Source organism: Microtus pennsylvanicus, chromosome 2 (genome assembly GCF_037038515.1).
Source record: "Microtus pennsylvanicus isolate mMicPen1 chromosome 2, mMicPen1.hap1, whole genome shotgun sequence".
Taxonomy (NCBI): Eukaryota; Metazoa; Chordata; class Mammalia; order Rodentia; family Cricetidae; genus Microtus; species Microtus pennsylvanicus.
This window is the reverse complement of record NC_134580.1, coordinates 79,611,696-79,755,874: the sequence shown is the minus strand read 5'-3', so window position 1 is coordinate 79,755,874 and position 144,179 is coordinate 79,611,696. Positions and strand designations below refer to the sequence as shown.

The window sequence follows — 144,179 nt, the reverse complement described above, 5'->3', positions numbered from 1 at the left end:
CTAATGCGTCAATGAAAACGCCTAATGAGACGTGCAGTTTCTAAGGACAGCAAAGACTGTGGCAATAAAGTTATTTATTTAGGAACTGGTCAAATGCTTGGCATACAAGCATGAGGACCTGAGTTTTGATTCCTAGCAACCATGTAAAAATCTGGGTATGGTCAAACATACCTGTAATCCCAATGTTGGGAAGCAGAAGACATGAAGATCTTAAGGGGTTTGTTAACTGCCTATTACAGCCAAATTGGTGAATACCTGATCCACTGAGATACTGTCTCAAAAAATAAATATGAAAGTAAATAATAAAGTGGAGAGGGAGGGAGATAATTGAGGGAGACACTTGTATTGTCTGGTTTTATATTAACTTGATGCGAGCTAGAGTAATCAGAGAGAAGAGAGCCTCAAATGAGAAAATGTCTCTATGAGATCCAGCTGAAAAGCATTTTCTTAGTTCGTGATTGATGGAGATGGTGCCGTCCTTGGGCTGGTGGTCCTGGGTCCTATAAGAAAGCAGGTTGAAGCCAGGAAGAGGTGGCACATGTCTTTAATCCCAGCACTCAGGAGGTAGAGCAGGCAGATCTCTATGAGTTGGCGGCCAGCCTGGTCTACAAAGTGAGTTCTAGAATAGCCAGGACTGTTATACTGAGAAATTCTGCCTTGAAAAACCAAATAAAAAGCCATCCTTCCCTCCCCCCTACCAAAAAAGAAGAAAGGCTGAACAAGTCATATGAAGCAAGCCAGTAAGCAGCACCCCTCCATGGCCTCTGCATCAGCTCCTGCTTCCAGGTTCCTGCTCTGCTTGAGTTCCTGTCCTGACTTCCTCTTGTGATAAACAGCAATGTAGAAGTATAAACCTAGTAAACCTTCACCTCTCCAGTTTGCTTTTTGGTCACAGTGATTCATTGCAGCAGTAGAAACCCATACTAAGACGACGCTTAACGTGAAAATTACACACACAAAGTACACACCTATACATCACACATACACTAGCACACATATACATATACACACAGAACATTTGCCCTCTGTATAAGATTAAATAATAGTGAGAATGGATGAGCAGAAAGCAGGGAACAGCCATTACAACAGAAAATTAGGATCTCTTGCTGTTTCCAGATCTGAGTCAATCCTTAGGTTCAGGATCCACTGAATACAGAAGTGTTGGTTTATCCTGTTTAATAAAGTGCTGGAGCATTATAGCAAGTATCTTGCCATGATTCACCACGTTCTTCACAAAGGGAAGCAATAGGTATTTGCAAAGATAACTATATCCTGAGGGAAGAGGAATCGCCAGTCTTCCAAATACTATTGGGTCTAAGATCAAAGCTTATCCTGATCTGTGAGGGAGTCAACAGGTAGGAAGTGGGGTTCTGAGAATATCTTAGAACTGTACTGAATCCACAGATGCACACAAGTATGGTTGCAAAAATTGAGGGAAATCCTCCTGCACCCATTGTTCAACACAGAATAGCAAAAGACTCTGTATCTCCAGGCAATGGCGGATTGCCTTGTAGACAAACATTATGTAGGGGAGGTCATACTCAAAACATCCTTATAGAGTTTGTCAGAGTGGCTCATGGACAGCTAAATGTTTAGGGGGATCAGTACTGCTGTACATTTAGCCAAGTAGCACCCCCAGCTATAGCTGGTTTTCACTAGAGAAAGTAAATACATGCCCGTATATAGTATGTATATAATTTACATATATAATCATATATATTATATATAATTTATCTAAACAACCAGTATACTTGCCTAAAATGGATTTGTCCTCAGTACTATGAAACAAACAAACAAACAAACAAACATGCAAGCAAAAACTAAAGCAAAACAAATCAAAGAGCTCCGAAGAAGTGGGAATTGCTGGCACGCAGATGTGACGAGCAACAGCTTCCCACATTCACAGGGTTGTCTCAGGGATGCATTTGCTTCCCCTGCTGTGGAACCCTGAAAGATCTAACCTACGCAGAGATGGTAGACACCACTACACTGAGGCCATACGGGAAAGTGGTATTTTTCTGGGTGCTTTGGCAAGGTACACATACTTCGAGGAGTAGGAGGTAACACCTGCCTCACTGCCAAGTTCTTAGGAGTCCAGTCAACTGGGACGTTCGGAATTGTTTCAATAAGTCGTTGTATCTTATGCAAGTAAGAAAGAAACATAATGGACTGTGGAGTGCTGGCCCCTACATGGGACATCTGTATCAACTCCCTTGCCAAGGACCAGGGTTCATTTTAGAAGAGGAAGTGCAAAGAATGTAAGATCTGGACGATGGGGAAGAGTGCCGTCAATGATGTCGTCTGGACCTGACTTGGCAATCACACTCATGAACCCACTACAGCCACTGTCACATGTCCAACATCAAACCAACAAATCTGCTAGCATTCCAATGCGCAGCGCCGATTGCACTCAGTGGGTTATGTAAGGATAAGGAAAAGACAGGGAGGTGGGAGGGGATATGTTAAGGGGGAAGAGGAGAAAGGGAAGAGAGGTGAATATGAACAAGATGATTTGTATTCATATATGAGATTGTCAAATAATAAAAACTGTTCCTAAAAAGTTCAGCTAAAGTAAAATTAAAAAGAAAAAGAAAAGGCACAATGCTTGGTAGATGTCTCCCGGTTTAAGAGCTGAATGAGCCATTCAGGAGCCTTAGTCATTTTATGGACTGAAAAAAAAAAAAGAATACTAGATGGACAGGGGTCTAATGTTCACCCCATTAGATCCTAGTTATCATTTTCTTCTTAAGCTCTGCTTTTAGGGGCGCTGATCCAAAACGGGTGCGTGAGAAAAGGCCAGGCTGTCCTGAGCCAGGGAATAGGACATCTGGATCTTAGCTCTGAGTTTCTTGTACTTGAGAGACCCAGGCATGTTCGGTTACCTCTCTAGACCTCCGTGTTCTCAAGTGTAAAACATGGGGTTTGCGCTGGTTCAGCGCTTCTTAACCTTCTCCCATCAGATAACAGACATGACAGATAAGATTTACACACATGACACACTTCCAAGGGTGTGCACCTTGGCACCACACGAGAAGCTGCATGTTACATCCAGTTCCCAGCAGGCAGTCAATAACCGCACCTCTCCCTCTCGGTGGAGAGAAGATGCTGGCGTGCAGGGAACAAGAATGGGATGATTCAGTGGGGGTCTCCCGAACGCTGTTTGCATTTGGTAAAGCGCTGTTCACATCTGCTGAAGATGAATGCTTTTTGAGATTGGCTTGAGCAAACTTCACAATGGGCATATCTTGACATGGTTCGGAAGCTGTACTTTATTCTCTGGAAGAATGATTTCTAAGTAAGTTCCTCGAAAAGAAATTCTGGAATCTCTGTAAAATGTCAGTGTCTCCATGATACTTTACACAGGAACACTAGCATAAATGTTCGAGTGTAAACTCGCTACAGAACCGACAGGTGCTACATCCAGTCATTCACGCCCTATTTGCGGAGAGCCCACTCCCCATACTGTGTGGAAGATTCTAGCATTCTTAGATGCTGTGGCTTCATTCAGTTTTTCAGCCTTCCTTTCTTGTAGTGTTTTGAAAAGTTCAGGGTAATAAGCATCAAAGAAGAGAGGGGTTCTATAGTCAAGAAAGTTTGGGGTGATTAAGCCTCATTAGATTTCCCAGTTGTGGAGTTTCTTGGGCCCTTTAATCTAACTGATTACTAAGGCTGTAAATCTCCCTAGCAGAGGAATTAAGTTCACAATGTTTTCCCAAGATTTTGAACATGGAACCAATGTACAAAAGAAATGCTTTAGAAGAATTATCCTAACAGAACTCCGCTTCTGTGCAGGATCAATGTTCGTGAGTAGCTTGAGCTAATACTCCGATATTATCTAAGCTTACCTCCCCACCAGTGGGAGAACTGTGCTGCCAGGTGATGCAAGGTGGCATCTCCTAAATACTCCCCTTGTCCCTCCTCATTGCTTCCTTCCCAAATCTGTCTGGAAAAGACAGTCACTGCACCCCTCTGAGGTACTGAGGTTATCTGTGGGCTTAAGAGACCAACAATCAAAAGGTCCGTTTTTGGCCTTCCTTTGAGTAGTAAGGTAGCACGAAGAATTGTGTTAATGAGATATAATAATTAAAAGAAAACCAGTTATGTTTCGTGACCAAAGACGGTACTTTAAAATATCGCTTAGTCGTGGCTGGCAAGGTGCCTCAGCAGGCAAAGGCAGCTGCAGCCTATCCTGACTAGTGGAGTTGGGTCCCCAGGACGCATATGATAGAAGGAAAGAACCAAAGACCTGATGCCCACAAGTTATCCTGTGACCTCCATATGCATGCTATGGCAATTGCCTATGCCCACAATCCATGCCCACAATAAATAAATAAATAAATGTAGATTAAAAATTTAAAAGTAAAACAGGATGTTTCTCAGAGATACATCTGAAAAAATAGAATAAAGCCCCTTCCATGGTTCTCACCTCCCATAGTAAGCACCATTAACATCTTGAAGCCGAGAACCTGGAAAGAAATATGGGTAGATATCCTGGTTACTAGGAAGTCAGATCTTTGCTGATCTGCCTCCTGCTCGAAGACGGCCTTTAGAATTATCCTATTGCACATAAGCGCCCTGTTGCCCTCTGCACCCCAACCAGGCTTCGCGCGTTTTAGAATTCGTCACCGCCCAGCATTGCTCTGTTCCTTTGCTGGCTTTTGTCTGTCTTACCCACTGGAAGGGAAGTTCTGTGTAGTCAGAGCCTTGTGTCCGGTTTTTCTAAGTTGTACCCCTACCATCTAGCACAGTGTACACCACACACAGGTCCTCGGTTAAGTGTTTTAGACACGGGAGAAATAAGTGGATGATTTCAGGGAATTCTAAACGCCCTGTGAGCCAAGTCCTATTATTATCTCCATTTGGCAACCAAATGAAGGAGACCAGGCCTCCATGAGGTTAAGTCCCTTGCTCAAGGACATGATGCCCAATTAGGAAGACAGTGTTAATTAGGTTCCTCTGGAGTTAGCAAATCTGCCAGTAAAGAGAGACACAGCCTTGGCCCAGATTCTGGCATTGTCAGGGAAGGCAGAGAGTATCTCAGGCATGGGACAGCAACAGGGAGGGTGAACTGCGAAACAACAGGGCTGTTTGCAAAGCCCTATGGGACATCATCTGCACACTTACTGGGCAGGCAGAATTTGCCAGGGTGGCACTCCATTTTAAAGTAAACCCGGTGCTAGCCGCTGACGTTTGAATTGCTATAACCATTCTTTTTCTCTCCTTGCCAGGTCCCTGTTTGTGTCTCACTGGATCAGTGGGTCTGCTCCCCGAGGCTATGCTGATTTACTACTGAGCTTTCACACCAGAACGGTGAGCCAGAAGGCAAGACCTAAGACCCAAGTGTAACATTTGTCTTCTCTCAGTTTCTGGGACAGTGTGCGTGCGTGCATGCGTGCATGCGTGCCTGCGTGGGTTTGGGTTTGGTTTTGTTTGGGGGCGGGGTGCGGGGAAGGAGGGCTAGAATAATAACTCCACACAGAATTAGCTGTGAAGTCCACATTCTGATATCTCTCCGGACACGGGTGACCCCCAGAAAAAGAATCCCTTGTCTTTCTGTGGATCCAAACCAAGCACCTTTGGTTCCACACAGTATCTCAGGACATGGGGTAGGCTTTCTTGAAGTCCCTTTTGTCTCACCCGGCCACTCCTTTATTTACATATTGGTGAGATTGAGTACACCCACTCTGATTGTGAAATGCCTTTCATTGTTTTTAGTGAGTTGCTGTTTAGGTGTGGGCAAGAGGTCTTGGGAAGTGTTTCGCAGCAATATCACTCTGCTAGGTGTGCTCCTGAGTAAAACCATTGACCTGTGAATGCGCACCATGAGTGAGGTAAGTCACTAAAGAAGGGCCCTGTTCCATTATCCAAATCACACCACATTTACTGCAAGCTAAACTCCCGTTAGCCCTTCAGTCCTCACACGTAATGCCTTAATCACTAAGAGCAGGTTCCAGGACTTCAGAACAGAACCGAACACGTCTGTCCTTTCCATGCCATTGGGAAACAGAGACCAGATTGCATTGGGAAAAGGCAGCTTTCCCAGTCTCAAGTCATTGGATGCTTGGCTTGGCTTCAGGGCTGGAATCCTGGTTTTCCCCCCAAAACTCCCCAGGGTTATGCAAATCTTAGGTGTAGCAAGAATTGGGCACGAAATCAATGGTAGGTTTTAGACTGTGGCTTACCTGTGTCTTTGTAGAGCATATGAATGTTTTCTTCTCACCTGGGCTGTTTTCCTCGTTTCTCTGGAAATGAGAAGAGTATAAGCATGACTTCAGGTTCTCAGGTTTGCAGAATTCCAGTAAATACCATAAAATGATTCTCAATGTCTTCCCTGAGAGGTGGGTAAAACATCTACTTGAACCCCCCATCATAAGGCCAAATATATATCTATATATACACATACACACATATAAATAAGGTCCTGCCAAGACTCATAATTATGTTCAGGTCAGATATTCCATGCAGACGTTCTTCACCCAGAACCTGGAAAGAACCTTGTTTCAACCTCAGTCCCAAGGATAGTGATGACTAGCAATGTCTCACCCAATGATAATGGGGGAAAAAAAGAGCAAAGCCTCTAAGTGACTTGAAAATGCTAGAACGATTAGCTTGTAGAAGATGTGAAAACTAGCTTTGTGATCACATATATTTATTATGTTTGATATGTATTATTTGCTGTTCTGTTGTTGTTATTTGAAACTGAGCCTTGCTGTGTAGGCCAGGCAGGCCTTGGATCCAGAATCTTCTTTCTCAGTCCTTCATTGCTGGGATGACAGGTGTTCACCACGGTACCCAGCTAGAAAACAGTGGTTTAGATCCCAGCCTTGGTGTCTGGAGCCGAGATGAAATGAGGGCATGGCGTTCTTGGCAAGTGATGAGAACAGGTAATATGTCCTCCACACTCCCCAGCCTAAATAGGTTTGTTTGTTCTTGTAACAGGCCTTTACTTATAAAGACGGCTGGTTCCCTTAAGAAGTATGCATCCAACTAATCCTCCACACAGATTCTTGGCTTCAGCAAAGACAATGAGTTTGCCATATTCAGCGTAAAACTTGATTGCACTTGCCTCCAGGCCTTTGAGCAAGCAGACCTGCCCTACCTGTGATCATGGCTCTACAGGAATAGTGTCTCGGTAAAGGCCCAAGAGTGTTTTAAGACCCGGGGGGGAAGGAAACAAAGAAATGCTTAGTTTTCATTGAACATTGTGATATATGAACTTAAAAATATGTGGAGACATCAACTTCATTAGGTATTAAATTTAATATTCACAAACATCTCATTATAGTAAAACTAATTTGTGGATGAGTGTTTTTAACTTAAATTTTCTCGTGGGTGCCTAGTGACTGCTGAAAGAAATCATTAGCCAATTATAAAATAATTAAAATAATTTCATTATTTAGAAATATAATTATATAAAAATTGTAACCAATTATGAATCAAAGGAGTTACTAACATAAGAATCATTTCAAAAGCCAAGCTAGAAAATATTTTGCCCCAGAGTTATGTTGGCTGTGGGTACATTCCAGTATGTTTGGTAAGATTGTGGGTGAAGCTCCCTAAGATTCAGGGCCCTCCAAGCGGCCCCGGGTGGGAGGTATTAGCCCTTTTTGTAATACTCTCTTGAAGGATTTCTGCCATCTACATTCTTTCTATACCTGGCATCTGCAGTAGAAATCCTCCTAAAACCTTTTCTTTTCAAACATAGACTTTGTAGTTACTTTTGTTATAAACAACATAAATTCTTACCTTCTTTTGTTTTAGAGAACTTTCTTAACTCTATTTTGCATTTTTATGGTATATTTAAACTAAAATTAAAGGTTTAGGAAGGAAAGTCTTTATTTACGATTGAACAAAACTATTGTGTACTGTATGTTGAAATTTGGCCTGGTCTTCTGAGACATCTGAGGGTTAAATAAAAAAATAAAGAAGTACAGGGACAGCTAAACTGAGTCGAGCTGCCTCCTGGAGGGGTACTCTGCTGCTGAACCTGGCGCTGGGCTCAACATGCTTATACTTAGTTTTTAAGAGTATTTGGTGTGTCCTGTACTATTTTAGCACTGGTATCGTTTAATGTTTTTACAAATATTAGCTCATTTAATTTAAAAACCAGTCCTCCTGGGCATTCCTGCTAACCTATTTTACAGCCGAGGATCCTGAGGTCCAAGGTCAGTCACAAGGCAAAGGAATAACAGAAGCAAGATTTCATCACCTGACTTGTAGAGTGTGACTTGAGCCGCTGAGACTGGTGGGAAATGAGGCATAACTGATGAGAGCAGGGAGGATGACAAACGGAGAAACCTCATAAAGAGGGGCTAAATCAGTTGTTTTGCACAAAATACAAACTTGCCCAACAGACATGTTTCAGGTCAAGACTGAAAATGTGTTTTAGGCAGAAAGAATGGTCTGCCATAGTCTGTGTAGGTCAAACAGATTCTGTGATCTGTCCTAGGAGATGCAACTCACTTATATGATTATAGTTTGGTTTGCTTGGAGAGAATCTTGATAAATGCAGCTATGTGTATAAGTAAATAATGAAACAAAAATAAAAAATGAGACTCAATTTACGGGAAGTGTTCAACATCCATATGGAAGAAATATAGATGAAAACATCAAACTGAGATACTGTGATGTGGGATTCCCCTCCACATGCTGTTAATATGTTTTATTGCCATTGGTTAATAAAGAAGCTTCTTTTGGCCAATGGCTTAACAAAATATAGACAGGCTGGAAGAGATATATAGAGAGAGAGTAGGCAGAGTAAAGGAGAAGCCATGAAGCCACCAGAAGAGACAGCCGCCAGATGGAACTTTACTGGTAAACCATTAGCCTCAGAGTGATGCACAGATTAATAGAAATGGGTTAATTTAAGATATAAGAGCTAGCTAGAAATATGTTTAAGCTATTGGCCAAACAGTATTGCAATTAATATAGTTTCTGTGTGATCATTTCAAGTCTGGGGGGCTTGGAAACAAATAAGCAGCCTCTGCCAACATAATGACACCCACCATCTGGGGCATGGATTCACATAAGGCCTAAAAAAAAAGCTTAAAAAAAGAGGGTATGTAGACCCACAGAAATGGGATCTGAGCACAGTTTCTTTGTAGCCTCATTTTTTTTTTTAGATGGGCTCTGTTTGCTGGCAGCGAGCAGAGTTGCCACCACTCCTTTAAGAGAGGTCTTCCTGATTCATCATTAGCAGCTAAAAAATCTTCATGGCTTCTTTAAGAAATGGTGGCTTCCTGATTCGTTCTAGTTGCACAAACAGCTCTGGCTCTTTTGGGAGGCTGAGCACTTGAATGGGGTTTGTGGACAGCATGCTGTAAGTTAGTTTGTGGTAGCATGGGCAAACTGTTTCCCAGAGTTGAAGTGGTGGGTTCCCACTTGGCAGTCCCAGAGCTGGTAATAAGGTACCTTCACCATATTGAAGGCAGAGACAGATGGAGCCAGCATCCACGGCTGCCATGGTTACATCACTTACCACTTCAAAATGCATTTTGTCAGAAAAGGATTTCAGATACACAATAAAGACAAATTCAGATGAAAAAGACCTCTAAGTGGGTTATAGTGTTGGACAAATGTATGTAGGCTTGGTAGAGAGAAAAAAAGAATATAGACAGTTATTTTTTAAAATAAACTAAATTGTTTTAAGAGATAAAACAAAGTCTTTAAAGAGACAGAATACAGACAGTCATAGATTTAAAGGAGTAAAGAATAATAAGCCACATAAAGATGAAATATACATAGGGAGTCTGGATTATGTATACTATTTGTTTTCTTTGAATTTTTGGCTATGAATGAGCTAAGTACAGAGAGACATTTCATTGTACAGGCTACTAGGCTATATATATATATATATATGTGTGTGTGTGTGTGTGTGTGTGTGTGTGTGTGTGTGTGTGTGTGTGTTAAAGATATCTTGACTTCAAAATTTGGGTCTAAATATATGCTGTTTTGGAAAAGAGATTCTGCTTTTGTTTCCACAGAGGATGAAAACCTGTGGATTCCTTCCAGTCTAATGTGGTTCAAAAGACCAAGACCACCCAAAAGGTCTTCATGAACACCCAAAATTACTTTGCCCAACAAAAAGCAAAAAGCAGTTTGGAGAAAACTACATCCTAATTCCCAAATATTGTTTATAAATATTTGTTTACACTTAAAGGGGGATATGCTATAGAGATAAATACTTTGCATTGATATGGATCTTGGTTTATTCATACAAATTTAAGGTCAATTTTGTTATATGTGTTTCTGCTCTTGTTTAAGGTATTGCATTTGTGAAGCTCGTTTAAAATGTAATATATAGTTAAAATACAGATTAATAGAGAGTCATTTATAATAGTCAAAGTTGTAGTCATGTTAGTTAGGTTTTCTCGATGTACAGAGATATATTTCAGATGGATAATTATTCTTCAAACCTTTAAAAGACTAACAATATGGCATTTAAAATGTTTGAAGAACTTAGTACTTCTCATGACAATGAGACACATCTGCTCCTGGCTGCATCATTCTAGTTCAAGAGGATGACGGGCACCGAAGAGGATCCTTATGGAGCATATTAGCCATCTGGGCAAGAAACTGCTTTTGCCTGGACTGCTTGATGTTATGCTGTATTTATTAAAAAAATGATTGCTTAACTTGCCTAAAAGGGAGATGGTTCTTCGGGGGTTTCTGCTTCATGAAAGAGCCTGCCAGACATTCTGCAAGACACATAAAAAAAGTGACTGACAAACTGCCAATATAGGCAAAACTGTCTTTGAAATTCCCTGTTTCATGGAAAAGTCTGCCAGATACTATGGGCCTGTAGGCTGAAGATGGATCTCCCAAAATTACAGAAAACTTTGTGTGACTGTCCAAGTAGTGAGATGTCTCTGTCAATTCTAGAGTTTTAGAAGTTGCTTACAATGTACTTCTTGTTAACTTAGGTAGTATATCCTTCTGGAGCCTTTAATGGAGTTGAAGAATAGATAGTTATAATTTTCCTTAGTTATGATAAAAGATAGATCAGATGTACCGCTTTAGACTCACAAAGACAGGATACATGATAGAGTATTTTTCTTAATTTGCCAAATGCAAGTGGACTAAATATTGTAACTGTAATTCTTGGTTGATAACTATTTTGATGTATATAACCTTGCTATGTTAAACTTAAAACATTCCTTTTTATTTAGACAGAAAAGAGGAGGTGATATGGGATTCCCCTCTGTATGTTGTTAATACGTTTTATTGCCATTGGTTAATAAAAAAGCTGCTTTTGGCCAGTGGCTTATCAAAATATAGATAGGCAGGCATACATGGAGGTTGAACACTGTGTACATAATAAATAAATAAATAAATCTTTAAAAAAAAAGTTAAGGGCAGACTCTGGCTTAGGGGAGCGGCTGCTTTTGTCTACTGCCTTGTAGCTTTCTGTGTCTCTGGCCCTCCTATGGCACAGACAGGTGACAGACAGTGTGTCTCAAGCGAGGTTCTCATCAGAGTTCCTGGGAAGACTTTTGTTTATGCACACTTCAAACACTGGCTGTCTTAGCACTTTAACTCAGAGATGGAGGCTGTGCCTGGCCTTGGTTTGGATGACAACTCTGTGTGTTCCTTGACACATTCCAGCCCAGAATTTTTTTTTTGACCTTTATCAGTGTGAAGTTGGAACTTGCTCAAAGAGATGAATTTTTGGCAAGTTTCTGATATCAGTCTGCTTTGGTTCAAGATGCACATGTAACTGCACTGAAGGACCGTAGAGATGAGTGCAGAACAACCAAAAGCCCCCTAGAATGCACTGTGCTACTTGTCATAGCTAATAAAGGAGCCAAGAGTCAAAGACCATTCCAACACACAAGGCCAGGCCCTTCTCATCGGTGCAAACTGCCCAGTTGCTGCCATGTGGTGTTTCCTCTGCCAGAAGACAACTCCTATCTGAAATGTCGAAGCGACTTCTTGCTGAGCTGGTTCTGGGATTAATCTGTGTAATTTCATCTCTCTCAGGTGTGGGGCACTTGTGTGTACAGTAATATGATTCTGTACTGTCAGGGAAACAGTGCGCCTTTGTCAGCACTGTTGACTGTCCAACCCCTGAATCATGACCTCACTCCCAGGCAATCCCTCTGTAGGCCTAAGCCCCTTGTGGTTGCTGCTCGCCCTTCTGCTGGGAGGTGCAAGGCTTTGGCTCCCTGTACATGGTCGTGTCACTCAGCACAGTGAAGCTGATGCATATCCCCAGCCAAGGTGGACCTCAGAAAGGGTTTCCTCCTTAATCCTATGGAGTCAGCTCCTTGGCACTGAGTATCTGGTAAAACCACACTAGTTTTTAGAAGGAGGGGGGGATTAAAGTAATTAATTTGCATTTGTTTTAGTTGTTAATTACATCAATTGCTTTCCAGATGTTTTCGCTTTCTACTAAACTCTTACATCTCTTAAGTGCTATATGTACCTAGAATATAAAATTCAAGCTAGATTTGGCAATCCTAATAGCTAACATGCATTGCATTTGAAACGAGAGACATGCACTATTCTCCACACTTCCATATGCAGTTTATTTATTATAGACATTCCTGTTGAGTACTGGGGATCAACTCACTATTGCTGAACCCTGGGGATCAACTTAGCTATACTAGGCAAGTGTTCTACAATTGAGTTATAATTTTCAACCCTTTGTAAGTGTTATTGCACTTAATATAAGATTTCTACCTCATGTTCACTTTACAGATTGGAAAATGAAATATGGGTGAAGTTAAATAACTTAAACCAAAACATCCATTTAAGCAAACAAACAAGAAAGCAAATGATTAATAATAATAATAATAATAGCATCTTCCTATTCTTTATTTTACAACTTGAGGTCATCTGTTCTTAAACACTGGGACTTTAGTTTCTTTATCATAAAACCATACTGACAATATGGCCAGATACAATTGCTGCTTGTAGCCAAAATCTGAATATCATTAATTTCTTAGGGTTATACCTGGTGTGTGTGTGTGTGTTTATCATTAATTTCTTAGGGTTATACCTGGTGTGTGTGTGTGTGTTTATCATTACTTTCTTAGGGTTGTACCTGGCGTGTGTGTGTGTGTGTTTATCATTACTTTCTTAGGGTTGTACCTGGTGTGTGTGTGTGTAGCTGTGTGCCTGCGTGTGTGTGGTCAGAAAACAAACATGCGTTTCATGGTTCTGTTCTTTAAGTACCGTGCACCTTTTTCCTCGTACTGCACCTTGAGGTCTTAGTAGTATCTACCATATAGTAGGCCCTCAACAAACATGTTAAACAAATGAATGAACACCAGACTCAGAACAAATACAATACCTATGGATTCCTGTGTTCCTCATTCAGTGAAGCCAATGTAGGAATATTTTCTCTTTACTGCTTTTAGGGGAGCCAGCCAATAGCCTATGCCAGGTAGTAATGTCTGCAAGACTGCCAAGAGTTCTTGAAATTTCTTTGTATGTTGCAAAGCTAGTATACAGACTAACTTAAATATGTATATCAAGCTTCAGTGGGGAAGGGGTGGGGACTTTAAAATCCATTGACAACATAGCATTGTAAGCATGCCAACGCTGAGCTTTCTGAAGCCAGGACAAGCACTCTGACAGCCTCTAACCTCTCTGGCCAGTACACACAGTGAGGAGAGCCCTGCGGTAGATTCAGTCATGTGGAGACTTCCTGATGAGGCCTTTTTGTTAGGCACGAGGCGCTGGAGTTAGAGGCAAATGTCTATGAGATCCTCAGTTCATGGGGCTTTAGGTGTTTAGGTTGGGTGAGACCTGGGACTGCTGGGAACAGTAGGAGGCATGCTGAGACAAGCGTTTTGAGGCAGACTACAGACTGTATCTACTGTCACTGGCCAGTTTCTAATTCAGAGGGAGTAAGCTGACCTAAAGTTCACCCCAAAGCTAACTTTACAAAGATTAGCCCAGAGCAGGTCCTGACATCATACTCCATGTCTTCGTAGAGACTGTGACTTCTAGTGACTTCTGTGTTTACATAAGCTGGTGCACAGAGTGCTCTTTCTACACCCGGGCCCAGGACTAGGTGACCTGGCACTTTAACTGCTCTCTGCTGCCTCACAAAGATCGTTATCTGCAGGAGGGGTGTGCTACAAAGAGGAGCCTGCCCCACTGAGGCTGCCTGGAGATTGAGATGGTTTGCAGAGGGCACAGGAGAAAACCAGGCCTTGGGAAATAGCCGAGGTGGATTGCTGCTGGGTAAACAGAGAGTTTAAATATATGGTCTAGGCTCCACTTGAGTTGGTGGTGGCACAGCCAGAAAGCTTTGGCTGCTTCTTCACAACTCACTTCTTCAAGGAGTGGCCCAGGTACCTCATTCATCCTCTGACATCAGGTCCCAGCCCCTGCTGGGTCTGAGTTTGCTGGTACTTTCTACAATTGTACCCACTGTTTCCCAGATGGTTCGCTGCCGCTGGCCTCAATGGTTCAGTCCAAGTGAAGGAAGAAGAAAGCAGGTTTGTAGCCTTCTAACAGAGTCGAAGAAGCACTGTTCTTCCCCTACAAGGACCAAAAGACAGGGTCCTCCTCACTGTCAAGTTCAGGGTCACAGGAACGGCAATGTATGCTCTGCTTAAATGTCTGTCTGTGTGACTGACCACATTGGTCAGTTAAGAGACTGTAGCAGTCAAACAACAACAACAAATTGAGGCCCTAAATTCTTATCAGGAAAGCCCCTTTCCACAACCCCTCTCCCATTTCTTATCAGAGGCTACAGAGTAGAAGGCTTGTGAGGTCCTACAGGTACTGGAAGATTCTATAAGACAAAACATATTGGATTTTAATGTTTCCAGAATTTAAGCAAGTGTCCTTTAGCAATTATAGGATTTTTTCCTACTTCATATTCTTGACTATTTAGCAGGATATGACGTTCAATGTTCTACCCCTTTCACAATGCTCATATATTGAAAAATTGTTTCTATTTGTTTTATTTATGTGTTTCCATGTGAATCTGTGTATGTGTATGCCTAAGCTGAGCAGGTAAGTCAGTGGGACCCAAAAGAGGGAGTCAGATCCTTTGGCGCTGAGATGATTGTGAGTTGCTAGATGTGGGTGCTGGAGGGGGAGCTCTGGTCCTCTGAGAGGCAGAAAGTGCTCTTAGGTGCTGAGCCAACTCTCTGGCCCCAGAGAGTCTCACATCTTAAACCAAACACTATACTCTTCTGGTTTCCTGTAAGTACTCTTTCTCCATTTTCATAATTGATTACTTTTTTCTCTCTCTTATGCTCCCCACTACACACACCAACTTAGGGTTTCCCTATATCAGTGGTTATCAAACTGTGGGTTGTGTTCTCTTTGAGGGGATCGAGTGACCCTTTCACTGTGGTCTCCTGAGACCACAGGAAAACACAAATATTTACAATACAAGTTTCATAGTAGAAAACTTATAAATATGAATAACAATGAAAATATGTTTATGGTTGGGGTCACTACAATAGGAGGAACTGTATTAAAGGGCCACAGCATTAAGAAGGCTGAGAACAGCTGTTCTATATCTTTGGAAAAATCATCCCCATTCATGGCCTCTCTTTCATCATTCCACCAGATTCCAAATTCTAGAACAACAGACACCCAACATCTCTTCCTTCTGCCAAAACCCTAGTATTTCGAAGAGTGCCTGGCACCTGTTCAGTAAATGTTATCAAGTGAACAAGTACTTAAAGTAGGCAAGTGAATCCCTGATGTGCTGAGAATTCTTACTCTTGTTCTGGCATCCAGACTCATCCTTCCAGAAGCTATTAGATAATTCTGACTTAGCATCCCACCATGGTTGTGAAGTGGTACCAAGAGTTTAGTAGAAGAAAAGCAGTTTTCTGGGCTGCAACATTAGTTGGGCCTCCTTGTGTACTGGATTAGCAAATTGGGGTATGGACTTCCTTCCTGGAGAACAGAAGCTTGATTCTTCTGATGATACAGAGCTGAGATCTTTCGATGGGGAGGGAGGTCCCAAAGAAGCAAGTTGTGTGACCCTCTTGCTAAGACATCAAAGGAGGATAACAGGCCCATCTGGTCGTGCTTCTCATTTGAGGTGACGATATCACCACATTCACTTGGGCAAATGTGTCCTTGTATTGATTGAAGAGGGGGCATGCAATCCCGGGTCAAGTCTAGACATGGGAGAATAATGAGCTTGTAGTCATGTACTCTTGATCATATCAGGGCTTCCAGATCTGTCTCTTGATAGCCTCCTCTTGCTGTCCCTGCAAATTCTTTATATTCCCATAAAACCTGGCCGTGAATGCCGAAGCTGGAGGCTGTCCTTAGTTCCTAGGGGTGCGGTCCATTGAGGATTTGTGTAGCTTGAAATAATTAATCAGAGGAAGGATTATCAGAGAAAGAGGTTTGGAGACTGGATGGCATCTCCTGGCTGATTCATCCTGTCCACCTAATTGCCTCATAGCTGCTGTGTCGTATGGTGGGTATGACCACAGTTCCAAGACCTTCAACACTCTGTGTCCATGGGTTTATCTGCTCTCTATGCTTCGATGGCAGGCCGGTTTGGTGTTGGTTTTCTCAAGGGAAAACACAGTACAGCCCACTTTTTGTTTGCATGCTTATACCAAATTGCCCCTCCCATACACAAGGCCCAGGTTTGCTCTTCCTTCATCAGCCAGTTCCAAGAATTCCCCCAAGTGGCCATAAGGAGCTAAGAGAGGGTGTTGGTACAACAATGACAAACAATGTGGAACCCTAGGCTATCTGCTTTTTCAGCTTGCTTGTGACCTCTGGACTAGCTCATGACTGACACCATGCATCCACTTCCGGGTCGGTACTTAAATGAACCCCCACATGGTGGATCTGATAAAACTCAGCTCTTAGCAATGAGAATGTCAGATGCATAGGCACTTGGTCTATTGGGATACAGCAGAGAAAGAAATAACAATAGAAAAGTATCTTCACGTATGCAGGTGGTTCTTGTGATGGTTCTGCTTAATGACTGTTTAACTTTATGTTGGTGTGAAAGTGGATACACATTTAGTAGCAACCATACTTCAGATTTTGATCTTTTCCTAGACTATCAGTAAGTTGTCTGATGCCTTCATGTGACACAAGGCAGTGGCACCGAACCACAGCTCCCAGAAACCTACAAAATTACGAGGATAAATAACCAGTACTCAATTCTATGGTATGCTACATTTGCTAAGCTGTATTAGCTAGTCAGTGCTTTATTAAAAACATCCTGTTAGTTGATTTTGCCCAGCTATAGGGCAATGAAAGTATTTTCAACACATTTAAGTTAGGCTAGGCTAAAAGATGATATCCAGCAAGTTAGGGATATTGAATGCATTTTCAAAACTATTTTTTGCTTGTTTATGAGAGATTTATCAGGAACAATCTTATCACAAGTTAAGGAGCACCTCTTTATACAGAGAGAGAGAGAGAGAGAGAGAGAGAGAGAGAGAGAGAGAGAGGAGGGAAGGGGGAAGGAAGAGAGATGAAGGTAGAAGAAGGGAGGGAGTGGGAGAGAGGGAGTTTTAGTGGATTGGTCCACACCACTGCAGTGTCTGATACATCCACAGGCATCAGGAAAGGCTGGAGACTGGGAACGCTGATGCTTCAATCTGTGGTCCCAAGGCAATGTGGAAACAGAGGTCCTTCCTCCTCAAGGGATTTGATCTTTTACTTTAAGTCTCATTCATTGTCCCATGTCATAAAGGGGAATTTGCTTTACTCGAAGTCTTCTGATTTAAATATTGATCAGACTTATACTTTTGGAGTAACATCTACACTGATGCTTGACCAAACATCTGCCCACCAAAGCTCCCTTGGTGTCTCCTAGGCAGCTTCTTTCTGCCAGGGTCCAGCAGCACACTAGAGTTGTCAAAAGACAAGCAATTCTCCCCTGCAGACAGTATGGTCCTGACCAGAAGCCTAGGGACCTGCAGAGTGACTGCCATTGGGATTTGTCTTAAGCTATTCATCATACCTTTTCCCATTACAAGCTCTCGGGTATTACAGTCATTCATCTCTAATGTCAGGGCGCTGTTACATAACTCTTTCTTACTCTGGGTCCTACTTGAAGACAATTGACTCTTAAGACATTCAATATGTGGACCAGATCAAGGTCCCAATATGTGAAATATACTCAATTTAGAAAAATGAAATCATAACATTTGCAGAAAAATGGGTGAACCTAGAAATCATTGAGTGAATTATTCTAGACTCAGACAAATGGCACATATTTCCGTCATATAAGTAATCTAGACTTAAGGATAGGAGGGGGGAATCAAATGAGGAGGTGGAGGGGGATAGAATTCATGGGACATAGAAGGATATGGGGGGATCACTTGAGGTGGGGGAGGATCAGCAGGAGAAGGGTTGATGGAGGGCAAGAGAGGGGGAACAAGGAAGAACAAAGTCAAACAACACACACATGAAGCTGCCACAAGGGAACCCTTCTATTGTATATTAACTTAAAAGACTAAAAGCCAACTGCCCACAAAAATCACAATCCCTCAAACTGACAAAGCACCTCAAATTAGATTAATATGAGGAAAATTTCTAAAAATAAACCTTTTTCCAAAAAAAAAAAAGAGTAAAATAAAATCAAAATATCACCAGAAGCATGAACAGGGACAAAAATAAAAAGAGAGGACACTCAAAAGGTGAAGGGTGGGGGGATTGGCCAAAGAGGAAGAAATGCATAAGAGGTTTTAAATAATGAAGTACAGTAAAGAAAAATGCTACTAAATGTATAGGGGAAATGGAAGAGGTACATGTGTGAGTGTGTGTGTGTGTGTTTCTCTAGCTCTTGAAGACTGCCCAGATGTGCTGGTGACCAGAGTGTGAGCTGAAGTCGAGGCCTCTATCTTTTGTATGTGTTGGGCTGCTGCTGCTGAGCCCGAGTGGGGAAGGTTTCTGAAGTCTATGCCTTCACTTCCATGGTTTCCCCTTCGCAAACCAGCAGGCTCTGCTAGGCGCATTTTGCTTCTCAGTGTGAGCTGGGCAGGTTCTCCTGCTCTCAGAAGTCTTCCCAGTTCAGACCAAGCAAGTATTAATCACCCTGCTGGAGACGTGTGGGCTTCAAGCAGTCCACTGTGTCAGTGTCTCCAGACTCTACAACAATAAACTCCTTGCAGACAGATGGCTCCAAAGGATGAATGGGCCACCCGCTGATGACTTCATGCTCAGGGAGATTCCATGGCGGGTCTACCTTGCACTCTTTGTCTTATTAGAGGCCAGCCCTCCCATTCTCCAGAACTGACTCCCAGGGCCTGGTTTTGTGAGGCTGAATCCAGACTCTCTGCCTTGTGTCCGTTTCCTGTTCTTGGCCCTGCAGTTAGCTGAGCTTTGAACATTAGATTCCCTCTCAAGACAGAAGAGTCACAGCCTCTGACGTACTGTCCGCCCAGCCATGGGAGAATTCACTGCTTCTTCAGGACCAGCAGGTGCATTTCACTCTGTGGAGCTGTGGGCTTGTCCTGTGAGTTGGACGCCTGTCTCCACCAGGGCTTTCTACCTTGTTTTTGGATGACCTTCTTCGCGCCTGGAACAGGGAAGCCTTGTGGCGAGTGCTGTGCTGTGATTGACTTTCTTCTTTTTATCTTGTTGTCCTTCTAGGGCTGCTGGTCTATCACACCTTGTGTCTAGACACTTCTTCACCAGGTTGTGCAGAGTTCTACCCAGAACTCCCTACAGTCCTGCTAATTAGATAGGTAATATTATTTAATTTTGTTGAATTTGTCGCCTTACCTTTTAGTCTAAGCTGTATGAATTGAACAGGAAATTCAGTTGGATTTAGTAAGCCAATTTTTAATGAGCTTTGCCTCCTTATTTCAAATAAGGTCCAGATAGGTTTATTTACCAACATAGCTTTCAATCACTGATTTTATGTCTTTCTTAGTTTTGTCCCTCAACTTTAATATCCGTGTTTCTGTTTCCTCATGTTGTCATGTAAAATATTTTAGACGACTCCCAATTATTTTGGGGGATTGATACATGTGCATATTAAAGTGATACAAATACTCTAATGTCGTATATATTCCAGAAATATTCATGTAAAATAAAAACTCATCTAAAAATTATGATGCAAATGGGATAGACAGGGTTAGGGAAGACACCAAACTTTATAGACCTCCCACCCCGTAACCTGAGCACTAGTAAAGACACGAGCAAGGCTAGCTCATATCTACAGTTTTCACTGCTGTCAATCAATGCCGTCCTTATCATTCCTCAAGGAGGCATTTCCTCCTTTAAGATGTAGGTGTAGGAGAGATTTTGCTTCTAAAAGGCTCCACTTGCATCAGATTCTAAAATGTGGCCACGTCTGTGGTTAGAGTCTTCATTCTGGGGCAGGTGTCTTCTATGTACCCCAGGCAGTGAATGGAGGGTTCTGAAGCTATGGAATCCGCGTTTTGCCTTTGCCATAAAGAAAGAATTCATACAGATTTTCCCCTGACAGTCTTCCTAACGTCTTCCTGTTAACTGCAAGAAATCGAATCCTGATTTCCTCAAAGCAGTGTGCCAAACAAAAGTGTCTGTGAGTAGCTTAAGGTCCATGCAGCTCCAGCTTAGCAGCAGCGTTCTTCTGTTTACACTTCTGTACGGATGCATACAAAAAGCCATTCTCTATGACAGGAAGGTGAGGAAGGCTTTTATGTCATGCAATCACACGACATACGGTTTGTCATATGACCAAGCACCGCATGAGTTAATGCTTCATAATAGTTAATTAGGCATTAGCTACTATTGTCACAGTAGTTATGAGAATGTTGGTAACTCTGAGACGTGAAGTCCTCATATGAAGGAAGCCAACTCAGAGCAAGTCTGGCAAAGAAGTGAACTTGAACACCACTGCTGCCTTAAGAGGCAGTAAAGGCAAGTGTAAAGAGATTCTGAATCCAAGTACCGACACGATATAGTTCAAACTATTTCCAGAGTGGAGGCCATGACTCAGGCAGTAAAGTGTTTGCCATACAAGCAAAGAACCTGAGTTCAAGCCCCAGGACCCACATTTTGTGGTGTGCTTGGAATCCCAGGAGCGGGCACATGGAGACAGGCAGATCCCTGGAGCATGCTATCCCATCAGCCAAGCCTATCCAGTAAGCTCCAGGCCGTCTCAAAATAAGGCCCTTGAATAAGCACAGGGGACTGTCCTCTGCCTCCCACACATACACACACATTTTAAAAACAATGTTCTTTAAACTTCATCTTTTCTAGCAATTACTGAAGTTGATTCTACAGCAGTACCCACTAGAGATCTTATCATATAGTAGAACCATTAGCTCCTTTCAATAAACATTAATCAATGCCATACACCAGCAATCAACATGTGTCCAAGAAATAGTCCAAAGACATCCTTCCCTCTTCCTAAATTCCATGGCCTGTTTTGGCTTTCTACTTTGCCTCCTTTTCCCAGAAGCCAGAATTAAACTCCTACTTTGAGTTTTTGCTGTGCTCCCGCACCAGGGACGGCATGCTTTGCTGCCTTGTACCGGCAATCGGAAGCATGCTGCTTTGCTTCAGGTGCTTTGATGAGAATGTCCCTCCACATATGGCTCAGCACACAAAAAGTGTGACTTGAAATAAATGCATTAGCTGCTCCTGTTAGCCTTTAGAAATTCAATTCTACTCACTTCAAGCGTGCTTCTTAAGAAGCAAAGTACTGCCAATAGTTTTCATATGAAAAAAAAGATTATTAACCTTAAAACAAACCTATGATACATCTCTCATCATGTTGGAAGGAGGCTGCTTGTTGGTTCCTGGCAGCTCAGCCTCAAAATAACCACACAGAAACTGTATTAATTAAATCACGGCTTGGCCCATTAACTCTAGCTTCTTGTTGGCTAACTCTTACATCTTAATTTAACCCATCTCCAGTAATCTGTGTATGGCCACATGGTTGTGGCTTACCAGCTAAAGTTTTGGCATTTGTCTTCAGCGGGGCCACATGGCTTTTCTCTGACTCTGCCCTACTTTCTCCCAGAATTTAGTTCCATCTTCCCCACCAACCTCTTCTCTGTCCTGCCTGTTATCACACACCTTTCTCTGGCCATGGAGATTGTTCCAAATATTAGGTTTCTGACTCAGAGCTACCAAGCTTCTTCTTCCCTTTCAGAGATAGACAGTTTAGCTATGGCCAAAGATAATTGAACCAACACACAAAGAAAAACATAGAAAGAAGAGACAAGATTTAGAAATAGAGGTTTTGGGGTGTATGTGTGTTGTGGAGTACATGTGTATGCACATGTGTAAGAACTATAGAGGGAAAGCCAGGTGTTGTGGCACACACCTTTAATCCAAGCACCCTGGAGGCTGAGGCAGGCAGATCTCCGTGAGTTTGAGGCCAGCCAGGTCACCATAGTGATATCCTGTCTCAAAAAGCAAACAAATGCAAACTGTAGAGGAAGATAAGGAAATAGTTGCTTATTTGATAGCATCCTAGAGTTTTAACATTCTCACTTTAATCATCTTTATGAATATCATCTACACTTTTACTGAAATGTCACAGAGAGTATGCCTGAAGAGAAGAGGGGGTTCAGACTGAATATGTCTCTACATATATGCTGTCTTGAATAATTTTAGAAGTCACTGATAAAATGTCTGTGCATTTGTTGAGATGTGTATACTCAGAATAAGTTAATGTCAGGGAATTTAGAAACTTAAAACAAATTTCCAGGCCTGTGACTTACAAGTTTCAAGCAAATTAAACCTTCCCATCCTTTGGAATATGAGTGTTTACGCAAAAGCAAAATATTTTTAAATAATTAAAAATGGATGGGCTCGGAGTATGAAAACAGATATGACCCAGCTCCAAGTCACAGAAATTTTTGTTTCTTTGGAGGCTAATGATACCACCTAAACCACATGATTCTTTTTTTTAAGCTGGACTTTTTAAAATTAATGTATTATTTTACATCCTGACCACAGCTTCCACTTCTTCCTTTTTTCCCACTCCCTTCCAACCACCCCCACCCCTTTTCCACTCAGAAAGGGGCAAGCCTCTCATGGACTTCAGCAAAGCATGGCATATAAGTTGCCTTAAGACCAAGCACCTCCCCTTGTATTAAGACTAAGCAAGGGCCGGGCGATGGTGGCACACGCCTTTAATCCCAGCACTCGGGAGGCAGAGGTAGGCGGATCTCTGTGAGTTCGAGACCAGCCTGGTCTACAGAGCTAGTTCCAGGACAGGCTCCAAAGCCACAGAGAAACCCTGTCTCGAAAAACAAAACAAAACAAAACAAAACAAAAAGACTAAGCAAGGCAATCCAGCATGAGGAATAGGTTCCCAGGAACCGGCCAAAGCACCAGGGACAGCCCCTGTTCTCATGCCAGGAGTTCCAACATACAGACCAAACTACACAACTGTCACATATATGCAGAGTACCCAGATTAGTCTCATGCCGGCTCTCTGCTTGTTTGTTCAGACTCTGGACCACATGATTCTTAAAAAAGATGACCTGAGAAACCAAAGTGCTTGCTAAACTGTACAATTGTATGCAATTGTTATTATAGTTATTATTGTATTAAATGATTCATGGTGGCTAATGGAAAGACTCATATAATTAAAGGCATCTAACAAAGATATCAGATAAGCTTTATTGGGTCAATAAGATTTTATAACCCTCTTCCTCTAAATTTCTTCCTTTGACTTAAAATATTTATTGATTTATTTGTAATCTCCCTCCTAATTCTGTCCCAACCAAGGATTAAAGACATTTCCCAGTCTATTCCATTAACCACAATGGGCAATTATGCCTTCATTTATAGTGGCAATATTTCATTTTGTCTACATAAAAGTTAACATGACATGCATTTTTTCCTAAGCTCAGTTCTCTCACAGTAAAAATGGGAGCAGGTGAGGTTGACATTTCATTTGATTCTTCCTTCTTTAATATTGCTGGAGGGCCAAGAGTCATCTATTCAATATGTATTGGCATCTGCTTTCAAATTTGATTCTTGGGGAAGGTGATGTAGGTTTAACAGGTTCACAGCAATGTCATTTCCACCCAGTCTTAGGCCGGAACATTAAGGGCTGAAGGTGTCTATTGCCATTGTCTTGGCTGCTGTGCACTTTTGGAAGTATTTTTAGGTCAGTTACATTAGACAGATGAGTTTACAGATGGTCATTAAGGCTTTAATCTGGACCTTTTATTGCAAAAAATAAACGTGAAGTATAAGGAACATGAATAAATATGAAATCGATACACATAAAATATATATGAAAAAATATAGATGTAAGATACCGCTAGTTACCTTAAACAGGTTAAAATCGGTCATGTGGTTGAATAATAAATGAAAACCCAATACATCTCTACTAAACAGCTCTTGAAGAAGCTAGTTTGGGGAACTGTTAGGTTCATGGGGCCAACATGCTTCTTTGTGAAAACATATAAAACATTCTGCTGATTCATAAGTTCCCTAATAACTATGCTTGGAAAGCCAATGATGGGGTTTGTAGCAGAGACCCTAGCTGACCTCCATGACAGCAGGATGATAGGAGCTAGTGTTGATTATTATTAGACTTTTGGGATGGACAGAGGCTGAAGCAGGGAAATCTATTAGGGCACATTTCTGGTACATTGAGAAAAAAAAGAACAAAAATCAGTGGGTGCTGAGCCAGGGGTGAAGTAGTGAAAGATTTGAAGCTGGCGAGAAGTGCTTATTAGCTAGACATTGTGTGAGACTGGTAATTCCATCATTGGTGCCTGCCTGAGCAACTGGAAGGAACTGAGGGAAACTTCAGGGAATTTGGATTGTTTGGAATACATCAAGATGGATGGTGACATTAGCCAGGTAAGAGTTTGGAGATAAGAAAAATAGATGGCTAAAGATACAAATGATCTGCTGGGTGCAACTGGTGTTTAAAGACATGAGATCAGTGAGTTTTGAGAAAAGTGGTCCAAGGGATGATGCAGTGGACCAGTTGAGATTACAGAGTTGAAGAGGAACTGACAGTGTGAGGAGCCTAGCAACATGAAGGGCTGAGAAAGCTAATACTGATGGGAAATGTAGCTGTATAACCACCATGGGAGGTTGTAATGGCTCTTCCAGTTGAGTGGTATAGACAAAAGCCCAGCCAAACTCAAGCCTGGGAGAGAAGAGGGACTGACTCGTGATAGCACCACAACTTTTTTTTTTTTTTGAGAAATTCTAAAGCAAAAAGCAGAGGAGCAGGGCAGTATCCCAAGCTCAGGAGGGTATGAGATATTCATAAGCCGTAACGCTATCTCATGTTCTGAAGGTAAAGGAGGAGAGAGCAAAACTGGTGATGCAGGCAATGGGAAATCACCCAGTGATGACCTTGAACACAACAGTGGGAGATCTGGTCTCTGTGGGCAGCAGGGCCAGCTTACTTGTTCTGTGTGGAGCACGCAAGGGCTGAAAGTCCATGGATGCTCTCTTGATGGCGTCTATTCTTTTCAGTGAACTAGCAGTCAAGGTCAGAATATGCAGGGAAATGCTTGAGCTTTGAGAAGAAACAGCTGCCTTGAAGGGGGTGATATGAATGGATGAAAATAAAATTTCCTGACAGCACCCAAGACCCACTTGACAGTAGCTCAGCAGTGTTTCTTCTGTCTTGTTAAGATGCACACACAAAGAATGACTGGAACGATTGTGAACGTTTTTCGTGGACTATTATTTTAAGATGTGTTACATTTGTTTATGTTGTGGACCATTTGTATAATGATGTAAAGACGTGTTGTATTCATTTATGTTGAATTTGTTTAACTCTATGAAACTGTTATTTTGCATATCTAAAACACCTAATTGGTATGGTAAAGAGCTGACTGGCCAATAGCAAGGCAGGAGAAAGGATAGGCAGAGCTGGCTGGCAAAGAGAATAAATAGGAAGATCTGGGAGGAGAAAAAGAAGTAAGAGAACAAGGAGAGGAGGATGCTAGAAGCCAGCCACCCAGCCACAAAGCCAGTCAGAGTTAGAGTGAAAGTAAGATATACAGAAGTAAGAAAAGGAAAAATGCCAGAGGTAAAAGATAGATGGGATAATTGGCAGAAACAAGCCAAGCTAAGGCTGGGCATTCAAAAGAAAGAAAAAGACTCTATGTGTCTTTATTTGGGAGCTGGGGGCAAGCCCCCCAAAAGAGCTAGAGTGTGGGATAATGTTTTTGTACACTATAAAAATTTGTCATTTGTATTAGATTAACAAAACACTGATTGATTAGTAGCCAGGTAGGAAGCATGGGCAGAGCAACCAGAGTAGAATTCTGGGAAGAGAAAAGACAGAGACATAGTTGTTACCCAGATGCAGAGAAAGCAAGATGAGAATGCCTCACTGAGAAAAGGTACCAAGCCACGTGGCTAAACATAGATAAGAATTATGGGTTAATTTAATTTGTAAGAGCTAGTTAATAATAATAAGCCTGAGCTAATAGGCCAAACAGTTTAAAATTAATAGAAGCCTCTGTGTGTTTATTTGGGACTGAATGGCTGCGGGAGCAGGTGGGACAGAAACTTCCATCTACACTAAAGAGTAAAAAAAGAAAAAAAAACTACAAAAGTTTGTTGGAACAAGGAAAAGAAACAGAGATTTGACATTCGAGGAATTCATTCATCCTACCCCCAGGCCCAATGAAGAGAGAAAGCAGAAGGAAGCATCACTTCAGCTTTAAGGGAAAGTGTCTTCAGGGAGAAACTGGTTCCATTTACAGCATGGAAGGGAAAACAGCATTCAGAGAGGGAGCATACAGGAAGATCTGGCTATTCTTGGTAAGACCTGTTTCAATAGGGTGGCAGAGCTGACCGGTTCAACTGGGAGAACAGAAAAAAGGCTGAACAGTGGGTAGGTGCTAGAGCTGGATGAGGGCTGAAGGCAAGATAGCAAGCACATGCCTCTATGTGGTGCATGTGTAGATGGAAGTTTCTGTCCCATGCAGTCCTGCAGCCATTCAGTCCCAAATAAACACACAGAGGCTTATATTAATTATATACTGTTTGCCCTATTAGCTCAGGCTTAGTATTAACTAGCTCTTACAACTTAAATTAACCCATAATTCCTGTCTGTTTCAGCCACAAACCCTGGTATCTTTTCCCAGTAAGGCATTCTCACTTTGCTTCCCCTGCATCTGGCTGGTGACCGTGTCTCTGCCTTTCCTCTTCCCAAAATTCTCTTACTCTGCCCCACCTATACTTCCTGCCTGGCTACTGGCCTATCAGTGTTTTATTAAACCAATATGAGTAACAAATGTTTACAGTGTACAAGAGCATTATTCCATAGCACGTTTTAAGCATCCTGGCAAAGCAAAGGCCATGAGAGGGTCAGAGGATGACAATGAGGGGTCCAAGGCATAGTGGGAAGAAGAGACTTGGATCACTCAGTTGAAGGAAGTGGTAAAAATGGCTACAGTCACAGAGGCTGACTGGCTTGTGAAGTGGAATCATCGGGTATTTCTCTCATGGATTAATCTACTTGCTCTCTTCTGGAGTGAGGTTAGAGGCGGTAATGTTGGGGATCTGACAAATGAGGATTGAGCGACTTGCAAGTGGCCTGTTTGTTAGGATCCAGTGGTCACAATTTGGAGATGACATCCTTCAACATGGTTGTTAATTTGTCCCCACCAGGCCTGCTGCTTAGGTGTGGGTGTTATGTAAGTGGTTTAACCATGGCTAAGGTCATTCCCAGGTGAATTTGATTGAGGTCAAGGGGTTAGGTTGGTTCTCTTGAAGTAGTAAAAATACTAGCCCATGCACTCCTTTTTTTTTTTTTTAAAGTAAAGATGTAAAGGAAGAATGGGACAGAGTCTGGATGTCTGGGTAGGGTGAATGAATGGATAAAGGGAATGATCTGGGGTAAATAAGCTCAAGAAGTAGGGTGATGGTAGTGACTTTTTCTTTCAGTAGAAGCAGGGCCGGGGTGTACCTCAGCGGCAGAGTACTTACCTAGTCCACTAGAACCCCTTCACTGGGTGTCATTTAATTTGGATCTTACAACTGATAGCAATAAACAGTAAGTGCCCTATATTAAGTCATAGGTTGATGGTCTCTCATTTTATGCTTGAGACTAGCAATGTTTGGATTTGCGGATATCTACGTATATTTGTATATATAGAATAAATTTTATATATATATATATATATATATATATATATATATATATATATATATATATATATATATATATAATGAGCTATCTTGGAGATGGAAACCAAGGATAAACACAGACTTCATTTGTTTCACATATAACTTAGACAATGCTTTAAATGCATCTTTAACTTCACTACGACCTGCCACATGAAGTGACATGTGGATTCCGTCTGTGACATCATGTCTGCATGCAATATTTTGGACTCTGGACTTTTAGATTATATGCACTGAGACTTTATATAGAAGTACTACAGTTTATAAGGGAAATCTATAGAATTATCTTTACATTAGGTATAAAGAATACACTACTCTTAATAGTTGATATAAATTTTATGTATCAAATTAAAATAAGAAAGTGTTCATTTCACAATTAAGTAGAAAATATTTAACGAATTCTATTATTAGTGTTTTAAAGATGAAAAAAATCCCAAGAATGTATACAAAAGGAATTAACTTAAAAGGAAATATTTTGTCTTTATATGCAAATTTACATGCTTTGAAATAAGCAAATACCAAGTTAAAAGTTTATTCCACCTCTCTGTCACCTAAAGCTGTAAGAATATAAGAAAATATTTAATGTGGAGGAGAATATTTAATGTGTGACTTGTTGTATTCAGTGACAAATTAGTGACATCAAGAAAATTTCCAACTCATTTAAAAGCAGTCAAGTTTTATTTAAGGTGTAATTAAGTTTGTTTTATCCTTGAAGATACTTAGACATCCACTTGGCTCACACAATTCCATTTTCTCCAACTGGGAACTGCGTTGGGTCCATTCCCATCTTCTTCATAGAGACAGCAATGTCAAACAGGTAGTCGTAACACTCACACCTAGAAGAGGAGGCAAGAGGACTGAACGTGTGTCAGGATAAAGCTCTCCGGTCCTCACTACCATGTCTCCCAACATTAGCTTTGCTACGTGGCTATGTTTGCTACTGAGTTCACACCAAAGGTTTACTACTTTGACCCCAACAAACTCCAGACCTGCAAAGGAATCACACTGTGCTGTGCCACCACACCATTTACTTCCCGGGAAATATACGACTCACATGAAGTTATGTTTTTATTATTTTATTATGTGCTATATTTCTTAAATAAAATTTATATTATTTAAGATCTATGACTCTTTTCCTCTGGAGCAAACTTCACTGAGCCTTCCTAAATCAGAGCTGACCTAATTAATACTTCCTGAAGATTTAACAGAGTAAGAAATCAGGTCTTTCCAAATAATACTGACAGATTATTTAAGTTGAAACCAGTCGACTAACAAACACATGGAAAACTTGTACTTTGTTTTAAATCCTAAAACATGTTAGTTCATTTTCACATTCTGAGTGTGATTTGCACCAAATCTCTAACTTGGTCTTACATGGTTTTTGCTTTCTCCCACGTCTCTCCCCACACGTACACCCCGTGACGCCTGACGAGCACCGCACAGGAGTCTGGGTACTCGTCCATTGCACGAGCCATTCGTTCTTTGAGGTCTTTCTCTTCAGGAGTGTTCTCAATAATGGGTACCACTAATATGTCATCATACCTGTAAGACAGAACAAGACATCTACTCCCACTAAAATATCAATATTCTATTTGTATTTTCTGCTGCTAGTGACCAGCTGATATCTATATAGCACTCCAACATCTCCAACTTCAAAACAAGATGGTGCAAGTTATTCTGTATATCTTATATAAACATCTATACCAAAAGATACCAAATGGCAGGCAGCCCTGAATTTAAATGGCAGAAATTTGTACAGTATACCAGAACCTAACAAAGAAATCAAGACCATACAAGCATTTCCTTGAAGTAAAGATAATCAGAACATTTTAAACATAAGATAGAAAATGATACATCTCAAACTATATATTGCATAGTAGGAATATTTCCCAAAATAAAAATCATTGTATTTCATCTTGGCAGAATACCAAAATGTCTTGACAGGCAAACCAATCAATGCAGGTGTGGTCTGTGGCATCAGGATAGAAAGAACCATCTAGCAACAATTACCAAGGTTATGTTAATGCTTTCAGAATAATCTCAAACCTGAGGCATTAGAACTTTTGTTTTCACTTTTTTCTCAGTAAATTCATGAGACAAAGTCAGAATGTAATAATGTCCAATCATCAAGCAACTTCGCTACACGTGAAACTAGGTCTTGAGGTCGCTTGTAACCAATGACTCCTCAGACAAGCGTTCCCTTATACACGGCTTTCTCACACTGCCTTTCACCAAAGCAGTGAGAAAATGAACACAGAAATGCCAAGTGTCATCTGAAGCGACCACCTGCAGGCAGGCGTAGACTAAGCAGCTGTCGGGTGATTCATAATTTGGGCAGCCATTATCGTAGTAGTATAGACTTGCCCACGACCCGCCTGTAGCTGAGACAGAAGTAATTATACAATGCTGTAGCGTGGACGGAGTGAATAGCTGGTCTCACCTCTTCCCTGAAACCAGCCTGGAGAGCGACAGACTTAGATTCTCCTATAGCATTCGTCACACAGTCAGAGATATTTCCAGGCGCAAAATAATTTCAAAGCACAGTGAGACTAGAAAACAAATTCAAAGCAATCCCTTATTTCATCGACAGGATACTGATGCTCACAAGTTAAATACGAAACAGAGGCACGGAAGTCCTCTGATTGACTGTCGGTATCCTCTGCACTCCAGCACAGGCATGTTACTTGATGGCAGCCACAGTAAGGCATGTTCAGCTCACCTGGTAATGAGGGAAGTTTGGTGCTGACTTTGTTTAGCTTAGCTCTGCTGCTGAGGCCTGACCCAGGGCCTTGAGAGAGCCCTGCACACACTCCACTGCTTCAACTGACACCTTTTCGACATAATTTTCACAGTGCTGAGCAAGGCTTTAGGCTCACACTAAACAAGGAAATCAAATGAGCTAAATTTTCAGCACAGAGGTTTAAACACATCCAACGTGTTCCCTTACTGCAGTCACAGGAAGACACCGCTGTGGTGTCTTCAGTACCAGGAACACTGTCCTCTGAAGGGAGGGGGAACCAGGCCCCGCGGACTAGGAAGCAAGGCTCAGCTTGTCCCTGGACACTGGGAACCTGTGTCTTCAAGCCATTCAAGTCTAGATTCATAAATAATGGCGACATTTTTGCAGGTTGGTGGATTTATTTAAATTTAGTTAGAGGTCATTGCTGTGCACTTTTATGTCACCACATCACAAATTCTGAAATACAGTCATTTCTCTAATTAAAACAAATAGAAAGCTTTTATAAACAGGAACATATTCTAGAAATACATTACATCAACATAAATTCTAATGGTAGTCTCAGTTCCAGCTTCCTGAAGACAAAGTGGAGGTGAGGAGATCTTGCTTCCTCAGCGCTGAAAACGGGCTGTTCTCACCCATCTTGACAGAAAGTCCAGGCAAGACTTCTGTTCGTTTTAATGGAGCAAACATTTCATTATTCATGTTGCTAATAACTCTGCACAGCTGGGGAGGGTAGGAGCAGTCTGTGCCCGAGAAGGCCTTTGAAGGTTCATTGTTACGTGGAATATTACCGAACACAGAGCCCACCACATCTCATTAGATGCATAAAAAGAGGAGGAAAAATGCATGCCAAATAACTTAATAATAAAATTATACCTGTAATACCCTCCTGAGGTACATTTCCTTATTCCTTTGATCATCTCTTGATGTGTAATTTTAAACTCCTGTCCTGGAAACAGGAGGGTGGCCAAGACAGCAGCTTTAGAGTGGGTATGGATCACTGCGCCTGCTCCTGCAGGATGAAGAGGCAGCTGCTCAGTGAGGAGAACTTACGTCTTTAAGAGAAAATCAACACCTATATCTATACACTTTATGTATGTGTTTCCTTATGGACCTGACTTTTTCTGAGGAAAATCTGGGTCCTAGTTAGCTTCTGTGGCTGTGACAGAATGCTGGCCAAAGCCAGCCTGGGAAAGGAAAGAGTTTATGTGGCTTCCATGTCCTGCATCACAGTTTCCCACTGAGGGAAGTAAGGGCAGGAACTCAAGGCAGACACCTGGAGGTTGGAACTAAAGCAGAGGCCATGGAGGAGTGTGCTTGACTGGCTCTCATGGCTTGCTTAGCCCACTTCCTTATACATTCTAGGAGCACCTACCCAGGAGTGGCACTATCCACAGTGGGCTGTGCCCTCCCATATCAGCCATTAACCAAGACAATGCACCTCCAGACCTGCCTACAGGCCAGTCTGACGGAGGCACTTCCTGAGCTGAAGGTCCTCTTCCCAGGTGACTCTAGCTTGTGTCAAGCTGACAGGAGCTAAGAGGAAAGTGGAGTAACAATGGACCTTCTTCAGAGGCTGATGAGAATGCAACGAGGGGAAACAAAATGCTTGTATGTTCGATCCTCGAGAGCTGTTAACTGAAGTCATGATGACTGTGCTAGTGAGGCCAGCTCTGCCTGGATACCTGCCTACCTCTCATGGTATAGGCGTTCATGAAGAGAGGAGTACACTGGCTTTTTCTGAGCATCTTAGATGCTGGAGGTCCACTTATGTCCTGTTCATTGATGTCACAAACAAACATATCTTCTGGCTATTTACAGAGAGAGAAAAAGAAAAGAAGGTTAAAAAAATAACAATTAAAATGTCTCTACTGGGTATATTTATACAGTATATGCATATGCAAACAAGTTTAACATTCAAACCAAACATTCATGGAGTCCCCAAAATTTCAGTACCAAGAAAAAAAGTGTCCAAGTTTCATACTGGGACTGGACTGACGGCTCGGTGGTTAAGAGCACTGACAATTCTTCTAGAGGACCCGGGTATGGTACCCAGCACTCACATGGCGGCTCTCAACCATCTAACTCCAGTCCTGGGGGACCTGATGCCCTCTTCTGGCCTTCAAGGGAACTGCATGCACATCGTGCACAGAAACACATGCTGGCAAAATACTGATACACACAAACTAATACAATTAATAGTTTTATATTATCAAAAACTTTCTTGAGAGTTAAATAAATCACTTTCTTTTAGAACTTTAAGGATAAGATTGGATGTAGAAGCAATTATGTATATACTGATGTTGTCAGTTCAGACTTAGGCCTGCCATTTCACAACTACATTTTCGGGAAACCATATAACATGCCCAGGTGGGTGTCAGAACTTTCTTATCCCTCGAGAAACTTACTAAAGATGCTACTCTTCAAGTTTTCGGGAATGTGTTGACCTAGCTGTTTCTCAGTGATGCCTGCATATTTCCGATTTGCATCTTCCGAATACCAGGCTTACCACAGGCTACAATATAAGCTTTCACGAAGAGAGAAACTTTTCTTTTTTCTTGTAAATATATAATCAATGTTTTATGTATTTGGTTAGACTTGGGGAAATATTCTAGCATTGATATAGAATGCCACTTCTCAAAATTTTGAAACAAAACTCCCCCACTTTGAATTGGAATAGCTTTGTGATTAAGATAGGAATCAGTTTGTGTGAGCTGAGCCTTTCAGCAGAAGTGGCTCACCAGTCTGATAAAGGTGCGCTGAGGCTGCGCTTCTCACTGCTGCCTGCTACAGCTCTCCGAAGGAGATTTTGGAAATTCATTTATTTTTGTTTTCCAGTATGTATGTATGTATACCATGTGCATACCCGGTCATGAAGCACAGAGCCCTCTGCTGGACGAGGTCAGAAGCGGGGCTTTAGATCCCCTACAACTGGAATTACAGGCAGTTGTGAGCCACTGTGAGGGTGAGAACTGAGGTGCAAACCCAGGTCCTCTGCAAAAGCAGTGAGTGCTCTCAACCTGTGAGCCGTCTCTCCAGCCCCGCGAGAGTTTACAACACACGCTGCAGACGTGGAAGATACTTGCCGTCTTAAAGAAACATTTCATAATTACTCAGCAAATATTGAATAGTTACTTAGCAAATGTTTGTTGATTAGTTACTTAAATCTTCACAACAGAACCTCCCTTCAAAACTAACATAACCTTTAGAAGCGATTCCACTTCGTGGAATGGCAGTTAAGGAGAGGGGACAGAGGGCTTACAAAGGACCCTTTAGCATACCTGAATGCGTTCCTTTTGCACGCCTGAAGGAGCAATGTAGATTTCATTGCTGGTAACACAAAATATAGAAATTGGTTTTTGTTTAAAGTTCTGGTTTTGAACAAATAAAGTGCATCCCTGCAGTATAACCATTAATGTCCTCTACACATCAAGCCCTGAGCGGCTGCTTGGTTGAGTGAAGGAGTTAGGGTGCACAGGATGAGTTCTAGGCTACTTTGAAACACTAGTGGCCTAAGAAAACTCGTGGTAGTTGCTTTTGTCTTCCTCTTTCACATATATGTATTTCTTTTCATGGGGCAAAAAAATTTAGTGGTAGCTAGACCACTATCTAGAGGAAATGTAAATTTGAATATGTTAATTATTTGCTACTTGTGTCATGAATGAATAGAATTTCAGTATACTATGTAAAATATAGTTAACCTAAAATCAGGTAAAATATATGTCTGATTGAAAACATTTTTGCATTGTAAAGAATGAGATTCAAATTCATTTCATGAAGTCATGAAAGACAGAGCCCTCTGCTGGACAGTTTGCTAACTACAGCATTAGCATTAGGTAACTGAGGAATTTCCTCTAAGACAAGCATGCAAATCTTGGAAATTATTTAGCAATTAAGCAATCACAAAAAGTTAGAAATGAGATTAGGATATTGAGTGTGGTTGCATATGCCTATAATCACAGCACTTAGGAGGATGAGCAGGGAAGACCATGAGCTCAAGACCAGCAAACATCTGAAACAAAATAAACACGCACACGCACGTACGCATGCACACGCGCACGCACGCACGCACACACACACACACACACACACACACACACACACTGAGAGAGAGAGAGAGAGAGAGAGAGAGAGAGAGAGAGAGAGATCTACACCTGCTGTACCATTTTTCCACAAGATCCTCTACTGTGCTGTCAAATTTGACTTGCAAATAATTCCCAAATCTTTCCCATTCCCTCCACTTAAAGAACCGTCGACTTATAAGTTTCAGTTGCCAGAGCACATTAACGAGCTGCCACAAAAATGGAAACCAAGAGAACAGCTTTTGCCATGGAAGCAGAAAAGCACAATGGACAAATATCAAAGGCTTCAAAGTGACAGTGAGGATGGCTTATACGAAGCTGTCAAAGTGGTTACTACAACTGACAGGCGTATCAGTGAAATGAGGGTTTCTCGGTGAACTAAGGCCTAGACAGATGCCTGATAGGTGAGAAGAATCCAGGAAGCAGCTGCCGTGCTCAGCATCTGCTGCATGGGACAACGGTGTGGCAGCCCTTCCTCCAGAGCCAAAGGTCCCAGAGATCCACTCGCCACCCTTGTGGTCAGAAAAGAGGTTCGAGCTGTGTTAAGTCTCTTTGTACTGCTGTCTTTATAAATGAAAATTTAGAATTTCATCAACTTTGAGCAATTCAAAGATAAGCTAAGTAAGTTTTTAACATAGCAATTCTAACACAGAAAGAGAAATACAGGAAACATACAAAGTAACAGCTTTTGTTTTAGATAACATACAAAAGCTTGAAGGAAAATGTTTGCTTGATTCTATAAAAAGAACCTGGAAGTTCCAGGGAATGCATTCTAGAGTTTATTTCTCTACACTCCCTGCTCTTTCACTCTGTGGTAAATAAGAGGACAGAAAAACAAGAGTTCATACCACATCTGTGTGCAGGTGTGTCTATTTGTACTTAGGCTCTGGTCATTAAAGATCACTGAAATACAAGGTCTCAACAGCTCATCTATAGTAGGAGTTTATCAAATGTGATTCCAGAAGCATGCAACAAGCTTAGTGTAGCTGGCACATACTGATGAAAACAGCAAATGATAAATCTAAACATCATGACCAAGCCAAAGGCAATGGCTGCTAAGTGTTGTGGAATTGCTCTGATGACTCCTATGTGTGTCCTTACTTTCAATCCCTATGCATGTCCTTGCTGTCATATATATGCGTGCACACATGTATGTGTATACATGCGTGTATAATCCTGGTGCCATACACCAGTCATGTAAGCCAGAGTGGTATCAGCCAAACCTTGAAATCTGTTAGTATTCCTGCATTCCCCAAGACTTTACTGTCTGTATGATGTTAGGACATTATCTACTGTATTTATATGTCTTTTCAAATTTATTTGCACCAAGAGTCAGATATAAAAGACAAAACTATTACCAGAAACATTAAGATGAGTAATGTTGGCTCATAAAGGGGTGATATTCAACATTTTACTAAAAACACCCATTTTAGTCTGTAAAGCATAAACAGGAAGCCAAACAGTTCTCCTTAAAACTTTGCTTCTTCCCACTTGTGGCCTCTAGGGGGAGCTCCTTGCCCATTAAAACTAAGGAAAAACTACACATGATGCAACTTTCCTATAAATTGATTGTAGTGCTATAAAAGTCATTGCATATTAAGAGATGTGCCAATAAACGGTTTATGTTGGCCACACACAATCAGCGTGTGGAACAGTAAAGTTCTTTCAGAGAGAGGGGTCCTTTACAATTCCTTGCTTTAAAAAATTCTCGAAATTTTGAGTTTTCATTCTACTTGTTTTAACATCTATATCCAGAAATGACCCTTTTAGCTCAGTTTGGTAGGAGCCCTATTATGTAAAAAACCATTCTCTGGACATGAAAATAAACAGTAGTTAACTAAATACATTTAGAACACGATTTATTATAAATTATACATCAGGGAAATTAATTACAGGCACTTGACTTTTAAATAGAAAAGTGAAACAAGAACAAATTATTAATAGTTCCGGGTATATTGTGAACAAGACAACTTGAAAATTTAGGCAAAGCAATCTGAACGCCTGCTCAGAGCTGAAGTGACACACCAGCAGCTGGGTGACTGATGGTGAGGGGCACAGGTGGACGTGTGGGCCCGCCAGGGAACAGGCTGTGTCTATACACTGACCCTTATATTCCTACACAGCTGCCGACTAAGGTACCTTTTGCTACTTCCCACTATTGAACTGTTTCATGAATTACACTGTAATTTGAAGCAGATGAAATTATGAAATCACCATCTTGTGAGATGTAGTAAAATTCCTCCTGTTTAAAATGTCCTGATTTTATTTTATAATCCATTTACTATTATGAAATGCAGACTCCTTGAAATGGATATATCCATATATATGTATACACACATATATGCACATACATATGTACATGTATATACACATATATCATGTACATATATACTCAACATACAAATGTTTTAATAACCCAATTTTGCTAAAGAGAAAAGGTGAATTGGAATACAGAAATAAAGCGCCCTCACTCAGGTTAACATTCAGCCTCCAGACAGCAATATTCATACAACATTTCAGGAGAAAACATTAATCCTCCTTCAGAAAGTCTCGGGGGAATGAGGTGTCACCTGGAGAGTCATTGCCAGGGCTTATTCCTCATCTGTTCGAAGACGAGACATTCTCTGAATCCAATGAGCAATAGAAAATGATTCTTTCTTTCTGATTAAATCCAGTGCCTCAAAGGGGTAGATATCAGCAGATGCTATGCCCATTAATCATGATATCTCTGCTTACAATAGTACATGGCCTGTTTCTGAACTCAGAAAACATGGATTTTTCAATTTTCAATGATTAATAATCTGGATTTAAGTGACTTCAAAATATGTCTCTGAACTTTTGAAATAAATCTTCGGCTGTCTAGAGAGGATCCTGTGAAGATACATGAACATACTTGCTGGACTGTTACCTCCTTTACTGTTCCAAAGAGAGACTCAAATTATCCCGATTAACAACTGGGATCCAAAGGCCTTCGGTGTTTTAATTGCTTGTTGCTCCTGCTCCTGGTTCCGTTGGGTCATGCAAACACCCCCGATCATTTTAGAAAGTAAACAGCTTCAGTAACACATAAACTGGCTATCAGCTGGGTTTGGACACACCACCCATGGCGTGCTGAGCTGGAGAACTCCAGAGCTGAAATCAACCAGAAACTTACCCATGCTTCAAGCTAATTCCTCCTCCGGTGCCGGTGACCCAGCCCAGATGGTAAAACTGTTTGCAAAGTTCTGGGATCAGGAATCTGGGGTGTTCCTTGTCCTTAAACAGAAGACAACGACTTTTTAAATTGTGTGTTCCAGCTGGCATTTCTAACACAAAACCAACTTAAGGACGTTCAAAGAAATCTACCTAAGAGATAGTTAAGGAAACAAACACGTTCTGTCCCTAACATTTAGAAAATGGATTTACTTAGTTATTTGACAATCTGGGACTGGTCAGTATAGGGGCCTAAGTCAAACTCTATGGAACAGGCTGTGAGGACAAGGCAGGGAAGTGCCAGGGGTCTATGACAGTGTCAACAAAAGACAGTGGGACCTAGTGCCACACAGGAAAGTTATTCACACAAAACACCCCACTAGAACACCATACACAAGACATCACGGTGTTATCTGTCCAGTCTATGCTGGTTCAGTTTCATTTTTATATTAAAAATGTTTAGTTTTCCAAAGTGATTTCAATATCTTCTTTTATTACAATTATAATAAATACTCACTATTAAAATTAAAACCAAGCAAACAGCACTAAGCAAATCCTACTGAAAAGCAACCATGATTCTTTCCTGGGAAGGCATTTTGTTTAAAGGCGCACATAAATAAAGGCTGAGGTGATCATCAAGCCTCATTTATACATGTCACTCCAATAATTACCTGCTAAGAAAACCATGTCATTTGTTTCCCCCTGTTTTGTTTTAATAGTTTAAATTAATGAAAACAAAAACAAAGAGAAATGCAATGAACTCCATTTTGGCAGTATGACATATAGCATTACCGTGAAAATAAGTAACAGCCGCTGATTAAGTGACCTTTACAAATATTTCAAAATACACTGTTGAAGTGGGAAGATTTCACAGGGTCGTAAAGGAAATGAGAGTGGGACATCTTGAGAGCAGGGAACCCCAAAGCCAGGATTGTCCCTTCAAGGCACCTGAAATAACTCTGGGGACCCCGAGCCTCCATTCTGAGAGCTGGACAAGCATTAGAAATTCGAGATAAAGTCCAGACTTGCATCACACAGAAAAGCCCCATATAAACTCAGGACTCAGTGGGCTGCATTTTCAAGGAAAGGCAAACAAGAAACCCTTGCTATGCAGAGAAAATCACTGGACTGCTACCGTGGGCCCTGCGTAAAGGCACAAAATCATTCCTGAGGTCAGAAGAAAATCATGATTTCAATAGACTGGATGCTCAGGTAGCTGAAACTGTGCTTTCCCAAATGTTCTTGATTCTCACTCTCTCCCCCTCTCTCCACGTACACAGTTTTAGGCAAGTATTCTGAGTGACTGCTGATGAAGGAGCCTTCACAATACAAAACTGAAAGCATGGGAGAAAGTTAGACATTTTGTAAAGCTCAAACCAACACAGGATTAAGAGTGAGCAGGACTTAAAAACTACATTATATCTAGTTCTCTGTTTGCATGATGTTGAGTGTGCTGGCTAGTTTTTATGTCAACTTCACAAAGGCTAGAGTCATCTAGGAAGAGGGAACCTCAATTGAGAAAATGTCCCAACCAGACTGGTCTGTGGGCAACAATGTGGCGTCTTTTCTTACTGATAACTGATGTGGGCGCAGCTCGCTGTGAACAGTGCTGCCATGCACTGGTGGTTCTGGGTTGTATAAACTATGAGGACCAAACCAGGAAGCAGCACTCCTCCACAGTCTCTGCTTCTGCTCCTGCCCTGACTTCTCTGGATGATGGACTCCAAGATGTAAGGTGAAATAAATCCTTTCCTCCCCATGGCGCCTTTCCCCAGTGTTTTGTCATAGCAATAGAAATAGAAACCTTAACTAAGACACCAAGCCTCTCTTTTACTCAACCATTAAATGAGAACGTGTTGAGAAATAAAAGTGAGATAAAATGAAGATAAAACACACAGCACAAAGCTGAAGAGATGGCTAAGCAGTTAAGAGCACGTATTGCGCTTGCAGAAGACCAGAGTTCAGTTCTCAGCACTCACATCAAATGGCTCACACTCCATCTAACTACAGCTCCAGGGGTACTGAAGCCTCTGGCCTTCTTATGCACCTGCATGTACATCTACCTACCTACCTACCTACCTACCTACCTACACACACACACACACACACACACACACACACACACACACACACACACACACACACACTTTAAAATAACAAAAATTGGGGCTGGACAGACGGTTTAGAGGTTAAGTTCTATAACCCCTTGCAGAGGGTGGGAGTTTAGTTCCTAGCACCCATGTCAGGAGGCTCACAATTACTCCTTACTCCAGTTCCAGAGGAGCCAGCACCCTCTGCTGGAGTCCTTGGGAACTGCACTCCTGTGTACATATAACATGGAGCTATACACATATACACAGACGTTTAAACATACAATTTAAAATCTCTACAGTAAAAACACTTGGTACAACCTGTGTGGTACAATACTCGCTTCCTTCCGTTTTAAAGAGTTAAAGTTCTTGAACACAAATTAATTACTTAAAGTTAATAATAAAATGGAATTCTTAACTTTTCTCAAGGAAACTAGCCAAAAATTTCTATGCCCCATATAATTTGCTGTTTCCTTTTCTTGGGGAACATAAATGATATTTTAATTACATATTAAATACAGCTAATGAGAAGACTCCTGCAGTGTTCCAATCATTAAGACCAAATTTGCGCAACAAATTGCAAACATTACAGAAAATGGTCTATTATTATACATCCCCCTTTCCTTTTGTCTTTCCCCAGTTCTGAAGTATTAGAGCAATTAGCCAGCCTCCTGCTACAGCCTAACCCTGACAGGGCAGCACGGTCGCTGGTCGCTGCATCTCCTTCAGTCATTCAGAGCAGCAGATACAATTCCAGGGAAGCCATGGAGACCTGGCAAGGACACATCTGTGGAAGATGCAGCCACTCAAGCTGTGCAGCCCGAGAGGGTGAAAATGGAAAAGCTGTCTTCAAACTGGCAAGAAGGGAAGGCTTAGCTGCTGTCCACTGCTCCCCTGGAGGCCAGCAGTACCTGTCAGCTGTTGCCGGAGCTGGCTTTCAGTGAACATAATAACTACATGACATGAAGCTAAAGACTTTCCACAATGGACTGTTAGCAGAAGCGCAGCTCTGGTGTGGCAGACACAGACTATATTATAAACATTAGAGTGTAAAGAGCTTTTGCTCCACTTTGAAGGCCTCCCAGCCTCGCCTGTCACAGGCGTACCTACTTATGCCCAACAGGGCTCCATTTATTTCCTCTCCTCGCTCCTTTCACTTGAAAACCAGCATGCACCCGGACCCAGGGATTCCTGGGAGACTCTGACACAAACACAAACTGTCAGGTGAGGGGGGGGGCACTCAAAGCATATGTTTATTAGCATAAGCAGGCCCCCCACTGTGGTCCAGGGATACTTTCCGGGGCTGGGCTTGGGCTTGGTTTCCTTGCAGGGCTCAGTGATTTCCCCAGACTTCTGAATTTCAACACTGTGGGACCCCACAGAAGGGGGTCAGTTCCACCGTGACTAAAGGTCAGAGAGCTCTGACCTATTCCTGCTCAAGGTTATAGATAAGAGGTTTGACTTAACGTGTGGCTACTAACAAGACATCTTGACCTAGGTGTTTTGGATATTAAGATGGCTCACAGAGGTGGATCTGGTCCACCTTGACCAAAGGTCAGAGAGTTCAGGCCAATTCCTGCTCCTTCAAGGACATGACAGCAGGTTTGTCCCAGGGAGTGATGGCCTACAGGATACTTGGCCTAAGGTGTGCTCAAGGTATTGTTGCTTGATGTTTCAGGTATTGAAGAGGTAATTGCTGTTTGTTCTTTATATCATGGTAAAGCAGTCTTTGGCCTTCCTCCCCCGCTTTTTGGTGCGTGCGTGCGTGCATGCGTGTGTGTGCGTGTGTATACCCTACCTTTTGGGGTATAAAAGCATATGGAAAATAGATGTGGGTGAATTCAGTATTCACTGGGTTGCCCTCCCAACTGTAATCTGTGTCTCTATTTCTTTTATATCTGTTTTGTCTGCCTGATATTTCTAATCCACATGCCCCTATCCTGGAACCTATGAACCCATCGAGACTGGACCTGACAGATGTCACCCCAATGTGGGACCCCAATACAACACCAGTTTTTTGTTTTTAGTTGGGGGGGAGGGTGCACATGCTGAGGTCAAAGCACCACTTCATGCAGTCAGCTCTCTCCTTCTACCTCTATGTGGGCTCTGGAGAATGAACTCAGGTCAATGGCTTATGCAGCAATTGCTTTACCCGCTGACTCAGTTCACAGGCCCATGGGTAGGTAGTTTTATTAATTTTCAGGAATGACATGTGGCTGCCAACTAATGACACTATTTATATTTAACTCTCCACTATTACTATCTTCAGAAAAGAGTGGATTTTAAACATAGTTAGGAAAATAACGTCAGAGTAAAGGGTAATCTTTTAATGTGAATGCAATGAATTTGCAGAAATTGATATTTCCATTGCTCTCACTTTGTAATGCCAATACCTTCTTCCCACGACTGACCTTTTGAACAGAAGTTACACTTTCCCTGTTTGATCTCCTTGTCTGCTTTTTCTTCTCCTCCAGTTCATCCTCCATTCTACCTTGAGTACTGAACTAACACAGTCCTTTGATCATGAGTTTGGACCCTCAAATCAACAAGTGCTCAAATACCATTTCCTTGATCTGTTACGTCCTTTTATGTTCTAATTTATTTTTCAAGTATTTCAGTCATGTTTTATGTAAATCCCTCAGTTCTTGTCAAAGTCCTTACTGAATCAATTACAAGGTGGCTCTTAGGGATCACTGAACCCTGGCGGTCACGCTGACGGTCTGCCCTCATGGTGCCAGGGTTGGCCCATGCGCTAACCATGGCAGAAGTGGCTACTGTGTTACTTCGCAGATGAGGCTGTAAGATGTGAGGGTCAGTGTTGGATCCTGGAATCTCTCTCTGGGACCACTGGTTCTTTGTGGAGCCAGCCCATGCAGAAGGCCACCACAGCCTGCAGAAGGCACTTTGGGGAGCAGATCTTCCTTGTGCGGTCCATCCTTGATGTGACTATTGCTCAGACAACAGCCTGAATGCTCCCTCATGAGGTCTTGATCCAGAACATAGCCGGGTTGCTCCTAGATTCCTCACCCTGAGCATTTATAGGATACAATGAGTGCTGTTTCCAGCTGCTAAATTTTGGGATGGTTTGCATATAGCAATAAGTAACTAAGCTATGTCTTCTTCCCCGGCAAGAATACAGTTCTCTTTATACTGTTGCTGCTCATGCTGGATCCCCAGTTGTTGCAATTCTCTCGAACCCTGGTTAGCTTTTTCTCAAGCAAGATGCAGCCGACGCCTCCACCCCCCCTCCAATTCTGTGCGACAGCATTTGCTCTTCGCACTTGTTTCCTGTCATTTATTATTTACCTCACTCCTTCAGCCAACCAAGCCTGAGTGCTACGCACATGATAGGCCCTGACGAGGGAAATATACATAAGACCCACTCTGAGGAGCTTAATCTGTAAACTTCTCAGTTATGAGATGATAATGTATAATACAAAATGGGTGGAGCACAATGGGAACAGAAGCTATAGATAGGGAGGAAAGGAATTAGGAAGGGGTCTTGAGCTCACGGGTGGTAAGAATGTTACACAGGTGGACAGGGGAGGACTCAGAAGATGGAACGGGCTACAAATTAGGTCTTGTGGATGAAGGTGGGGAGTCGGGGAGTATCTGCCTCTTCAAAACTTTGAAAATATAATGTGTGTGTGTGTGTGTGTGTGTTTTGTCTGCATATATGTCTGTGCACTACTTGCACGTCTGGTGCCCACAAAGGCCAGAAGAGGGGGTATGGATTCTCTGGAACTAGAGTTACAGACAGTTGTGAGTCACCATTTGACCTCTGGAAAAGCAGCCAATGCTGTTAACCACTGAGTCATCTCCCCAATTATTTTTGAGACAAGGTCTCTCTGAACCTACTGTTTCAGCTAGCCTAGCTGGCCAGCAGGTCTTGGGAGCCCTCTCACCTTCATCCATTCCAGGGCTGGCGTTACAGGAGCGTGCAACTGCGTGCAGCTTCTACATGTTTGCCGAGGATCCAAATCAGGTCAGCATGCTTCAGTGTCTACGGAGCCCGCTGAGCCATCTCCCAGCCCTCATATCCAGTGCTCACACACCTGACTATGATAGCGGAGAAAAGATACTGAAGGGCAGTGTGGCGAGCCCACAAGTATTGCACAGTCAATGTACATGAAGGTACAAAGTAGCCTTTGTGGGGAGGGGGACACTAGAGACTGGGGACTGCTGGGCAGTGCTGCTGGCAGTGTTGAGGACCCTTTGGAGGGTAAAATAACCAGGATGAAGTGAGATTAATGAGTATAGTTGGAGCATATTCCCTAACAACATTTAGCTCCTTGAGGGGGCACCAAGGGTGTCAGTAAGTTAAGTCAGCCTTAATTACCTTAAGTAACAGTTTTAAAAAAAATTTATTTTAGTTATTTGTGTGTATGTGTGTGTGTGTGTGTGTGTGTGTGTGTATGTATGTATGTATGTATGTATGTGGGCATGACACCTGTGCGGTCAGAGAATAACTTGCAGGAGTTCTTTCTGTCTTTACCATGTGTGTCCTGGGGACAGAATTCAGGTTGTCAGGTTTGGCAGCAGGCACTTTTCCCCACTGAGTCATCTCACAGGTCCCCTCAGTAACAAGCACTTTGAAGAATTGGATTTGGAAGCCAGACCAAAGTGAGGATCACTCACTTTATTTAGAAATAAATGAAATTTGCAGGTATAAAATCTACAGACTCTTTCAGTAATGTTGCTATGGCAGGGAGTCCTAGATAGGAAACAGATGGAAAGTCAACACAAACAATCCCTTTTTATATGTATTAGAACTTATTTTTCAGACACTGTAACAAGATGCCTGTGCTACTACCATGAGGAAAGGCTTATTTTGGCTCAGTTTTATAGGCTCCATCCATGGTTAGCTGGGTCTATCACTTTTAGGCCTTTGGTGGAGTACAGGGCAAAGGGTACATGATGGCAGAAATGGTTCACCCGATGGCCAGGAGGGAAAAGAGAAGAAGGTACATAGGGTATACCATGCCCTTTGGGGTCACATGATCAACAACATAAGGATCTTTCGCTAGCCCCCACCTGTACAGGTGCTTCTACCTCCAAATGGTGCAAACCTAGGGGATAAGCCTTTACCGTGTAGACCTTTGGGGACACTCAACATTCAAATGATAACATTTGCTAAGAGGCAGAGCTGGAGGACAAGAGACGGAAGGCATAGAGAGCTATGATCTAATAGACAGGCTCTCTTGTGTGTGGAAAGGGAAATGAGATTGGAAGAACAAGGAGGTAATTGCCTTCAGCCAGCGAAAGAATGAAGATGCTGTTAACAACAACAATTGCCAACATTTGCTGGGTGCTTGTTCTGTGACTGTTAAAGCTGTATGGCCTACTGTATCCATATACCAACCCTATTATACTAGAAGATGAGCTTGTCTAAGACTACCAGATACTAACGGCAGAGCCAAGATTTGAATCCGGGCAATATGGAAACAGACCCGACTCCTTTACTTTAAATTACACTGTAGTTGGAAAAAAGGAGAAACTGAAGTCGAAAAGTTTACATGTAACAGCTTTTCCTGTCATTGCGCTTTCAGGGGCAACACGCTTGGGGCATGAGATGAAGGGAGATGGTAAGGCTTTGGAATAACCGCCTAACGCAGCATGAGAGGCAGCTCCCCGGAGGGACAGCACACAGATTCTCTGATCCATTGGGCTGACCTCTCCTTACCTCTTGTTGTGGGTTCTCAGCAGCTTGGGGAAAGAGAGATTCAAGAAAAGACACTAATTGCCATATAGTGTAAAGGATACTCGGGTACAGGGGCAGCAATAGGTATGAGAAAGAAAACCGTGTGATGAACAGACAGGGATGGGCCGGGGTGGATATGGTCAGGAGGTAGGTTAAGTGCAGGCAGGTGAAGGTGGGCGGGATGCCGAGGGCAGGGAAAACACGAGGCAGGGATTAGATGGCCTTCGGTTGTAGCGTTAGTGCAGAACAACCAGGATCACTGCTAGATCTAAGTCATGTCCACCTGCAGCTGCCTCCACCTCCACCCTAGCGTGAGCGTCATTCTCACAGCCGTAGTGAGATGACAAGCACTCTGCTGTGACTCTGAAGTCATAAAGGGCCCACCGTTTTAGCTTTCCTCAGTCCAGGAAATCCGAGCAAACTGACTGTAAATACCACTACTCATTAGTTCCATGGGCCTTCTCTTTTTCAGAACCCTGTAGGAGTGAGAACCCTGCTGTGTCTCTTGGGGCTGACTTCTGTCCCAAGAGACTGTGCTGTGTCTTGTCAATAATCTTCCTGATAATCTCTGACACAAAAGGATGATCTGGGTCAGATCCAATGAAATTGAACTTTACAGTCACTATCCACAACACCATGATAGGTAAGGCAAAATAAAACAAATAAAAGTGATGCCTTCCTGGGTTTCCTCCCCACGCTGGCTTTCTAAGTAAGCGGAAGAAACACGTTCTTGGTAAGCTCTAACTGCTATAGTGTTTTGCTCAATAAACACTGGATGGACTAAGATCACATTTCTTACATTAAGAAAAGCCTTGTATCGGAGGGTTCAAACTTGTATCTTGTGGACTTTGCTGGCTTGTTTGATGCCCTGTTGGTGAAGACTTCCAAGCAGCTAACACATGGACAAGTCTTAAAAAGATACATAAATTAACCAAGAGAAAAAGTAGTTAGGTGTCTGCGCTGGCTAGTTTGATGTCAGCTTGACACAAGTTATAGTCTTCTGAGAGGAGGGACCCTCTATTGAGAAAATGTCTCCATAAGATCAGGTTGTAGGCAAGTCATTGGGCATTTTCTTAGCGTTCGATGGGAGAGGGCTCAGCGTATTGTGGATGGTGCCATCCTTCAACTGACGGTCCTGGGTTCCATAAGAAAGCAGGCTGAGCAAGTCATGAGGAGCAAGTCAATAAGCAGCACCCCTCTGTGGCCTCTGCATCAACTTCTGCCTCCGGGTTCCTGCCCTGTTAAGAGTTCCTGTCCTGACTTTCTCCGATGATAAACAGTGGATGATATGAAGTGGATACCAAATAAACCCTTTCCTTCCCAAGATGCTTTGGTCATGGTGTTTCACCACAGAGATAGTATCCCTAACTAGGGCACAGACCAATCAGATTTCCCGTGTGTTAATTTGATCTGTATAGTACTTAGAACCCAAGCCAATATTTTTAAAATCAAGACAAATTCACACAAAATGTGACTTCCTATTTTCCCTCAAAAAAAATCAGAATTTAACAATGAGTCCATACCTCCACACAGCATGAAAAAGCTAGACATGCGATAGGCTGTCCAGTCAAGGTGGCCTTAAGAGTTTTCATTCGGATTTCCTCAAAATCTGGGTCATAAACACTTCTGCTCTCAAGACATCCTAGCAATGATTCTGATATACTGCTTTCATTTTCCTCACACACCTGCCTAGGGATGGCACCAATGACATGTGTCCTACGTGCAAAATCTCCCTCTCAATCTTACCTAACTTCAAAGCTTTCTTTATGAATTTAGGGAAAGCCATTTATTCAAGAACAATAATGGTTGACAAATGTTTTTGCACTAAAATTTTCCTGGGTTTTATTTTTGAGACCTTTGACCCTAAACAAGGCTAATAAAAGGGGATAATTCTGTGGACTTCCCGTGAGTCTTCTGCAAGATTTATCACATAGTATCGAAACTTTGTTTTTCTAGTTCTCTTGTTCACCGTTTTCTTAGCACGTAGAAGGTATTCCAATAAGACTGTGGCGTGTTTAACTGAAAGAAAAACGCATGCACCCCGAGGGTTTCCTTAAAGGAGAATCATCTCCACTGTCTCCCACCTCACAAATAAGGCAGGCTACTCAAAAGGGTGCTGTTTTCCAAGCGCCAGGTCAGCACCGGGTTGAGCAGCCCCACTAGGAGTTAGGAGAGACCTCGGACTGGCGCGGACTGGGCTAGGGATCGGGCATCGGCTCCGACCGAAGCCCCACCCCGCGTGCCGTAGACCGCTGTCCTTACCTGCATGCTGCACGGCCGCGAGCAACAGTCTCCCTGAGCGTGACAGCCAGACATGGTTGCGACCTGCGCTTGGTTATCCGCTGCGCGCTCTTTCCAGGCCTAAGCAAACCGTAAGAACGCTGTGCCGCGGCGGAACTGGCAGCCTGGGGGCGGAGCAAGGGAGAGAGGCGGGAGGCGGGATCTGAGAGAGCATCGCCCAATGGGAGAGCCTGCGCCGGCGCAGACCGGCTGGTGGGCGTGCCCAGGAAGACTGGAGGCGGTGCTAGGAGGGCTGGTCCACGAGTCTGAAGGTGCGGAGCGTGCATTGTGGGCGGGGCTAGCCCCTGCAAGGCGGGGCCTGGGCGGGACTTGAGGCCGTCGATCTGTCCGCGCTGCGAGCAGTCCCGGAGAAGGCCGGGAAGATGGCGGCCTCCTGGAGGCTTCGCTATGACCTGCCTCTGCTACGCTACCTCCTGGGCTTCGGCAGCCGTCGAAGCCTGGGCCTGGCTCAGGGTGCTGCTGCGTGGCCGGTCGGCCGCGGAGCGAGCTGGAGGTGGTTTCATGGCACTCAGCTGCTGCAGGGTGAGTGGCTGTCGCTCGCTCTTTAGCTGAGCAATGGGCCTGGATCGGGGCGTTCTTGTTTGGGGACCCGCTTTTCCGAGGGTAGGTGCCGAGACTCCCGGTTCTCTTTCAGCCTCTTCCAGGAACGGGTCTTCTGACTTAGCCTGTGGCTTGCGACAAAGGACCTCTTCAGACTTGGGAGAACTTGACTCGATCCCTGGCCTCCAGGGTTATATGGCTTCTCAGTGACCTTGGTTTGGAATTTGGGTTATTTCGATGTTGGGGGGTGGGTGTCTGTTTTAAATCCCCCTATTTTAGACCCTTTTCAATTGTATGTCAGTTTTCTTTAGTTTTATCATTCATCTCTAACGTAATAAAGCTGCCTCTATACTCTGACCCATCCTTATTTCATTCAAAGGGCCTGTTCTTATTGGGAAACCTTCAGTCTTAACTCCACTTAATGGCTCCTTTGCAACATACAAGACTTAATTAATGAATACGAAATCACAGACATGGCCAGAATGTTTCAAATAAAACATGTAGCATGAGATTCATACAGCCTCTTACACAAAATTGCTCCTAAGTAATGATATTGTACTTAGAGATATACCCACTGTCCTTCCATTATTTAACATACAGTGTATAAAATGGCAGGCCTTTCTTACTGTGTTAGTGTGGGTCGGGGTTTAGGATGGGGGCAGAGAAGACAATTTTAGAAACCATTAGACATTTAAGTCATCATTCTTAACACCCTCTGGTGCAATAGGCATTGCCCATACTTTCTAAGCTGTCCGAGGCCCAGAAACCAAACCAAACCAAAACACAGCTTATACAGTAAAATGGGTGCTTTGGGGGTTCCTAAAGAGTGGGTAATGGGGACAATTTATCTAAGTCATATTTTGGTATGTTTAATAAATGGTCCCTCAATAGTGGTCTTTAACAATATAAGGTGTCATAGTCTTTCTGTCCTGTCCTCATTCATTCATTTTTTAGAACTGAACCTTCCTACATGTAACTGGAACACTGACTCAGGTGGTGTTAGGGATCTGCTCCTTCTATTCTCTGTGAGTATTTAGATGGACCTCACTTTTGAGACTCCCTGCCTCTAAACATCATGGAATGTTAAAAGCTTAGAGTTGTGCAGGGTTGGGGCAGGGGATATGCCTGTGAAGGGTTTTACTCTTGCTCTGGGATCTTTTTGAGAGTCTGAATGCCCAAAACCATCCATAAAAGAAAGAATATGTGCTTACACACAAGAATGGATAATTTCCAAGATTTCCTCACAGTCAATTGCTTCTGCCTTTGGAAATTTACGTGGGCAGTTTCCGTCAGATAAATCTTGACTTTTGCCTGTTCCTCACCCTCTACCTCAGATGTACACATTGAACAACTTGTCTCTAACCATTCCATAAGGAAGAGGGTACTGAAGAGAATAGTTTCTTATCGTTGCTGCCACTATCAACTTAAAGCACAAATTCATTGTTTTATAATTCTTGGGGCAGAAGTATAAATTGGATGTCATCAGGCTAAATTCAAGGTGTCTAGCTAGGCCTATCTTCTTTGGAGGTTTCCTTGGTTTTTTTTTTGTTTGTTTGTTTTTGTTTTGTTTTCAACTTTGAAGGGCTTCCTAGATTCATGGGCTCCTAGCTGCTGTCTACCCTCCAGCTCAGTAATGGCTAATCTAGTATCGATCACATTTGTATGTCTCTTGCCACTTCCTCCTGCCTTCCTTGCGTGTTGTTGCTGTGTTGTGCCCACCTGGGGAGTGGATGTTCTTCCTATGTCAAAATCAGTTGATAATGACCTTAATTCCACATTCATCTTAATTCTTTCTTGTTATATACGTAACATATTTGTAGGTTTTGGATAGAGAACTCTGGTAGGGATGCTATGCTACATGGGGAGCCCAAATTTGTCTACTAACTCTTACCTATAGGCTTTTGTTAAGTTCCTTGAATACAAGTGGACTCTTTTAAGGAACATGAACTTTTGGGCTGTGTTTTCATCTTTATGTAGAAGGAGTTTCCCCATGAGTTGGGTAGAAATTGTATTTTAATAAAAGTAAGCTGCTTTTTTTGATAATCAAAGACTATGAATTAGGTACATTTATTGAACCTATTTCTCTTTAACACACTTACATAGGATTTTAAAATCTGTAAATTTGGAAGCACTTGTTTTTACCCCCCTACTAAAAGGTGTCTGTTGGCTGCCTTTGTGAGCTATAGGACATGCTGTATGCCTAGTACTTCCTAAAATTTTTGCTAACTTCTCCCAATGATCTAAAACTTTGGCAATGTCCCTTTATTCGGGTAAAACTACAAAAGCTCAGAAAAATGAAGCCATGCAGCTTCATTGTAAGTAAACCAAACAATGCTCTCCGTGTTTATGTATAATAGATCCTTCTTTCATTCTTTTAACTGAAATGCTTTTTGAGAAGGCATTGTTACTTGTCACTTGTGTGATTGCGTAAAGGAACAAATGCCTGTCAGGTAGTGGCCACACGGCAGCCTACTTAGAAAGTGTGTTCTACTCAGCAGAACACATTCTTGGAATTCTGTCGTATTAAGTTTGTTGCATACAGTCCTGAATTTGTTTGATGTCCTTATTTTTACAGTATTTAGAAGCTACTTGGGAGAGATCAACAATGAAGCAGGATTTCAGTGGTGTATACAGTGAGCTCTGGGCAGTAACTTAATGCTGATGAAGCAAGGGGTACCCAGAGGAAGAAGTGGCAGTCCTCCCAGGCTGAAGACACAGCACAAACCCCCAGAAGCCACACGTAGTGGTTACAGATGACACAGATTTGGAGTTGGAGTTTCTCTGTTACTACCTTTTTAGAATAGATAGGATTTGGGCTAGGTTTTTTTAAAATTCATTTCCTTGGGTAGGAATAGGAGTGCCACAGCACATGTGTGAGGTCAGAGGACAGCTTGTCGGACTCTGTTCTCTCTTTCTATCATGTGCGCCCTAGGGGCTGAACTCAGCTCATCGTATTTGGCAGAGCCATTTCTTCAGCCAGAGTCTGGGATTCTAAGGTATTTAACATTACCCCAAGCATCAAGGGCTATGTTGCTTGTGTTTAGCATCACGTCTACTTAATTCTTTTTTTTTTCCTCCTTTTTTTTTGTTTTTTATTTATTTATTTATTTATTTATTTATTTATTTATTTATTTATTAAGGATTTCTGCCTCCTCCCCGCAACCGCCTCCCATTTCCCTCCCCCTCCCCCGTCTACTTAATTCTTTTCATGTTGCAGTGATGTATTGGAAACTAAACACCCAAATCCACTTGATAATGATATTTTGAGGTAGAGTCACTGGGGAGGGTTAGAATTAGGTGATGCCAGAAGAGGAGTGGCCCCATGATGGATGGCATCAATGTCTTAAGAACAGGAAGTCAAACTCAAACCCAAGTTAGCATGCTACACCAAACCCAGCTAGCATCCTACACCAAACCCAAGCTAGCAACCTACGCCAAACCCAAGCTAGCATACTATACCAAACCTAAGCTAGCATTTTATACCAATTCCAAGCTAGCATACTATGCCAAGCCCAAGCTAACATACTATACCAAACCCAAACTAACATACTATACCAAACCCAAACTAACATATTATACCAAACTCAAGCTAGCATACTATACCAAACCCAAACTAGCATACTGTACCAAACTCAAGCTAGCATGTTATACCAAACCCAAGCTAACATACTATACCAAACCTAAGCTAGCATGCTACCAAATTCCCTTGTTTTGTATTGAGTAAACTAGTTCATGGATCAGTCTCCAACTTTGAGCTAATTTTTCACTAAAACATAAAAATGAACCTTGATGGAGGTGTGGGCAAAGATTGTAAAGGCTGGAGATCAGGAAGGACTGGGATAAAACAGTGTCTTTTGGCCATGAAGGGACGCTGCATTCCTGAAACCGTAGCAGCTGTGGTTCACTGCTTAGAACCCATACAAGGTCAAGCCAGTCAACATTCCAGGAGGGGGTGGTGGGTACACTTAGGAGCTTTTGACAGTTGATGCTGGTAGTAAGGAGAGTCCCTTTAGGATTTAGTCCTTGTGGGTTGCCCTCAATCCAGTGCATGGCCCCACACCCATGTCTATATGGGCAGCACAAATTGTACTCCATGTTTTTTTTTCTTGTTGTTGTTATTGTTTTTTAAAGAAGTGTACCTGATGTTAGGAGGGGGTAGATGGTGAGGGGTGGATTGAGTTAAGAGGGAAGAATAAGGGGTGAATCTGTTTAAAGTACAAAATTCTCAGAAAGTTAACACAAAATATATATTTAAAATGAACCTTGGATAGCAAAGTTTAGGAAGTGGGTTCAGAAGTAATGTATTATTTCTTGAGAGCTTCCCTTACACTGTGCAGTCTTCCCAGTTAGCATGAATAACTCCTCTGGTGTCACAGATCTGTGGTGTATGCTCTGTGACAAACCGTCTGCCCCGACACCCAAGCTGCCTGTAGACAGCAGAGTAGCTCTAGCATGCTGACATTTTATTCACTGCATGTCCATCCTAAGTGAGCACTGTGTGTTTTCTCTGTATCGGGAGTGAGACACACCTTAATAACTGCACTGTGAAGTAGTAGTTTAGTGACAGTCCTGATGGGGCTGTCTTTTAACATAATTTTGGATAAATGCAATTCTAGACTATATATAAACAGTAGAAGAATTATGCAGCATAGTTTGAAAATGTTTATTTCTTGCTATTGTCTGTTTCTAATTTGCCTTTTTAGTGTTCCCTTAAGCCTTACTTGCTTTTGACAGCAAAATGTATAGACCCCGTGGCTCTGATGCATATGCCCATGTCTTTTGCTAAAGTTAGTGGAATGATGATTTCCTTTGTCCATGTTGCAATCCTATAGAATAAACTGGGATCCAGGTAAAATTTAACTTTCTGGTTTAATACCAACTCTTCTGGAGCCGTTGGAATATTCAGTATAAGGACATAGCTTCTACTCAATAAAACTATGCAACCCCTTCTAGCAGCCTTCTTTGAAATATGCATTGACTACCCCCTGAAAGTATGTGAAACAGTCAGCAAGCTGGTGGTGGAGGCAGGAGGATGGAGGGTTTAGTTCCCTGTACTGAGGGATGGTGCTGGGGATATCAACAGATCATCTAAAGGAAATGAGCTGTGTATGACCCTGGAGTAGGCAGTATATTTACCATGTCTGTTAACTGCAAAGAACTTTCTTTCATTACTGAACCACTTTTTTTAGGGGAGAATTGACACTGGCAAGCAAGCCTATAAGGCAGTCTTTGGGAGAGTTTACTAGCACTGGTTTGGAGAGGGGCACAAATCTTTGTGAAAACTGACACAAAGTGCCCCACCTTTTAGAAAAAAGTACACATTTGCAAAATTTTGTATTTCAAAGGGACCTGGATCCCACCACAATATACTCATAAATACCACCTAGCCTGTTTCCAAGGATACCTTGGCTATTTCCTATAGAAAGTATTTGTGTTGCTTTGCAAGCATACTAAATAAACCTGCGAGCAAGTAAGATATATTTTAATATAAAAGTTTCAATTGTAAATAAATGACTAGGTCATCCATGTAGATAAGTGACCACAGTAAAGCCAATAAATTGGAAGTCTTGACTCAGATCTAGATGTGGGTTAAAGTCTCTCATGCGTTTAGGATCATGAGACCACTTGTTCCTAAACATAAATACTTTTGAGTTTTCATTGGCCCAGACTCTTCCCTCAAGTGAAGAATTTCCTTCCTTATTTAAATGCATCTTCCAAGTCTTTTCATGTAATTGAGAGTTCAGATGAGAAATAGTGCTTTCTAAAAGGAGGAGGACTTAGTAAGTGACATTTTTGTGAATTCAAGGTGCTGTTTAGAACAAGGTGCTCGTCTGTGCTGCCTAACGTGAGCCAGTTGGGGAGACCTCTGTGGTGCCGTGTCCTATAGTAAAGGATGCAGCCAGCCCCTGATGACCCCACAGGAACACGAGCTGCGGAAAAACTACACCGACTTCACTCTTCTCTCCTTGTAGTTTCCTGACTGTACTGCCCAAGGCTGAACTCAGCTGGAGGCCAAGTGCAAGGAAGCCAGTCTATGTAACCCACTCCGTGTAGTGTGGACAAAGACAAATGGCAGGCAGCCTGTCACCGACTTCTTCCCCTCAGCTCTTACACTTCTTTTCTCCCATCACTTTAGTATTTAAACTAGTAACTACTGTATGATGTATGTATAAAAGTCCACATGTTAAAGAGTGAAACAGTCTAAAGATGATGTCTATACTTGAGAAGTCAGTGTAGCTTTTGTGGAATGTATCTGTCAAACAATAACATAGACAGGATTTTATTCTGCAGCTCAGGCTGGCCTTGAGCTGATGATGCATGTCAAATATTCAGCCAAGATTTATTCTTTATGTAAAAGTAGGCAAGCATATCCATCTTCTATAAAACTTTGTTTCTGTCTTTTACTTTAAAATATCTCAGAATCATTTCTCTCTCCTCTCCTCTACTCCCTTCCCCTCCCCTCTCCTCTCTTCTTCCCTTCCCTCACTCTTCCTCTCCACTCCCTTTCCTTCCCCTCTTCTCCCCTCTCCTCTTTTTTCTCTTCTTCACTGTCTTCCTCTCCCCTCTTCTCTCTCTCCCCTCCCCTTATCTCTTCTCTCCTCTTCCTAGATTTCTCCTACTTATTCTCTCTGTCCACAAGCTCCACCTATCCTTTCAGTGCCTGGCTATTGGCTGTTTAGCTCTTTATTAGACCAATCAGGTATCTTAGGTAGGCAAGGTGAAACAACAACACACCTTTTCCTAATTAAACAAATGCAGCAGAACAAATGTAACACACCCTTACATTGTTAAAGACAGCAGAAACACTGTTAAAGTAATATTTCGTAGCAGCACTAGACTCATATTTTTAATTATTATTCCTTTTACTTTTGACATGGTTATGTCATTTTCTTCTTTTTTTTCCTTCAAATCTTCCCATACACCCTCTCCTTCAAATTCAGTTTCTTTTTTCATTAATTGTTACCTGCATATGTGTGTATGTGTGTTTATAAATATGAACTTCAGTACTTTGATAGCTGGACCTTGGTAATCAGGAAGAGGGATTGACCAAATAAGGGAATGGACCTTGTGGGATGAGCTTCAGGAATGTAATCTAATGCTTTCTAGCAAGACAGAGGGAATGGGCAGAAGAGTAAGACCTACCAGAACACGTTTGTTGGTGTGTAGAAAAGCTATTGACTTGTGCAAACTGATTCTGTATCCTGCCACATTGCTGAGTTTATTATTTTTAGTAGTTTTCTGCTAGAAGTTTTGGGATCTCAAATGTATTGTATCATGTCATCTGCAGATAAGGATAGATTGACTTCTTCTTTCCCTATTTCTATCCCTTTAATTTATTTCTCATGTCTTATTGCTCCAGCTAGTACTTCAGGCATAATATTGAAAAGGAGTGGGAAAATGATATCCTCGTCTCATTCCTGACTTAAGTAGAATTGCTTCAAACTTTTTCTCTATTTAAGATGATGTTAGCTGTGGGTTTCTCATACTTAGTTTTTTATTATGTTGAAATATAGTCTCTCTAGTCCTAAATTCTCTAAGAATTTTATCATGAAAGCATGTTGGATATGTCAAAGGCTTTTTCTGTTGTCTATTGAGGTGATCATATGATTTTTGTCTTTAAGTTCATTTATTACTCTTTCAATATCCTCATTTGCTTTGGGTTTGTTTAGGTTGCTGCCTTCTTGGTATAATGTTGGTGGTTTGGTTGAATCTAGAAATTTATTCTTTGTTTTGTTTTTTTTTTTAAGATTTTCCAGCTTATTGAAATACAGGTTTTTAAAGTAGTTCTTTGTAATAATATGAAAAACTTTTTGGTGTCTATTGTAATGTTTCCCTCCCTGTTTATTTATGATTCTGTTAAATTAAGGCTTTGCTTTCTTTCATTTGGTTAAGTTGGGCCAAGGGTCTGTTTATCTTCTCATAGAATCAGCTCTTAGATTAATTGATTCTTTGATTTGGTTTCTTTGATTCTATTTCATTGATTTCTGGTTAAGGATGTGGGCATTCTGGCTGGCAGCTGACTCTTTATGTAGGTTCTGGAAATCTGAACTCAGGTCCTCATGTTTTAGTGCTCTACCAACTGTGCCATCTCCTCAGCCCTTCTTTTTGACTCTATCAATGACTGGTTAATTATATTCTTTTTTGGAGACATAGTCTCTTGTTTTTCCAGCTGACCCTCAATCGTTAATGCACTCAGTAGTAAAAGATAATCTTGAATTTCTGGGACACAGGCATGCATCACTGTGTCCAATGCTAATATACTTATTTTATAAATCTACAAAATATAGCTGGGGGTTGCATAAAAAATTCTCAGATGCAAGGGGATTGTGAATGGGAAAATTTTAAGCCATACTGTGGAAGTCTATACAGCCACCCCATCATACTGCTGCAACTTGAAGACTCACTTGACATTTATTTCTCTGCCATCTGTGTTTTAGCTAAACTAGTCACAACTGCCATGTTTTCTTTGCATAAGGGTTCCTTTATCTGCTGTATCTTTTCTCTTCTCCTTGCCTTGCTTTGTTGCCTAACAAAGATTTCTTTTAAGTTTATGTCATAAAAAATCACATGTAACATAAAAGTTTTCATTTTGACTATTGAGGTCCTGTTTTAATGAATTGACATTGTCGTGTAGCTGTCATTACCGTTTGACTTTTAGTTATGGTAGCTAGTAGTGTGATAGCATTGAAGGTAGATTTGCTAATGATTTTAATGAGAGATGCAGTTAGCATCAAGATGAAATAGAGCAGGTACAGAAGTTAATGTACTTGAACTGTCAGAATATGGCTGGATGATGGGAAGAGTTTAGGCTAGGAAGGCAAAAAGGCACTTGTGACTCCATCTCTCATTACTCTAGAAAGAAATTGTGATATTCTGGAATACTGTAAGATATTTCAGTATACTTATCCAACTATCTAGATACCTTAGGAATTCATCTTCTAAGTGTCTATCAAAAATACTCTGCCTGTCAATAATACTTAGTTGAGACTTAGTCTTCTCCAGCGCCCATTTGTAAAGACTTTACATGCATTACCTCACTTCTTTATAAAAATCTGTATTGTGATTTAACAAAAGAGGAAGCTGAGGTACAAATAATAAATAACTTACAGGTGAAGGAACTGTAATTTGACACAAGTAGTTTATTCCTACTCCATTCTTGTGCCTTTAAAAATTAAATATTTATCAGTATGTGTATACTTGTTAAATAAGAAAACATTTTATTTAGTACAGTAATACACACTATATTAGTATAATGTTTATTAGTGCAATAATGCATATGCCCAAACACCAATAGAGGCTTATAACCCTGGAGTAGATCTCTGCCCCTTCTCCAGTGAACTTCTTTAAAAGTTACAGGTTTGACTCGAAACTTTTTCTGTCATTAGACAATCTTTGCATTTAGACATTGTGGATGATTTCTGAACAGTAGAGTCCTCACTTTTTGCTACTCAGTATTTTTATTTTGTATTAGTTTATTTTATAGATATTGGTTGTACTAAACTATATTGTGTGCCCCAAAGGACCATGATCAAGCCCATATTTTAAAAGCTTTGTTTTGCATTTCCTGCAGGAATTGCTGTCTTGCAAAACATTTTTGACTCCATAAAAGTACATCAGCTAATGTTTTGGTTGACTTTAATTTTTCATTTCTGTGTGATAATTAGACTTGATGCACATAGATAGGTAATCTTCAAACACTTCAAAGACATACACAATATGGTGTTTAAATGTTTTAATAATTTACAATTCTGTTGACATGAGACACAACTGCTCCTGGCAGCACTGATCTACTCCCAAGACAATGGTGGGCACCAAAGACACTTTATAATGAAGCTTGCTTTCTTCTTGGCAAAACTGGAAAAGTTGGGCAAAGCACTGTCCTTGCCTAGACTGCTAATAGTAAGCACACTGTCCAATCTGGAAAATCAGGATGCAAGGATAAGTGACTACTAAACATTGTCAAGACAGAGCAGGACAGTCTTTTGAATTTTCATGCTTCTGAAATTGGTCTGTCAGATATTCTAGACCTGTAGCCAAAGTTGGTTGCCTCAATGTTTCAGAGATACTTTTGGTGACTGTTCAGGTAGCCAACTGTTTCTGTCATTTCTTGCATCTTTTGGAAGTCACTTGCATGCATTTTTTGCTAACTCAGGTAATATTATTTTCCATCTCAGGTCTTTGATAGGGCTGAAGACTAGATAGTCACAACTACTGTCCTCCCATATCTTAGCTAAGGCGTATTAGGTCCAAGATTTAGACTCTTCAGGATAGGACAGCTATTGGAATAATATGTTATTTGCCTGTTACCTATAGCCTGGACATTTACTATGTGTTTCTTGCTTGATATTGTTCTTGCTGGTTGTAGTTCTATTTTTGTATATGTTATTACCCTTTCTTTCTCTTGTACAACACTTAATAATTATTCTTATTGTATATAGTTTTGTATTAGGTTTAGAACCTTCTTATTTAGACAAAAAGGGCAAGTGTTGTGCTAATTGATTCCGCCAGTAGTTTTGGGGTTCTGGCCTTAGGGCATGGCTTCTTGTCTGAGTATGTGATCTCTTAAAAGGAGAGAGATCTTAAAAGGAGAGAGACAGGAGTCACTGCTCTCTTGGGTTGTGAAGACCTGGCCAGGCAGTGTGAAGCAGCGTGTGGCAGGTCCCCAACTTCCTTGGTCCCAACTCTGTGAGTTTGTTTTTCCCCAAAGCACCCCTTAATAATTGTGTGTGTATGTATGTATGTATTTGGAGTTTTTGTAATACAGACTAGGTAGGTTGAACCTAAATAAATTCCAAAGGCCCCTTCTTAATTCCCTCCAGAGAAAGGACTCTCTGGTGTGCTGTTAAACAGGAATGGGATGGTTACCTAGTTCTGAACTGAGACACCTGGGCATCCATCTCCTCCCTGTTCACAGACTCCTCCCTGATATAGGATGCAGCTTTGTAGGGTCTTTTTAGTCGGTTTTTAGGCAGCTGTTTACTTTTCTACTTCCAAAGTTGTATGCCATTGTTCTCCATTTTCTTATTGGCTTCTGTTTTCAAAATGACAAAAACGAGGACATTTTCCCTCAGTGTTAGGTAAGTTTTGGGAGAGGGAGTGAAATTCCATAAATGTATTCCAAAACTTATTTTTAAAGGAACAATTAAAGGTCCCTATAGTAGGTAACATGACTGACTAGAACTGAACAGCTGTTGTTATTTGGAGTACGATGTTTTCGTCTTTGCTATGTGCAAACAGTAGGTAGCAGCTGGATATCATGTATTACCGTTGTCTTTGGAGCATCGCTAGCATGCCAGCCGAGGCCTGGAGCAACTGTTTCGTCCATGCTGCCGTACGTTTGTTTCTGTCACAGGCTGTGGACGTCTCATTCTGTCCTACCAGCACCACAGCAGAATAGTGCGGCACAGAGGAAGCTGGCAAGCAGTCATTTGTTTTAAAGTGACACGGAAGTCTCCTTTATTCACTGCTTCAGGCTGTTTTTTCTCCCTAAGACAGGCTGCAGTCTTACTGTTCTCTTCCCTGTTCTGGGTTTAAATCACCTGCCCTTCATTCGGCTGTGTTCCGTTCAGCCTGCAGATGGCAGCATTGCTTTATTTGTACAGCAGAGTTGCTGCATTTTCTCCGTGAGTTCCTGCCAGGTCTGAGCTAAGAAAGCACTGGGCTGTTTGCTTTTGTCTTTGTCTATTCATCTCATGGTTTTCCTGTGCCTAGGTAACCGTTCAGTGAGTGGGCTGGAGAGTGCCACTTGACTGTACCGTCTGTAGACTGCCCAATGGCCTTAATTACTTTCATTATTGTCGTGGAGCTTAGATCTGCTTCACAGTGACTCCACAAAGCAGTTTGCTCTGCAGTTTTATTTTAAGAGTTTGTTAGATTAATTTATCTGTTAATCTAGTGATGTTTTAAAACTCCTGTATATATCATGAATTTAAATCCTCAATATATTTGATTTTGCTGAAATACTAGTTTTGTTGCCAGGATAAAAAGATACATTAAGAAAAATAAGTTAGAATCAGATTATTATGCCACATTTAAAATTAAACTCAGAATTTTGCTGAAGGAAAATTGACAGAACAGATTTGAAAAACTGAAGAAATTACTTCAACTTGGTGATGATTTGTTCAGACAGTTCGTATTGTACATCGGTCAGCAGCATCCCAAGCGGTTGTCATTTTTGTGCTGTTCTTCTGAGGCAGAGAGATAGGAAAATAGGTTTAATGGTTTGTGAGACATTTTCTCTTAAAAGTTAGTGTGTCAAAGTAAGATTCTGGAAACATGCTCCACTGGGATCATCTTAATATTGACTCACTTGCCAGCCAGTTAGAAATATTCTAACTGGTTTATAAAAAGGGGCAAGCCTTGCACTGCTACAAAAGGTTAAATTCTAGCAAAACATTAAATATGTTTATGTATTGTTTTAAAGAAACTGGTATAGCCAGTTGAGCAAACTCCTGACCTGCTTTGCCCTCACATTTGCTCTGTCCCCACTGGTCGTTAGGCAAGTTGATATTAGTAAGAGATGGTTGGTGCGCCTTTCACAGCCTTCTCAGTCTGGTGGGAGCAGTGAAGAACTGTTTGCCGGAATGAAGGAGGAGACCGTCAGTGCTCCCTCATGAAAATGACAGGACGTAGCTGCAGGTTAATTCAACTCCAGGGAGCCAAAGAAGCATGTGCTGTTTCATAGTGTTGATAGCAGCCACAAAGGGCAGGTAGTGGTTATGTGTAGGCCTAATCCCTAAAGCCTGCTTTATTATTGCATATTTAACTTTCTCCAGCAGAAAAAAAATGTTTGGGAAAGAAGTATGCAATATTCTAATCCAAAGAGGATCTATTTGAATGAAACATGTGTTCTTGTTAATAAATTAATGTGCATGGTTTGAAATGGCATTTTAGTAGGAGAGTCTGCGACTGCTCAGTTTGAATCAAAGCGTAAGGCACATCTGTAGTAAGCCTGCAGTCAGTCCACAGACAGCGCTGAGTAATGGCCACATCCAGAATATGCCTGCTTGCCTTTGTCGCCTTCATGGAGAGGACGGCTAGTGATCTGCAGCAGCAGCCTGCGTTTTCTTGTCCTTACTCAGAGATGCAGTTCCAGCTCTCCATAGACAGTGACTGTGTGAAGAGTGCCTACGATTTTTATTATTTTTTTTTAATTTTAAAATAAAAATTTTGGAGCTATTGATGTTGTACTTTGGGAAATAATACTTAATAAATGCAGACATTTCATAATGTAGTCTTTAGTGGGAGGAGCAGTGGGAACGTGAAGGTCTCTTAGATGAGCCGCTGCCGTAGAAAATACTAATGAGAGTCGTCATGTCATGGCATCTGAGCCAAGTGTGGAAATACTGAAGAGTCTGTCTTGAGAACTGATTTAATATTTGTCGTAAACTGGGATCCGATTGTGGGAACGCTGTGTCTTTTTATTTCACCTCTCTGAAGTGGAATTCTAGAGGGCGGATAAATATATTCATGATCATGACATCCTGCCCCATTATGCCAGGCTTGAACTTTTAATAAGAACAATATATTGGGACTTTTTTTTTTGAAGCTGAGCTTTTCAGAGAGATACTCACTTCTTATTTAGAAGTAAGTGTGGCTGTGCTTTCTTATTTTCCAAGCACATTTGTCCCTGAGTTTAAAAAATAAATGTTTTTATAAACATTCTTTGGGCAGGTGTCTTTGTTTAGCAAGCTGTGAAAAAGGTAATCAGTACCCACCATAATCAGAGATTAAAAACTCATTAACTTCAAAATGTGTTCCATGTATTAGATTTTGAACTCTTGCTGAAATTTTCATAGCTATGAGTGTGTAGTCATTACAGTTTGAAATTAGACTTGCATTACTAATGTTCTGTAGGTCAGCATTCACACTCATGCATGTGTGTGCGTGTGTGTGTTTTCTCTAAGAAGACGCCTACTTCAGTTGACCTAAGACTTCGATGGTCTCTGAAGGTAACAGTATTGAGGTGGTACTTAGACCTCTGTATTATTTCTACCTATCTAGAATCCTAATGTGCTGCTTTTAGTGAGCAAAGGTCTGTTTTACTAAGGAAAAGACTTTTAGGGCTGTTGTGTAGCTGTAATTTGCATCTCAACTAGTGTTCAATTGGGATTGAAATGAAATGATTAGTGATAGTGAAGGAAAGCCAGAGTGGGCAGGAGTTGAATGGTCTGTGTTCTCTAAACTTTCCAAATAAGAATGCTTTAATAATTAATTTGGAGTTAAGAGACCCATTGAATCTATTTACCCCTCATATTTTTTATTGTTTTTGCTTTATTTTGTGTGTATGGGCATTCTAACTGCATGTATGTTTGTGCATGTATGCCTGGAGCCACGAGACCAGAAGAGGTCATCAAATACTCTGGAACTAGATAGAGTTACAGACGGTTATAAGCTGTCATGTGGTTTCTGGGATTTAAACCCGAGTTCTCTGGAAGAGCAGCAAGTGCTTTTAACCACTGAGCTAGCTCTCCAGCCCTATTTACATCCGTCCTACTACACTTGAGATCAGCAGCTCTCTGCTGCATTTGAAACACTCCTTACCAGATGTAAAAGTGCTTTCTTCATACTGCAGGTCTTTATGCCCAAGGTAAAGGTATACTAAGTGTTTTGTTAGACTTAGGAAGAGTGCCTGCGTGGGGTTGATAGGTCTGGTTTGCTATGGTTGATTTCTTGGTGACTAGGCTACCCATAACCATTGCTAAACTGATGAATTGCATTAAGGGGCATTAAGGGACACAGGGACACAAAGTGCCATAGTATGATAGGGGCCAGCCTTGAGTTAGGCAGGAAAACTAAACTCTCTTACCATGAGGTGCAGCTTCTCTTGGAAATGGGAATGCTGCCAGGGAGTGGTGGCCCATGCCTTTATTCCGAGCACTCAGGAGGCACAGGCAGGCAGATAGATCTCTGTGAGTTTGAGGCTAACCTGGTCTACAGAGCGAGTTCCAGGATAGCCAGGGTTATTTGTTACACGGAGAAACCCTATCTTGAAGAACCACTCACACACAAAAAAAAAAGAAAGAAAAAGAAAGAAAAGAAAACAAAGAAGATAGGGAAGGGGAATGTTGATAAGGGAATGCTCTGTAGACGTTGGGCTATTATGATGGTCATTCCACGTTTCTAGCTCTTTAACACTGATATCTGTAGTGATATTTTGTTTGTGTTTTAGCAAATAAAGCTAAGCCACTGGAGGCCAGGGAGTGGTGGCACACACCTTTAATCCCAGAGGCAGAGGCTTGGGAACTCTGTTAGCTCAAGGCCACCCTGGGCTACACAGGAGATTGTGTAAAAGAGAAGCAAAGTTCACCCAAAGGTGATCCCAGCACTGGGGAGGTGGAGATGGGATCAGTATTGCTGGGCAGAGAGGGAAATGTAAGCTTGGAAGAGACAGGAACTCAGATGCAGTCTGAGGACAGGATCGCCCCTTTGGTCTGAGCACTGCTGGAGAGAGGTAGAAGTCTCTCTCTAGTGGCTGCTGCACTGCTCCTCTGACCCTTCAGCTTTCGCCCCCTAATATCTGACTCTGGGTTTTATTTATTAAGACCAACTAGAATTCGTGCTGCAGATACCAGTTAAAAGTCAGGTGAATGGAGATCAGATGGATAGGTAGAGTCTAAGCACTGGCTTGGCCGGAATAGGGAATGGCTTACTATCTGAGCCCATCTGTGGATGGACTTCTCAGTACAGCCCTGTATTTAGACTTTGGGCTTTTGGTTGTGGGCAGGAGGTTGTGTGTGAATTGCTGCCTCGAGCCCACAGGAAGAAATGTACCTGTGGATCTGCCTCTGAAAGAAGACTGATACTGTCCAGCCCATGGAAGACCCAAAAGGAGAACACACATTTACTATAACCAAATTATTCTTCGAAGAAATGACGACATGGCTCCTTGTTCTCCCTGATCTTTCAGAGAGGACTGAAAATGCCTTTACCATGAAGCCACAGGCGTTCTCCATTTGAAACTAGAGTAAAATCAATTAGGTTTCCAAAAGGAAATTTCTGATCCCCTTAAACATTTGTGCTAAATCCTTTTGCTTATAACCCTCTAACATCAAGAGAAAAGGAAACCATATTCAGTCCTGTTTACATTTGGAATGTATGGACTGTGTTGCAGTCCTTGAGTTCATTGGGGAGAAGACATTTTATGGGAGACTCTGGGAATAACATTTGTTACTCTGGTATTTTACTGGAATAACTTTCATATAATTTATAATATAAAAGTTACGAGGTTTTTCAATGAGGTCCTAAACAGTGAAGACTCTTGGGAAGGGTGCTGGGTGATTATGTAGTGTCTCCTTTAGATGTCTAAGGAGAAAGCAGTTCCTTAGCTATGCTTCACTAGGAGATTTCATGGGTCATGTGTGCATTTTTAGATCACCTATTGGGATCTGAGGTCTGCTGAACCCCTTAGATTTTCCTGCCCATTCACCCTTGTCAAGGCTGATGATCCTGCTCATTCTTACTGACAACATCAGTTGCAGATTGAATAGCGTAGAATTAGAAGAAATTAAAGCAACCAGGTTCTTAATGTCTGATCTCAATTATTATTTTCTAAGACATTAAAACCTTGTCTTGGTTTTGTTTCATGCCTTTTAGTCATGAAAAAGGAGCTGAAAGTATTCTAAATATTTAAGTATTTGTTAAAAAAAAACCTATGGTTTTTTTTCCATAGTCACTTCTCAATAGACTGAGGCACAGTGTGTGTGTGAGAGAGAAAGATATGTATGTATTTTGGTTAATATCTTCTGTTTTCATTTCAGCGGATCCTATTAAGATCCTAATGCCATCGTTGTCACCTACAATGGAACAAGGGAATATTGTGAAGTGGCTGAAAAAGGAAGGTGAGCAATGTGTTCCTGATGTCTTCCAGCTTGCTTATTGGATCATTTTGTCCCCACTGCACCATGTATTTAATGTAATTCATGCTATAAAGGAAATGTGTTGCTTTGCTGGTTGGTGTAAACTGATATAAATAAAAGCTTCCCATATTGGTGTATGGAGTTTTCTGGCTTAACCATCTCTTTTCACTTCACATGACTGTGAATGCTTCAAGGCTTCCCCTTTCAGCATTTAGTCCTTTTTATGGGAAGTTGGGAGGTGCTCTCATTAGAAAGAACAAATGAATAAGAATATAACGAAAACTCTTAATGAAACACAGACTGGTGGAGCTGGATAGAAAATGGGGCAGTAAATACTCACAGATGTTTTGAGTTTGAAAACCACACAATTTTATATTCATTGTGTTGTGTCAAGACTAAATTACAAATAAGTCATATACTATATAAATATTTGTTGCAGATACTAGGAAAATACTTGATAGATTCCTCTATAGCTGATAGTGTTGTAAATTCCCTGCCTCTCAGAATCTATAGACAAAAATGGGGAAAAAGTATTAAATTTGCTAAAAAAAATTTTTTTTGTAGAGCTTGAGAAAGTGCTTAGCAGTTAAAAGCACTGGCTGTTCTTCCAGGGGAGAAACTCAGGTTTGAGTTCCAGCACTCACATGGTAGCTCACAACTATCTGTAACTTCAGTTCAAGGGAATACAACTCTTTTTTCTGGCCTCCATGGGCACCAGGAACACACGTGGTACACAGGCAGGCTTGCAGACAAACTGCTCATAATAATGATGATGGCGATGATGATAATGTGCTTGTATGACTGAAAACATTGTAAACCAAATAAAAAGAATCTAGTGACAACTTGAAAAAAAGAATGTTTGTGGTTTGTATCATGAAGTATAAATACTCCTAAAAATTTCAATATATAAACAGGTGGGTCCAGAAGAAAGGTTCTAAATTGCTCTTAAATGTGGGTCAAAAATATGTTTACTGATAAAGTAAACGAGTAAGTGCTACGGAAATAATCATGTTTCCTCTGTTATATACAGAAATGTAGACGTTTGACATTTGATCTGTGGATGGAACTGTGGAAGTGGGTGCCCTCAAATACTCAGAGGGCAAAATAGTCTAAGCACCAAGAATCTACAATGTCTAGAAAGATTACGTTTATATTTACTCTTTGGCCCTGCAACCCTACTTCCAGGGACTTATCTCAGTGTTACACTGGTAAGAATAAGACAAAACACACCACATGTAAGGCTGTTTATTACAACCCTGTCTGTTTACAGTAACAGAAAATGGAGGCAGCCCAAAGGGTGGTGAGGATGAGAGCCATTGGCTAACTTTTACAGTGTCTATAACTGTATAGTGAAGTATATAGTCTCTCCTTTTCATGTTGTGCAGTGAAAAGTAGCAGGGTAGAGACGAGGGTAGTGTGGTTCATCAAAAGAGGAACGGTAGTGCCCAGACTTCAGCCGCCAAGACTGTGGGTAGAGTCAGTGGTAGAGCACTGCCTAGCGGGTGAGAGGCCCTGGAATCAGTGCCCTGGAAAGGATAAGCGAAAAGCTTGAAAGCAGCAAGTGGTTGTGATGGAGAGTATGGGGCGGGTGTGTGTGTGTGTGTGGAGGGGGGTGACGGAAAGGCCTGAAGGTAGATGTCTCTGAGTATAGCTTTGCTTTTCTCCTTGACTTTGGAAAAATACATATTTTGCATGATCTTAAAACAAAATTAAAATGTAAAAAGCCCTAATATTGAGTCAAATTGAAACAGGTGAATCTGATCATATATCTGGTTGCAGGGAATGCTGTTTTAAATGTCAGTGAAGTTGCCTATAAATACCTAATAGACTAGCTAAAGGAGCTCCAGAAACAATCCTGAGGGTGAGTGCTTACACCGTGATGGTTGGATGGTTGGATTGGTGATATGAATGGCAGACTCATATGTTTTTTTACAGAATAAATCAAAGGAGTAGTTGAGGTTGTGGATCTGGGGACCCTGATTTTGGTGTGGGTCACAGACAAAACCAATGAACAAGAGCAGAGGTTAGAGAAAGACCCCGTGACAGTAATTTTCAAAGCCTTTCCTGGAAATGTGTAGAAACAAGGACCAACCTAGAAGTCATGAGCACTAACTACCATAAGGCATCACACTGCAGTCTGTTAAGGGCCAGTGCCCACTGCAGTGAGTGACGCTCCGGGAAGCATGCTGCTGCCAGAGCAGGAAATATGCTCAGGAAGTGAGGCACGAACTTAAGAGGGTGTGGGAAGTCCTTTTGTCCATGTGTTACTTTTATTGGTTAATGAATATATCAAATGAGTTTGGTTGTTGGTGATACTAAGTTGTTAAGAATGCTTGATACAAAACTGTCTTTAAAGGTGTGTAGCAGCCATTTTACCAGACCTCAAGTGTCTAGCATGGTTCTTAGAAATGAAAGACAGAATTTCTAGACCAAGGAGATGAGTGTGCTGTGGCTCTTATGACAGACAAGGGGAAGGTACCATGGATGTAAAGGGAGCTGGGGAAGACTCTGTGTGTTCTGGGCCCTGCTTTCCTTTTCCATCTTGTCGTCATGGTTCCATTGGTAGTTAAGAGTAACCCTTCCAGATACTGGCCACTGGCCAGTGTCTTACTACACGCTGTCTAGCTATCCTCCCTCCTCTTTATTTATGCTACAGCATTTGAAGGAAAGAGGACAGATCTTTAGTCTGTATTCAGACTTACTAGGTGTACAGAGAAATTGTAGGGAACCAGGTTCATTCTCTAGTATTTGTCTTGAGAGCTGGTCAGGCAAGTGTTAGAAGAGGACAGAGGAGGGAAGAGCAAGTAGCTCGCTCTGGCAAGACCTTTGAGGCTGTCCCCGTGTGATGCAGATGTCCAGTCTAGTATTTAGTGAATATAGTGTATGCAGCGTTGAGGGCATGGACAGAGATTCTGACTCTTGTAGTTATGTTCGGACTCCTGGAAGTCTAGTGTTCTTAATGTCACTGCTGCCATTGGTTGTAAGTGTGGAGACCAGGAAGAGAAATATGCTGGCGTCCAGCAGGATTCAGGTTCCAAAGAGGAGGTGTGGCGTCTGCAAGGGGATAGAGGCTACTAACACAGGATGAGGGAGATCAGATGGCTGTCTGATGTGGGAGTGTCATATATCAATCTGTTGATTTCATTGGCTAAACAATAAAGAAACTGCTAGGCCCATTTGATAGGCCCACCCTTAGGTGGGTGGAGTAAACAGAACAGAACGCTGGGAGGAAGAGGAAGTGAAGTCAGACTCGACAGCTCTCCTCTCGGGAGCAGACACCTCAGAGAGACACGCCATGTCCCAGCTCCCAGGCAGACGCAAGCAATGAAGCTCTGACCCAGGATGGACATAGGCTAGAATCTTCCCAGTAAGCGCACCTAGGGGCGCTACACAGATGATTAGAAATGGGCTAAATTAATATGTGAGAATTAGCCTAGAAGAGGCTAGATAGAAATGGGCCAAAGCAGTGTTTAAAAGAATAAAGTGTCCATGTAATTATTTCGGGGCATAAGCTAGCCGGGCAGGCGGCTGGGGTGTTGGGGACGCAGCCCCGCCACCCATATTACTACAAATGGCGCCCACGTGATGGACTAAACCCACTTAAAAAAACCTGAGAAGGCTTAAAAATAAGGGAGAGAGAGTTTAACACAGATTTTTGCTGTTTGTTGGTGGCGTGCTGTAGAGAGATTTCCTGATTCGGCAACAGCAGCAGAAAAAACGCTGTGTCATTTCAAAGCGTGGCTTCCTGGGGCTGTGCCGCCAGTGCAAACTCTGGCTTTATGTTTGTGTTCCCGCTTGGGATGGGAAGGAGAGAGCTCTGAGACCGTGACGATGACTCAGAGCTCCCCGCCTGCTCCTGGGCAAAAGGCAGAATCAGGCTTAGGCAGGCGGAAGAGCATGGCGGATTCCTACTGCCATACAGAGATGTGTTTTCAGACTGCGCAGTGCTCTGCGTGTCAGATTTGGACGTAACTTGGATGAAAAGAATTTCTGTGCTGCATGCTCAGTCTCAGAATTAAAGTGCTGAGTGCCACTCCTACCTGGCGGCCCCAGAGCTGGCACAAAATGGTACGTCCTCCATTTTGAAATTTTCCTAACTCAGCTTTAGCTGCAAAACCCTGCAGCTCATTAAGAGGTCCTGCCACAAAACACTTAAACGGTGTTGACGAAAAGCTGAACGCATGCTTTTCAGTTTTCAACCTTAGCAGGAAAAAAGCTGCGCTGTTTAAAAATGCCAGCTTTCTGGGCCATCCTGCCAGGGCAAACTCGACTGTTTGAGGCAGGAGGGCTGGCTACAGAGAGAGGACTTGAGTGTTGTCTGTTGTAGCTTGTTTGATGGCAAGGACCTCAGCCACAAGGTTGAAATGGCAAAAAGCTAAGGAATGGACTGGATCTAGCTGGCAAAGCCACGCCTTTAGTCCTACTGAGATTGCTTGGTAAATTAAAGACTCATGTGGTCAGAAAAACAGAGAGAGATACAGTAAAGAGAGATTCAAAGACAGAGAAAATTTCTGAATGGTTTAAAGTGTGTAAAAATATATGCAGATTAAAAGTTAAAATTCTTAAAGTAAACCTCTGTGACTTCAAGGTGTGGTAGCACACGCCTTTTATCCAGTGCCTTAAAGGCAGAGACAAACAGATCTCTGTGAGTTCAAGGTGTAGTAGCAAACACCTTTAATCCCAATGCCTGGGAGGCGGAGACAGGCGGATCTCTGAGAGTTCAAAGACAGCCTGGTCTACAGGGTTATTCCAGGTCAAAGATATACGCTCAAAAAGCAAAAAGTTAACCTAGGAATGTCACAGCTTAGATTCTTAAGCGCCTAGTGATTTAAAGGTGCAAATCAAAAGTGCTCCTGGATAGTAAAATATTGCAGATTCACAATAGGACAGATTCAGACCACTAAATGAGTCACACTGTTGGATGAATGTACGTAGGCTTGGGAGAGAGAAGAAAAATAATATAGAAAATAAAGTTAATGTTAAAAAAAAAAGGTAAAGTCTTTAAAGAGACAGAGTACAGATAGTTAAGAGATAAAAAGAAATAAAGAAAAATAAGCCACGTAAAGATGGAAAATTCACAGAAAGTCTGGATTATGTACATTGTGTTTTCTTTAAAATTTTTAACTGTGAAGGAGCTAAGTACAGAGAGACATTTCATTACATGGGCTGCCAAGCTAAACCAGAATGGATATAAGGGTATTATGATTTCAGAATTTGGGTCTAAGGACATGATGCTTTGGAAAGGAGTTTCTTATTTTGTTTTCACAGAGGATGAGACTCTATGGATTTCTTCTATTCCGATTTGGTATGATGGACCACGTCCTCCTGAAGGGTTGCTGTGAACATCTTCAGAAAATTGCTCTGCTCAACTGCCAACTGAGATGAAACTAGCACACAGGTTATACCATGAAAGACCTAATTAACGACGCCCCCATTCAGCAGGAAGCAGTTTGGAGAGAAAAAACTGCGCCCATGTTCCCAAATATGGTTTATCAGTTCTTTTACATTTAAAGGGGTATATGATATAGGTATGAATAATTTGCATTAGTATAGATTTTGCTTTATTGATAGAGATTTAAGGTCAATTTTGTTGTATGTATGAGTGTTTCTGGTTTTGATTGGGGTATTGTGATTGTGTAGTTCATTTAAATATGTACTATATAATTAAGAAATATAGGTTGTTAATTGATAATCATCTATAATACTAAAGCTTGTAGTCATGTTAGTTAGATTTTCTAGCTATATAGAGATATATTTTAGATAGAGATTCTTCATGTCTTTCAAAGATTACAGAATAGGACATTTAATGTTTTAATAACTGAGGACTTTTCATGACAATGAGACACTCTGCTCCTGGCAGCACCAATCTACTTCAAGAAGAAGATGGGCATCGAAGAGGATCCTTATGGAGTTTGATAGCCATTTGGGCAAGAAACTGCTCTTGCCTGGACTATTGCATAAACTGGACACAGAGAACCCACAGAGAGAGGACTACTGAACTTGCCTAAGGTGAGATGATCTTTCGGGGTTTCTGATTCATGAAAGAGTCTGCGAGACATTCTGCAGGACACAACAGATAGTGACTGAACTGACTTTGAATTTTCCTGCTTTATGGAAATGTCTGCTGGATACCATGGGCCTAAAGGCTGAAGATGGATGCCCCAACGGTACAGAGGAACTTTGGGTGACTGTCCAGGCAGCGAGATGTCTCTGTCATTTCTAGAGTTTTAAAAGTTGCTTTTTTCTTGTTTGTATCTTTCTGGAGTCTTTGATGGAGTTAAGAATAGTTAGTTATAGTTATAGTTTTCCTTAGTTATGATAAAGATTATTGTAACTTTTACTTGATAACTGTTTTATATGTAATTTTGCTATGTTAAGGTTAAAGCCTTCCTTTTTTTGTTTAAACAGAAAAAGGGGAAGTGATGTGGGAGTGTCATATATCAATCTGTTGATTTCATTGGCTAAACAATAAAGAAACTGCTAGGCCCATTTGATAGGCCCACCCTTAGGTGGGTGGAGTAAACAGAACAGAACGCTGGGAGGAAGAGGAAGTGAAGTCAGACTCGACAGCTCTCCTCTCGGGAGCAGACACCTCAGAGAGAGACGCCATGTCCCAGCTCCCAGGCAGACGCAAGCAATGAAGCTCCAACCCAGGATGGACATAGGCTAGAATCTTCCCAGTAAGCGCACCTAGGGGCGCTACACAGATGATTAGAAATGGGCTAAATTAATATGTGAGAATTAGCCTAGAAGAGGCTAGATAGAAATGGGCCAAAGCAGTGTTTAAAAGAATAAAGTGTCCATGTAATTATTTCGGGGCATAAGCTAGCCGGGCAGGCGGCTGGGGTGTTGGGGACGCAGCCCCGCCGCCCATATTACTACAGCTGTCCATCACACCTTTTATGCGCTACAATTGCACAGAGATTAAATGGGAGGAAGGGAGTACGTGAATTGGATTGAGGAAGCTGAATTGACCTTGACAAGATAATAGGTACCAGTTGTATATTAATGGGAGGGTCACAAATTCGTCTTGCCAGAGATAAGAATGACTCCTTTTTTAATAATCAGGAACCCACTTCAAGACCCTGAGGGAATAGGGACTTTTGTCTAATGCCTGACTTTGGGAAAAAGACTTTCCTCTGGGGTCCAAACAGTCCATTATAGAATATTGCTTTTTGGGGGTGTGTATGAGGCTTAGTTTATCCAAATAGCTAAAGCTTAAAAGTGAGTAAAGATGAGGCTAGACAAATATTACTGTGAACCTGAGTAGACTTTAAAAATTTATGAATCTTGATTATCAAATATGTCTTATTTATCAAGCATCTTATACATTTCTAGCTGCTTGGTGTTAACTAATATGGAAGTAGGCAAGGTTATCATGCCATATGGTTCCATGGTGGCAGGGATTTTTTTTTTCCCCAAAGAATTACTTTGTTTAAAGAAGCTGCCATTTTATACATTTTCATCCTTCAAAGTCCTCACAAAGTTTCCCAAAGGAAAAGGCACTGAGAACTCTTCGAACAAATGGGAGGGTTGTTGAAGTGGAAGTAGAAGTGTGCTGGGGAACTGAGATCCACACAGTCAGAGTGCTGGAGCTTTGGAAGCAGCAGTGGCCACCATGGCTTCACGCTGGAAGTGAGCTTGCCAAATGAACCTGGTGACTTAGGACAGAACTGTATTTCTTTAAAAAAATAATAATAATCTGGGTACTAGGAAAGGCAAGAATATGCATGACAGACCGAGCCTCCCAGCAGATCAGGCTGGAATGGAGGTAAGGAGTATGTCGTATTATGGTTGCTGGGTCTTGGGGTATTACACTTGGCTGGGACTGTTGCTTAGCTCTTTTCATTTATGGGGAGTGTGTTTGTGTGTTAGTATGTTTTCTTCCCTGGTTCTGAGCAATTTGGGTAGCCACTGTGCACAGTTAATTAGTGAACCCTTGGGTATATGTAACAGAGATCCTGGAAGGTGTTACAGACAAGCTCGTCCCTATAGAAGCAATGGACCTAAGGAAAAGTGAGAAACACCCAAGACTCTACCCAGAGCAGGAAACAGAAAGTGGAGCCATGTGCCATACTGGGCCTGAGCTGTGGTCTAGAGCTGCTGAGAAGAGATATTTGAGCAGGTCAAGAGGTAGGAAGAAGGAAATGGGTTAGTTCAGGCTTGAATATGGTCGGTTTTGAGATTCTTGTTAGTCACTGAAGGCAAGATACTCAGCGTGTTACAGGAATTGACGTTCCAGCACAAGGTGTGTGTTGGTGACTGAAGTGTGAGTAATTATCATATGGGCAGAGTTCAGTGCTGTGTGACAGCGCAGTTATTGTTGTTTTTGGCAATTCGTGTGGACTAAGAATTCCCATTCCCTTGAAAGTTTGCTCTCATGAGCTAATGAAGTCTTGGGGTTCAAATTTACAATACTTGGGATTTTGTGAGTGAGAACTCACTGGCCAAGGCTTTTAATAACTTTAAATTATCTGGATTTAAAAAAATCCATCCTGGTGGTACACAGCTTTTAATCCATGTGGATTCCAAGGTCAAGCCCCATTTTCTGAGAACGCGATCCCAAACCTAGTGATGTGCTCAGAAGCAGTCATCTAGGCGCAAAACTCAGTAGGCATAGCCAGCAGCAGGCGACACCTACCTCCAGGATCTGCCCCTGCTTGGAATTACTAAACTCAAAATGCGTGAATTTGAATTAAAAATGCTATGCAAAAATATCAGGCAGAGAGAACATTAATTGAAAGTTCTTGTCATGAAAAGTATTGTCCATAGAATTAGAAAATATCGTTGAAGATTGGGTGAGAAAGTGATAAGTCATAACTGAACAGAAGATTTGTGAAGCATGCGAGGAGTTAAAGCCATGAGAGATCAGAAAGAGAAGGCTAAGATGAGGCACATCCAGGAGAGCCAAAGGAGAAGGTGGAAGACAGAAAATGTTCAAAGAAACATTTGACCGTGCTTTCGTTGTGTAAGCCAAAGCCAGAGCTTCACTGAAGCCCTTGGAGGGCTGGCTCTGCATCTTTAATTATCAGTGCCTGAGAAAGTTACACGTTTATAAGTAATGTGATCCATGGGCGTCTGGGCGAGCTTTCTTCCCCTCGTGACTTAGGACTTTGTCTGTTTCCATATTCATTGCTGCAGGATGTTGGCACCCCTAAATAGTGATTCAAAAAGATTAAGTTCCCTCACACTTTGAGAATTTCTAGACTGGTAGCTGTGAGTGTTGCAGCTCACTGGCAGTCTGATGAGGTGCTCCCAGTGGAACTGGGCACTATGGTCCTGAGGCAGGATGAGTGCGGTTCAGTCTCTGCTCAGCTTCTCCAACAATGCACTCCTTTCACATATGACAGACAATGATATATTTTAATCTTCTGGAGCATATCTCCCTGCAGCTTGCTCTTAAAATTCTGTATTAAGCCAGCTTGCATGTGTGGAAGGGGGTGTTGTTTAGTAATATATTGGAAGTAATAATAGATACCATTCTTAATCCTTGTTTCTTGGTAATTCAGAAATCATTTGAAGATTGTTGCACTATGATCTAATGTGCTAAGTGCAATACATTTATAATAGCTTGGTTAATTCATTTTGTGTTGAAAACAAATTTATATTCTGACAGGTGGTTTGTATCCACTGTTTTTGTTTGGTAGTGAGCTCTTTATTGACAATAGTCACTATGATTTAAAGCAGTTATTTAGAACTTAATCCACGTAAGAAGGCTGAAATTGCAAGGGAAGACTAGATAACGGTCTGGTGCCCTGTCAGCCGAGTGTGATCTTCAGAGACTTTGTTCCTAAGTCTGAGGCTTTGTAATTGCAACCACACCTGACCGTGCTGCTCTGAGTACATGTATGTTAGAAGCTAGAGGGTGCAGCGAGGTGAGTCCTGCCCTGAGATTCACGTCTGTGCAGTGCTGGCCACTCTGGGAGGGAGTTAACTGAATTCAATCTTGGCTTCAGAATTCTAACAGAAATCATTTTCTTTTTATTTTCTAAGTTAAGTTGAAGAAAAGCAAGATAAGAGCTTATATGTAGCATGATCAATAAAAATCCAGAGACAGACACTGGGGTTCAGTCCGAATGTTAGAAAAGCAAACCAGCCAGCCGCTGGCTTTTATCTCTACCTCAGTCCGAAATGGCGATCCTGCCACCAGGAATCTCAGAATGAGACTGTGTCTGAGAGCCGTCTCCTCCCATTTTATTATCCTCTCTAGAGCTGGAATTGTGCACCACTACTGCCTGGTTTCTATGGCAAACTAATGTGGCCACTGGGATTAAAGGTGTGTGTTACCACTGCCTGGTCTGTAAGACTGACCAGTGTGGCTGTCTTACTCTCTGAACTTCAGACAACTTTATTTATTAAAATACAATTGAAATGCCACTATACATGTAAGTTAACTTCATCTTTTGAATGAGTGAGTCAGAATAGTAGTTTTGTATTTTATATTATATTTAATTCCAGTCTATGAAAATGGAATAAAATAACATAAAATTGGAGAAGGTGTTTTTAAAATGTTAGTCTGTATCCACGTTTCCAGTCTGTTGAAAGATGGGTTGAGCTGTAATCCCATCCTTACTGAAAGCTTCCTAATGGGATATGTTTCTGTGTTTCTCCTGTAAAGTGAGCATTGTTTCTTTTTCCCCAGTTGGAAAGTCAAGTGTATTCTAAAGATTCTTATTTCCCACTTTTTGTAAAAACTTGTTTTCTGCTCTGTGGAATAAAACCAAACTGAGATAATTGCACAGAAGCCAGGGCAGTGCCTGCATGGGACAGAGTGAGGGGGGAATGTGACTTCCTCACCTCGTGTGACACAACTGTGAGAGTGTCACACACTTCTGTGTAAGGTGTCGTGTTACTTTGTAAAATTCAGAAGCGGTGGTTCTGAAGGATGCCGTGTCTGAGGAAGCTTTGTTCTCTGAGTAGGTGCTCCTGGAATCTGAGTGGATTGTACTGCAGCAGACGCCTTGGCTTCTGTCTGTGTTGCTAAAGTGGGGAATTTGAAAGGCGAGTTGTTCAGTATAGCACTATCTTGACAGTTCTATGGATTTTCGGCACTTGGGTCCAGAAAGGTACGGATGATGTCGCTGTCTCCACAGTTCAGTTAGAGCATCTCTCACCCCAGAGACACCTGCTGTCTGATCAGCCACTTCCTTCCTAGCCCAGCTCTTGTCAGCCTGATTGTCCTGTCTTTAAAGTTTGCTTTTTCTCAGTGTTCTATAACAAAGAAGGAAGTAGGCTTTTTTATGTTTTCTTTTTATTTTATTTATTTATTTATTAAAGATTTCTGTCTCTTCCCCGCCACCGCCTCCCATTTCCCTCCCCCTCCCCCACTCAAGTCCCCTTCCCTCGCCAGCCCAAAGAGCAATCAGCGTTCCCTGCCCTGTGGGAAGTCCACGGACCACCCACTTCCATCCAGGTCTAGTAAGGTGAGCATCCAAACTGCCTAGGCTCCCACAAAGCCAGTGCGTGCAGTAGGATCAAAAACCCATTGCCATTGTTCTTGAGTTCTCAGTAGTCCTCGTTGTCCGCTATGTTCAGCAAGTCTGGTTTTATCCCATGCTTTTTCAGACCCAGGCCAGCTGGCCTTGGTGAGTTCCCGATAGAACATCCTGATTGTCTCAGTGTGTGGGTGCACCCCTCGCGGTCCTGAGTTCCTTGCTCGTGCTCTCTCTCCTTCTGCTCTTTATTTGGACCTTGAGATTTCTGTCCGGTGCTCCAATGTGGGTCTCTGTCTCTGTCTCCTTTCCTTGCCTGATGCAGGTTAATAATCAGGAGGATGCCTATATGTTTTTCTTTGGGTTCTCCTCCTTATTTAGCTTCTCTAGGATCACTAATTATAGGCTCAATGTCCTTTATTTATGGCTAGAAACCAAATATGAGTGAGTACATCCTATGTTCATCTTTTTGGGTCTGGCTTACCTCACTCAGGATAGTGTTTTCTATTTCCATCCATTTGCATGCAAAATTCAAGAAGTCCTTGTTTTTTACTGCTGAGTAGTACTCTAATATGTATATATTCCATACTTTCTTCATCCATTCTTCCATTGAAGGGCATCTCAGTTGTTTCCAGGTTCTGGCTATTACAGACAATGCTGCTTTGAACATAGTTGAGCATATACTTTTGTTGTATGATAGGGCATCTCTTGGGTATATTCCCAAGAGTGGTATTGCTGGGTCCAGGGGTAGGTTGATCCCAAATTTCCTGAGAAACAGCCACACTGCTTTCCAAAGTGGTTGCACAAGTTTGCATTCTCACCAGCAATGGATGAGTGTACCCCTTTCTCCACAACCTCTCCAGCAAAGGCTATCATTGGTGTTTTTGATTTTAGCCATTCTGACAGGTGTATGATGGTATCTTAAAGTTGTCTTGATTTGCATTTCCCTGATCACTAGGGAAGTTGAGCATGACCTTAAGTGTCTTTTGGCCATTTGAAGTTCTTCTGTTGAGAATTCTCTGTTCAGCTCAGTGCCCCATTTTATAATTGGGTTGATTGGCCTTTTACGGTCTAGTTTCTTGATTTCTTTATATATTTTGGAGATCAGACCTTTGTCAGTTGCGGGGTTGGTGAAGATCTTCTCCCAGTCAGTGGGTTGCCTTTTTGTCTTAGTGACAGTGTCCTTTGCTTTACAGAACTTTCTCAGTATCAGGAGGTCCCATTTATTCAATGAGGCCCTTAATGTTTGTGCTGCTGGGGTTATACGTAGGAAGCGGTCTCCTGTGCCCATGTGTTGTAGAGTAGGAAGTAGGCTTTTTTGATTTGACTTCTTTTTATCAAGCTGGTGACTCACTGTAGCACTAACGAGCACATTTTCCTTGATCTTCATACTTGCTCTACAGATAACAGCCGGCTCTCCTCTGCTCTCATCTTTGGAACAGATGTATCGTCTTCATTTTTGGTAGAACAAAATTGTTTTGTAGGAGGCATGGGATTTTGATTATTCATAAAATAAACATTACCATTAACAATTTTTGAGACATGTTTAAGAGAGACGGATGCTTCTGTGGACTTCATCCTCAGTTCTGTCAGCTGCCCATCGGGACAATGGACCAGGATGATGCTGATGGCTTCGGTGCTGGGGAGCGGCTCCCGGGCGGGACTCTGCTCTGGCCCATCCTGGGGCCTGCACTCTTGCTCCGGGTCCACTCTACCTCCAACACAGACATGGACCAGGAGAAGATGGTACAGGAAACAGGAGCTGCCGTCTTCTGCAGCCAGCCACATGGAGCTGAGAACCTACCTGTGAGCCTCAGCTAAGAGTGACCCACTAGAACATAAACTGCTGGGCAGAACTGAATACCTTATTGTAGCCGATGCTTTCTTAGTGTCTTCCTTTCCTGTGTGTGTGCCCTGTGAATGGTGTGTTTAGATGATAGACTATGGAATAAGGAGGGAGGCTGCTTCTTGATTATTAATGGTTTATTAGCTAGAAATATATCTGCAACTTTATTTTTATCAGAAAATGTTGCAAAATGTTTAAAGATCTATGTGAATTTGTTAACATAACACTTCCAGGTCCGTGATTTTTTTTTTCATAGCCACACATTCAAATCTTCCTGAAAGTTAGAAGATAGGTAACTTGGTGGAGATTGTTTGTGTCTGGGATTGGAATAAACTTTCAGCTGGGGTTGGCAGAAGCACCTCGTCACTACTCTGCCAAACAGGCCAAATCTGATCAGTGCTGGAGCCCTGGGTTTGGATCCTTGGGACTCATGACTCAGCCTCAAATGTCATGTGTCCACTCACAGTGATTATCGCTAGAGTTTCAGTCTCATGATCATTACGGACAGCGGTTCCTCGTGTGATAATTCGGTCTTAAGCTCCTGTGTGGTTCAGCAGCTGACTGACTTCTCTGTGTCCTGCTCTGTTGATCATGTGCTCCGCTGGCTCTCATAGCTCATAGCCTGACGTGGAGAAAGGGAATATCTTGTCAGATGTTACAACTTGCTGCAAATCAGTTGTTATAACCAGGTAAATGTAAAGAACAATTAATATTTTCCTTACGAGGAACTAATGATTTCTGCATTTACTGAAGTTTTTTTTTTTCTAAAGCATTTTGATCTGAAGTTAAGGGAGAGGGCGCTGGCCTGGCCTGGGGTTGTGAAGAAACTGTGACTAGGAGAAAGTGGCCGCAGCAGGAAAGCATTTTTCTGATGCAGTTCATGATTCTTTTCGAGTTAGCAGAGGATCAGAAACACCAAAGTGACTCAGAAACTTACATGACCAAAGTAAATTTGTACATGGTTCCTCAAAAGTTGTTGGAATTTAAATGAGAGTGAAAAATGGTACATTATTTCATTCTTTTTCTTTATGGCCAGAGTTTATTGTGTGCATCTAAGAATATGTGAAAAGTTTCCCAGCCTCGTCACTTCTCCCATTGCTCCAACAGCAGGAGCCCCCTGGAAATGGAGCATCTGTGACTCTTTCAAAGCATCCGTGATTAAACAACAACAATGGTGATGCACATGGAAGGCTGGGGCAGCAGGAGGTGTTGCAGGAGGAAGCTGCTTGTTCATCCCAGCTGCCCAGAACCAAAATAACCACACAGAAACTGTATTAATTAAATCACTGTTTATATTAATTTAACCCATTTTTAGTAATCTGTATATTGCCATGTGGCAGTAGCTTACCGGCAAAGTTTCAGCATGTCTGACTCTGGCGGCTCCATGGTGTCTAACTTTGCCCTTCTTCCTCCCAGCATTCAGCCTAGCTTTCCCTGCCTACCTAAATTCTTTTTTTTTTATTGAGAAAAGGAGAAAAAAAAAAAAAAACAAGTTTCCACCTCCTCCCAGCCTCCCGTTTCCCTCCCCCTCCTCCCACCCTTCTCCCCCTCCCCCCACTCCTTTCCCCCTCCCTCTCCAGTCCAAAGAGCAGTCAGGGTTTTCTGCCCTGTGGTAAGTCCTAGGTCCTCCCCCCTCCGTCCATATCTAGGAAGGTGAACATCCAAACTGGCTAGGCTCCCACAAAGCCAGCACATTACGTAGGATCAAAACCCCATGCCATTGTCCTTTGCGTCTCATCAGCCCTCATTGTTCGCCATGTTCCGAGAGTCCAGTTTTATCCCATGCTTTTTCAGTCACAGTCCAGCGGGCCTTGGTGAGCTCCCAATAGATCAGCTCCACTTTCTCAGTGGGTGCACCACCCCTCGTGGTCCCGACTTCTTTGCTCATGTTCTCCCTCCTGCTCCTCATTGGGACCTTGGGAGCTCAGTCCAGTGCTCCAGTGTGGGTCTCTGTCTCTATCTCCGTCCATCACCAGATGAAGGTTCTATGATGATATGCAAGACATTCGTCAGTATGGCTATAGGATAGGGTCATTTCAGGTTCCCTATCCTCAGCTGCCCAAGGAACTAACTGGGGACCTCGGCTTGGGCACCTGGGAGCCCCTCTAGGGTCAGGTCTCTTGCCTAAATTCTGCCTTGCCATAGGTCCAAAGCAGTTTCTTTTTTCATTAATGGTAATCACAGCACACAGAGGGGACTCCCACATCTGGGAGGACTGGGGTGACAGGGAGAGCTGGGGCAGCAGGGAGGGCTGGGAGGCAGCAGGGAGAGCTGGGGCGGCAGCTCTCCCTGCTGACATGCACCGGTCTCTTTGGTCTGTTCCTGCCTTTCTCCAGTCTTATCTCCACGTGTTCCCTTGTTCTGTTTGCCAGGTGCCCGAAGTGTGTGTTCTCTTCCCAGGGCCCTGGGAGTGTACCTTTGTGCCTGGCTCTTGTCAGGGCCCTGGGAGTGTACCTTTGTGCCTGGCTCTTGTCAGGGCCCTGGGAGTGTACCTTTGTGCCTGGCTCTTGTCAGGGCCCTGGGAGTGTACCTTTGTGCCTGGCTCTTGTCAGGGCCCTGGGAGTGTACCTTTGTGCCTGGCTCTTGTCAGGGCCCTGGGAGTGTACCTTTGTGCCTGGCTCACTGCCCTTTTCACTCATCAGGAGCTGAAGGATGGAAACAGGAGGACTGAAACACTTCAACAACATGAGTTGTGGCAAGCTACCCCTGAAGACAAACCATGAACCAAACCCAGGTGTGGGGAATAGGCAGGAGGAAAACAAAACACTGTCCACTTGAAAGCAAATCACAAAACAAGGTTCTCAAACACATTAAGAAATCTAATATTATGAAAACAAAATACATATTAACTGGAACAGAAACTGAATTTTAGAAAAGTTACTATAGGGGCTGGAGAGATGGTTCAGAGGTTAAGAGTACTGACTGCTCTTCCAGAGGTCCTGAGTTCAATTCCCAGAAACCACATGGTGGCTCACAACCATCTGTAATGAGATCTGGTGCCCTGTTCTGGCCTGCAGGTATACATGCAGACAGAACACTGGGAGGGAGGGAGGGAGGGAGGGAGGGAGGGAGGGAGGGAGGGAGGGAGGGAGGGAGGGAGAAAAGCTACTGCAGCAAATATTTTCAGATAAATATTCACCATTCATCGTCTCTCATAGTCACAAGCCCTGATTGGTCATTCTGCAAGCCCCCCAGCATCCCTTCCCCTGCGTCTCAGTCCAGAAACCTGCAGTCTATGGTGTTGGCTCCTGGCCACATTTCAAGTTTCATATCTTTTCTGTTGCATGGAAATGGTCTTCGTTGACTTCACTGATGTGTTTTATTTTCTGTATGCTCTTATGGTTTGTTTATGCATGCTGTGTAGTGCTATTAGGGCTTCTGAATTTGCCCTAATGTATTAACCAAAAAGTATTATAAATGATAAAACGTCTCTCTGAATGGAATAGTCAAGTTGTACTTAAAAAGCAAAAGAGCACCTGAGATTCAGAAGGATCAGGAATCCAAGGCTATCCTTGTCTACTCAAGCGTAGCATGGACAACATCAAACTTCATTTCAAAAACCAAATGTAAGAATAAAGAGACATGGAATCTTTATCCCAGAGAAGAAATGCATTTATTATCTCTATAAGTATGAATTCATTTTTAATCTTTGTAATCATTTTTATTATAGCAAATGTACTTATTATAGAGCTTTTAGAAGACACAAGACATCCATATACATGTACAAATACTTGTGTTTGTATAACACAGAATACTTTGTTATTAATTTATATTGTACACATGCTCGTAATAATTTTCATATTTAAAAGAACAAAACAAAGCTGACAAGATGGCTCAGGAGGTTAAGGCATTTGCCTCAAAGCCTGATGACCTGAGTTTGGTTACATGATTGAAAGAGAGTACCAACTCCCCAAAGTTGTCTTCTGACCTCCACACATGAGCTGTAGCTTGCATGCGCGCACACACACAAAATTATAAATAAAATATAATTTAAAAAATTTTCAGGAAGCAGAACAACAACAACAAAAAACCCTTGTTTTGTTTTTTAGGTGAAGCTGTGAGTGCTGGAGACTCTTTGTGTGAAATTGAGACAGACAAGGCAGTGGTCACCTTAGATTCTAACGACGATGGCATCTTAGCCAAAATAGTGGTAAGACGCGGATGTCTTTATGTGCACTCCTTAAATAAAGTTCCTCCTGTCTGTCTTGTTATCTACTGTATAATACATTGTTAATTTACATTTACAATGTTCTAGTACCAAAATTTAGTAATTGCCTTTTTTCCCCTATATTATTTTGTCATGCATATAATGGTTGTAGGATAGAATTTTAGACCGTTTATATAAAAGCAAGTAACCTAACCAGCTCAAAGCTGTGTGTGGGTAAAGCCTGACTGTTGGGCTGTGCTATGAGCTCACTGTAGAGCCCATCGGATGTTGTCCCTAGAGCAGAGAGTGTGGTGTTGGTGTAGCAGCAGAGACTGTGGGCACCAGTCACTTTCAAGTTGATAGTAACTGAAAGGTGCTGCCAGTCTACATGAGTAGCAAATTCATTTTGTGGAGTCTTTCTCTTAGAATGTGGAGATCATCTAAGTCATGTAGTAGTGGGGAAGATTAAGTGCAAAAATACTACAGAATTCCGGTAGCTGCTTTATCCATCAGTGCCACTTTTACCACTGTTCACTTGGTTTTTGGTAACTATTAGTCTTATGTCATATTGGTTGATTGAGACTGGGCAGTGAGTATCCATTTTGCCCTCTACAACTTGAATTGCACAAGCAAGCTGCCTTTCTGTTGGCCATCCTTTGTGGATAGGTGGTTGGGTCTGAGACCCCAGCTTGTCTCTAGGTGAATAGATATACCCCTCTTTTGTCTGTTCCACACACAGACATAGTACGTTAGGATTTTATACTCTAGTTTGCTGTAGACATTCTTTCTGTCCTTTGTGTTCCCTACTAGAGGATGATCTTGTTGGTGTGTAGTTGTGGTAGCCTTTGATGTTTTATTCTTAACATTTAGGACTTCCAGCATCCATTCCTTGCCCTGTATTTTGCCAGTAGCCCGGTTAAAACACACAGACGAACATACAGTTAATGCCCTTGAAGGAAATGTGAATTGAAGGGCAAAATTTTTTTTCTGTCTTTATAACTGGAAAAATTCATTCCAAAAGTCATTTTCTTAATAATTTTACAGTACTTGGCAAAAGAAAAGGATGATTTGATTTACCATATGCCTCAAACTCAACTACATTTCCCTTTACGTGCTTTTGGCGGCCTGTGCTTGGCTGCAGCTCCAGATTGTTTGGCTGTGTAAGTCTTCCATAATGGTAGCATTTTCCACTCAACTGCTCAGGAATGCATTTCAGATCGCTAGTTGTTCCAGTGGGTCAGTAGTGTCTGTCCTTCTGTCCTAATGCCTCAAAAATAGGTAGAAAATGGATACAATGGACGGCTGCTTTAGTGGCAGCTATTTTCCCACCAGAGGAAAGATTGTATGTAGATTTTAGGCCTTTAATGTCTTTAGTAGCATCCTAATGCTTTCTCAGTAACAGGAATAGTAAGCAGTATATTGCTGCCAGCGTGCAGTTTTACCAGGCAAATGGGAGCAGGAGCCACTAAGGTGGTATTTTTAGTCCACCCTTCTCTGTCCAAGAGCTATGCCTTTGCCTTTCGTTGTGGAAAATCCTCATGTTAGCATACTAAAATGATTTGCTAGGACGGTGCACAACAGGTTTTGTTTTCAGAGTCAAATAGTTAAACAGTTGAGCTTATGGAAGATAAGACTGCTGCTGAGTTCATCCTGCAGCTCTCTCACTGCAGTGGGCAGTCGTGTGTGGCCAGATCCACAGCTTTGAGACCATCACAGAGTAACTTGTGCTTTCTTGGTGATTAACTCCTCATCCCTGGGAAAGTTCCGGGTTCTTTTGCCGCACAGTGCTACCCTTAAAACAGTGTTACAGTTTTTGTATCCAAAGTCCATTAAAATAGGAAATATTTATTAGATTTTAATTGGAACCAGAAGATGCTTAAATGTTCCTAATATGTTAATTCAGAATAAATACTGTTGGTATGAATAATTTTGTGTTCTAGTTCCAATTTATTTCATTTAGTACAAGGACTTTTAAAGTTCCTTGAATCAGCTAAGTTGTGCAGAAAATTTTAATTATTATACAGGTAGAATCAGTCCATCAGCTTAGGCTTCAGTTTAGTATTCAGTAGATTGGGCTTAGAATCACATAGTAAGAGGGGTTATTAGAAGTTCTCTGATCTTGCTTTCATAATATTTTGTTTCTTATGGCAAATATTACATATATGCATATAATCAAAATATATAACTAAACTTTCTATTTTTTTAATTAAAAATATATTTATTTTGTGTTTATATTGGAGTACATGCATGAACACTTGCTGTGGTGCTCATGGGGCAGTCAGGGACAGCTTGTGGAAGTTGGGTGTCTCCATCAGCCATTTGTATTCTGGGAATTGAGCTTAGAGCACAAGCTGAGCTGTGTCTCAGCCATCTCACTGTATCTCAGCCATCTCACTGTATCTCATTCATCTCACTGTATCTCAGTCATCTCACTGTATCTCAGTCATCTCACTGTATCTCAGTCATCTCACTGTATCTCAGTCATCTCACTGTATCTCAGTCATCTCACTGTATCTCATTCATCTCACTGTATCTCAGTCATCTCACTGTATCTCAGTCATCTCACTGTATCTCAGTCATCTCACTGTATCTCAGTCATCTCACTGTATCTCAGTCATCTCACTGTATCTCAGCCATCTCACTGTATCTCAGCCATCTCACTGTATCTCAGCCATCTCACTGTATCTCAGTCATCTCACTGTCTCAGCCATCTCACTGTATCTCAGCCATCTCACTGTCTCAGTCATCTCACTGTATCTCAGCCATCTCACTGTATCTCAGTCATCTCACTGTCTCAGTCATCTCACTGTATCTCAGTCATCTCACTGTCTCAGTCATCTCACTGTATCTCAGTCATCTCACTGTATCTCAGTCATCTCACTGTATCTCAGCCATCTCACTGTCTCAGTCATCTCACTGTATCTCAGTCATCTCACTGTATCTCAGCCATCTCACTGTATCTCAGTCATCTCACTGTATCTCAGTCATCTCACTGTCTCAGTCATCTCACTGTATCTCAGCCATCTCACTGTCTCAGCCATCTCACTGTATCTCAGTCATCTCACTGTATCTCAGTCATCTCACTGTCTCAGTCATCTCACTGTCTCAGCCATCTCACTGTATCTCAGCCATCTCACTGTATCTCAGCCATCTCACTGTATCTCAGTCATCTCACTGTATCTCAGCCATCTCACTGTATCTCAGCCATCTCACTGTCTCAGCCATCTCACTGTATCTCAGTCATCTCACTGTATCTCAGCCATCTCACTGTATCTCAGCCATCTCACTGTATCTCAGCCATCTCACTGTCTCAGCCATCTCACTGTGTCTCAGCCATCTCACTGTATCTCAGCCATCTCACTGTATCTCAGTCATCTCACTGTATCTCAGTCATCTCACTGTATCTCAGCCATCTCACTGTCTCAGTCATCTCACTGTATCTCAGCCATCTCACTGTCTCAGTCATCTCACTGTCTCAGCCATCTCACTGTATCTCAGTCATCTCACTGTATCTCAGCCATCTCACTGTATCTCAGTCATCTCACTGTATCTCAGTCATCTCACTGTATCTCAGCCATCTCACTGTCTCAGCCATCTCACTGTATCTCAGTCATCTCACTGTATCTCAGTCATCTCACTGTATCTCAGTCATCTCACTGTCTCAGTCATCTCACTGTATCTCAGCCATCTCACTGTCTCAGTCATCTCACTGTCTCAGTCATCTCACTGTATCTCAGTCATCTCATTGTATCTCAGTCATCTCACTGTCTCAGTCATCTCACTGTCTCAGTCATCTCACTGTATCTCAGTCATCTCATTGTATCTCAGTCATCTCACTGTATCTCAGTCATCTCACTGTATCTCAGCCATCTCACTGTATCTCAGTCATCTCACTGTATCTCAGTCATCTCACTGTCTCAGTCATCTCACTGTATCTCAGTCATCTCACTGTATCTCAGTCATCTCACTGTATCTCAGTCATCTCACTGTCTCAGCCATCTCACTGTATCTCAGTCATCTCATTGTATCTCAGTCATCTCACTGTATCTCAGCCATCTCACTGTATCTCAGTCATCTCACTGTATCTCAGCCATCTCACTGTCTCAGCCATCTCACTGTATCTCAGTCATCTCATTGTATCTCAGTCATCTCACTGTATCTCAGTCATCTCATTGTATCTCAGTCATCTCACTGTATCTCAGCCATCTCACTGTATCTCAGTCATCTCACTGTATCTCAGTCATCTCACTGTATCTCAGTCATCTCACTGTATCTCAGCCATCTCACTGTCTCAGTCATCTCACTGTATCTCAGCCATCTCACTGTCTCAGTCATCTCACTGTATCTCAGCCATCTCACTGTCTCAGACATCTCACTGTATCTCAACCATCTCACTGTCTCAGTCATCTCACTGTCTCAGTCATCTCACTGTATCTCAGCCATCTCACTGTCTCAGTCATCTCACTGTATCTCAGCCATCTCACTGTCTCAGTCATCTCACTGTATCTCAGCCATCTCATTGTATCTCAGCCATCTCACTGTCTCAGTCATCTCACTGTATCTCAGCCATCTCACTGTCTCAGTCATCTCACTGTATCTCAGCCATCTCACTGTATCTCAGCCATCTCACTGTCTCAGTCATCTCACTGTATCTCAGCCATCTCACTGTATCTCAGCCATCTCACTGTCTCAGTCATCTCACTGTCTCAGTCATCTCACTGTATCTCAGCCATCTCACTGTCTCAGCCATCTCACTGTCTCAGTCATCTCACTGTATCTCAGTCATCTCACTGTATCTCAGCCATCTCACTGTCTCAGTCATCTCACTGTATCTCAGCCATCTCACTGTCTCAGTCATCTCACTGTATCTCAGCCATCTCATTGTATCTCAGCCATCTCACTGTCTCAGTCATCTCACTGTATCTCAGCCATCTCACTGTCTCAGTCATCTCACTGTATCTCAGCCATCTCACTGTATCTCAGCCATCTCACTGTCTCAGTCATCTCACTGTATCTCAGCCATCTCACTGTCTCAGTCATCTCACTGTATCTCAGCCCTCTCACTGTATCTCAGCCCTCTCACTGTCTCAGCCATCTCACTGTCTCAGTCATCTCACTGTCTCAGTCATCTCACTGTATCTCAGCCATCTCACTGTATCTCAGCCATCTCACTGTCTCAGTCATCTCACTGTATCTCAGCCATCTCACTGTATCTCAGCCATCTCACTGTATCTCAGTCATCTCACTGTATCTCAGCCATCTCACTGTCTCAGTCATCTCACTGTCTCAGTCATCTCACTGTATCTCAGCCATCTCACTGTATCTCAGCCATCTCACTGTATCTCAGTCATCTCACTGTCTCAGTCATCTCACTGTATCTCAGTCATCTCACTGTCTCAGTCATCTCACTGTCTCAGTCATCTCACTGTCTCAGTCATCTCACTGTATCTCAGTCATCTCACTGTATCTCAGTCATCTCACTGTATCTCAGTCATCTCACTGTATCTCAGTCATCTCACTGTATCTCAGTCATCTCACTGTATCTCAGCCATCTCACTGTATCTCAGTCATCTCACTGTCTCAGTCATCTCACTGTCTCAGCCATCTCACTGTATCTCAGTCATCTCACTGTATCTCAGTCATCTCACTGTATCTCAGTCATCTCACTGTATCTCAGTCATCTCACTGTATCTCAGTCATCTCACTGTATCTCAGTCATCTCACTGTATCTCAGTCATCTCACTGTATCTCAGTCATCTCATTGTATCTCAGTCATCTCACTGTCTCAGTCATCTCACTGTATCTCAGCCATCTCACTGTATCTCAGTCATCTCACTGTATCTCAGTCATCTCACTGTATCTCAGTCATCTCACTGTATCTCAGCCATCTCACTGTATCTCAGCCATCTCACTGTATCTCAGTCATCTCACTGTATCTCAGTCATCTCACTGTATCTCAGCCATCTCACTGTCTCAGTCATCTCACTGTATCTCAGCCATCTCACTGTCTCAGCCATCTCACTGTATCTCAGCCATCTCACTGTATCTCAGTCATCTCACTGTATCTCAGCCATCTCACTGTATCTCAGTCATCTCACTGTCTCAGCCATCTCACTGTATCTCAGTCATCTCACTGTATCTCAGTCATCTCACTGTATCTCAGTCATCTCACTGTCTCAGTCATCTCACTGTCTCAGCCATCTCACTGTATCTCAGTCATCTCACTGTATCTCAGTCATCTCACTGTATCTCAGTCATCTCACTGTCTCAGCCATCTCACTGTATCTCAGTCATCTCACTGTATCTCAGTCATCTCACTGTATCTCAGCCATCTCACTGTATCTCAGCCCTCTCACTGTATCTCAGCCATCTCACTGTCTCAGTCATCTCACTGTATCTCAGCCCTCTCACTGTATCTCAGCCCTCTCACTGTCTCAGCCATCTCACTGTCTCAGTCATCTCACTGTATCTCAGTCATCTCACTGTCTCAGCCATCTCACTGTATCTCAGCCATCTCACTGTATCTCAGTCATCTCACTGTATCTCAGCCATCTCATTGTATCTCAGTCATCTCACTGTCTCAGTCATCTCACTGTATCTCATTCATCTCACTGTATCTCAGTCATCTCACTGTCTCAGTCATCTCACTGTATCTCAGCCATCTCACTGTATCTCAGCCATCTCACTGTATCTCAGTCATCTCACTGTATGTCAGTCATCTCACTGTATCTCAGCCATCTCACTGTATCTCAGTCATCTCACTGTATCTCAGCCATCTCACTGTATCTCAGTCATCTCACTGTATCTCAGTCATCTCACTGTATCTCAGTCATCTCACTGTATCTCAGTCATCTCACTGTATCTCAGTCATCTCACTGTATCTCAGTCATCTCACTGTCTCAGCCATCTCACTGTATCTCAGTCATCTCACTGTATCTCAGTCATCTCACTGTCTCAGTCATCTCACTGTATCTCAGTCATCTCACTGTATCTCAGTCATCTCACTGTCTCAGTCATCTCACTGTATCTCAGCCATCTCACTGTATCTCAGCCATCTCACTGTATCTCAGTCATCTCACTGTATCTCAGTCATCTCACTGTATCTCAGCCATCTCACTGTATCTCAGCCATCTCACTGTATCTCAGTCATCTCACTGTATCTCAGTCATCTCACTGTATCTCAGTCATCTCACTGTCTCAGTCATCTCACTGTATCTCAGTCATCTCACTGTATCTCAGTCATCTCACTGTATCTCAGTCATCTCACTGTATCTCAGCCATCTCACTGTATCTCAGCCATCTCACTGTATCTCAGTCATCTCACTGTATCTCAGCCATCTCACTGTATCTCAGCCATCTCACTGTATCTCAGTCATCTCACTGTATCTCAGTCATCTCACTGTATCTCAGTCATCTCACTGTATCTCAGCCATCTCACTGTATCTCAGCCATCTCACTGTATCTCAGTCATCTCACTGTCTCAGTCATCTCACTGTATCTCAGCCATCTCACTGTATCTCAGTCATCTCACTGTCTCAGTCATCTCACTGTATCTCAGCCATCTCACTGTATCTCAGCCATCTCACTGTATCTCAGCCATCTCACTGTATCTCAGCCATCTCACTGTATCTCAGTCATCTCACTGTCTCAGCCATCTCACTGTATCTCAGTCATCTCACTGTCTCAGCCATCTCACTGTCTCAGTCATCTCACTGTATCTCAGCCATCTCACTGTATCTCAGCCATCTCACTGTATCTCAGTCATCTCACTGTATCTCAGTCATCTCACTGTATCTCAGTCATCTCACTGTATCTCAGTCATCTCACTGTCTCAGCCATCTCACTGTATCTCAGCCATCTCACTGTATCTCAGCCATCTCACTGTATCTCAGCCATCTCACTGTATCTCAGCCATCTCACTGTCTCAGTCATCTCACTGTATCTCAGCCATCTCACTGTATCTCAGCCATCTCACTGTCTCAGTCATCTCACTGTCTCAGCCATCTCACTGTATCTCAGTCATCTCACTGTATCTCAGTCATCTCACTGTCTCAGTCATCTCACTGTATCTCAGTCATCTCACTGTATCTCAGTCATCTCACTGTCTCAGTCATCTCACTGTATCTCAGTCATCTCACTGTCTCAGTCATCTCACTGTATCTCAGTCATCTCACTGTATCTCAGCCATCTCACTGTATCTCAGCCATCTCACTGTCTCAGTCATCTCACTGTCTCAGCCATCTCACTGTATCTCAGTCATCTCACTGTATCTCAGTCATCTCACTGTATCTCAGCCATCTCACTGTATCTCAGCCATCTCACTGTATCTCAGTCATCTCACTGTATCTCAGCCATCTCACTGTATCTCAGCCATCTCACTGTCTCAGTCATCTCACTGTCTCAGCCATCTCACTGTATCTCAGTCATCTCACTGTATCTCAGTCATCTCACTGTATCTCAGTCATCTCACTGTCTCAGTCATCTCACTGTCTCAGCCATCTCACTGTATCTCAGTCATCTCACTGTATCTCAGTCATCTCACTGTCTCAGTCATCTCACTGTATCTCAGTCATCTCACTGTCTCAGTCATCTCACTGTATCTCAGCCATCTCACTGTATCTCAGCCATCTCACTGTCTCAGTCATCTCACTGTATCTCAGCCATCTCACTGTATCTCAGCCATCTCACTGTATCTCAGCCATCTCATTGTATCTCAGTCATCTCACTGTATCTCAGCCATCTCACTGTATCTCAGCCATCTCACTGTCTCAGTCATCTCACTGTATCTCAGCCATCTCACTGTATCTCAGTCATCTCACTGTATCTCAGCCATCTCACTGTCTCAGCCATCTCACTGTATCTCAGCCATCTCATTGTATCTCAGTCATCTCACTGTATCTCAGCCATCTCACTGTATCTCAGCCATCTCACTGTCTCAGTCATCTCACTGTATCTCAGCCATCTCACTGTATCTCAGTCATCTCACTGTATCTCAGTCATCTCACTGTATCTCAGTCATCTCACTGTATCTCAGCCATCTCACTGTCTCAGTCATCTCACTGTCTCAGCCATCTCACTGTATCTCAGTCATCTCACTGTCTCAGTCATCTCACTGTATCTCAGTCATCTCACTGTATCTCAGTCATCTCACTGTATCTCAGTCATCTCATTGTATCTCAGTCATCTCACTGTATCTCAGCCATCTCACTGTATCTCAGCCATCTCACTGTCTCAGTCATCTCACTGTATCTCAGCCATCTCACTGTATCTCAGCCATCTCACTGTCTCAGTCATCTCACTGTCTCAGTCATCTCACTGTATCTCAGCCATCTCACTGTATCTCAGCCATCTCACTGTCTCAGTCATCTCACTGTATCTCAGCCATCTCACTGTATCTCAGCCATCTCACTGTCTCAGTCATCTCACTGTCTCAGTCATCTCACTGTATCTCAGCCATCTCACTGTATCTCAGCCATCTCACTGTATCTCAGTCATCTCACTGTATCTCAGTCATCTCACTGATTCCATTGGCAGTTATCCATAGCAGAGGTGGGGGGAGGAAGCAGCACCTCCACCAGATGTGACAGTGCCTGGCTGTAATCCTAGCACCTGGGAAGCAAAGACAGGAGGATCAGGCATTCAAGTTCAGAGTTGCCTACAGCTTGTTAGAAGTGGGCTATACAACCCTGTCTTAAAACAAAGTTCCATGAATGAACTATAAAGCAATTAAGAAAGACTTGCTCATCTGGATATCAAAAGAGCCCAACAGTTATTTTCAGCATTGCTTACCGTCTGCAGTGTCCGCTGTTTCTCTAAAGCCAAGCCTTGCCATTTTCCTAAGACCATAGTTTTCAGTTCAGCTTTGTCCAAAATTACCTCCATAGGTGCGTATTAGAGTTTAAAGGCTTATGCTTGGAATTTAAACCTGTGTAACCTTGAATTAATCCCCATAGAACATAATATTTGTAATTATGAATGTGCCCTCTCAACGCTCAGAGAAAATTCTACCCAATGGAGGCTATTCTCAGTTCTAATCTTTTTCACACTGAAATTGGTAAGTGATGAATTTTGAGAGTGTCCTTCTTGAGTTTAAAACTAAGTCAGTTTTCTGTCCACTGTATAGATAGATACTGGCACCAGCTAGAGGTGCCAGGTGGCAGCCCTGAGCTCACGGTTACGATTCCACTAATGGACATGGTGTTGATCTAAGGCATGCTGTTGGTGGTCACTTCCTTTAAATCTTAGCTGTTGCATCCGGAACAAGTTGTAACCTTGGGCCTCAGGCTCCCCATCTGTTTATTGGGATACTAATTTACCCCCTGGGTTGTCAGGTGCCTTGAATACATCAATAGAACCTTGCCTGGCTGGCATGGGGAAGGCGGGCAGCTATCACTTGGACTTAGCATCTCTTCTCCATTTTAGCTGTCATTGATGTGCTTTCCCTTCATACTTCTTATATTGCTTCCTTGTAAGCCGGGGTTCAGTGTGCACGTAAACTAAGAAAGTAATACCGAAGAATAAGAGCTATTTAAAGCTGCGTAGAGACCTGAGCCATCTGTCGGTCATGTGACTCAACTCCTCCGCACTAACTGCCATTAGAGCATCAATACACAATCCATTGTTCTTTTTCTGTTTTTCTGTTTTGGTTTTTTGAGACACGGTTTCGCTGTAGCTTTGGAGTCTGTCCTGGAACTAGCTCTTGTAGACCAGGCTGGCCTTGAACTCACAAAGAGGCCTCTGCCTCCCAAGTGCTGTGATTAAAGGTGTGTGCCACCACCACCCAGTAGCCAGTTCAATTTTAAAAGAATAAAAATACTTAGATAATTACTTAGTGTGCTGGTTATTTTGTAGTGCCAAAATTAAAAAGATAATGTCATTCACTTTTGTTGTTTTGGTTTTATAAGTGACAGTGGGTCCCAAGTAGCTCAGGTTGGCCCAGGATTCCCTGTGTAGCTGAATCTCTCCTGATCCCCGGAACCTCCTGCTCCCACCTCTGCAATGCTGGATTTCACATGTGTGTCACCACATCTGCCTTTCCTAGTGTTTGTGATGACGTGAACTCTGAGATACCGTTTATCCAGGAGTCTGCTGGAGACACTCCGTTTCTAGTCTCCGCATCATGCCCTGTGATTCTGCTATAGCAAGCCCACCTAAGCTGGATTTAACATATGTCCACATCCAGTGTCAGTTTACAGGAGCATCTGGTTAAGAAGAAAAAAATACTGAGCTAGTCTAGGCTGAGGGATGCAATTTAGCCTCTATTTAAATATTATCGGGAGGCAGTTTGTCTCTTGTTCTATTCCTGAGTATGTGCTGAACTATTAGGCTTGATTTTCCAATCCTTACCAAATTTACTTTGTAGTCTAATATTGATCCTTGTTGAGTATATTTGTTTTAAAAGTTAACAACTTGAAGGTAAACACAGAAGTTATAATTATACATTTACTGTTTATGTGAAATGACAGGCACTGTTCTAAATCCCTTAGATCTGGAACTTCTCTGTCCTCCTAACTAGTCTGTAGAATGGCACTGTTGCGATTTCACTGACAGATCGGGAAACAGGCCTGGTGAAGTAGTCCTTACTGTGCTCACAGCTGGTTGTTACTAGCTGCTTACTGTTGTAAAGAGCTGTGTTGAAACCCAGGACACTGTACACATAGGAGGGAAGACAGTTGACTTGAACAGACTCAAGATTCAAGATCTTATTTATCAGCTGTGAGTAGAACATAGAGTACAAACACATCATCTGTTATTAAAACACGTTGGCATAAGAGCAGTGGAGGTCTTGGGTTAAGACAGGAAGAACATCTTGGATGCTTATTGTCCTCAGACTTTGGGTGCTTTGCTAGAGCAGTAAGCCAGGAGAAGGGAGTGTAGCCAAGGCCTGGTAGGTTTCTAAGTGTGATTTTGCAGAATCTTATTTATGCTTCTGTCACTGTGTCTGAGGCAGCTTTGACTATTTGCTAACTGCAACAGAAGTAAATGTTTGCACCAAACCTACATGCCTGGAGGATGTTAATGACATTGAGTGGAACTGTCATGACCATTCTTTTCTGTAACTTCCATTGTACAGTCAGGTTGTAGGGTGGTTATTGTCTGTCCTTTTCCACTATATGCCTCACGGTGTCATTTTTATAAGTAAGAAAATGTGAGCACTGTAAGTTTTATTTGCTATTTGATGCAGTTGGTGACTGACTCAAAGTGTCGTTGTGGTAGGAGCATGTGAAGTAATTTGTGTGCTTTGTAGTAAGTGAGACAGAAGGTGAGCCATCAGGTTCGGATTTAGTCACCTGTCAGAAATCTAGTTATATTTTCAAAGTGAAAATTTTCCCCCGAAATAGTCTGCATTTGAATCTTGGCTATTTTGTTTGGGTGGGTATTTTTTTTCCTTCAGCAGGGGGCTTGGGTTTTCTTTGTTTGTAAGTAGACATTGATTTTCTCTGGTTCAGTTTTGAAAGGAAGTGTACTTCATAACACTACTTGTTTCTTTTTTAAAAGTTACTTTTGATGTTCAGTTAACAGTTCATCAGCAGGCAGGAGAAGAAAAGACACTAACCCAGTACAATCTTTACTCGTCTTTTGGAAAAGAAAGGGTAGGGCTGGAGAGGTGGCTCCAGGATTAGGAGTGCTCGCGCTCTGCAGAGGAGCCAGGTTCAGTTCCCAGCACCCACATGGTGACTTCCTCATGCGTAACTCCAGACATGCATGCAGGCAAAACACTCAGACATATAAACTAGTATAAATAAATCTTTAAAAATAAGAAGTGCTAAAGGAAAATTAATAGTCAACAGAAGTAAAATGTTTTAGTGCATGACAAACAGCTAAGCAACAAAATTTTAAAAAATTATTTTCCAAAGCTTATTGGATATGAAAGTCTTCATTAAACCTTTGTTCCTACTTCTTTACTGGTAATTTCTAAGCTTAGAAAGCTTCTTAACCCATAGAATTTATGCTTATTTTAATTTAGGGCTAGCATACTTACTAATAAACATCAAAATTAGTGTTACTTTGAAATGTCACACATTCCACAAGTCATGCTTTTCATGGGAATTGTTACATCAGTGAACACCTATAGCGAGTCCTACTGTTCAGGAAACCAATTGTAATAAACTTCAGTTGTTGAGCGGGAAGAGAGGAAATCTTACAGGAATAGCATTGTCTCCCACTACCAAAACTTTTCAATATTGTCATCTCTTAATAAATTAATTACCGTTGACATGTTTAAAATATTTTTGTCTTAAGTAAAGAAATCTCTCTTATTTCGATTTTTTGTTGGCAGATACTATGTGAAAACTGTCGTTAGTGAGGACACCACTGCATCACTGACACCTTCATGAAAAGCTCATGAAATATTTCCAGGAAAGACTTAAGCAATAAGGAAAGCCATAAACTATCCTTAAATTAACCAGAATTGTTAGCTAACTTTATCTTCATAGTGGCACATTTTCACCCCACAGACTAAATTTACTAAAACCTCTTTACTTAAAATTATTTTCTAGTGGGTAGGACTAATTTGGATAGTTCAGTCCCTTTAAAATTACGAAACCATTGTAGAAACTAGTGAAGATAAGTAATTGACACGGACAGCCTCCATGGATGTGAATTTATGGGACATCAAGAAGAAGTAAGGGAAGCTCTGGTTTTGAAGGCTGACAAGTCTTTCTCGCAAGTGGAGAATTAGTGACTTTCTGTGATCCTACATTTTTCCATTTCCAACCATTTTTTTAAAAAAATACAGGTTGAAGAAGGAGCTAAAAATGTAAAGCTGGGTTCACTAATTGGCTTGATGGTTGAAGAAGGAGAAGATTGGAAACACGTGGAAATTCCCAAAGATGTCGGTGCTCCAGCTCCAGTTTCAAAACCAGCAGTGCCTCCTCAGCCCTCTCCACAACCACAGATGTCAAGCCCTGCCAGGAAGGAGCACACAGCAGGAACACCACGGTGAGTGCATTTATTTGAACATATATGTTCAGTCAAGAATGATTATTATCATTTAAAACAGGTTACAATTGTTTTGGGGTTTGAAGTCAGTATCCTTCCTGTTCGGAGCATTTTCACTGGGATTTGCTGGCCTTCCACTTTTTCTCTTAGGACAATGAAGCGTAATTACTAGTTTACATCCTTCTTCATTCAATAAACATTAGTGAATACTTGTTTTGTTTGGATCCTCTAAAAGCCTTGCTTGGCCAGAGTAGAATACAATCATCTGTATCCTCATTGAACCTGAATTAGGTTCTAAATTTGCAGAATGACACTCATGAGACCTAGCTTCATTTTTGTGTTCCCATTCACAGAATTCTAATTACGAAAATGTGAATTCTAGTCTCCAGAGTATAATTGATACAAGATGGAATTGTCATTTTGGCATGTGTTCTTGTTCAAACAGTTCTGTATTTGAGATTCTGACTGGGGTAAATTTTTCCCAACCATTCCATGATAGAGCAGGTACTTGTGAACATTGTCCCCGTCTCAGCAGGCCAGTACTACAGATATGCACCTCTATACCTGGCTTTTATGTGGGTACTGGGGGTCCAGACCCAGGTGCTCATGGCTCAGCCCATTATTACTGTTTAAAGCATACTGTGATAATTTGATGAGATCTGGGTAATCAGTAATGTTACTTTAGTTCCCTTTATCACAGAGTAGTTCTGATTTCCATTCTCGGGCTCCCTGTGTTCACCTCTCTGCCCTGTATCGGTCAGAAGCCATGTCACCTGTTTGTGCTTCACAGTCTTCTCTCCATTGCAGAGCTAACACTGTGAGCTCTGTCTTGCTAAGTCTAGCCATGATTAGACGACAGACACTCTTGTGAATCTGCCAAGAGCTGTTGAAACCTCTGACCCTTGGAACTACACAGTATTGACCACACAGTGGCTTTTCAAAGTTGCTTTGCAATCAGTTTTATCTTACAGGAAAAAAAGTCTTAAATTTCAATGTCTTGAAAAATCTAATAAAGACTTGGTAGCCTGAGACCCGTTTACCTGAGTACATTTCTCCAAAATTCTAGGGAGCATCACAGTTGCCCCTCCATTTGCTCCTTTTGAACCATTTGACCCAGCTTGTTTTACTCTGTTGTCTGAGCATGTAGCTATTTACAGTGGTTACTTGGCTTATGGGTCTTGATAGGAGTCTCCACTCATCTGCTATAGGACTGTGTGTATCTCAGCTTTTTTCCTATAAAATCAGCGGTGTTTTCTGCTGGGAGTGTTCGTGTTTATATCAAAGGTACAATTCAGTAACAGCGGAACAGTCTACTGGGGCCTGAGGAATGAAGAGACTGTTGAGTGGGTGCAGAGTTGGCATGTTGGAAGAGGAGAGACTCCAGCGGTAGATGGCCATGGTGGCTGCGCAGCAGAGTACTTGCACTCCAAGCTACTCCATTCTATGCTCAAAAGGGCTTGGAGTGGACAGTTAGCTTATACTTGTACTGTGTAAGTATATGAAGGAACACTATGGTTGGTTCCCTATTGGTGTCCGTGAGCTGAGCCATACGACATGTAGTCAGTCAAATTCGATGCTCTTTCTCCTAGTGAACATTTACCCTTATTTAAAGATGATTTAGAACTGGTAACTACTTACTGCTGTACAATTTGTCTTAACAATAATATAGATTGATATAGATTAATTTATGTGACTGTGACCATCTTTGAGAGTCACTTTAGCTTTGGTATTAGATTTCACATTCCTAGTTTTCAGCAAAACTGTTGACATTTAGATCTATTTGAATAGATATAAGTATAATTAGTTTCATTTTTCATTCGTCTTCATGTTTTTATTCTTAGGTTCCGCTTAAGTCCAGCTGCCCGCAACATCCTGGAAAAGCATTCATTGGATGCCAGCCAGGGCACAGCCACAGGCCCTCGAGGGATCTTCACTAAAGAGTACGTGTGTGCGTCTGTGCTCATCAATCCCATCACTTAGCTTTTTCTGAAAAGATCTTTAAAGAGCTTATTCTGTGTTGAAATTTAAAATGAGGTGCACTGTTCTTTTGTGGTTTTAATTGCTTTTGTTAGTATAAATTAAATTCTATGCAATGATTGTTTTCTGAATAATTGGACCATTACTAAGAAAAAGGTTTAATTTAGCAACTAAGCCACTGGTGATAGTGCAGAGAATTGGAGCCCTTAACTGGTGTAAAATCATCACCAATCACATTTCAGTTTCCCAGATATGGAACTATACTTTTAAAATAATTTAATTCTTAGCCCTTCAGACAGTTTGCTTTTTCCAGAGCATCTCTGTCTGCAGTCAATTCTCTTTCATTTATCTGTCTGTGAGTTAATACCATTTTAATTATAAATGTTTTATAGTATGCTTTAAAAATCTGATAAACATATCAGATTTCCTTTGTTTCTTTTTTTCCCAACAAAGTAGCTTTATTGGTATATCCTCCTGGATGTAAAGCAGTCTGAGGGCTCTGTGGGAGGGAGAACGTGGTCATTTATGAGATGTATAATGAATTAGCTTAGCAAGAACTGACCTCTTTATGTGGACAACTTTCTATTCAAGAAATTGGTGTATCTTTGATTAAAATTGTCTATTAATTAAGAGTCTGTTGATACAGATGAGCCTTTCTCTAATGGGACTTAGCCTAATAAAGGTACAACAGAGGCTGATCAGACGGGCCTGTGACCACATGTGAAGTCCCCACAGCACTGCGTGCACCTTTGCTGTTGGCAGTCGCCGATTATTTGAGAGTGGGTTCGTGTTTTCAGAAGTGGGTTCATTCTAAGCTTAGCTTAGATGATGGAAATGATGTAAAGTGGAGGTTCTGGCCCGGGAAGCTGGTCTTTGTTTCACTAGTTCGTGTCTTAATTTTGTTAGTCACCTACCAGTCTCTGCAAAAATGGAATAAGACAAGAATCTTCATAATAGACAGGTTTTCCATGTCTGTTATCTGAGGGATAGGGTAAATGGTCTGTTTAGTTCATCGACCACTGAAGATTTGAAGAAATGCTAACTAATTATAGCTATACCTGAGAAGGATCATCATGGCAAGTTCATACAGTAGAAATTACAACAGATAAGGCCTCTGAGGCAAGGGGATCAGTTGAAGTAAGACTCATCAAGTAATGCAGGCAAGAGATAATGAATGCTGCCATTAACATGGTTGGAAGCCATGCAAGAGGCATCTAGATATGCGTCTGGGTTCTGGTCTGGGTAATAGAAATCTTGGCTCCGGAAGTAGATTGAATAAGGGTTTTGCGGAAGCATTTGCTGTAGCAGAGTAACTGATGCCCACAGCTTTTGTCAGCACTGAGAAGCCGTCCAAGGATCACGAGCCCTGGATGAAGATGAAGGAGCTAGTTTGAGTGGATCATGAAGCAGTGGTTGTCATGGAGAGCAGCAGCAGCTCCATCATTTAGAAGACTAAATTTCTGTGGTAGGGTGTTGGGAAATGGTCCCCAAGGCAAGAAATATAGGGTCTGATTGAATATAGATAGGAAAGGTTCCTGATTGGTGACTCAGTACCCTTTGAAAGCAGCTTCTGGGAAGGGCAGCAGTAGAACAAAGACATGGGATTGCTGCTCTTTTTTCCCCGAGTTTGGGTTTCACCACACAGACGAGGCTGGCTTTAAGCATGTAGTAGCCTTTCTCCTGCCTGCCAGGCGCGTGTGCTACTGTGCTTAACGCATGCACAAGTATTTTAAGAACTGGTTTAAAAGTGTGCTAGTGCAGTTATCTTCTTGATACTCTAAGGAAACAGTGTTAAGAGCTATACTTACGATGCTTTGTCTTCTTTCCCGTTTCCCAGTTCTTTCCCCAGTCTTTATGTCTTTTCTACCAGGATGTCAACTTTAGTCTTCTAAGTATGAAACTTTACAGATTTCATGAAAAAAAGTGATCCTCAGTGCATGTCCTATTTAGGGTTTTCACTTTTGTATGCTGTTTGACATTAAGGTGAAGTTTAGAAAGAGGCATTGCTCCAGTGGCTTCTAGAGAAAAGCCCTCCTCTTTACAGTTGTAAAACTTGAGGCTTTGGCCCGAGCTTCCCCCTTATTCCTGAGCACATGCTCCGGAAATGATGAGTGCCATCTCCCATCCGCTCTTCCTCGGCTGAGAACACAGGGCGAGTGGTATGGCAGAGGTGCTGGCCACTGAGCAGCTCCTCTGAGCCACTGCGTCTGTGGGGAAGAGCACAGACTAAAGCTGGCTTTTAATTTCAATTTAAAGCAAACTTAATGCTCCAGATGTGTGTTGTGCAGAAGCATGGAGTGCCAGGCTACAGCCAGAGGCTCGTGAGCCCTGTTAGAGTCTTTGCCTTAATATCTTTGGTATATCTAACTATTAAACCAGAATTGGGCTGAATGTTTTCGTTCATGTCAACCACAGCATCAAAATTTGGCATGTTGGCAGTTGTCTAGTTTTATGTAATGCTCTTCAAAATTAGTTGATTTCATACCAGAGTTAACTACCATCTGAGAGGTGGGAAAGGTTCTTCTTGCTAATTTCCCAAGCAATTCATTTGTTTTCTTATGTTTTAGAGTTCTTAATGCCCAAGCAATGCTTCCAGTTTAATATGATTAATTGTTTTAATGGGCAGAAATCATTAAAATCACCTCTGGATTATAGCAACTAAATTGTTGGCTGTTACTACGCAATAATTAACATTTATGCTTCATGAGCTATATAATTGCAAAATCAATAATAAAAGTTCATTGCAAATCACTGGTCAGAATTATTTTCTACTTTTTTATGATTAATGGCTCCTCTTCACTTTTATTCCTCACCAAGTACTGTTTTACCCAGTAATCTTAATTACTTCAGGAGTAAAACCAAATCATTTCTTCCTTGATAAAGCAGACGCGCCAGTGGAGAGAGAGGGCTGTGTCTAGTTCGTCCTCAGTTTTAGGTTGATGAATCAGTTACTGGCCTTTTAGATATTTGTTGTCTCCTGTGTTTGTTTTCATCTGATGACTGAGAAAGTTAGAAAGCCATGTAAGAAATTCTGTCTGGTACTTGGGGATAATACACTTTGCTAGATAAGTTTTAATTACTTCACATAAAACGGGAAGGGACTAAAATAGCTGGGCTGTAACGTATAAGCCTTGCTCTAGAAACGGTAATTTCCTTTCTCGGAGGCATCATTCTGAGTCGGTAGGTCTTTATATCAGTGCGTACGTTTTCTCTAGCTGGCCTTGTGGCTCATGGTATCAGTCTCCAGGGTGTGTCAACTCTCATTGACTTTGACACAGTTTGAGTTGGGGCTATAAATATTATGGGTAAAAGTTGATTTCCAAGTAGAAGTAAACTGGTTAAAAACCTTTAAGGTCCACAGATCACTCCCTTGGACACTTGTCCCCTTCACTCCCTTGGCCACTCTGTCACCATCTCCAGGCTGTAAGGAGCAGCACTGCTGCCCACTGTTCTTCTGTGACTTTGTGTGTGGTGCGTAGAGGGCCCTTGTCAGAAGGTCCTACTAGTAATTTTAGATGAAGCGCGTCCCAGGTCCTTGCTCAGTCCCAGCATTCTGCTCACCGTGGTTTAATTCTTAGCTGCTCTGCTCTTAGGATACAGCTCTGTTCCACTTATTTAATTTGCGTACCAAGTCCACTGCTTTTAGAAAGGTAGAAGACACACAGGCTCTGCAGCTGGCTCTGAACCTGAGCAGCCCCAAGTGTTCTCAACCCTGGCTGTACTCAGCTGCCCACCTCTTCAGCTTGCTCACTGCATTTCTCTTCTGGCTTCCTCCTCTTAGAAACCTCACCTTCTTAGAAGCCACATGTTTTCTGCCTAGATACACCCTTCTCCCAGCCCTTTAACCTGCGACCTACACCACCCTGCACAAACGTCCAGTCTGGCCAGGCCTCTCCACGCTGGTTTTAAATAACCAGTCTTCTCACTCATTGCTCTGTCTCAGTACTCTGCTCTGTTGCCTTGTAAGGATGCATTTCCATTGCTCTGGCTTGTTTGTGTGGCTGATGGATGACTCCTCTGTAGAATAAGGCTTGGTGGGAAGAGTCTTGTCTAACAACATTTTCTCCCAACACCTGGAATGAGTAGGTGCTTGAGAAGGAGCGAGTTAAACACTGAGTTAAGTGTTTAGAGTCCACATGTGTCTAAATTAGGAGTAGTAATACCTTCCCACTTGGCTGATGTGAGTTACATAACATAAGCGACATGTGACCCTTGGTGGGCTCCCCTTTCTACTCTTCCCCCACTCTTTCAGGATCAGGAATGATGTAGCATTTCAATTGCTCTGTCAGTTTGATCTCATCTAAAATAGTCCAAGAACACCTGCCTAGAAACGACTGCACAAGGACTGGTGCCACCCACAGTGCGTTGGGCTCTCCTGTATCAATGAACAGTCAAGACGGTCCCCCACGAGCCAGTCCAGCCTGGCAATCCTTTAATTAAGACTTCCTTCTCAGATGACTCTAGGCTCTGTCAAGTTTCCAGCTAACTATAGCCTAGCAAACAACTCAGGACTTCACATATCTTATAGTCTTAATTATATCCCTTTGCAAACAAATGCACCTTTGTTTTACAAAGTAGTACAAAAGACAGGTCTGTAAGTAGTTTTTTCATTCTAAATGATAATAATTTAAGAAGTATTCTAATGAAAGCCATAGGTACTATGAATTTGGCACTTTCTGAATGCCATGTGACAGTTATCTCATGAACATAAAGTAAAATATGTTTTAATTACTCTCTTGCTCATCTGACTAATGAATTTGTCTCCCAATAAAAGACAAGTTTACTTTTTAATAAAAATTGCTATCTTTACCCAATACTGAGGGGTTTTGTGGGGTACACTCTAGGATCAAATAGATAGACCTACCATAGAATTCTGCTTATCATGTTGCTATAAGATAGTAAGCTAAGGAAGAGGTTTTGTTTGGGAAAGAATTATCTCAAATATGCCCAATGAGTTCTAGTAATTATAAATTCAAATTATTCATTAGGGTTTGAAAATGTATGACTGTCTAATAAGAATCAGAAGACCATCTAGACCAGTGGTTCTCAACCTTCTTCCTAACACTTTGACCCTTTAATATAGTCCTCGTGTTGTGGTGACCCCAACCATAGAATGATTTTGTCACTACTTCATAACTGTAATTTTGCTACTGTTATAAATCGTAATGTAAATACATGTATGCTGTGCAATCCTACAGGGGTCACGACTTGTAGGTTGAGGCCCGCTGGTCCAAAGGAAAGACTTGCTTAGATTTTGTAGTATTTGTCTTGGTGTTTATCTTCTTCTCAGCACTGTTTTCTAGGACTGTCTAAACCCCTTGTTGCTTCATGGTAATCCAATTTTCTCTCATTTCTAGAGACGCACTCAAGTTAGTTGAGCTGAAACAGATGGGCAAGATTACGGCATCTAGACCAGCCCCAGCTCCTCCATCCACTCTCTCAGCATCTGCGCCTCCTCAGGCCGCAGCCGGACCATCTTACCCTCGGCCAATGATCCCGCCAGTATCCATCCCTGGACAACCTAATGCAGCGGTAAGTTCTCTCAGTAAGATGTTATAAGTTAGATACATGAGAAAGGAAATTAAAACATGTACTGTGTGCTTTGTAAGTATGTTTTATCCACTCATTTAAACAGGAGCTTAAAGTTGTAAATATAGAGAGTACCCCAGATAAGGGTTTTCTTCTGGATTTCATGGCACAAACAGAATTGTTTGTATGACACTGTCTTCAGGGTAGAACTCCGTTCTATTTTACCATGAGTTCTAGCCCCTCCGTATAGTATATGTGTGCTGTAGCCATGGCATTTCCTTGGATGTAAGACTAAGTCACAGCTCCTTTCTGCAGGAAGATTTGCTTTGTACTGAGAGAATAAAGAGCTGTTTAGAATTACCATGCAGCATTGTCCAATTTCTCCTCAGAGACAGTATCACAATTCTTTGTTTTTTCCCATTTTCCTTCTCTGTGTTCCTTTAAAATCAGGGCAGTAAATGCACTCTGCACCCACTAATAGAGAAGATTGTTCACTTGGAAAGGACTGAGGACTAAGGTTCACAGGCCACATTTCTTATGTAATGTTACCAATTTGTACTGTCTGTACAAAAATTTGATGGTGTCAACTCTTCCTTCAAGTAACTGTAGTAGGTTATTCAAAGTAGGAAGATGAGTCTTTCAAATGCTCACAGAATATAGAGACCATGTATTCCATATGATCAGAACACTTACTAACGGAAAGTGTCCTTAAAATAGCATTTGTCAAAAGAAAAATAAATTACTGGCTTTTTATTATTCTTTGGTGACTATAATTCCATCTGAGAATGGAAAGGATGAAGAAAGGATTAAATGTAATTGAACGCCCATGCCTTTACAAGAAAATTTATATTAAACTATGGGAAGATTTTATTATTTCATTTATACTTTATATTTTGAATTCCTACGAAATAAGACACTCATGATTATCTTTACATTACAAAAATGCATGTTCTTTGACTAATTATCCACTATGTAGTGTGTTACCTTTTTCTACAATAATCCATTTTTATAAGTCAGCATTTGTAACCCAAACTGCCTACAGGCTATCTGGATGGATAAGTGGGTATTTCTTTCTGTATTTTCATACTTGTTGTACCTGTGCATGTGTGCACATATATGCATCGTACATATGTATATAGTGATGTGTTCCTCCCATGCTCAACATGTGTGTATATACTTGTGTGTACTCACATGGCACATAGGTACATGGTGATGATGGGTTGGTTTATTTCTAGATATCTTAAACATGATAAGACAAGATGTCTTACTCATAACTCAAATTTAACTTTTGCTATTTTTGTCTATAGTTGTGTAAACTCAAGCCAAGTACTTAGATTTCTTATATTCTCCCTTTATTTAAAGAGTTTTAATAGTTCTTTTCTTAAATTAATCCTGTCATAAATTATTAGGTCTCTAAGACTGTATTTCAGATAGGTCGTTTTATTGTTTTCTTCCATTACACTTATGTTTTAATGAACAAATTGCTTTTATTTGTTTATTTATTTACTTATTGCAGGGCACGTTCACCGAAATTCCTGCCAGCAATATTCGAAGAGTTATTGCCAAGAGGTTAACTGAATCAAAGAGCACTGTGCCTCATGCCTATGCTACTGCTGACTGTGACCTTGGAGCAGTTTTGAAAGTTAGACGAGATCTGGTCAAAGGTTAGGAAAGTTGAATTTACTTAATGCAGAAAGCATGCTAATCTGGTGATCATCAAGTCTTTTATAGAATGCACCTTGTGTGGCTTTTAATCCTTTCATAACCTGATTGCACTCTACTCCAGCTTGCTTTTGCACAGGGCTAGGTGGGGGAGAAAATGTTTTTTCCTACATGAAATAGATTGGGTGTGTAATGTTGAATTAATCACAGATTATTACTTTTACAATAAGGATTCCTGTTCTTCCATGCTTCCATTACAAACTCGCCTTTGTGATGTTACCATCCTGTCATTCAGTTCATGTTCATCCCGCACTCTGCCACACACAGAGCTCTGCCATAGTATTACGGGGTTGCTACTGACTGGAGGTTGTTTGCATAAGTGAAAATAAGCTCAATATTTTTGTCTCCCTTAACTTGGTCTATTTTTTAATTAATTTATTTTGTAAGGACTGATGAATGACTTGCTCAGGCTAAATGCTTTTCCTAAATTTGAATACCTTTTGATAATGCTAATTAGACACACAAAGATCTTAACAAAACCCTCGCCTAACTTAAGAGTACTGTGTATTTTAGACATCATGTAGGTGCTACCCTTCTTTATGCAATTTTTAGTTGTATTTTCAAAACACATTTTCTGACATTAAATAGAATTGTCTCTCAACGCATTTTAAATAAAGTTTCAGAGAGGTGTAGATTGTTAACATGGATATTTTACCCCAGCCTTCCCCAATCCACTTGCTTTCTTTTCTTATTGCACTGGTGAAGGTTTTTGGTACCATGACAAATTCAGTATTAATAGGTCCTAATTCTTTTTATGTTCCTATATTTTGGGTAGGGAGAAGCATTCAGTCTTTAACATTTACATTAAGTTTTTTATAGATCTTTTTCAGGTTGAGGAAATTCCCATTCTCTTTATTCTGAGAATTTTAAGCATGAGTGGATGCCAAATTTTTGTCAAAAAGTTTTTAGTCATCTTTTGAGAGAGTCTTTCCCTTTTGGTTAAGATGCCAAATTCCATTGGTCGAACTTGAGTTGTATCAACCCAGTATTCCTCACACAGAGCTTCTTCATGGATTGTCTGATTTTAATAGCATTTGTTTAGGATCTGTCCGTCAGCTGGGTGTTAGTGGCACTCAGGAGGCTAGGACAAGAGAACTGCAAGTTCCAAGCTGGTCTGTATATGTGTAATCATATTTGTGTTTTTATATAATTATACATATGCCTGTCTGAAAAACTACCCCTCTGCTTTCTTTCCTGCATTTGTTCTGTGTTCCCAAGGTTTGTCTTCAGATCTTGTAAAAAAGTTAGAAAATATTTCTTCCTCCTTTACTTTATGGAATTGTTTGGTAGAATAAGGTTCTCTTTTTAATGTTGATAATATTTAAGAGTAAAACTGTCTACATCTGGGATTTTAACTGATCCTTGGGGTTTGTTTGGGGGTTTTGTTGGTTTGTTTGTATGGCATTTGCAGGTAATTTCTCTTTGTAGCCCACAGAGAATCATGATGATCCTATCCTTGGCTCTCTAATGCTAGGGTTATGTAAGTGAACATTACCAAATTCAGTTTCTTCACTATGTGTTTAGTAATTATCATTGATACTTAAAATTTCCCATAGTAAGGAACTGAAATGAAGATAGTTGAGATGGAGTCGCCTTGCACACACTGGATCTGAGAGGCCTATAGCTTTGAAGAGGGAGGCATCTTATGTGAAGCTGGACATACAGTCCAGAAGCTCTGAACATGAAAATTAGGATGGAATTGGGGGCAGAGTATCATCCTATAAATGGCATCAGAACCATGGAATTGCAAGTTCCTGTCTGGGTCATACGAGCATTGAGAGGCGGGAACTTAGAGTAAAGGAGTAGTCAGAGAGGAGAAAGCTGGGAGGATCTGGGCAGTCGAGGAAACCAGTAAGTGCGAGTGTTCAAGGCGAAGAAAGGGATGTTGTGTGGGTGGAGGTCAGAGTTCCAGGTGAGGGTATGGAGCTTGTGGGTTGGCACTCTGTGCCTGTGGGGGCCTGGTGAGGTCGACAGAATGAGTTCCTAATGTGACTATCATATATTTGAATTTGTACAGTGCAAATTTTAGCCTGTGGTTATCCTTCTAATGTCTCCAAATGCTGGAAATGCACTTAGATTTATACTCATGGAGGAGATTTTAAACAAACAGAACAGAATGTTCACATAGTTTTGGATGTGGCCTAGAAGACTGACGTGCAGCAGATTCTTTCCATTATGGTTTCAAGTAGAAGGGTTGGTGCAGTTCTTCTCAACTCTGTTTCAAATACCCGCACACTTTTGTAGTGAGCTGTTGCTCACGTGGAGTTCCGTGACACCGCAGGAACAGGATGCATGGTTTTTGCCATGTGTTATTCACTAGATCTTGACCAAGAAGTTTTTCTACAAATTCTTAAAAGAAAGGGGTGTGCTTTTCCCTCTCAGGTGACATCATATTCATTGGCAGTAGCAAGGGAAAAGTCAAATATTGAGTTATGATCATTAACATGGGAAAGTGGGAAACCCAGCTTCATTCTTAATTATTATGTATACTGCAAGGAAATTTAGCCACATGGATTAACCATAAATTCACAGAGATCCCCAGCATTTGCCCCCGGACCCTTGCACCAGGACCCGTGCCAGCATCACTTCAGCTTTGGCTGTTGCTGTATCCTATGGCACTGAGTTAAAAAGCAATTCCCATTTAAGCCCCATTTAATGCTTAAAGTTGCTTGTCTTAAATCCTTTCCATTGTATACTCTTAGTAAAAAAGGAAACTTAAGCACCCTTTATGAATTCAGTCATCTCTTTAGTGTATTTACCTACACTGCTCTTCTAATACTATCAATATATTAAAATGTGCATAGAATAAAGACACTTGCAGGTGAGAAGAAACTCACACAAGTGCAGAGATTGCCCTTTGGTGGCATGCTAGTTGGGCCTTTTGACTGTAGTTGCAGCATTTTTATTCAAGTTCTCATGCATGATTTCTGAATAACTTCACAAAATGGTAATCGAGGTGGACTTGGAGGTGAACTTCTCCATGGGGAAGAATACTGAAAGTGGAATGCAATCCTGACATCGTAAGCACAGGTTACCCAAAGCTGTGCCTCCACCCTGGACGTGAGCTTTTGCTTCCACGACTTCCACTGTGTGTAGGACGTTGTGTGATTCACATTTTGCTGAAGCAGCGAAACCTGTTTTATGAGACAAGTGCAGATCTGGTGGGTTTTTTTCATCGCTGTGTGCAAGACCTGTCCATAATCTACAAGTTTGAAATCTTAAGGGTCAGTGTAATAATTAGAGGTTTGAATATGCTTATTTTTCTTTCAGATGACATCAGAGTCTCAGTGAATGACTTTATCATCAGAGCAGCAGCTGTGACTCTTAAAGTAAGTGGCCAGAGCAAAATAACTGTGGCTTCTAAATGGCTCTTGGCTTAAAATATGTATAATTTTGTTGCTAAAAATATCCTGTTTTTTAATTTTGTTTGCTTTACTGGTAAAGACACTGAAAATCAAAAGGACTCCTAAATTATAGCAGAATAAAGCACATTTATTCGGTAAACACCAATTTGTCCCCTGTTGTACTAAGTGGAGAGAAGTTTGAGCAGTAACAGTGAGTGACAGCATGGACGAACGCCCATGGCTTCTGCAGCTGCGGCTTTGCAGAGTTCTGTTTTGGTCTGGGCACTGGGTTACCCAGGGTGTCGTCCATGCCACGGGTGCTCTGTCTCTACGCTGTCATGCCACTCTCCAGCCTGTCTGGACTTTATGAAATGGATTCCGGGCTTTTTGTTTGTTTGTTATCTTTACCTGTACTCATTCCAGGTGATTAAAAAGACTTATTTTTAGAGTTTTATAGAATTCACCAATAAAAATCACCAAATCTAGTTGATTTTAATGAGATTTGGTGCTTTCTCATTTACCTTCATAGTTATTGCTTGCCTGATTTTCTGTCTTATTCATTTTTGAAGCATGCATTTTCCAAGAATATGCAGATTCCCAAACGCTTTAGCTTGGAGCCTCTGACTGCTGTGGTGTTCAGTGCTGTTGTCTGAGATGCTCTAACCGCCCTTGTGTTGTTGCTGACCAGTGCTCCCATTGTTTTTACTGTGTGTGCCTTCTCTTCAGTCTGTGTTAGAAAACTTGAGTGTGGGAATAATTGTAACAATTTGTAAAAAGGATTAAACTTATGAAAATTGTTTTGGATCCAATTTAGACCATGTCCCATGAGCCTTCATTATGTAGTTATTAATTAAATGTAATTTCAAGGTAGCCTTCCATGTTGAAGGTTTTACTGGTGTGCATGCATGCTTGTGTGTGTGTTTCTGTATATGGGCTTGTACACATGTGTGTCTATGCCCATGGAGTACAGAAACGGACTTTAGAACCCTTCAAGCTGGAGTACAGATGACTGTCAAGCTCCTGGTGTGGACACTGACCCTCTAGAAGAGTAGTGTGAGCTCAGCCTGAGCCACTTCTGACTCCTTGTTTTTTGTATTTTGTATTATCTGAAGAATTTGGGATCTTTTGAGGGATTAGGAGGTTTTTTTCCTGGCATTGTTGTGAATGGATAATTCAGAGAGGTTCTAAGAATGATGGACTAATTACAGTGTAAAGGAGTAAACGAGAATCTACGTAGAGTGAGAAAGTCAAGCCCAGCAGAGTGGCGCAAGCGCAGACAGACAGGCAGGGTGGAGGCCGGCCGCTCTTCCTTGGGTAAATAGCATGCCTGGACGCTTGGGCCTTACTCTGTAAAAGCAGAGAATCTCTGAGAAGAGAAGCTGGCTTTTGATTTTTGTATTCAGCACCGTTTTCGTCCTGTGATATTTGGCAACATCACTACATACCTTCCAGCATTTAGTCATTTTGCATATTCTTTTTATCCTTCAGGTAGTTATCTTTCTGTTAACTCTGTACATGTGCGTCTGTGATGTCTGTCTCCTGTTTGTGATGCTCAGGGACCTGAGTTTAAATAGAGGACTCATGACTGAATGCTTGTTTATATGTACTACAGAGTTGTGCCTGCAAGACGAGCTTTCGTGACAAAGGAAAGTAGTTGAATATCACTACTGTTTTCTGTTCATATTGGTCATGTAGTTCAAACATGTGTACCATCAGAATTGTCTCAATCATACTGCCGAAAAGTGTTTGTTCTTCTCAAAGATGAGTAGTAATCAGTGGTGAGCCACGCCATTTTCTCCCAAACCAAAGTTTTCTGTATCTCTCTGTCCAGCTGTATTCACATGCACTATAACGTAAACCGTGTTTCTCTGACTGCTCTAATCCCAAGCTGCTTCCTTCATGGCATGTTGTTCTTCTACTTGCAGCAAATGCCTGGGGTTAATGTCAGCTGGGATGGAGAAGGCCCAAAGCAGCTGCCCTCTGTCGACATTTCAGTGGCTGTGGCAACTGATAAAGGTTTAATTACACCGATCATCAAAGATGCAGCTGCTAAGGGTGTACAGGAGATCGCTGACTCTGTAAAGGTATGTGTCCCATAGACCGCTCTCAGACGATGGGCTGTTTTCATCTTAGCACCTGCTGAGAACCTTTTTTTTTATATGTCTGTATGTTAGGGGAGGGTGTGTCCATGTGTGAGCACAGGTATGTGCCCTCAGGCCAGAGGAAGGTGTCCAGGTGCCCCGGAGCTGGAGTTGTAGGCAGTCGAGAATGTGGGTGCTTGGCAACGAGTCCCCATTCTCTACAAGAGCAGCTCCCATTCTTAACCATGGAGCCATCTCTCAACCCCTCCTCTGAGATTCTTGACGTGGTCAGGTTTGCACTGTGGTTTTTGTGGGGAGGAGTGGTGATTTCAAGTGTCTCTCTTACATATTTAGGTTTTCAGCTTTTCTCAAGGCATTACCTGTTTTAAGGAAATTTAATATTCAAAAATTCTAAAACTAAAGTATATATAAATTAGAAGTCAGCTTTATTTATGTTCTGGGCAAATCTTTAATTTTTCAAAGTCCAAAATTCAGTATTAAAGATTGTCTTAGTTAGGGTTCTTATTGCTGCAATGAAACACCATAACCAAAAAGCAAATAGGAGAGGAAAGAGTTTATTTGGCTTACACTTCCACAGCACTGTTCATCACTGTAGGAAGCTGGGACAGGAACTCAAACAGGGAAAGATTCTGGAAACAGGAGCTGATGTAGAAGCCATGGAGAAATGTTGCTTACTGACTTGGTCCCCACTGACTTTCTCATAGAACCTGGTACCACCGGCCTAGGGATGGCACCGCCAACAGTGGGCCCTCTCCCATCAACTACTAATTAAGAAGATGCCTTACAACCAGGTCTATGGAGACATTTTTCTCTTTTGAGGTTCCCTTCTTTGAGATAACTAGTTTGTGTATCAAGTTGTCATAGACTAGCTAGCACAGTGATGCTGTTTCAGGTAGATTTTAAAGTTGTAGATTAAGACCACTGAAACCAAGGTAAAGTACTTTAGCTTTCTTGAATCTCTTGAAAAGCAATTTTTGAAGTTCCAAAATGAAGGCATTTTTGTCACTAAAGCATAGCACATTACAAAGTAGTCATGCATGCAAGTCAACTTTGACAGCCACAGTAATCCCCAAGGGCATTTCTTGGCAGAAGTATCACAGCACAGGTCTTGAAGTGTTGGTGCTGAAACTTTGATACTCATTTGATTGATTGTTCCCGTAGCAAGGATGGATTTTATGCTGATTGGTAAAACAAGTTACATAGTAGCTAAAAAGCAGAGGTAAAACTTTCTTGGGAAACTCCCAGTTCTGTTGCCCAAAGTAAACATTGCATGTTGGTCTGTTTTTAAGCATGATGCTATAAAAATTAATCTTACTTAGAATTTTTGAATTATACATAATTAAAGGTGAGTTTAGTGGATCTAACATTTTTAGTTCTTCGTTCTTCCTTGAAAAGGTTTGCAACATCTATCGGTATGGGTTGAAGTGCAACCTTTTTTCTCATTTGGAAGGTTGTACTAATTAGGTCAGTTTTTTCTCATTTGGAAGGTTGTACTAGTTAGGTCAGTTTTTTCTCATTTGGAAGGTTGTACTAGTTAGGTCAGTTTTTTCTCATTTGGAAGGTTGTACTAGTTAGGTCAGTTTAAAGGTCAAAACTAATAGACTGCTTTTCTGGGATATAACGTAAGTTGTTTCTTCTGACCCACAAGGGATACGTTCCAAGGTTACCTAGTAAAAGCCCCCAAACAGTCCATATGTACTTTTCCCTGTACATACAGACTTGTGCAACGCTTAATTCATGTTAACAATAGCGCTAAAGTAGAGCAGTTATAATGGGGTCATATGCCAGCACCATTAATCTTGCCCGTTGGAAACATTTTTAAGTACAGTATGAATTAGGTGAACGTGAGCACTGTGGTGATGCCAGGACTTGATCTGGTGGGCTCAGTGTCTACGGGTGAGTAGTGTACACAGCAGGAGAGCGCTGGACCAGAGGGGCAGTGCATGCTCTGTATAGCTCCATGGTTTCAGCACACTATTCAGAACAGCATGTAATTTCAAAATTACTCTTCATATCTAGAGTTTTTCATTTAATATTCTCAGCCCATGGGTTGGCCACAGGGTAACAAAGTGAAGCTGTAGGGTCGGGGAATGCTGTTCAGGAGCATTATTGATCAAGGATTTCAGCACTATTGAGAAGCATGCACTTGAGTGTCGTGAAGGTGAAAGGAGACTAAGTGTTGAAATAACATTTCTAAAATGCTAGGTGGAAGTTACCATCTGTAGAGCTGGGATTTTCCCATCTTTATATGCATTAAATTTTAACTATTATAGATTTCATTGGTTCTGAGCAATTTGACAAGTTTTACTACTGTAATACCACATCATTAAAACAGCTATGCTAGCATTCTCTGCTCCTTGCATTTGAAAGAACCTTAGCGTAGGAGATGAAGTTCTGAGCACTAGCAGAAGGTACAGCTGCTGCAGCCTAGGTCAGCGTGCCATGCCACTCGTGATCTGATGGGAGCCAGGCACTAAGCTAGGTGCTGAGCTTAATCTGAGCAGTCGTGGTGACTCAGCTGCAGCTCTGCTGGTGATAAATGTGCATTCCCACCTGTGCCTGCCTCGTGGATTCTGACACCTTCCCCTCAAGGAAAGGCGAGCCAAGTTCCAGTTTTGGAAGAATATCACTTCTCAGTAGCTATTTTGTTGCCATTTATATGTGAAGATTTTATACTGTGTCTTGTTCCATGGACTGAACGGGTTGTCCTCCAGCGCTCGTATTCTCACTGGTAGACAAGTCTTATGCTCAGGGTTGAGAGCCTGAGACAGAAAGGTAAGAACAGAGAGGCCTGAGTTTCCAGTCTTCACCAGCAGCTAGTGAGAAGCAGTGAGGAGACAGGCGCTCTCTGCCTGCAGGCGGGAGCCATTGTTTTGAGGGGCCCTGGATCTTGGGCAGGTTGGCATGCTGGCAGTGCCCAGCTCGTCCTGGCGCCTCACTTGGCTGGCTCCTTCTCCTTGTTTATATAGTTCTCGTGCTCCCTTCACAGGCCTTCTGTGGTGTCCATGGCTTGTCCATTTCCCTTTGTCTCACTGTTTCAAACCTACTGGATTGGCAAGAATGTCTACTTTAATATTTCTGTGGTACAAGGAAAAAGCTATAAGCAGCATATAAAGTGTTGTGTATAGAAGGCACGGAACCATTGCACAACATGGGTACGTGGCAAACTGAGAGCTCGGAAGCTTTCAAGGAACTCTGTTGAGCTTTACCTTCTCAGATTGTCTGTTCTCAGGCTTCCTGTAAATGTGTTAGATATGTTTAAACATCTAACACTTACCCTGAGTTGTGAGAGTATACCCTGTACAAATATTTCCGGTTATGCAATTAACTAGAACGTGATTTCATTGTTGTGCTCTGCTCTTTCCCCAGGTTCTGTCGAAGAAAGCAAGAGATGGGAAATTGTTACCTGAGGAGTACCAAGGAGGATCTTTTAGGTAAGATTTAAACTCTGAATTATCAGTAGCATCAAACAATAGAATAAGACTTACTCAATCCTTGTCAACCATTTTTTTTGTGTGTTTTAAGACATTTTAAAAATGTGGGCTCAGTACATGTACTTTAATGTAAATAGCAGGACATGGGGAAGGATCTCTCAGAGTAGTTAGGCTTTCCCCACAGCTAGAGGGGCCTATTGGGTGTGAGAGAAACACTCTTTCTGTTAGCAACATGAAATGGTGCTCAGTTCTTAAATTTTTTTTTTTTTTTGAGACAGTGTTTTCTCAGTGTAACTATCCTGGCTGTCCTGGCTAGCCTCAAACTCACTGAGTTCCACCTACCTCTGCCTCCTAAGTGCTGGGATTAAAGGGTTGCGCCACCACCACCCAGCAAGCTTTTATTTTTTAGTTACTTTACAAGCAAGGTAGATTTATAAACCTCACCCATTTCCTTTTTTTTTGATTTGTTATTATCATTATCTATATAATGAACCTATAATAGCCTTCTATTATCAACTCTACTTTTAAATGTCACTAACATAAAATACACTGAGTGTAGCCTGTTTATTTTGTAATGTGAAGAAGAAATATGACACCACCCCAAAAATATACAAAGCACATTTCAAGTGTTGCTTTTTATCCTTCTTACTGTCATCTCTTTTTGTTTCTTCTTTGGTGGGAGGGGGGCTTGACAAAAGTCAGAAAACCTGTTAGTCAAATGTTAAAAGGACTGTAATACCTATCATATCTCTTTTAAAGGTAATATTGTGAAAATGATCATAGTTTCATTTGCTGCTTTATCTTTATGTGAAGGAAAGATATATAAATAATACTTTCTATAAATACAGTGATCTTTATTGTCTAGCCTTTTGGTGTTGTGTCCATGAGAGTTCCCTGTGATTGCTGTGAAGCAGACATTTGTCCACTGCTGTAGTATATGCTAATCTGTGTTAGTGTATTCATGTCGGTCTTATTCCCATAGGTATTCAAGTTCTTTCTCCATTAGTGCACTTACAAGTATGGCGCCGGGCACATGCTTACCCTTGTCTTACGGTGCATGTTTTTATTGTGTGGTCCTAAAAGTAGATTTCCTAGATTAAAAGCGTTGATAGATTCTGTCAAAGAGTTTTCCAAAATGTTTGTACAGATTTGCACTTCATTGCACGGAGTCCTTGTGCTCTGTGTTCTTGGCAGCATTTTGATGGTAGGCTTTAAATTTTACTATTTCTGGGGGGTCTTTTTGTGGTCAAGAACATCCCAATGAATAGTGATGAATAGCATCAGCTATTTGGTTGCCTGGTGGTTTATCAGATGAAGTCATTAGAAAGTCTTGTGTCTGCTTTTGAAAACCAATTTGTAGGACTGAGCATGTGTAGATGCACAGCCTCTGTAGTATGCATGTCCAATACAACAGAGGCTCTGTGTGTTAAAGAACTTCGCTATTTGCCCATGTTTCTCTTGATGGGTGGTGTTGTTTTTCGTCTGTCCGGAACGTTGGTCTTTCCAGTGAAGCTCTTCCAGGCTGTCGTTGAGAGGCATTGCCGTTCCCTTTTCACGTGACACCAGATCAGTCACGGTCCATCTGGAATTAGAGTTCCATGCGGTGTGGAGTAGGAGTCAAGGATCCTTCTGTCCCAAAAAAACGAGATGAGCCCAGGGTTGTCCCTGAAGGCTTTCTCCCCAGCACTGGGAAGGTGCCGTGGCTGTCCTGTCCAGCTTCTGTGTCGGGTCTCCTTTGTTTGCCTGGCTCCAGCTCGGCACTCTACACTCATGATCATCTTTTCTGACTCCTTTTCATATTCCAACAAATTTTAAGGAGTCTTTGTCATTTTTCAGACAGGCACACAACATATTTAGCTGAGGTTTTGATTGGAATTCTGCATTAAGTTTGGCGGTTCAAACAGTATTGAGTGTTTCTATATACTTCGGTTTCTTTCATTTGTTTTATATCTTTCTCATAGAGGTCATAGATCTTCATTAAATCTACTACCTAACCACTATCTCTCTTGTGACATTATGCTAAATGATACTATCTTAAGATTTCTTAGTTCAATGTTAGTAACTTACATATAGTATAATAATACTGACCTTTTACCTGGCAGCAGAAATTCCCTTACTAGTCCTGTTTGTGTGCCTAGGGTGTCTGTGAACCTAGCAGCTGGGTTCCTCTGTAGCTCGTCACGCCTTCCATCTCTCCTCTGAGTGTGTCAGTTATTAGAACCTCCAGTGAGTGCTGGCTCTTGGGTAATTATGGTATTCATGTGTCTACTGAGAGACATATTCTGGCATGGTATGAGACTCAGTAGCAAACCACAGGTTTTTAATAAAGTACACATATGTATTTTGGGCCATGCTAACTTCAGCAGTTTTTTTCTCCTCCGTAGTATTTCCAACTTGGGGATGTTTGGCATCGATGAGTTTTCTGCAGTGATCAACCCTCCTCAGGCCTGTATTTTGGCAGTTGGGAGATTCCGACCTGTACTGAAGCTCACTGAGGATGAAGAGGGGAACCCCCAGCTACAGCAGCACCAGCTTATAACTGTCACAATGTCAAGTGACAGTCGAGTGGTTGATGACGAACTGGCTACCAGGTTTCTTGAAAGTTTCAAAGCAAACCTAGAGAATCCCATGAGACTTGCATAGTCTTCAAAGACCAGACGTTTCCTGAGTAGTTGTTAACCAGATATGCAATTGGTTGTAAGTATGAAGTAGGTGAAATACTTATTTATATAAGGCGAAGCCTTTGGCCTGAGCTGTCTTCATTTCCCTGTCTGTTCATTGTAGAAATGTGTGATGATAACCTGTGATAATAAAGAGCGTTTGCTTAGCAGATCCATCTTTAACCTCTGGTGCTGTACAGAAGGGATGAACTGATGCGAATCACTAATAGTGAATATATGATATTGTAAAGTTTAAAAAATATAGAATTCTAACCTAATCGTGTCGAACTTATAAGTGGGCTTCAAAGAGATGTCTGTCCATATTGGGACCTCTCTTTTTTTATAAGCAGTGAGTGCTCTTGATATACTTGAACAATTTAATGTGTACAGTTAGTTTATTCTGGATTAGTAAATAAGGATTAAATTTTACTAGGGGTTGTGACAACATTATTAAGCTTTTGTGTATATAAAGCTGATGTCTTAGCTATACATATATCTTCTCAGTCTTATTTTTCACTTCTATGACACTGTGAACTTCTTGTGAAGAAAGAGGAAATGAACAGAAGAGTGTTTGTTCAGAGACCCTACCTCATAAAAGTTAGGGGAGCCACTGGGTTTGTACCTGTCACCTCAAGCATTTGAGAGACTGAGAAAGGAGAACAGCTCCGAATTCTGGGCTAGGTGGGCTACACAGTAAGACTCCATCTCACAGAGGGGCTGGGGGACTTCTTTCCGCGAAAAGCTGTCATTGATCTAAATTCAGCAGTGAGCTCTTCTGCTGACTTGGAATGAATGGAAATAAATTGTGTTCTTTCTCACTGCACATTGTAAGTTTGTGTTGTTTTATATACAAAGTGTTGTTTGATAAAACTTTGTAAACACCTTTGTATTGCAAAATCAAAAGTGAGGAATTAAAAAAAGTCTAGTTTACTTTGGTGTGACACACAAAATAGAAAAGTAGTTGATAAGCTCAGCCTTCATACCTGTAATCTTGGGAGACCAAGGCAGGAGGATTCCCATGAGTTCACAAGGCTAGCCAGTGCTAGCTACATAGTTGAGACCTTGTCTCAAAAGAGACTAGAAGACCTAGGAGGCAGAACAGAGGGGAGATATCCTTCTTTTATTCCATCTGTTGAACCAGATTGTCCCTCATTATCATTGATGTTAGAACAGCTCCTCTGTGCTGGCAGCTCTGGCAAGGTAACGATATTTAAATTGGATGGTAATGAATGGTAATTGAATTCACCAGTCACAGGAAAGTTCTCCTTAGTGTCAGCTGACATAAATCCACCAGAAGAAAGACCATACAGTACAAGCTGTATGAAGTGTGACATGATGAACTATAGCCCTAACAAAAGAACCTTCAAAAATAATTAGTGCCCCCGTATAACGTTTGCTAAGAGAATACTTAGTTCAGCTTGTCATTCTTAAGAAGCCATTTGAAAATGTACTCTATGAAACTTTTCTCAAATTAACTTAAAATTATGACCAAGTACTGTTTTCAACATAGCTTTTATAATTTGCATTATTTTCCAGGTCAGTTTGGAATACTGAACAGGTGTCTGTGTGCCTGGTTGTGTGGGTGTTTACATGTGTTCCCTGGTGAGTGTGTAGAAGGCAGAGAACAACCTTGGGTGGGACTTCTTGCTTTCCACCTTGTTTGATAATTGATCTCTCTTGTTCACTGCTGTCTACACCAGGCTAGCTACATGCTAGCTCCTGGCAATTGTCTTGTCTCTGTCTCCCAACCCCTGTGGCTTTCACAGCGGTTCTGAGGATCCAAACCCAGGGCATAGACAAGTGCTTTCAGCCTCTGAGCCCTCTCCTCAGCCCCCTTCTCTAATTCTTACACCTGAGGATGGGAGCATGAGACAGCCATAAATAACCCTTTATGTGCACTGGCTTCTGTGGGCGGGTATCATGAGCAGTAGTGCCTCCATTTCCTGTAGATCCGAGGGACATTGATCCCCACCGAGCTTGCACATAGGCACTGTTTCAGCTAAGCCCTTTCAGTTGGTGGGAGCACAAACCCAGTGCCTCTCATGGTTTGACCCCTTTAATAATTAGGTAATAATGGGTGCAGATGCTTGCCCCTTTAATCAAAATTAATGTCTCTAGATTCTCTGGGACAATTGGATTTGTCATTTATAGAAAAAATCTTATCAAAGCCTGAGATCAAAGAATCACCTTGATTTGAAGGATGTGGGTACATGGTCTGAGCTATGTGTGCATCAGCCAGCCTGTCCACACCACACTACCACACTGCTGTTTATAACAGACAGATGTGCTGAGAGGCAAAAAAAAAAAAAAAAAAAAAAAGTTTGTACCTTGTCCCCCTTTTTTTCCCAGTTTAAACAAGGGAAACTACCTAATCATGGAAAAATTTCTGAGGGAAAACCATATCTAATGTAGCTGATGTTTAGTTGAGAAAGTATCAATGAATCTTCACCTCTACTTGTCAAAACGGGCTCTTCCCCGTACTGTAGTTTCCACTTAGTCGTCAAGGATAACAAGTTTGTCCGTTATGTTGTGTTGTGTTAAATTCTTGTGGATGCTGCTGGCCGGACTTGAAGCATTTCCAGGTAATTTATGAACACTGTTACAAGTGTTTACATAATAGCCAGTAGAACTTCAGGGTTTTTTTCTTATTTTTTGTTTGTTTATTTTTACTTTCTACTTTTTTTTCCACTTTCAACCTAACTTTACCATTAATTGTTTAAGCAAACCGTATGGGCTTATCTGGAAAATAAGCCTTGTTTTCTCCCCTTTTCTGAAAGGTAGGTGGTGCTGTGAGTTAATATTTCATCGTTCCTTAGGGGAGAAATCATCTGGCTTCCGATCTTTGCTTTCAAATTCTGTTCTCATGACAGGCTGCATCCTGATGGGCTTGGGCTCCCTCTGCAACGCAAAGAAACGAATGAACTATTTGATACAGATAAGGAAAAATACCCCTTTAACCAGGGCTGTGAATGGGAAACACGAGATCTCTGCAGAAAGGGGTAACGATACCGAATGACTTTAAGATGGGCCTGGCTGTGATGCCAAGTAGGTTACAGCAGCGGATGCTGGGTGGCAGGAAACAGCTGCAGGGCTTGTGCTAACTGAAGCCTGAGTGAATCCGGATCGACTTTCTCTCAGGGGGTTTAAAGAAGCGGGAGAAGGAAGCGTGTGTGCCTTGTCGGGCCTCTGTGTGTATTATGAACACAAGGTAAGTGTGCCCTTTCCATGACAGTGCCACAAGCAGAGTGGAATTCCCCTTCCAAGACACATGGGTCACCATTTGCCTATGAAAAGAAGTGATGCTGACAAGCAGTATAGCAAGTAGGATGTCTCAGGATGCATGTGAGCTTGTAAAAAAGAGGACAGTTGGTTTTTTCTGGTGCCTCACTGTGGGTGTGGGGTTTTTATTGTTTTATTTATAAGGTTTTTTTCATTTTACATACCAACCTCAGTTCTCTCTCCCTCCCTTCTTTCTGCTCTCCCCCATTCCACCTTAACCCCTCCCCCATCCACTCCTCAGAAAGGGTAGGACTTCCCATTCCCATGGGTAGTTAACAAAGTCTGGCATATCAAATTGAGGCAGGACCAAGCTATTTCCCCCTGTATCGAGGCTGAGCAAGGTATCCCTCCATAGGGAACGGGCTCCAAAAAGCCAGCTCATAGATGGGGATAAATCCTGTTCCCATTGCCAGTGGCTCCACAGAATACCCAAGCCACACAACTGTCACCCACATTTAGACGGCCTAGTTCTGTCCTATCCTATGCAGATATATCCCTCCCCCTCCCCCACCCCTGTCAGTCTAGAGTCAGTGAGCTCCTACTAGCTCAGGTCAGCTGTTTCTGTGGTTTCCTCATCAAGATTTTTTTTTTTTGCCTAGCTAATTTTTTAGTGTTTTTTATTGAACTATATATTGTTCTCTGCTCCCCTCCCTGTCTCCCTCCTCCCTTTCTACCCTCTCCCATGAGCCCCTCGCTCCCAATTTACTCAGGAGATCTTGCCTTTTTTCTACCTCTCATGTACATTAGATCCATGTATGTCTCTCTCAGGGTCCTCTTTGTTGTCTAGGTTCTCTGGGGTTGTGAATTGTAGGCTTGTTTTTCTTTATGTCTAAAAGCCACTTATGAGTGAGTATATATTGTATTTGTCCTTCAGGGTCTGGGTTACCTCACTCAATATGCTGTTTTCTAGATGCATCCATTTGCTTACAAATTTCAAGATTTTTTGCTGTGTAGTACTCCATTGTATAAATAAATGGACCACATTTTCTTTATCCATTCTTTGGTCGAGGGGCATTTAGGTTGTTTCCAGGTTCTTGCTATTACAAATAATGCTGCTGTGAACACAGTTGAACATATGTCCTTGTGGTATGATTGAGCATCCTTTGGGTGTATACCCAACAGCAGAATGGCTGGATCTTGAGGTAGGTTGTTTCCTAATGTTTCATTTCTTCTCTAAGGACCTCAAACATTCTCCTAAAGTTATTTTTTAGGTCATTTTCTTCTGCTTCATCTGTATTGGACTGTTCTAGTCTTGCTGTCAGTTTTTGATGGTACCAAATTGTTCTTTGTGGTGTTGGGTGTGTTCTTATCTTGTCTACCCATCTTTTTTTCTGATTGGTATAGTTGGGGCCATGTCTTTGGTGATCACTCTTCCAGGTGCCAATGGATCCAAGACTGGATGGTTGCTCCTCATGGTGGAGTTGGGGCCACAGTCCCAGTCACCTTGGAGGTCGCTCAGCGCACCTGGAGGTCGCTCTGCCATCCCAGAGGTCTTTCAGGCCTCTCCCATGGAGGTTGCTTGCTTGGGCCAGCTCCCGAGGAGGTCACTGACTGGCCTGCACCTGCGGATATCAGTGACTTGGGCCAGGTCCTGCAGAGGTCCCTGGTTCAGGCTTGTCTCTCAGAGGTCACTGGCTCAGTCCCAGTCCTGCGGATATTACTGGCTTGGGCCTGCTCAGGTGGAGGTCACATGTTTGCACCTGCTCTCGCAGATGTTCCTGGCTTGGGCCTGCTCAGGCGGAGGTTGCTAGCTCGAGCCTGCTGCCATAGAGATCGATGGCTTGGGCCTGATCCTGCAGATGACATTGACTTAAGCCTGATCCCGTGGAAGAACTGGTCTGGGCCCAGTTCTTGGGAGCTTGCTAGCTTGGGCCTGCTCCTGGGGAACAAGAAAAGTCTTAATAAAGTTATTTTGAATAATTCTGTCTGATTACTTGTTTTTCTGGTATCTGCATTGGTTTTGGAATGACAGTTGGAACAGAACAACTGTTTATTGGTTATAGAACAATGAACCCATTTGCCTGCAGGCATCTGTGTGTGCCACGTGCATGTCTGGGGCCCACAGAGGCCAGAAAAGGCTATCGGATACCTGGGACTGAAGTTACAGGAATTGTGAGCTGCCGTGCCAGTGCTGGGAACTGGCCTGGGTCCTTTGTAAGAGCACCTAGTGCTCCTAACCACTGAGCCATCTCTTAAGCACCCCTAACTGAAATGTACAAAGATCATGTGTGATGAACTTTGGAAGGATACTAACTTCTATTAGTTTGTTTCTTTGATCATATAGTTTATTTTTACATTTTTAAAGTCATTTCTTTGATTTTCAGAGGAGTCCTAGTGAATGTTCTCACAAGTTCCTTGATTTAAACTCTACCATAGAGGACATGAATTTAAGGGAAAGGTAGGCTTCTGAAAATATTAGCTCAATAAGTCAAGATTTTCACATTTCAATGTTTTAAATTTTTTCTTTATGATATCTTCCTTTGCTTCTATCACAGACCGGTCTTGATGGTTGTAAACAAATGTTATGTTAGTCATGGCCATTAAAAAGCGTAAACTATAAATATAAGGTGTTCTTATTTGTATGTTACCCTTAAACATTTTACAGGGTCTTACTAATAGCTCAGGCTGTCCTGGAACTCACTTTATAGACCAGGCTGGCCTTAGACTCACAGAGATCTACTTGCCTCTGCCTCCCAAGTTCTGGGATTAAAGGTGTGCACCACAAACATTTGGCCCACACTCTTTATGGCTCATCTGTCCACTTGGCAGAGCATGCTGTTTACCAAGAAGCTATAAGACGGAGCTTGACAGTCACCCTTCCTAACACTGTGGCTTCGGCTCTGTGGGACTGTCCTTTTCTAAGTGCACATTCAAGTTTGCATGCTTCCATCAGGAGTATTTTAAGGCTAGGCTCAGACTGGTCTGAAATTGGTAGCTTTGGCAGTAAACGTATTGTGTGCCTTAATAATTCTTATCTGTGAATGGCAGGAAAACTCGCTTGTATGGCAGCTGCTTATCTTCTGTCATCTCATCAGCTCTGTGTGGGAGAGCCTGCTCCTTCCTTTCCAGCAGGCCTCCTTCATAGTCTCTGTAGACTGGATGTTATATGAACTGATCTTGGACGAGTTGCGCCTCAGATGGAGCCTGTGTCTGTGTGGGACGAGCTTAAAGTGTACCATGCCTCCTAAGTTCTGACTCTGCTGAGCTGGTTCCACCACAGCTCTTCAGCGGTCACTTCGTGTGCCTCCTTATCACCGTTCTTAGCTCATGTTCTCTTTATAGTTCTGTGTCCTGGTAAGATTGCATAAGACGTACTGAGGGATATTTTTGTTTTGTTTTCGTTAAAAATACATCTATGCAATATTGTATTAAGTGTCATGACTTATATATAACTCCCAATGAAAACCTTAGAAAAACCAAATCTTAAAAATTTTAAAGGGCTTCAACTCTTGGACATATGCCCAAAGGATGCTCTATCCTACCACAAGGTCACTTGCTCAACTGTGTTTATAGCAGCTTTATGTGTAGTAGCCAGAAGCTGGAAACAACCTAGATGTCCCTCGAACAAGGAATGGATAAAGAAATTGTACATTTACACAATGAAATATTACTCAGCTGTGAAAAAAAGCAAACTCACTAGAAAGTGAGGTAACCCAGACCCAGAAACACACTCATAGTGTATACTCATAAGTGGATATTAGCTGTTAAGTAAAAGATAATCATGTTACAATCCACAGATGCAGAGACCCACAGACAAAAATGAAGCAGAGCTTGAAGAACCATACAGAAGAGGGAGAGGAAGGATTATAGAAACAAGGAGGGTTAAGAACACTAGGAGAACATGGGTTCACAGAGAAAGAAGTGACAATCAGGAAGCCTATATGGGTCTGAACTAGGTCCTCTGCATGCATATTATTGTGTGGCTTGGTGTTCTTGTGGGACTCCTAACAGTGGGATCTGGGATATCTATGAATCTTTTTCGGGCTCTTGAGATCCTTTTCCTCCTATTGGGTTACTTCATCTAGCCTTCATATGAGGGTTTATGCCTCATCTTATTTCATCTTGTTATGCTGTTGTAGAAGGCTGCTTCAGTCCTGAAATAACCACATAGAAATTGTATTAATTAAATCACTGCTTGGCCTATTAGCTCTAGCTTCTTATTGGCTAGCTCTTACATCTTAATTTAACCCATTTCTATTAATCTGTGTATCGCCACATGGCTGCGGCTTACTGTCAAGGTTCTGTCCAGCATCTGTCTCTGGTGGGGCTGCATGGCTTCTCTGTGATTCAGCCTTCTTTCTCCCAGGATTCAGCTTAGTTTTCCCTGCCTACCTCTATTTTGCCCTGCCAGGTCCAACACAGATTCTTTATCAACCAATGGTATTCACAGCATACAGAGGAGAATCCCTCATCACCTCCTCTTCTCTGTTTAATAAAAAGGAAAGTTTTAACTTTAACACAGTAAAATTACATATAGCAAAACATTTATCTAGCAAGAATTATAGATGTAATATTTATATCTACTTCATCTTTTATCATAACTAAGGAAAACTATAACTATTCTTCAACTCCATTAAGGACAGCAGGAGGATATAATATTACCTAAGTAATAGGAAGTGAACGGAAGGCAATTTCCAAAACTCTAACATATCACTGCCTGGGCAGTCACCCAAAGTTCTTCTTTGTTATGGTCACCCATCTTCAGCCTACAGGCCCATAGTATCTGGCAGACTTTACCATGAAGCAGGAAATTTCAAGGACAGTTCCACCTATATTGGCAGTTTGTCAGTCACTTTCTTCTGTATCCTGCAGAATGTCTGGCAGACTCTTTCATGTAGCAGGAACCCTGAAGGACCATCTCACCTTTAGGCAAGTTCAGCAAATATACCACTGTTGGTCCTGCATGTTCAGCTCATACAGCATAATATCAAGCAGTCCAGACAAGAGCAATTTCTTGCCCAAGTGACTAATAAACTCAATGAGGAGCCTCTTCGATGTCCATTATCCTCTTGAAGTAGATTGGTGCTGCCAGGAGCAAATATGTCTCATTGTTATAAAAAGTTTTAAACTCAAAACATTTTAAATGCCATATTCTGAAAGTCTCTGAAAGATTTGAAGAGTACCTATCTAACTGAAATATATCTCTATATATCTAGAAAACCCAACTAACATGACTAGAGGCTTGACTATTATAGATGACTCTATTAACCTATATTTCTTAATTATACATTACATTTTTAAATGAGCTACACAAATACAATACCTTAATCAAGAGTAGAAATATACAGATTACAAAATTGACCTTAAATTTATATCAATAAACCAAGATCTATACCAATGCAAATCTTTATAGCATATCTCCCTTTAAATGTAAACAAACATTTATAAACAATCATTCAGGAAATTTGGGCATAGGGCATGCTTTCTGCTTTTTGTTGGGTGAAGTAACTTTTTGGGAGTGCTTACATTGACTTTTTTTTTTGGGGGGGGGGTTGCTGTCTTGGTCTGTCAGACCATATTAGTCTGAAATTAATCCACAGGTTCTCATCTTCTGTGGAAACAAAAGCAGAACCTCTTTTTTAAAGCAACATATCCTTAGACCCATATTTTGAAGTCAAGAAATCTTTTATATATTTATATATATATATATATAGATATATAAACATATATGTATTTGTGTGTTGGTTTAGCTTAGCAGCCTGTACAATGAAATGGCTCTCTGTACTTAGCTCATTCACAATCAAAAAGTGAAAGAAAGCACAATGATATACTTAATCCAGACTCTCTGTGTATTTTCCATCTTTACATGGCTTATTTTTCTTACTCTATTACTTTTTCAAAAAGTTTAATATTTATTTTATTGTCTTTACTCCTTTAATCTAGGACTGTCTGTACTGTCTCTTTAAAGACTTTGTTTAATTTTTTAAAAAACATTTATTTTTTTATTATTCTCTATACTCTTTTTCTTCTCTTTCCCAAGCCTATGTACATTTTTTAAACACACTGTGTCTTGTTTAGAGGTCTTTTATGTCTGAATCTGTCCTATTGTGTATCTGAAATCCTCCTCTGTCCAGGAGCACTTCTTAAAATGCTAAGCATTAATTAAGACTACTTTGTCTTTTTGCTCTTCCCAGTTCATCATGGTGGAGGTCTGTTCACCCCCTCTGCGAGCCATGCACAGCGCCCAAGTTCCAGTTATACAGCAAATCTGTGTCACTCCATTAAGCAGTTTGTAACATGCTGCTCACAAACCCTATTTAAATGCTCTGCCTTCTGAAAGAGCCAGAGTTCTCACTGGCTACATGGCCCAGGAAGCTGCTGTTTCAAAGCCGCACATATTTTGTTTGCTTGCTTGGTTTTTTTGGGGGGAGTGGGGGGTTGGTTTTTTTTTGCTACCGCTGAATCAGAAAAACCTCTAATAAAGGAGCCACAGTGTTAAGCCATGCTTAACTCTGTTCTTTTGTGTATAGAATTCCTTTTTAAGCTTTGTCAGGTTTTATGTGGATATAGTCGACCATGTTGGAGTGCCAATCTGTTGTAAGAGCCTGCTTTTTTGTTCCTGGCTGCTCAGCCCCAAAATAACCACACAGAAACTGTATTAATTAAATCACTGTTTGGCCTATTAGCTCTAGCTTCTTATTTGCTAGCTCTTACACCTTAATTTAACCCATTTCTATTAATTTGTGTATCACCACATGGCTGTGGCTTACCAGCAAGGTTCTGTCTGGCATCTGTCTGTGGCAGCTACATGGCTTCTCCCGACTCTGCCTTCTTTCTCCCAGCATTCAGTTTAGTTTTCTCCGCCTAGCTTTATTCTACCCTGTCACAGAGCAAAGCAGTTTCTTTATTCCATTAACCAATAAAAGCAACACATAGACAGAAGGACTTCCTACACTACAACTATGTTTGGTTGATATCCATGGTAGACCTACTTTTTCTTAAAATGGAGGAGTGGCTCTGGGGAACAGGGAGAATGGGAGGAATGGAGGAGGGGAAGTGATCAGGACATAATGTAAGAGAGTAAAATGATTTTTTTTAAAAAATGTTATCCCACACAAATTTTTTTAAGGGCTTAGTACCTCTAAGGATAAAAATATGATATAAATGAGCCAGGTGCAGCAGCATATGCATGTAGTCCCAGCTACTGAGGATGGAGATGCAAGAAGATCACTTAAGTATATGCATTAGAAACCATATGGGAAACAAGATGATAGTAAAAAGAAGAATAGCTCGACCAGGTGTAATAGTACACAGCACTTGGGAAGTGGCATTAAGATGGTCATGACTTGAAGGCCAACCTGGGCTCCATAGTACCATCCTGTTTTGTATTCAAAAAGAAAAATAATTTAAAAAATTCAATAAGAACATCTTAGTTTTGAATCTGGTCCATGTTCAGAACCCCAAATAGTTACCTTAGTTTCAATTCCAGTTGCTCCTATCTTCCACATGAATAACTGTCCATGGGCCTCCAATCAAACAGAAGTTAACAGCTGGTGACAGAGTTCATTAGCTTACCCAGACCCGATATGTGGATAGCCACCAAATAAGTAATCCTTCAGGACACATTGAGGGCAGGAGGCCTGGGGCACGTGATGCATGTACTAGGCAAAACATCAGTTGGTGATTATCAGGCCAAGGTATAGCTGCCATTTTGGACACTGCAGAACCAGTATCCCTTTCTCTATTAATAAGCCATTCGCAGCTGGATCCTGCAGTCATCCTTCTGATGTCTTCCACTGAAGAAACTTAGCTTCATGTTTATTGTAAAGGAAAAATGTCATAAAATACACTTTGGAATCATAAAGCGGGCAGAATTTAAGAGTAAATTTGAGGGTGAGTGACATTGATACAGTATCTGGCACAAAAGAGACAGAAAAGTAAATATCATTAATTTAGAAAAGGATACATTGGTAAGACGATTATAAATCTATCATGGTTCATTTTCATTCTCAACTTGAGACCATCTAGAATCACCTGGGAAGGGAATCTCAATGAGGAACTGTCCAGATTTTGTTGGCCTGTAGGCACACCTTTGAGGAACTTTTATAGTTGATTCCTTGAGGTGGGAAGACCTATTCTAAATGTGGGCTACAACCCCTCATGAGCTGGGTGCTCAACAGAATAAAAAAAAGTAGGCTGACCACTATCGTGCATTAGTTCCTTGCTCTTTGTTTGCTCTTGACTGTGGTGGTTTGAATAAGAATTGCCCCCATAGGCTCTTAATTTGAATACTTGGTCATTAGGGTATGGAATGTCTTGCTATAGTTGGAAGGATTAGGAGGTATGACCTTGTTGGAACAAGTGTGTCACTGGGGGTAGGCTTTAAGGTTTCAAAAACTCAACCCAGCCCCAGTCTCAGTCTCAGTCTCTCTCTCTCTCTCTCTCTCTCTCTCTCTCTCTCTCTCTCTCTCTCTCTCTCTCCCTCTATGTCTCTCTCCCTCTTTCCCTCCCCAGCCCTGCCTACAGGGGGGCCCTACTGGATATAGATCTCAGCTACTGCTCCAGCTACTGTCCCTAGTTCAGTGCTTTCTTTCATAAGGATTGCGTTGATCATGGTGTCTGTGATAGTTTGAATGTAATTGCCCCCCCCCCAAATTCTCATAGGTAGCACTATTAGGAGATGCAGCCTTGTTGGAATGGGTATGACCTTGTTGGAGGAAATGTGTCAGCATGGGGGTGACCTTTGAGGTTTCCTATGCTTAGGATACCATCCAGTGTCTCGGTCAACTTCCTGCTGCCTTCTGGTCAAGATGTAGCACTCTCAGCTCCAGTACCATGTCGACCTCCATGCTGCCATGGTCCCCATCATGATGATAATTTACTGAACCTCTGAAACTGTAAGGGAGCCACCCGAATGAAATGTTTTCTTTAGAAGAGTGGCCATGGTCATGGTGTCTCTTTACAATAATAGGATAACTATAGGATAACTAGCTCTTCAAAGTACCCTCAGATATGACCTTCCTGCTCTAATGGACTAAAACCTGGGATCGTGGGCAAAATAACACTTTTCTCCCTTTAACTGTTTTGGTCAGAGTGTTTTATTATAGCGATAGGAAGAGAATAAGGCAACCTATTATTGGGAGCAAAAAAAAAATGTCATTTATTTCAAAACAATACAACCTGACATTTGTCAAATGATAAGTAAAATGTGAATGCTGAGCACCATTCTTCACCCAGCTCCTGTGAATATCTCTGTGCCTGGCTAGCAGCCTGTCCCTGCAGTCAGCTTAAACAGTAAGTGGTATTTATGCTCCTGGAGATAATTTAACAAGTTCTATAATCAGAGCATGTGTGCAACTGAGAAGATTTTATAGAGGAAGTGACATTTGAGACAGATTTTTAAATTACTGGTTACAATAACCCTCACCCCTTCCTTTTTCCTTGTTTCTCTAGTTTTAGTAATCGAGTGAACCAGTTTGTTTTCCAAGAGTTTGTCTTAGTACCTTTCCAATAACTTAAATTCCGGGGTAAAAATGTTTTATGTCTTGGCAGTCACAATGAAAATGTTCTTGGCCAGATTAGTGGCTTAAAGAAAGGTCATTTCATTTAGGAATAAACACTCATTCTTTGTTTAATTGAAATATGTTTTTACTTTGTCCACACCCCTACCTTTTCTCCAGCCTCTAAATCATTTGGGGGTATCTTGTATATGCAAATATATTTTTAGGAATCTCTATTCTATTGTTTTGGTCTCAAGGGTCAATCTGATAACTTCTTAATCTTTTTGAGACTGACTCACTAAGTGGTCCAGGGTGGCCTCTGGGTGCTGGGCTTACAGTGACACCCAGTTGACATTTGTTTTCAGGCAGTCGTAACTATTGGGTTTTCATCTCAGAGCAAATTTGTCTAAGCAAATAAAAATTAAGGTTTTGGGTTGTCTTGTTTGTTTGTTTCTGCATTTATTTACTCATGGGGGAATGGGTACATGCAAGTCATAGCACTTGTATGGGGGTAAATGGACAAGTTTGGGGAGTCGGTACTGCTTCCACCATATAGGTCCCAGGGTTGGAACTTGGGTCTTTAGGGTTGGTGCTGATTGCCCACTGGGCCACAGGCTCTCAAGTTTTAATTTTACTCTTTACTATCTTTAATGTAAATATTGTGTTAGGATCGGTTTGGAATGAGCTTTTGCAGTGTGGGAGCCTAGCTTACGCACTTGACTCAAGTTATGTAGTTACAGCTTACAAAGTGATTGGACTGCATCACCAAGTTCAGTATGCTGAACACGGGTGTTTCATCACAATACCAAATCATTGTTTAAAAGATAATAAGAATATATTTTGTCTTATTAAATCCTAATCTAAATATCATGATGTATTCCAAGTATTCATGGTTTGCGGTAACTTCAGAAGAATGAGAAAAGGTCTTAAATTGCACGGATGTTTCTGTTTCTGAGAGCAAGCTGTAGTCCTTTTAAATATTGCAGTTTTACCCATTTTTTTTTCAGAGATAGCCTAAGTTATTGTTACTGTAGGCCACAGATTCATGAGCCTATGAACTGGGCAAAATGGAAACTCAGTATTGTGGGATTTGGGGTACTACTTTTCTTGTTCCCCAAGTGAGTTATCACAATGTCAGGAAAGCTTGAGTTGGATGGTTTTCTTTCTTTTTAAAAAAATATTTATTTATTTATTATGTATACAATGTTCTGTCTGTGTGTATGCCTGCAGGCCAGAAGAGGACACCAGACCTCATTACAGATGGTTGTAAGCCACCATGTGGTTGCTGGGAATTGAACTCAGGACCTTTGGAAGAGCAGGCAGTGCTCTTAACCTCTGAGCCATCTCTCCAGCCCCTTGGATGGTTTTCTAACAGCTGAAATGCAGGAAAACTCATAGCTGTTAATTTTTTTAAGTATTATTTGGGGGATTACAGGACTTTCTTGTCTTCTAAAGTGTTAAATCAATATAGTTTTTTGAGCTTTCTAGTTGCTTCGTTTTCCTTAAGTAGAAGCAGATCTTTTCACTCTGTTCTGTACTAACTTTAAAATGCATGAGTTTAGTACTAGTCATTGACTTACTGAGCTCACAGCATTGCTGTGAACACTATATATATATATGTACTATTGACCCATTGACCCCACCACAATCAGTAACATAGGTATTACCTATTACCAGCATGTCACAAAAGAAGAATAACTTGTTCAAGGTGACACAGCTTACATTGTCAGGATTTGAGCCCGTAGCTTGGCCCTAGAGTCTCATAGCAGGTTCCTCTTTCTAAAGCATAGAATTGTTAGAAAATCCTGGGATTTCGGCTAACATGTGAACAAGACCTTTTATGAAGAGGGCAATGCTTCTCTTGATAAGATGTTGAATTTCCCAGTAGCATCTCCTATGCAATCTGTGGATTCTATATTCATGGACGATGTGTTTCTTTAACATTCTCATAACTAAAAGGGAGATAGCTGGTATGAGTCAATAGTTGTCAAAGGTCCTGGAGAGATATCTTAGTAGGACAAGCCCTTTCTTATCCTACAGAGGATACAGGTTTGGTTCCCTGCACTCACATGATGGCTCTAACCATCTATAATACCAGTTCCAGGGAATCTGATTTTCTCTCTGGCACTTAAGGTACATATGGGTAGCATGTAATACATGCATACATACACACATACATACATGCATGTATGCATACAGAAAAAGCATTCTTTTTTTAAAAAAAAGTTTAGGGTTGGGGCTGGAGATATGACCCAGTGCTTAAGAGTTCCGATTGCTCTTTCAAAGGACCCAAGTTCAATTCCCAGGACCTACATGGCAGCTCACACCTGTCTGTAACTTCAGTTCCAGGAAATCTGACTCCCTCATAAGACAAACATGTGGGTAAAACACCAATGTACAAAAAATAAAAATAAATAAGTTTAGGGTCAAACAGGAAAGCACCATCTCTTTTTATTTAGGAGATAAATTGGTGGGCAATGACCAAAAAGGCTTTTGGTTTTGCTCAGGAAAAGCATGTTCCAGAAAAAGAAATATAACATTTAAAAGTCAGGTGTTGTGTGTACACCTTCAATCTCAGCACTTGGGAGACAGAGGTAGGTAGATCTCTATAAATTTGAGACCAACCTGATCTACATAGTGAGTTCTAGGCCAGCCAGGGCAACACAGTAAGACCCTGTGTCAATAATAATAAAAATAATAATAATAATACAATAATTATCTTGGTGGTTGAAAGTATACACTTTAATGCAAATATCAGACCTTCATAGATAAAAATATATCTCCATTTTTCTCAAATTGTTTTGCCAATTTCTTCATAGATTTTTGCATAAGCACAAAGTATAAATGCAAGTTTCATTCTTTGCACTGTTCCAGGCTATGTAGATTGCTCTGACTCCCCCAACACAGGACCCCTTGAGTTGTCAGCTGATCTTCAACAAACACTCCTTTTCTAAGGACTGGGGACTTCTGCTCTTCTGTTGGAGCAATTCTTCCCAGAGTTTATATAGAACGGAGGAAGGAGGCAGGAAAATGAGATGCACAAAATGGATAAATGCTCATGAAAAATATTGAACATACAATTTTTCTGTTGCTGTGAACATATTAACAATTGAATAGTCACATAGGGAAGGAAGGACTAAGAGCAACATGGTCAGTCAGCAATTGATTAGAGGCAGCACTGGCTATTCAAAAGCAAAATTTGCTTGCATTCTGCAGGAAACTCTTTTATGGTTATCGTTGGTTATTGGCATTTGCCTGAAATTATCAGATAAGTAATAGGATTCTAAAAGTTTCTCCACTTCTTTGCCTGCTGGTTGTATTCTATTTTACCTTTGCAAAAATCTCTTCAAATCACAAGTGTTGGCAGAGGCTGCTTATTCATTCCTGGCTGACCAGACTTGAAATAATCACACAGAAACTTATTAATTGCAATACTGTTTGGCCAATAGTTTAAGCATATTTCTGGCTAACTCTTATATCAAAAATTAACCCATTTCTATTATTTTATATTTTACCATGAGGCTCGTGGTTTACTGGCAAGGTTCCGGCAAGGTTCTGTCTCCTGCAGTGGCTACATGGTGTCCCACTAACTCCACCTTCTTTCTCCCAGCATTCAGTTTAGCTTTCCTATCTAGCTCTATTCTGCCCATCATAGGCCTATGCAGCTTCTTTATTTATTAATCAATAAAATCAACACATATACAGAAGGACTTCCTACATTACCCAAGCAATGAAGATTTCTAAATAAATGTGGGCATTTAAATAAATGTGAGTATTTAAATAAATGCTCAATGGGGAAGAATGAATACTACTTTGGGAAGACCTGAATTCGGTTCCTAGCACCCACACTGGGCAGCTCACAACCACCTGTGACTCCAGCTCAGGTGGGATCTGATGCTCTGCTCTGGACCCAAAGGCCACCTGTACTCATGTGAATATACTTACACATGTACATATGAATTCAAATATTTTTAAATAAAAACATAATGTATTGGAAAAAGTGATATTCACCTGCAGTCCACTCATTGGAAGATGGAGAGTTCACGTTCCTGAACCAGAAACAAGTTGAAGATTTGACAGAGACATTCAAACCCCTTTGTTTCCTTTGTGGAGTCCTCTACTGGACAGTCCTCAGGCAGCCAGCATCAACTTTCCAAAGCAGCTACTCTCATTGCTGTCAAAAGCACCCGAAGACTGGGAGCTTTATTTGGCTCTTGGTTTTAAGATTATGGTGAGAAAAGAGCAAGGAGCAGCTGTTCACATTGCATCTGTAGTGGGGAGAGTGCTGGATGCTCAGCCCAGGGAATGGTTCCACTCACAAGTGGGAGTGCCTCCAGGGGAGAATATTCGTTTGACTATGGTACCAAGACCGCCATCTTTTAGGATTAACTTATTCATTTTTCCACATGGGGGTGTGGTCAGATCAACCCAAAGGAATTTCTGCTTGACAGACAGCCTCACTGAGGAGGGCCGGATTAGCAGATTAAGCTGTCTACTTTGAGTCTTAAGGAAAACTTAGCCTTTTCAGATAACGTTTGTGTTTTTCTCGGTGGAGAGTTGAGGTGTGGTTCTAGAGACTAGAGGCAGCCAGAGACTCGTTTCGCTTCTTGGCTTAGTGGTCTGGTGCCAAGTGTGTAGTAAGCAGTTCTCTAGGGAAGAAAGATGCTGACAATAGAATTTACAAAGAGCAGAGTGAGCAATTCTCTTTACTGGACATTTTTCATTGGTCATCCTTACAGGATGCTTCCCTGGTTTCATAGAACTCATCTTCACAACTCAGCCCAACTAGGGTTCTGTCTGCTGAGTGACCACAGCTTCTGGCAGGCATATCTGCTGGTGTTTGGCTTCTTGGCAGAGATGTCAGCCAGTCAGTGCCCTCATAGGAAACAGGAAAGACTGATGGAATTCTCCTTATCAATGAAGAGAGTACTTTTCTGAATTAGACAGTGAAGAAAATTTCCTCAAGTCAACATTTTCAAGGTTAAGCTTCAGCGTTTAGCTGCATCACCATTTTCTCAAGTCCAGAGCACTGGTGTGTTCTCCATTGGCTCTTTTCCATACTATAAATATCTGGGGAAACAAATTAGAATTAGCATACAAACAAAGGTCCAGTAGATGTAAAACTGCTCAAGAACACAGGTAATATGAAATGATTAAAATGCAAACTTTGAGTATTTATTTTTATATGATTTACTTAATCCTAAATTCATATCATTTAGCTTTTGACAATAACTTTAACAGCTAGCTTCCCCATGGTGCTAGGGAAAAGAGAACACAGCATTGGCTTCTGTGTTGTTCTTTTAGCAAAGGGGTTCAGAACCCCTCCTCTGGGAGGAAGTAAGTCTGAGGTAAGACATGGAGATGCCTCTCAAAACAAAATCTGTCTCTGCAGGGAGTCATCTTGGACAGCCACATTTAGGAACAGAGTCCTAGTCACATCCTATCACCATGGTGCACTGAGAGTCTTTGAGGGAGGAGCCCTGTTAGCGATAGGCTCTTCTTCTCTGGTCTTGTTTGTACATACTGGCTCCCTTGGGGCACCATGGGATGGACAGTGGAAAGGGACTGACACGGGAGGGTTTTTTTGTAGCATACCCTGGGACTCAGCTGCCATTTCTATTACAGTTGGCACAGGGTGTGTTTGTTAGCACCACTATTATCCTACAGAAGTTCAAAAACATCCAATTTCAGTTCCTAACCAGAAGTTAGGGGCAGAGGCCACCAAGGAAGCAGAACTGAGTGGGAAGGGCTTCGGGCTACTTAGCTGGAACCATGAGATTGTGAGCTCGTTGGCTGAGGCAGACTAATGACTCATGGGGAAAGTTCTCTCTATCAGCAGCCCACATTTCTGTGTCATTGCTTAACAATGCTCAAGGATGGAGCATCATTGGTTCTCGTGTCGGTGAGGTGCTCATTCAATAAATGAAAAAGAATGATAGTTTCCATAATTGTCAATACAAAGCCACCTAAAGTCAGAAGATATGAAATAGGATAATGTTGGCTTCTGTTTTCTCCAAGAGAGTATTTTCATTTTGAAAATATTCAGAGAAAGATACTTAGAGACTACCCATTAGATAGTTTTCAATGTTGCTTTAAAAAATCCTCTTGCATGGTGTTGGGCTTGATGGAACGTGCTTTTGATCGCAGCATGTGTGAGGGAGACAGGTGGATCTCTGTTAGTTTGAGACAAGTAGTGTTGTACATCGAGAGTTCTAGGACAGCCAGGGCTATTTAGACCCTGTCTCGAAAGAGAAATATCCATGAGTGTTTTCAGAACTATACCTGCTCCGGTAGACCTGTGATCAGCACATAACACCCTGGATCTGTCTCCTGACCATAATTCGGGAACTTCGGCTCCACAGGAGTATCAGGGTGTGAGACAGCCTGAGAGTGTTTTCACGGTCTAGGGGAATGATTCAATTAGTAAAGTGAGGACTTAGTTTCCGTTATCCAGCACTTACGTAAAAAAGTTGGCATAGCCATACACACACCTCTGGTTCAAAAGCTGGAAAATGGAGACCAGAAAGTTCTGAGGGCTCACTGGTCAATTATTGGAGCTGAATTGAGCTCTGAGTTCAACGAGGAACTATCTCAACAAGTATAGGGAAGAGCTACACTAGAGGACAGCCAGCGTTGACCTCTGGCGCAAGTGCACACCCACTCCACACACATGCAAACAAAGGGAAAGAAGAGTGAACAGCAGAAGGTAAGGAAACAGTTTCTGACGGAGCGACTGAGCTGGTAATTTTGAAATTGCTTTTGAGGTCCCTGTGTGACATCTTGGCTAGAGAAGTTACTGGTGAAACTTGAAGTGCCTCAACTTGATGGAAAGTTTTAAATTCCTTTTAAATCCCCGAAAAGTACATTATGAAACACATATGTAAGGGGAAAGATTACAGGTTGCTGGGGAGCAGGGAGGCCACTGAGCTGTGAAATCAGACGAAAGGACCACAGAACCCCCAATTCTGATACTGTTAATGAATTCGACATTTATTAGTTTATTTTATTTATTTGACATTTGTCTTATTTATTTATGTAAATGTTAATTAACATTTCTTAGGGAAAACTAATAGAGCAACAAGAAAGTAGGACAACTGGGGAACTGTTAGGAGTCTCTCTGTCTGCCCGAGTGATCACCAGGCTTATGCTAAGCCTTAAGCACTCAGGGGCCCCTGAGCTCTGTGGCAGTTACAGTCACAATAGGATGTGATTAGCGTGGCTTGCGGTTATTGCTTTCTTTCTTTTCTTTCTGTAGTGAATTTCCATTTAAAAGCATCCTTACCGCAGTGATTGCAGGCTCTGAAAGGGAGAACTCTAATGACAACTCTTGGGCATACAGAAGAGGTAGGGAGCAAAGGCTGGCGATTGGTTTTATGACGTTGCCAGTGTTCATGCATAGGCAGTTGAAGCTAGTTCTTTTTACTTCAGCTTCTTCAGTTTAGAAATGCTGTGGTATTCTGTGCAATGGCGCTGTCGTGAAACGGGTATGGTGATCCCTGAACCATATTTCCCATATCGTACCCAGTATCCTATATTTGATCTGTCCTACACGTCATCCCATCTACAAGTATCAGCTAGAGTGTTCACCATCATCTGGGACCTTCATTCCATGACCTTGTGCAGATGATCTTGTCCCAGGAAACTTCTAGGGTGGACACTACCCTTTGACCTCTTGTAGAAGACAGGTCTGAACAATCACAAGAGATCTTACAGCTTATCCTTGGGTCTCATGGAGCTCCCCAGTTTGGCTTAAGACTTGCTACATAGCCAAAATTGACCTTGATCCTCTGATACTCCTGCCTGCCCTTCCTAAGGCTGGGATTACAGGCGCACATCACCATGCCAGGTCAGCATAGCCCCTTGAGTGCTTGAAAGTCGGTACTTGTCCCCGAGTTTCTCTGCAAATTGGCATCAAGTTTTAGCCAATCTGCTCAGAATCTCCGCATACTGTGATGCTGTTGCTGAGGCCAAGAAGCAACGGAAGACAGTGCTAACAGGGACTCACAATCTTCATTTAGTGCAGGGATTTGATCCTTTTCAGCCACAGTACCATGCATTTTAATTTTCTTTCTGTTGCTGTGATACACACCATGGCAAAAAGCAACTGGGAAGGAAAGGTATTGTTTAACTCTACAGTTTATAGTCGTGAAGAGAAGTCAGGACAGGAACTCAAGGCAGGAACCGAAGCAGAAGCCATGGTGGAGAGATACTCACTGACCTGTTCCTCATGTCCTGCTCAATCTGCTTTCTTATACCATCCAGGAATATCTGCCTAAGGATGGTACTGCCCCCAGTAGCTGGATCCTCCCACATCAATCAATGGTCAAGAAACACCCTACGTGTGTATTCATAGTGCAGTGATGGAGGGCCGCCCTCTCTTCCCAGCTGACTGCAGTTTGTAGCGTGTTGACAAATGTTGACCGGCTCACCGTGCTATGTCAGAACTGTGGGCTTTTCCCTTTGGCTAGCTCTTTTCTATGTTAAGATAAACTGCAAATTTCTTTGGCCAAAGGTTAAAATCCTTCACGATCTGGCTTTGCCTCTTATGTATGCCCCTCGTCTGCACTCACATTAACCTCTCCATGTTTGTATATACAAGCCAGCCTAACTTAGGACTTCTAACTTTTATGTCCAGGTCAATCATGATCCCTTTGGACTGTAGAGTGGTTTTTTTTTTCTGGCATTTTTTGAGTGGAACTAGACTCTCCTCTGCACCTGTAACTAACTGCCATGCCTACCTTTCTTTAGAGAACTTCTGGCTATGTTTATACATAATGTGTGTGTATGTGTGTGTACATGTGAATATACATGTTCACGTGTGCACATACGCATACAGGTAACATGTTTGTGGATGTGGAGGTCAGAGGTCAACATCAGATGTCTTTCTCAATTGCTTTTCTCCATCTTTTTAGGCCACCTTCTTTATTTAAACAGGGTCCTACTGAACCTGGAACTTACGGATTTGGTGACTGGCTAACTAGTGAACTCAGCGATCCACCTGTCTCTGCCTCCCATAGCACTGTGATTACAGATGTGTGTTGCCGTGCCTGGAGTTTATATAAGTGCTGTTCCTTATACTTGCATGGCAAGCACTCACTAACTGGACCATTTTCCCATCCTCACCATGTTGTGATCTTCCTGAGAACCCATCATGATTCTTCATTGAACATCTCCAGCATCTAGTAAGGTGCCTAGAATATAATAGTTCTTGAACTGGGGCTTAAGTGAAGTCTCTGACATTACCTGGTATTAAATTTAATGTCCAATAACTAGGATGGGTATTGTCTTTAAACAACACTCCAAAAGAAAACAGAACATTAAATGTGCCCACTGACCCATGGGAGAGAAGATAGGCAAGGAAACAGGCCTCTTGTTTCTTGTGAAGGCTGAGTGCTAGGACTCTGCCCAGGTGTGACTCAGCTGTGGCCATAGCTGTGAAAAAGGACAAGCAGAAAGGGGGTGTTCAAAAGAAAAGCTATCGTCAAACAGTAAGGAAGTGCAGTCTTCAGAGAGAAATGCGGTCTGCCAATGCATCCTGCTGCAGCACAAATCCACAGAAAGAAGACAGTATATGAAAAAAAGAACCTGTTTTTTTTTTTTTAGGCTCAGAAGTTAGGAAGGATGATTCATAACTTTTGAATTATGAAATAAAGTCAGAAAATCAATGGCTTAGTAGCAAAGAATGCACAACTTATTATGGGATATTTTTTACTCAAGAAGCATGGCATTTCAGTCAGTATAATAGTATATGGGTTGGTGGGAGCAAAGGAAATATTGGTATCTGGAATTCCTTCCACATTATCAACGATACATGTCAGTGTCTACCAGCAGCCTGAGATGTATCAAAGGGCACCGCCTTGCTGTTTCTGCTCCTAAGGTGGTGTTGATTTATAGGTGTGCTAGATTGCATAAGGGCAACAGCAACCTGAGTTTATATGGTGCTGTGCCCAGTAGCTCCACCCAGATGCCAGAGGATTAATGATGGAAAAGCCCAAGGGTACAGAACTGAATGACACTGAGCATGGTTTTTACAAAACTCAAAGGTAATATGAGAATGGCATATAAAAAAAGCCCATTCAGGATGTGGTCCTCATTGTCATGGGCACAGAACCCAACAGCATTACAGCTTTTCATCATTACCCTTTTGAAGGGCCTAGCAAGTCACTTTCCAAGCAGAGTTGTGTTTGGTTTGCAGATTCTTAATGGGCCTGGTTTTATAATGAGCAAGGGTCAGACTCAGTGAAAGGCATTTGCTTCTAGGAGACTCAGGCTGGTGGTCAGAACAGTGGCTGTTTTATAAACACCTGGGAGACCACTCTTCCCTCCCCACCCCCAGTTTCCTCTGGGTCGTTCTCTCTTCCTGGTCTGGCATTTTCCCTCATCCAGTATCATTTGAGTGTGTCCACCTCAGAGCACTTCAGAGCACAGATGGATCAGTAGGGGACAAAGATATCCCAAGCTGCTCATGTTATCTTTGAACCCAAGCCATCCCTATCTGTACAATTTCTCCAAAGAACTTGTATTTCTCCATGGTTCTGTTGTGCCCTGGATAATATGAGGGAATCTGTTAAGAGGAGAAAGAGAGAGAGACAGAGAGAGAAAAAGAGAGAGAGAGAGAAACTGTAGCCTTGGTTGTGATTCACTGCAAATACTGTCCTCTGATTGATAAACTGGTTCTCAGACAGCTCTCTTACCTTCTAAGTAAGCAAACATCAAGACCTTATTCCTGGAATATATCAATTATCTTGTGCATTTGGTGGTTAGATGTACATAGTCCAGCTCCAGCTACATGTGACACAGATCATTACTCAGTCTCTATGCCTTTTTCCTTGTCTAATATGTAGAGGTCATACCTGTAATATCTACTTTGTGGAGATATTGAGGACATTAAATGAACCAATGCATATAAAGTGCATAAGTTTTAAATAGTATCATTTTTAAGCCCTTTTGATATCCACAAGTTCTCAGATTATCAGACTTACAGTTATGTGCAAAGCCTAGAGATATAGCTAGAAGAGACATGATAACTCATTTGACCAGCTGCTCATTTTTAAAGACAAGACAACAGAAGTCCAGTGAAGAGCGGTCTTTCCTCAAAGTCATTTGACTGGGAGGAATGGAGGAAAACCATCTTGTACAGGCAACTTTCCACGTGAGGCAACTTTTCAGAGGGCATGGTTGTTGGGCAATGAAGAAATGGATTCTATAGACAAACTTCCCTACTTCCTAAGTTAGTCCTGCTTGCTTATGCTTTATCAGTGAATATAAATCGAAGGACTTTAAGAATACAATGTTTGTCAGTCTTGATGGCTCATATCTACAATATCAGTACTTGAGAAGTTGAGACAAGAGGATCGCTGAAAGATCAAGACCAGCATGGGTTCCATAGTGAGTTCTAGTCCAACCTAAAATACATACTGAATTCTAGGCCAGTCTGGGCTAGAGAATGAGACCCCTTCTTAAAATAAAACAAAGTAGAGCAAAACAAAAGCTCTATTACCAAATATGCAAGCGTTCAGGAGGCTGGGGCACAAGGATCATGAGTTCAGATCCAGCCTGGGAAATGGAGAGAGACACTGTTTCAAAAAATATAGCCACCTGTATTACTGTGGTAATTTGAATGTAATAGTACCACATAAACTTATAGGGATTGGCACAATTAGGTGGGACTTTGTTGCAATAGGTATGGCCTTGATAGAGGAAGTGTATCACTGTGGGGGTGGGTTTTGAGATCTCCTATGCTCAAACTATGCTCAGTGTCACAGTTCACTTCCTGTTGTCTATGGATCAAGATGTAGAACTCTCAGCTCCCTTTCCAGCACCATGTCTGCCTGTATCACCCTAATTAAATATTTTCCTTTATAAGAGATGCTGTAGCCATGCTACCACTTCACAGCAATAGAAACTCTAAGTAGTTGGTACAAGGGATTGGGATATTGCTGTGAGAGGCTGGATCACGTTTTTGTTTGGAAGAATATTAACTGTGGGACTGTGGATTAGGAAAGCAGTTGAATGCTTTGTGGGGCATAATGGGCCATCCTAGTAGGAGCATGGAAGACAGTGGTGCTGAGGGTAATTTGAACTGTGGGGGTCTGGCTCAAGAGGTTTCAGAGGAAAAAAATGTTAGCATGTGGCCTAGATACTGTTCTTGTGATATTTTGGTGAAGAATTTGGCTGCTTTTGCCCTTGTCTGAAAGGTTTGCCTGAGCCTAAAGTGCAGAGTTTGGGATTAGTTCCATTGGCAAAGGAAATCTTGAAATAGCCTAGTACCATCTTTGTCAAGTGGTTATTAGTGGTAACTCTAATGAAGACTTATAATGAAAAGGAGTAAAGTGAGGAAGGAAAATTACAAAATGTACAATTAGAAAAGAAGGAGAGCACCAGGGAGTGGAATGGAGCTAAGTCCTGTGTCACAGGAGATAAACAGACTAGGAAATGGAATAAAGGGGGTTGTGACCTCAGGGAAAGAACCCACCCAGCTAAAATTCCAACTTCTGAAAGGAGATTCAAGAAAAACTCAGAGCCAGGTATGGTGGTGCACACCTTTAATCCTAGCACTTCAGAGACAGAGGCAGGCAGATCTCTGAATCTGAGGCCAGCTTGGTCTATAAAGAAAGTTCCAGAACAGCCAGGCTTAGGCAGTAAAGGAAACCACTGAAAACAGGAAACTGATGAAGACGTAACTGAAAGATCTCTGAGTTCGTTGCTACAGATCCAGTTTCAGGATAGCCAAGTTTAGGCAGTAAAGGAAACCATCAAAAACCACAAGTTGGTGAAGACGTTATAGTACAAGGGGGCTGGCCATGTTCCAGTCCCAGCAAGCAGCAGAACTTGGCAGTTTTGTTCATATGGTTCTGACTTTAGAATCAAGGATAGAAGAACAGGGTCCTGGATTATTCATGCACAACCAAGGAAAGCCACTGAGGCCAGGTTTTCGTCAGGGCTGTTGCTGAATGGAGGCCCCAAGAAGCCATAGTACGACACTGTGAAGGAGAAGCCTGGAAGATGTTAGAGACGCCAAAGAAAGCTGCTAACAGGGAGTGGAACCAGCCCAAGAGAAAGAAGTATTTTGCAGTCAACAAAGCTGAAAGGAGTTGGAGATCTGAAGAGTGTTTTGACATCAGACTTGGAGATACAGATTTTGGAGTTTGTCCAGCTGCTTTTCGGTCTTGCTTTGGTCCAGTGTTTCCTTGCTATGCTCTCTTCCCTATATTTTGGAATGGTAATGTATATCCTGAGACATTATGTATCAGAATTATGTGATATGTTTTTTTTTAATAGGAGATTACAGTAAAGAGATTACATGAATCTCAGAAGAGACTTTGAACTTTGGCTTTAAAACATTGTTGAGACTATGATAGACTATGGGAACTTTGGAAGTTGACCTAAACACATTTTGCATTATATTTTTACAAGCTATGGTGGCCAGGGAGTGGAATGTGGTCGTTTGAATGTAATTGACCCCCATAAGCTCATACATAATGGTACAATTAGGAGGTGTGGCTTTGTTACAATAGGTACAACCTTATCAGAGGAAGTGTGTCACTGTGGGGATGGACTTTGAGGTTTCCCATGCTCAAGCGATGCCTGGTGTCACAGTTCGCTTCCTGTTGCCTGTGGATCAAGATGTAGAACTCTCAGTTCCCTCTCTAGGACCATGTCTGCCTGCACAGCTCCATGTCCCACCATGACGATAATGGACTAAGCCTCTGAAACCAAGCCACCCCAGTGAAATGTTTCCCTTTATAAGAGTTTCTGTGGTGTGGTGTGGAATATTTATTTAACTATGCAA

At 41.7% G+C, this 144,179-nt stretch overlaps 2 protein-coding genes across 4 annotated transcripts; one reads left to right on the top strand and one right to left on the bottom strand.

Moving 5' to 3' along the window:
• Positions 1-28,688: 28,688 nt before the first annotated feature.
• Positions 28,689-48,257, bottom strand: Apip (APAF1 interacting protein). 3 transcript variants are annotated; one of them, XM_075961552.1, is made up of 7 exons: positions 48,097-48,256; positions 38,006-38,106; positions 34,051-34,099; positions 32,463-32,580; positions 31,646-31,781; positions 29,404-29,571; positions 28,689-28,865 (listed from the first exon to the last, which is right to left on the bottom strand). In XM_075961552.1, the coding sequence occupies exons 1-7, from the start codon at positions 48,148-48,150 to the stop codon at positions 28,766-28,768; spliced, it is 726 nt and encodes a 241-aa protein (XP_075817667.1). In that variant the 5' UTR covers positions 48,151-48,256; the 3' UTR covers positions 28,689-28,765. The 3 variants fall into 3 exon arrangements, with proteins under 3 accessions (XP_075817667.1, XP_075817668.1, XP_075817669.1); XM_075961553.1 differs by lacking the exons at positions 34,051-34,099; positions 38,006-38,106 and having other exon boundaries at positions 48,097-48,257; XM_075961554.1 differs by lacking the exons at positions 34,051-34,099; positions 48,097-48,256.
• Positions 48,258-48,402: 145 nt separating this feature from the next.
• Positions 48,403-118,491, top strand: Pdhx (pyruvate dehydrogenase complex component X). The gene is made up of 11 exons (XM_075961551.1): positions 48,403-48,657; positions 65,436-65,516; positions 82,862-82,962; positions 96,698-96,900; positions 98,742-98,840; positions 104,235-104,409; positions 105,923-106,070; positions 109,399-109,457; positions 111,398-111,556; positions 114,944-115,008; positions 117,393-118,491. Exons 1-11 carry the CDS (start codon positions 48,498-48,500, stop codon positions 117,649-117,651), a joined length of 1,509 nt encoding a protein of 502 aa, XP_075817666.1. The 5' UTR covers positions 48,403-48,497; the 3' UTR covers positions 117,652-118,491.
• Positions 118,492-144,179: the final 25,688 nt, after the last annotated feature.

Bases quoted from the DNA above. Each gene is read 5' to 3' on its own strand.
- Pdhx (XM_075961551.1), top strand. From the start codon at position 48,498: ATGGCGGCCTCCTGGAGGCTTCGCTATGACCTGCCTCTGCTACGCTAC. The intron at 82,963-96,697 runs GTAAGACGCGGA...AAAAAAATACAG, and splicing joins GCATCTTAGCCAAAATAGTG to GTTGAAGAAGGAGCTAAAAA. The intron at 96,901-98,741 runs GTGAGTGCATTT...TTTTATTCTTAG, and splicing joins CACACAGCAGGAACACCACG to GTTCCGCTTAAGTCCAGCTG.
- Apip (XM_075961552.1), bottom strand. From the start codon at position 48,150: ATGTCTGGCTGTCACGCTCAGGGAGACTGTTGCTCGCGGCCGTGCAGC. The intron at 34,100-38,005 runs GTAAGTTTCTGG...TTGTGTTACCAG, and splicing joins GGAATTAGCTTGAAGCATGG to CAATGAAATCTACATTGCTC. The intron at 32,581-34,050 runs GTATGCTAAAGG...CTCTGTAAATAG, and splicing joins TGCAAAAGGAACGCATTCAG to CCAGAAGATATGTTTGTTTG.